The 121900-nt window shown below is 39.0% G+C and overlaps 1 protein-coding gene across 4 annotated transcripts; it reads right to left on the bottom strand.

Annotated features, from left to right (window-relative positions):
• Window positions 1-1797: 1797 nt before the first annotated feature.
• LOC122540666 (uncharacterized) lies at window positions 1798-114559 on the bottom strand. 4 transcript variants are annotated; one of them, XM_043676703.2, is made up of 39 exons: window positions 113700-113860; window positions 105664-105715; window positions 102140-102302; window positions 97959-98046; window positions 97816-97869; window positions 97120-97246; window positions 90944-91026; window positions 90188-90282; window positions 89467-89529; window positions 86954-87008; window positions 78182-78347; window positions 76439-76475; window positions 76113-76287; window positions 68540-68940; window positions 65892-66006; window positions 61193-61312; window positions 58798-58878; window positions 52570-52691; window positions 49757-49883; window positions 46333-46458; window positions 44459-44560; window positions 43788-43874; window positions 42616-42683; window positions 35205-35293; window positions 33661-33698; window positions 28239-28280; window positions 27011-27054; window positions 23265-23491; window positions 23086-23174; window positions 18510-18572; window positions 17074-17223; window positions 16002-16141; window positions 15574-15630; window positions 15323-15419; window positions 10862-10965; window positions 9004-9091; window positions 6111-6886; window positions 3425-3551; window positions 1798-2352 (listed from the first exon to the last, which is right to left on the bottom strand). In XM_043676703.2, exons 1-39 carry the CDS (start codon window positions 113778-113780, stop codon window positions 2140-2142), a joined length of 4932 nt encoding a protein of 1643 aa, XP_043532638.2. In that variant the 5' UTR covers window positions 113781-113860; the 3' UTR covers window positions 1798-2139. The 4 variants fall into 4 exon arrangements, with proteins under 4 accessions (XP_043532638.2, XP_087832521.1, XP_087832522.1 ...); XM_087976395.1 differs by having other exon boundaries at window positions 23086-23491; XM_087976396.1 differs by lacking the exons at window positions 3425-3551; window positions 6111-6886 and adding an exon at window positions 114543-114559 and having other exon boundaries at window positions 23086-23491.
• Window positions 114560-121900: the final 7341 nt, after the last annotated feature.

Genomic DNA, 121900 nt, shown 5'->3' with positions numbered 1-121900 from the left:
TTTAGCTTATAGGTATCAGTGTCATGTTGTAACGGTGATGCTATTGGTAAATAAAGGGGATCTCTAAAATTAAACTAGTCTGTCTGTAAGAGGGTTTTTTATTCCAGACTTCCAAAGAGTATGATCTCTGGGACAAACGAAGAGAGGGGCTTACAGGTCTGAGTCCATAAGGGATTCCCTGAGCCGTCTCAAATCTGTACTTTAAGAAGGTGTTATGCTATTGTTTTTCTCTTTTTTCCTACTTGAATTATTTCCAACAGAACTAACTTTGAAAATCGTCAGAATAATTATTGTAATATCAGTATTTTGCTCTGGAAATACGAACGACACAAATTCTTAATTGGATCAAATGGATTGAGACATGTGAGTCCTGTTGTATCCTTCATAAGAAACTCTAATTCCTACCAGTTCTCTTGCCAGCAAGCTTGCCTTGCCGGTACTGGTAGAATCTACCTAATGATTTGCATTAACAGCTGTCAATGTTGAATAAAATTAATCAGTGTGATTTTCAATCAGAAACTACATAGTTGAGGGAACACTTTCTGACAGAAACATAATGCAGTTAGAAAGGTGCTACACAGGCACTGATTAACTGAGTGGTATCAACAGTATTTGCCTTACTCTTGTCCCTTCTTATATTTATCTTTCTCTTGTCAAATTCACTTTGGGATTGCTCTTCTTACTCCTTAGCTAAGGTGAAAAAGTAATTACTTTATATCAATTAATTGTTTGGTAGTACAAAACTTGAGTACTGTCAAAACTTTTCACCTTGCACTTATTGGGACAATTCGTAAGAATACCAAGGTAAAGGGAAACATGTATGAGCAGAGTGTGCTTATTAGTTGACAAGTGGGTTACAGATTGATACAGGCATTGTCATAGAGCATACACTAGTCAGGTGATGACTAACCATGAACTGCCAAGCTTTCAATTTAAACCAGGAAGTTGCCTCTGGTTGCTCAACGTATTGCCTTGAGGCAAGAACCAGAGAACGGTCAGGGCCGATACTGTTCAGGTGAAACAGGCTTTATGTGCATATATTGCAACAGTGAAGAACAGGGGCCTCTTCATTAATATCTAGCTTTCAGTCCACAAAAATGTGCCACAGCCCATTCCTGGCTGAAAATATTAAATTTTGTGAGCATATTTCTAAATACTCAGGATTGTTTCACAAATGCTGCCCAAGCACAGAATAACATTAGACACGCTGTTTAGGGTTTTGCAAATATGGCTGGTTAGACATGGCCAGTATCTTGCCTGTTATGAAGTTGAAGGGCCATACAATTTAATACAATCTGCCAATCTTTGGGTTGAAAGTCTTGCATACCTGGTATCACACTGGCACTGAAATTCACATAACATATTACCCATTTATTAATAAGCAGTCACCCTATTAGCTTGACGATAACATTCTGTTGGTAGCAAACACCACATGATTTTATTCATTCAAATATTTATCAAAGATTGCGTCTCTATTTTTATGTGTGAACTCCCTAACGTTCAGGTCATTTTCATTGTTCTTTGGGTCAAACAGAAAAGCCTACTAACTGCAGTATATTCACCTGATCTGCCTCTTTATGATGTGGAAGAATAAAATATATTTCTGTAAAGCAAAAGGGCAGCTTCATCTTGTGTCGATTCATTGCTATAGTGTTGAGGTGCTTTGTATTGCCTGAATTTTCTATTTTTACAAACACAGTTTATCCAACACAAATGCTATAATACATAAACCAATGGGATGCACGATAGTCTGACCAGATTATTGCGCTGCAAACACAAACATAACATTTCACAGAATGACTTTCACTCTTTTACTAGTTCTGATCGATGAAACATCACAGCAATAGTTAAATAGAAAGTGATGTTCTTTTAAAAAAAAAGTTTTATCAGTTTATTAAAAGTTGCATTGCAATTTCAATTCACAAAGAAACAGTACCACCTTTACAGGGAATCAACTTGAATTTTAATCAGTCATTTTATCATTATTTGTACCTATAGGCAAAGAAACCAGATACGATAGAAACATTTCAGATTGTTTCAGCTGCATAGAAATTTCCAAAATACAGCAGGTTAGCCAGCAGCCAACATCTAAGTCCACGAAGAATCTTATGTTCCAATTTAACTGACATTTCTTCAACTCTACAGGCCATCAAAACTGCCTTCCAGCTCCAGCAAATCTCCAAGAGGTAATGATTCAAAACATGAAGGATTTGCACTCGCAGACTGGCAGCTACTGAATTTCTCTCGTGTTGCTGGTGACAGATCAGGTTGTAGAGTAGGATAGCTGGGGCGGAAAGGATTATCATAGTTTGTGGAAGCAAACGGAAACATTTCTGGAGCAGATGGGTACATCTGAAAGATAGAGAAAATGCATAACTTTATTAAATTTGCCAACAACTTTACAAATTAGAACTAGGAAAATATGTTTGCAGTGACTTAGGTGTAATATCCATATCAGATATCATTTTTGACCTGTTACAAGTCAGATCGAAAGTCAGCTTTTAATCAAATGCTGAAAAAACATTTTAGGTACTTAATATGCAAATTTAGAACAAAATAGAATCTCAAACTTGGCTTTTGCTGGTAATCAACCCCACAACATGAATACAACTATATATCAGTTATTTTTGTAAAACAATACAAATCTTAGGTAATTCTCTGTCTGTTACTGAATTCTGCTTCAGCATGATGTAGGATGTGTTTCTTTTAAGTCACCTGGCATGAAATGACCATTAAAATTTGAGTTGGCAAACCATATGGAAGACAGCCTATGGTACTGAAATTTAAGTTGGATGATGTGTGATATCTGGAGTGGTACAGGGATATTTATTAAATGGAATCATGCTATCATTTCTTTTTTTAATCTCACCATGTTTTCATATGAATCTGATGTGAATTGCTTTTCTCTGTAATTTTCATGCACTGTAACACATGCAAAATGTTTGGGTCAATAATATTTTAATTTCACATCCCTAAAAGTGAATAACTTACGACAGCGTCAATGCTATATGATATCTAAATAATGACTGGAGCAGACTTGAAAATATATTTTCACAAATGGTCAAGTCCCACTCAGATATCTAACTTACACAATATTGATTTTAATATTGTTTCTGCTCTATGTGAGAAAGGCCTAGCTGTTTTACAGGAGTGGAAAAAGGTCAAGAGTCACTAATTGTGGTGTATATTAATGGAAGTTCACACAAGAAAGTATAATGTAGCAATCAAATGACAAAAGAATGGAATTCAGTAACAACAATAAAAGATAGTTACTATACTTTGAAATTTTGGTGACATTTATTAGCAGTACCCAGTATGAAAAAGTTCTACTTTGCAGTGTGACATGTGATTACACGCTCATATATATGCAATATTGGGACGCAATCAGGATGCCAAAAGAATTACAGAAGCAAATTGTATGTACCATTTCTCGATGGGTACCCCGAACAACATGGTGAGAGACTTGCCTTACCAAGTCAATGACAGATAAACCTGACAGAGTACCATTATTTTCCTCTTTCACTTTATTAATAAGTGAATGAAATACTTCTCTGTGAAGATAAAGCAAAAGGATAAAATTAATCAAGACAATGACATTCACAATTGGGCTGAAAAGATTGCAGATCACTGAAATAATTAGCAAAAAATTTCTAATCCATACTACGTCACTAAGTCCATAGATTCCAATATAAGCTTTACTTTTTGATCAAGGCTAATGGAAGCACTCACAAACATGGAGATAAACTTGAATTTCGAAACCATTTCATGACTTGTTTTAAACATTGTTTTTGCTCATAAGATGCATGCAAACGAGAAGGCGGCTATTCAGCCCCTTAAGCATGTTCCACCATTCAATCTGATCTGGCTTAATATCAACCCACATTCACACCACCTTTGATAATCTTTTAGCTCCTGCTTGACAAGAATCTATTCACCTCTCTCAAAAATATTTAAGGATTTGCTTCCATCACCTTTTCAAGAAGAATGTTCCAAAGACTCATGATTCTCAGAAAAACAAAAATCACCTCATCTGCTTTAAAGGAGTAACTCCTGATTTTTAACAGCGATCTCTATTTCTGGGTTGTCCAATAAGGAGTAATATCTTCTCCACATACACCTTGTTAAGACCCCTCAACATCTTTTATTTTTTCAATCATGTCGCTCATGCTCTTCTAAATGTCAGTCCATGGAAGCTTAGCAACATTTTCTCATAAGGTAACCAAAACATCCCAGGTATTAGTCAGGTAAAATATCTCCGAATTGCTTCCAATGCATTTATATCCTTCCTTAAATATGATGGCCACTACTGCACTCAGTACTCCAGATGTATTCTTAACAATACCCTATAAAACTGAAGCATAATTGCAATACCTTTGTATTCAATTCCTATCACAATAAACAATAACATTCCATTAGTTTTCCAGATTACTTGCTATAACTACATTTTAACATGTTGTGATTTAAGCACTTGTGCACACAAATTCCCCTGCATCTCAGAATTCTGCAATCATTCGTCTTGCCCAGAAAAACAATTTCACATTTTCCCACATTATACTGTATGTACTCAAGTAATAGTTATGTACAGGTCAACGCCCTATTTTTGGCCAAAAAAATCTGGAATTTTCCGTATATCTCGTGTAAAAGTCGATCCGACTGCTTCACAAATCGCAGATCAACATTTATGAGTCAGTGTGCCAGCTGTCCCGCTCCACTCCGGTTTTTCAGAATTATCATAATTCATTGTGTTTTTTTCTTTATTCATTTCGAGATCAATTGAGCTTTTGCTAATGACATGGCATGAATTTTGACAGGGATGAATTTCAGCCCCTCAAAAGTGGTATCCAAGTAATAGTTGATCCTGTAAATTTAACCTTAAAAAGTAGTCAAAAAAATTGACTATTACTCGAGTATATATAGTACTCCATTTGCCAAATCTTTGCCCACTTAATTAGCTACATATTTTTATAACCTCCTTATGTGTTCTTCAAAACTTACTTTTGCGACCTATCTTTGCATCATCAGCAAATTTGGAAACCATACCTTTAGGACCTTAATCCAAATCATTTACATAAATGGTAAACAGTTGAAGTCTCAGCACTGATCCTTCTGGCACACCACTTAATACATCTTGCCAATCTTAAAAAGAGCTGCTCATGCCTTTTCTTGCTTTCTGTTAGCCAGAAAATCTATCCATGCCAATGTGCAACTAGTACGCCATGAGTTTTTATTTTCTGCAACCAGCTTTAATGTGGGACTTTCACAAATGCTTTCTGGAAATTTGCATGCATTACAATTCCCAGCTCCTTTTTATCCATTTCTTCAAAAGAACTTCAACAGATTGGTCAAACAGTAGTTACCTTTCATAAGACCATGGTGACTCTGCCTGAATACCCTGAACTTATCCAAGTGTCCTTCTCTAACTTTATTTTTAAGAAAAGCTTCTAACACCTTCTTACTGAATAAGTCAACTGGCATTTGTGTCCTATTTTCATTTTCCCACCCTTTGTGAATACAGGAGTTACAACCTAACCCATTTAACAGCAATCTCAAAACAGCCATTCCAATTTGTGAACTTGTTGCTAGTTAAACAAGAAAGATCTGCCATACTGGGATTCTGCAGTGCAATAGAAGTGTCCAGCCCTCTGGGCCAGCAGGTTCAGGTTTAAATCCATCTGTTCCAGAGGTGTGTCATAAATATATCTGAACACATTCATCACAAATATGTGGCACCTTAAAAGGTAATCTGACACCAAGAAATAAAAATAATTAGCATGCTATTATTTGGTTGTGCAGGGTCTGAGAAACTGACAGGCACCATAACTAAAAAAGTTTGCTTTCTTGTTTACTATTAGGAAACCTTCGAGCTTATTCCAGAATCATAAACTCATACATGCGTATGTCCAGGAGCCTGCATGCTACTAATCCATCACATTGCTCATCAACAATTCAACAGGCTATATCATTAAGACTTACTGCTAGTATTTTCTAATGACATCAGAATATACAGGATTTTACCACAGTAAAATTTAGAATCTGTGCCACATAGCAGCATCACCATTCAACAAGTAAACATGCTTTTACTGTAAACACTGGGGTAAATAAAAACTTACGGTCTTGTTGTAGGGAATTTGAAGAAAAGTTGTTCCATGACTGCATGATATGATGATCTTGGTTCAGCAATAGATAACCCACCACCAACAGGTGACATAATCGTAGTGGATGTTTCACCAAGTGGCCTTTGGGTGTGTAAAGCTTGCAAATCTTTCTTGGGCTTGACAACAGCATGTGCAGATTGTAAATGATTGAAGGACTTGTTAAAGGAATTAGCTGTTGAGTCAGAAGGTTCAAATAAATGATGTTGAAGATTCCCTGAGACATGTGATGTTTGTAATGTCGCAAGAGAAATGTCTGGGATTGTTAATGATTTTTGTTCAATTGATACATCATGCATTTCCAAACTATCACTGGTAAGGTGAAGTGGAAATGACCTTTTTTGACCAGCCATCCTATATTCTAGTTCAAGATCAGACTGGCTATGATCAAACAAATCAAGGCCCGAATTAGACTCCATAGTTGGTACTGTTGAGTAACTGGATGGCCAAGCAGCTGATCTGTACATGCTCTTCTCTGTTCTCAGTAATGTTTTCGCATCAAGTCGTTTATTCTTGGATCTGGGTGAAAGCCAGACACTTTCAACGAAATCAGAATTTCCAGCAAATGCAACATTCTGACCCATTTTAACTGTTACAGGAGATGTTGAATGTCTTGGTTGATTTGCAGGATACTTTTGATGTTCAAATTTGTATTGAGATGGCATCAAGTTAAAATAATTTGCAGAATATAGACCATCATTATATATTCCATCCTCCTGGGACCAAGATGCAGCCTAAAAAAGTACAATTATTAGTAAGCACTCAAAATCCAGGCTGTTAGACACTCTATGGTCTGCCTTTATGCTAGATACATGTGGAGGAGTAAGTTATAAACTGAGTAGTTTATACTACTACTGAGTAGTTTATACTGAGGAGTAGAGATTGTTCTGTTGTGAAATGTTCATGGTTTAGTAGTGCAAGCGTGGATAGGTGGACAGCAATAGCAGCCCCCAATTTAGCAGGGGTGCTAGGCATGAATCTTCGTAAAAGATGTGGATCAGATAGCTGATATTGATGCTTGTTGAGGAAGCAATGGGAGGAACCACAATGGAGAACTCCTAAGAAAGTGCAAAAAGATGTGTGCACTGTAGTTACGATCTCAGTTAAGGGGAAAATTCAAGCCTAGGATGGCAGCAGCAGAGTAATCATTGTTAGAATAGCAACTTGGGGTGTTTGACTGTGAGTGTACCAATGAGGGAAGAAATAAAAAAGTGAATTAAGGATTACAGGAAGAGGAGACGCAGGCCCAGAAAAGGGAGTACTGGTCTCACATCCAAAGTGACATGCATAAAGAGACACAGATGGAATTCAAGACAGGTTTATAGCAGAAATTAGGAAAAACCTGTCCTGACTGTAAGCAGGAGACTTTCCATCTTAGTCCATCGGTCTTTTATTCAGTGGATCAAACCTTGTTGCAGTCAACACACTCAATATCTTAAATATCACTGCAAAATGTTCCAACATTTAATAAACCAACAATTAGACAACTGCAAATGAACAACTTCACAAAATATAAAGAAAGGTAAAGTCATCATATTGGACTGTACGACCGCTGTCATATTAGACACACTGGTGGTGGTTTAATCTTTGGGTCACCATGCCTCACAGAAGTGAGGAGGTTCAGCAAGTGGAACCTTCACCGTAACCTCAGCCAGAACAGAAACTGAACCATGGCTGTTGGCATCACTCTGCTTTGCAAACCATCCAGCCTGATCCAAATTTAATTTACTTGGATTCTTGTATTATAACAGCACACTGCCCAGGAAAATTATAACAGCAATTCATCTTATGATTTGCTAATATTTCAAAGAATAGAAAATAAAATATCTGGTTTTTATATGGTTTTATACGGCTATACCACTGCATGTAAAGAATACTTAATAAAGCTTAATGTTTATTCAAGAACTATTTTCTTCAAATTTCAGAAGGTAACAATCCTTTCCAAAACAGTACTAGAAATGAAACTGCTTTGCACTGTAAAGGTAATATTCACTTAATCATTACAATTTTATATTTTCCCAGTTTTCAGAGCATGTGCTGGAAACACATCCAACAAAATCAATTAAACAAATTAATAAAATATAAAACCTTCATTGCCTGCTCTCAAGTTACAGAGGAAATAATCAAAGGTATATCATTTTTAAATTGCAGAACTGTAATATCACCATGCTCACGCGTGACACATTCAATTAATTTTCTTACCCGACCACTTGCATGAGATTTATTATACTTAAGCAAGCTACCTACTTAAAATATTTGTGTCTTGCAGTACTTGGATCACTACATTTGCAAATTTCATGTTCATTAAACATAAGTAGAAATTTATAAATATGAATTCAAATAATGAAACTTTTGATACAAACTTTTGCTGAAAGCAGTGCAAAAATAGCCACTAAAGTAAACTATACAATAAAATCAGTCCAAATTCTTAAAATCTTTTAGAAGCTAGCTCAATTTTTCATATGACAAATTTAGCCATGGATTTGAAGATGACACCAAAATTTCAGAGCAACTTAAAAAATAGATAAGTTTAAGGATTTCCACTACAACAAATGTACAGGCCTGCTGTATCACAGCAAAAGTTTTGTTATTTTTTGCTGGTTTTGAGTTGGAAAAGGAAATGGAATAACAGCACATGTTCTCAACAAAATGGCAAAAACACAGCCACAGACTGAAATGTCACTAAGGTCCTTGGGGGAAAAAAAACTAAACACAAGACAACTTGAACTGCAATCCTGCATTTCGATGATGTGTTATCATCGTATTATCTTTCAATACAAAATATACAATTTTCCCTGACTGTATCAAAGCTCAGGAAATTAAACTGACTTATCAATAAAAAAAAACTTACGTTGGACAGAGCAATTTGCTCTTGAATTCCTTTCATTCTTTTTTCCCACATGTCAAAAGCAGCAATGATGTCTGCAGAATTAACGTTCCTTCAAGATGTAACCAGAAACAGAAGAAACAAGTAAACCAATCTACCTTTGAAATTTAAGCTGATCATAATTTCTTATTTAAACAAAAGAAACAATATTACTTTCACATTACTCTCAACAAGCACTGTTTTATCTTATTGAGATAACTTGGATAACAAAAACTTATGCAACGTTCCCAATGGAGCGTGATAGCAATGGTGCATGTATACTGTAGCACCACAGAATGGTTACAATATGAAGAATAACCATTGAGCCTGAATATAAAATAGCTACTTGCTTTAAACAGAGAGTGCTCTGACAATGGTGAGGTTAAAGTCCACTTGGAAGCAACTTAAACAAAATAAGTTTCGTTTTAATAGTTTTACTCTGAGCAAGGTTGCGGAAAATGTAGTTATGTCTATGGGTCTCGTACATAGATTGGAACATAATGTGAAAACAGAGACATGCTGCCAAAGCTTTTTGTCCTGCATTCATCAAGACAAATGCAAGGAAGTCAAATTTCAAATTATCACAACAGTTTAAACCATAGGAGAAATGGAGTTCTGATTGGTTGGCCAGGCACTGTCATGGAGGAAGTAACTGAAATGTGACATTGTTACATTTACCCCGACGTATGCAAGGCTAAAATCTTTGACATGATTCACTTTCAGTAATTAACAAGTTCTATAACACCAGGCTATAACTGAAGATCACTTAAATGCTGCAGTAGCAGTGAATGTCTTTTAAAGTCTAATAACTGTCTAATTGGAGCAATAGGAAGTATCACTTTTAAACTTTATGATTTCTACTTGACAGAAAAGCAGGAGAGCTGAAAATGTGTTGCTGGAAAAGCGCAGCAGGTCAGGCAGCATCCAAGGAGCAGGAGAATCGACGTTTCGGGCATGAGCCCTTCTTCAGGAATGAGGAAAGACAAATCAGGGCAGCGCTTATACACTTAATGGTAAGGTCCTGAGCAGTGTTGCTGAACAAAGAGACCATGCAGTACAGGTTCAAAGTGCCACGAAAGTGGAGTCACAGGTATATAGGATAGGAAGGGCAGTGTTTGGTATGCCAGCATTGGTCAGAGCATTGAGTATAGGAGTTGGGAAGTCATGTGTCAGCTGTACAGGACATTGGTTAGGCCACTTTTGGAATACTGTATACGATTCTGGTCTCCGTGCTCTTGGAAGAATGCTGTGAAACTTGAAAGGGTTCAGAAAAAATTTGCAAGCATGTTGCCAGGGTTGGAGGGTTTTGAGCTATAGGGAGAGGCTGGGGGCTATCTTCCCTGGAGTGTCAGAGGCTGAGGGGTGACTGAATAGAAGTTTTTAAATTTTGTGAGAGGCATGGATATGGTAAATAGACATGGTCTTTTCCCCATGTGGGAGAGTCCAAAGCTAGAGGGCATAGGCTAAGGTGAGAGGTAAAAGGTTTAAAAGGGACCTAAGGGGCAACTTCTTCATGCAGAGGGTGGTGCATGTATGGAATAAGCTACCAGAGCAAGTGGTGGAGGCTGGTTCAATTACAACACTTAAAAGGCATCTGGATGTTTATATGAATAAGAAGGGTTTAGAGGGATATGGGCAAATGCTGGCAAATGTGACTAGATTAATTTAAGATATCTGGTCATCATGGACAAGTTGGACTAAAGGGTCTGTGTCCGTGCTGAACATCTCTATGACTCTATAACACAATCTTTTTGTTTGTAGCATCAATCCATTTTCCGAGCATGCATGTTTCTTTTAAACATCTGATTTATTGTGAACAATGCAACCTGCGATAAACACTTACCGACTCTTTTGTGCAGTATAAAACTTTACATTTTCAACAGCCTCCTGAAGTAGATGATTCAAAAAATATAATCTTGTGTATTTTTTCCATTCTTGAATCTGAGTCTGGAGCAGGAATTTAAGCAACACATAGAAATTGCAATCTTACTGCCTTTATTACAAGAAACGTACTATTACAGTTTCCAGGACTAACGTTGCAAATCTGAGTTATCCTTGCTCCTCGAAATCTTATCTCCTCAGCATTTCCAATTTTAATTGTGCCACCACTAATTGCAGTCAGCTGCTTGAGCCCTATGCTCTAAAATTCTTTCCTTAAATCTCTTTGCCTTGCGACTTATCTTTCTTCCTTAAGACACTGTTTCAAACAAATCACTTCAAACAAACTTCTGATTATTTGTCCTAATACCTCATGATGTGACTTGATGTTATATTTTGCTTCACAACATTTGTGTGATGTACCTCATGTGACTATAGCTTTAAGAGGTGCATTTTGTCCTGGGTTTTTTTATTGAAGAAAAGTTGACAGAGTTGACACACAATATACTCAAACAGCTAGCGAGGCCTTGGGGTCTTTTTTAAAGTTGGAAAATAGAAGCCTGGCGGGGTGGAGTCAAGCTCTCACAGAATCAGGATTTTCAGTTTCAGCCAGGTTAGGTGGATTGGCCATGCTACATTACTGCAGGTCAGGCAGCATCCAGGGAACAGGAGATTCGACGTTTCGGGCACAGGCCCTTCTTCAGGAATGAGAAGGGCCTGTGCCCGAAACGTCGAATCTCCTGTTCCCTGGATGCTGCCTGACCTGCTGTGCTGTTCCAGCAATAAAGTTTCAACTTTGATCTCCAGCATCTGCAGACCTCACTTTCTCCATGCTACATTACCCATTGTGCTCAGGGATATGTAGGTTAGATGCATGACTTAGGGGTAAATATAGGATAATAGGGTAGGGGAATGGATCTGGGTGAGTTACTCTTCAGAGTGTCAGTGTGGACTTGTTGGGCCACAGGGCCTGTTTCCACACTGTAGGGATCCTATGATCTGTTGAGGTGTTGAAGCTGGATATGGAAGCTCTTCTCTCTGTTAGAGCTAAAAGCTGGGATTCTTTTCCTGCTACTAGAATTGCATGTGAGACCATCTATTTTATGGAATTTGTCTTTGCCAAGTGTGTTTTTATGGGATGCCATGATATTGGAACAGTAGTAGTTAATATATATTTTAAGCATTTCAATGGAGTTAAAGTTAAGCCAATTCTTTTATTTTGTCTCTGTTTTAACTGCAGTGTAAAAATAAAGTGTGTTTTTGAGTAGGTCACCAATCGATCGCATCTGGAACAAAACGCCTTACACTTACCTTTAAAATAAGAAGCAATTAGGGTCAAGACTATCTTCTTAATATATTTTGAGGGGTTCTGGTCTGATCCATAACAAACTGGGGGCTTTTGCCAGGATTAAAATCTCTAATTCCAGATTGGGTTTAAGATTATTGGATTCAAAGGCAGTGAGCAATGCGTGTTAGTGTTTTTTTAAATTTGGGGTGTTACATTTGATTAGTTTAAAGTGTGTATGTCTTATGCACTAATGGCTTTCAGTCATTAAGAGTTTCTTCAGGGTGAAGTAGTCACTTCAGGAGTTTTACAGCTAGTGAGCAAGGCTGACTGTGGTTGAAAAGCTAGTGGAAAAATCAGGCAATTGAGGTGTTGCAGGAAGAATAACCTGGGAATTTTCCTGTGTGGTAACAAGGTCAGAAAGCCACAGGTTGAAGCAGGAGAGTTCAATTATCAGAAACTATGTTTGATCAAATGGTTGAGGAAAAAAAACACGTACTGGAGAAGGAAAAAGTGGATATTTTTACTTCAGAAAAATGAGCTGTATTCAACAAAAATTAAAGCAGTTGTATCAAAATGAATGTACAGAAGAATCTGAGTATATCCCAGAATGTTACCATCTTAAAAATGATGCCTTGATGAGGAAATGGAAGGCCATCACATATTTAGGTAGATGAGAAATGGGCAGAAGTTCATTGAGTTGTATTACTGGTAGGTTATAGAAAGGAAATGTTGCAGGGAGCACATGAATTACCAGTAGGTGGTAATTTTGAAGTAAGGAAAACTCAAGTCAAAGTACGAAAGCATTTTGTATTAGCATGAACTGCATACAGATGAGGTTTAATTTTGCCAGACAGGAAAATCTGAGGGAGCGATAAAACTAGTACCCTTAATACCCCTTCTTGCATTTGAGGAACTTTTTAGAAGAGTCTTAAATGATTTTGTAGGACCCCTACCTAAAACAAAAAGTGGGAGTCAGAGATCAGAGAAAGCGCATTTGGACAATGTGTCACATTTTAGGGAAAGATTAAATACAGCAGGTGAGTTGGCTGGACAGTATTTGAAAGTAGCACAGCATGTGATGAAACAGGAAGCAAAAAATTAAAAATTCATAAATTTGCTTGTAGAAATAAAGTGTTAGTGTTACACACAGTGGAACCTTTAAAGGCAAGGTTTAGTGGGCCTTGGACTGTACTAGTTTAAAGTCATAACATTTAGTACGAAAAATGTAAGCCACATTTCAAAGGCTAACCAGTAGTAATTTCTGGATTCCCCAATTGTGGTGTAATTCTACAACCTGGTGATTTTTAGTCACATATGGAAGGAACATTTGGGGCAACTATCAGAATTGTTCGACTGATTTCGGGAGGTGAGGCTGGGGATAAACCTGGCTAACAGCAAGTTTGCAAAAAGGCCAAATCAGGTTCTGGAGCACATCGGATGAGGACAAATGGCACCACGGGATGTAAAAACAAAAGGTTACTGGGGAGCTTCCCATATCATTGACAAAGAGGGAAGTACTACAATTCGTGAAACTGAGTGGTTTTTATCAGAAGTACATACCAAATATTAGCAGTGTGGTTGCTCCACTGACTGACTTGTTGAGAAAGTGCAGAAAATTTCAGTGGACAGAGGAAAGTCAGAAAGCATTTGACAGCCTTGAAGCTGTGTTAACTACTACCCCAATGCACACTTTAATACACAAAGCCATTCAAAGTGGCTATCGATGAGAGAGATGTGGATGTCAGTGCTGTATTCTTGCAAGAAGACAACAAGACGACAGACGGACCTGTTGGTTACTTTTTCAGAAAATTGAATAATAATCAACAGAAATATTCCACAATTGAAAAGGAGACCTTAAGTTTAGTCTTGGCGTTGCAACATTTCTACATTTATATTGCCAGTGATGTGTCGGAGACAATTGTATATACTAATCATAGCCCTTAAAGTTTTTGAGAAAACTTAAAGATAAAAATTCCAGACTGTTTAGATGGAGCTTATAATCGCAACCATTCAATTTGAAAAATATACACATGGCAGGACGAGAAAATGTAATTGCCCATCATGCTGTCGCAACTTTTCAATGAAGAAAGACCGAGACTGAGATGGTGGGGAAAAAAAAGAGACTGAAGTGGACTGTAGTAGCGAATATTTACATGCTTAGGGTCAATGTAATGTATATATATTATAGTATACCAATACAGTAAGACTAAAAGTTTTTTAAAAATGAAGCCATCTTTGTATATTGATGGGTTTTTTTATATAGGGGCAAAACTCCCATACCATTTTATTACATTGAATATATTGTACAAGCTGATTTATCAATTGCTACATTCAGTATCAAAGGGCAGAAAGTTGAAAAATTTCATTTGAAACTATGACTTAATGTTAGTTACTTAAATCTATATCTGCATTGAGGGCCTTCAGAATTTCCCACAGTGTTATAGCAAAGTGAAATGTAGTAGCTAAGCTGCTACTGAGCAAAGAAGTGAAGAGCTACAAGAGGTCCCAGGTTTTTGTGCAACTTTGAAATGTAATGATTTAGACAGTATGAATGCTCTGTCATCAAGCGAGCCATGGCTTGGGAAGATGCAGAATGCCCCACTGCATTCATGAATCTCAGTCACATTCTTAGGTAAAGTTTCAAAACAGAAGTCATTAATCATGTTTGCTACAAGCCACTCGAATGCACTTTGGTGATTTATTCTCTGCAATATGGGGTAGAGGCTAGGGAGCAACTGCAGGTGGTGCTTGGACCCAAGACACCAGAGCTAAGAAAAAGTAGACAGAATTAAGGAGGAAAATAATTTTGTTCAGAAAAAGGCTGTAATTCAAGGTTATTTTGGAAGGGAAGGATGTGTATTATCACAGAAATAAAACAAACCGTCATCCACATGAAACTGCTCAGTTTGAGGTCAGCAGTACAAACCACCATAATGATTCTTCAAATTTACTAATACTGGTATTGGTAAATACATTCCAAATTCTCAAAAACAAACCAAAACATACTTTGCAATCATAAATAAAACAGAGAAAAACATTTTATTAATTTTGTTCAACATCGAGTTTGCTTTTTTGTCAGTTTCATAGTCATGTTCACATGTTAGTGTCATTTATGCAATATTTCCCAGCAATACATACCTCAACTGAAAGTAGTCTGTTGGCTGATTGCCTATAATTTTCTTTTCTTGTGGAATAAATTGTCTGCAATTTTTTCTTGTCACTGATCCATTTCTCCCTGAAAGCAATGGTTGTTTGGATGAAGATACCTTTAAATGGTTTGCTATTATGCATAATACTAACACTGTCATATATTAGTATAGCTCAGAATAAATTATTTCCATAACTTTAAATCTTAGAACATTTTTAAAATAAATATAGTGCAGCAATACCTTTCATCTTTTATTTTCTGAATTTCAGTATCTTTTTCATGAATAGCTTTTTTGGACCTGAAAAGAAAAGTCACATTACAGACTTTCCTCACAATACATAAAGCCACTTTTTTTTTCAAACTTTCAGCCATCTGTCCTAAGATATATTGGCTTGTGTGTCTGGGTGTCCAATTTTCCTTCATATTGCCCATATAAAGCATCTTGGGAGGTTTTATAATATTAAAGTCACAATATTAACAGAAGGCTTTGTTGGTTTCAAGAATATATATATATATTTCCAATTCCCTTAATCAAATAAATTGAACAAACTCTATTTTCACTGACAACATTTTATAAAAATCCACAAACTGATAGAAAGTTTGACAAGGATGGCACGTATTGCTCAAATTCGCAACTTCAAGGCTTTAAGACCTTTAGGCCCAACATACCTTTCCAAATTATTCTTTGTAGATTTAAGTTCTTCTTGTAGAGTATTGAGTTCTTGTAATTGATACTTCCTTTGGTCACATTTTCTTTCTTTTTTAGCCTCCATCTGTAACTTTATTGTTCTGAGCTCATTCCTCAATTTCTATAGTACAGAGTTAAAAGTGAGTAATCTTACTTTGTTTAGTTATTTTCAATGCCTATTCCCAATTTACAGTATTTTCCATTGATATGTTAACTATACATCCTCTAAAACCCCGGAAAAAAACACGTCATGCTTACATAATTTTAAAACTGAAAACTGCACTGTACTAAACTTATCCAGTCTTAGAAAATGATTCCTGACAAAGAGGGGACAGCCTAGTGGTATTATCACTGAACTGTTAATCCAGAGACCAAGATAATGTTCTGGGGATCTGGATTCAAATCCCACCTCAGCAGATGATGGAACTGACTTAAATAAAAGCCTGGAATTAACAGTCTAATGATAACCATGAATCCATTATCGATTGTCAGAAACAACCCATCTGGTTCACCAGTGTCCTATAGGGAAGGAAACTGACATCCTTACCTGGTCTGACCCACATGTGATTCAGAACCACAGCAATGTAGCTGATTCTTAACTGCCGTCTGAGCAATTAGGATAGGGAATGAATGCTGGTCTAGTCAGCGATGTCCTCATCCCATGAATGTATAAAAAAAAATCAACAATATACCCAATTCTCTAAAGACAGCAGGAAGTAAAGAAAATCTAATTTAATCAATTTCCATTCTCACATGATTTTAAAATGTTGAGACTGAGGACTGATGAAAGATCTGTTCAGTTCTCAAAATGTCAAGCGATGTCAATTGATATATATATAGTACCAGGTGCAATGCTGGCATATACTTAAGGTAAAATAAGATTTAAGTGTGATTTCAAACTGCTGATGGGGTTTAAACATCTCCCTTTGCAACTTCTCCAATAAAATTTCTTACAATAAATGCCTTGGAACTACTGACATGCTTTTTAACCTATTGAAATGCTAAGAATTCTTGGCATCGCATTGTGACACTTTATAATGATGTTAACCATACCTTCTCTTTGAACACAAGTTGCTCATACTTTTCTCTGAATGTTTTAATTTCATTTTGAGTGTCAGCATAAAGTCGATTATACAATTTTTGTGACTTCTCATAGTTCTGCATAAGGCGAATGTTCTCATGGCAAAGATACAAGAAGGTTTTCTGCAAGTCAAAAATAAAGACTATTATACAAAAATAATTATTAGGCAAACCTTTAGCGAGGGAAGTGTTGCACCAAAACATCAACATATTTTAGCTCACCAGAATACTTATTTAAAATTACAATTTTAGAGTTTGGATTCTGAGTTAGTAGCATGTCCATTTTGATCTGTGTGAATGAGGTGGTTTAGGAGTTTGTCAGTCTTTCTGGAGCCATGATTTTTTAAACAAGAGTAAGACTTAGAGTGAGTGAGTGGACGAATGACTAAAAGAAAGAAAGAGGGAAGCATTAGTTTGTTTCCCATTTAGAAGAATGAGGGATTGATTCTTTTTGTGATGGGGACAAAATAGTTTGAAGGGCTTTTTGTTTCGGCTCAGAGTAGCCCTGGTTGAAGCTAAATATAAAACAGCTTATCCTGAATAAAAGGAATCAGTTCAGCAAAGTTAGGAAATAGGTTACTTCACAGTTTTCGATAGAAATTCCAGAACCTCCAGAAACAGTCAAAGCAAACCTACAGAATGTGATAGAGAAGGAAGAGTCTCTCTCTCTCTCCCTGACATGTCAGCACTGTAAAATGATAGTGTTGGCAATAAACAGAAGTGTACTTTTACTCTGTTTTGAAAACTTTCAAATTATGTGGGGGGTTTAAACAGCTTAGTTTTCCTCTATTTATATTCATTTATTTTATAAAATAATAACCTTTTGTTTTATTGTTAAAACCAAATCTTCAGTGTTGGAGGTTGCGTTTTAGTACAAGATCATCTTAATATAAAATATAATTTACCACATCAGATTTCAGTCAGAGGTCTATCTTGTCTGAGAGTAACACCAGCTGGAATCATAACTCTTTATAATCATGACCATTAGAAGTATGGCAATTTCATTCATTGGGAGATTGCTGCAACAGTAACAGGATTTTATTATACTGTAGACCATTTATCCCATTGGCATTTCATCCCATTCTATTTTTATAATATCCTTTTAATTAATTTATTTTCTGATGGGCATTAAAGAGGCCAAAACAATTTGAGAAAATGAGTAAGGCAGGAACTTCATCAGGCTTAGGTTTTAGACATTCAAGATCACAGCATATATTATTGCATTTTAAACTCTCCACAATGTTCCTACCTGAGAATTCTTTTACAAAATGATTTACGTATTTGCAATAGAATGGTTAGGAACAAGTAATTTAAGTTTCTTGACTATCAATATTTTGAATGCATTAAAATTAAAGATTGCATTAAAAATTACATTCTGCTCAGCAATTTTAAAGTTTCAGAGGTCTTACCTCTTTGCTTTCAAAAGGTTTTATAGGGTCAGTCAGCACTGCAACATCACTAGTTGTCATGTTCTTTGAAAGGTAAAGGGAAAGAAAAGAGTTACCACATCTTCTATAATGCTCCAACAACTACGAGAATTGATATTGTAAGAATAGTAGGTACTCTGAGAGCATGCACAACACATTTGAGACAGGCATATGAGTGATAGAAGACTCAGGGAATTTCCATCGAGTGTACCAAGATTTGTGAAACAATGCTTTCTGTGGAGCACATGTTGTTCAAAACAACTTCATTTGTTACAAATTTATCACTGAAAATGTTATCAAATGCTGGCTTCAACCCGTCACTAAATCAAAATTGATAATTTTTTTCCTGTGTTTAATTAATCAATTTTAGTTTAGCCCCAGAAGGCTGAGAGATAAATGGGAGGGGAAGATAGCTAAGAATGTGACAGGTAGGTGAAGGTGGGGGTGATGGTTGGAATGGAGGGTGGAGCGGATAGGTGGGAAGGAAGATGGACAGGTAGGACATTTCAAGAGGGCAGTGCTGAGTTGGCATCAAGAAGGGGGTGCCACATTGCCCTTCCACCAACACATTCGTTCAATTGGCTGGACTGGTCCTCACCCTCAACAGTTTCTCCTTTGAATCCTCTCACTTCCTTCTAAACCAAAGGGGTAGCCATGGGCACCCGCATGGGCCTCAGCTATGCTTGCCTCTTCGACGGGTATGTGGAACGATCCATCTCCCGCAGCTACATCGACACCATTCCCCACATTTTCCTCTGCTACATCGATGATTGTATCGGCGCCACCTCGTGCTCCCACAAGGAGGTTGAACAGTTCATTAATTTCACAAAAACCTTCCACCCTAACTTCAAGTTCACCTGGACCATCTCAGACACCTCCCTTCCCTTCCTGGACCTCTCCAACTCCATCATTGGTGACCGACTCAACATTGACATCTACTTCAAACCTACTAGTAGCTCCCACAGCTACCTGAAGTACACCTCCCCCCAAGCCCCTCCTCCAAAAACACTATTCCTTCCTCCCAATTCCTCCATCTGCACCTAGGAGGAGCAATTTCACTCCAGAACATTCCAGGCAGCCTCTTACTTCAAGGACTGCAATTACCCCTCCCATGTCGTCAACAATACCCTCCAATGCAGCTCCTCCACTTCCTGCACCTCCGCCCTTGAACCCCACCACTCCAACAAGGATAGAAGCCTCCCAGTCCTCACCTTCCACCCCACCAATCTCCAGATACAACCATCATCCTCCACCTACAGTCAGACCCAACAACAATGATGCATTTCCCTCCCGATCTCTTTCAGCATTGGGCAAAGACCATTCCCTCAGAGACTACCATGTTAGTTCTAAACCACATGAACCCCCCCCCAAAAAAAAAACCCACCAACCCTCCCTCCATCTTCCCTTGCCACCATAAGAGGTGTAAAACCTGCGCCCATACCTCCCCCCTCATCCAAGAGGCCAAAGTATCCTTCCACACCCGGCAGAGATTTTCTTGCATATACAAATGCCTCATTGACTGCGTCCCCAATGCTCTCGATGTTGTCTACTCGATATTGGGAAGACAGGACGCCAACTTGCAGAATGTTTCAGAGAACATCTCTGGAACACAAGCACTAAACAACCCCATTGCTCTGTTACCGACTACTTCAACTTCCCCTCCCACTTCGGCAAGAAGATGCAAGTCCGAGGTTTCCTCCACTGCCAAATCCTAGCCACCCGACTACTGGAGGAAGGACATCTCATCTTCCACCTTGGGACCTCCAACCACACAGAATCAATGTCGATTTCATCAGCTTCCTCATCCCCCTTATCCCATATCCAACCCTCTAACTAGGCACCACCTTCATGACCTGTCCGACTTCCTTTCCACCTTTCCGCTCCACCCTGACCTATCACCATCACCCACCACCTTCATCTACCTATCACATTCCTAGCTATCTTCCCCCCAAGTCCCACTCCCCGGCCCATTTATCTCTCAGCTCCCTTGGGTCCACCCCCACATTTCTGATGAACAGCTTATGCTCGAAATGTCGATTCTCCTGCTCCTCGGACACTGCCTGACCTGCTGTGCATTTCCAGCGCCACACTTTTTGATTCTAATCAAAATGGCCTGTCCATGTCTTACAGTTCGGTGCATATTTTGTTTATGGACCAGAATAGTCTCACTGATTAAAGTTTCAGAGAATTACCATTATCCAGACAATTAAATCTAATGCAATGTAAAAAGAAAGTCATATGACTGGTTGACTTTTACAACAGAATCTAATGATTGATTTACGGTCCTATACTAGCAATAGATCAGAATATAATGAATCACATAGAAATGTTCAATTCAGAGAGCTGCAGTGGGAAAGCAGAAGCTGTTTTCGAAGTCTGAAACAGTGTATGGCAATAACGATATTATTAAATTGGACGAAGATTGGGTGCAACAGCAGAGGTTCAGTTTTGTTGGCAGAATTAACATGTTAGTACAGGATCACCAACTAACCTTTCTTTTTTGAGAATGAAACTGTACCATCACCAACAAAATAGTCAACTAAATATTTTCAAAACTAATGCATGGTTAAGCATCTGGACAAAACCAAAAATAAAGTTAGAAGCACATCAAATTTAAGTAGAAAGGATGTGCCAAAGCTACACAAATAACAAAGTTCATTATTTTATATCTTTAAATAAATATACATAACTATAGTGTGTAAGTATCCAATGCAATATTACAAATTGTAACATGATTCTATTTGAAACAGAAGATAAAAAAATTAAAGTTACTTACAGAAGCAGGACATTAAAGAAAATCATAACTGTACAGGGAAAACTTGCATCTGATCTTTTAATTACATCACATCATTTACAACTCCTTTGCTCCCAGGAAAACAATCACAGTCTATCCAAACTCTCTTCATCACGAAATTCTCCAGCGCTGGCAATGTCCTGGTTATTTCCTCTGCATTGTTTCCAGTGCAATCACATCCCTCCTTTCAAGTGGATTCCAGAACTGCACACAATTGATCTAACCAATGTTTAATACGGTTCCACTATAACTTCTCTCCTCTTAAACTCTATGCCTCACCTAATAAAGACAAATATCCCATATGTCTCGTATAACACTATCTACCTGTCCGACTACCTTAAAGGATAGTTGTGATCTTCAGAGTTTCTTCGGGTCCTATTGTTCATCATGTATTCCTTGCCTTGTTTGTTCTGCCAAAATACACACCTCACATTTATCCAGACAATTCCATTTGCCACAGGTCAGCCTACCTGTGCAGCCCATCTATATCCCCCATTATTTACCAACCCCACCAATTTTTGTGTTATCTGTGCACTTACTGATCAAACCTCCAACATTCAAATCTAAATTGTTTATATTTAGCACAAACAGCAACAGGCCCAACAGTGATCGTTGAAGTAGCCCACTGGACTTCGGCTTCCAGTCATGAAAACATAATCCTCTGTTAACTGCCACTCAGCCAATCCCAGATCCAATGAGCCGAATTCCACTGGATCCCATGGGCTCTTACCTTTGCTGAAGTGTAAGTGGACTGTCAACTGCATTATCTTCATTGACACCAGATTTTGAACAGCCAATGAAAAATATTCTCCTTAACTCCATTTTTGCCAATAATATTAAATTCATAACCTCTAGTTACTGAGCTATTCACCTGCAAACTTGGTCATACAGTTAGCCACACCCACATCTAGGTCATTGATCAAAATCAAAAAAAAGAGTAATGGATCCAAAATTGACCTTGGAGAAACAAAGGCAAATCATCTAAGACACACCAATCAACTACGAATAACCTGAGCCAACTTTGCATCAGTGTGAATGTAATTGTGCCTTAATTCCGTGGGTTTTATCTTAACATGCCTTGTCTCACACTTTTTTGATGCCTTGTAAAGTCAAGTCAAAACATACATCTTCTTGTATATCTGCTGTTACTCATTCATCTGCTTTACCCAGAGGGTAGGTGGAAATATGGAACTCACTGTCAGTAAGGATGTTAGAGACAGAAACTCTCAAAGTTTAAAAGGTATTGAAATGTGCACTTCTATGACAAGTCTTGCAAGGCAATAGACCAAGTGCTGGACAATGACATTACATTTGTTAGGTGCTTGCTTTTGTGTGTAATGGACATGATGGGCCGAATGGCCTTTTTCTGTGCCACGGATCTCTGTGACTCGATGCTCAACTTGGTGGGCCTGACAATTATTGCATTTAACAAATTCATACAAGTTTACGCCTTCGCAAATGAACATTTATTTAGTCCCTGATTATTAACTGCATCCCCAACTAACAATGAGCTGTCTTTCTTTATGTCTTTCTTTACTTGAATAGTAGCATAACATTCACAATCGTCCAACCATCAAGCACTACTGCTAAGGAAGAATTTTTCTAATTTTAGTCACCGCACAGAGGGAAAGATGCCTTAAGAAAGGCGGTTACATTTTCTACAGAACCAATGTAGTCATCGTTAAAACTTGCTACGAATCATCTAACAGATGATGAAAATTTATTATGAGAATTTACTTAGCAGAATTAGAACAAGTTTCCTACCTTATTGACAACAGTATATTCAGCTTGTCCACTGCTGATTTTTAAGGTCTGCGATTTAGAAGAATCATCTGAGCTTGCTTGTTCCTTTGCTAACCAGGTAGAATGTGGAGAATTTATTGGACTGAGAGATTTATACAGAAATAGGTTACTGTTTGTAGATTGTGAAACATGTTCTTCACCTTTGCATTCCAATGTTCCAAATTCTTTAGTTTTGTATTTATTCTTTTTATTCAAATGTGACTCCAAATTTATGAAGTTATTTGTATTTTGAACTTCATTATCTAAATATGTATTGGTGCTTGAGTTTTGAACCTTTTCTTCTTTGGATGCCCATTGGTAACAATCTGTCATCTCAGAAAGTGCATAACTGTTGTCATTCAGTTCAGGTGCTGTCGTTTCCAAATTTCTGAAAAAATCATAAGTTATTAACATTTTTTGGTTTAGTTCAGTGTCCTTAGGCTTGGAATCTTATCAAAGAATAAGTGTTGATAACACAAGATGCTAATTTGCTTCACGCACAAATAATGTAAGATACAAACTACTACTGAAAAACAGTGATTGCTGCTTTGCCAGGGACAACCTATTAACCGTTACCCTCAAATATCTGTCCCTGACCACACAACATCGTTGTAGCATGCTAGGTTCACAATGAAAGGAATCTACGTAAAATTACAGAAGTCTCAAGCACAATATCCCCGTAATATATTTGAAATAACTTCTATTACTGCGAACAGGAATATCTACACAAATTCAACCTACTAGCAAAAGATGACAACTGAAGACAAATGGACTTTATTTTGGGAGAAAGAGAAATGGATTGGAAATAAAACAATTTCCTAACCTCTCCAAACCAGAATTCTTGGGATCAAGACATTACTGAATTACAGAATGATCTAGAATACCAAACCACAATTATGCGGAAACCATCAATTAACATTTGTCACATGTAAATATTTACCTGAAGCATAAAAGTGATAAAATATTGTAAAGCATAATTTAAAATGTTGTACTTATCCAAATACTGTATCTTCAATATGGGAATACTCCCAAAGTACAGTAGAAAATCATGCTACAAGTTGCTTAAGTCTGTTCAAAACAAATTCTGCCCAATCGGGGTTTCTGAATAACAGATTTCTGAACTAGAGAGGTTACAATATATTCTTATTCTGAGTTTATTTGGATTTACCAAAGAGATGCCAATACTGGTGGACTTCAAAAGCTTTTTCTCAATTTAGACATCCAGGTTTAGGCTGAACTGGTTATAGTACAACTAAACATGTAGTAAAGTATGCTGCCTTACAACATATTCTAAACCCAACAGAAATTATTTTATTTCCATATTTTAAAAAAATTAGAAAATGTATGAAAATATTTGAAAATGTATGAAAATATTTGCTCTGAACATGCAACCATTTGTTACTGGGTTACAACTCTCCTGGCTCATTTACTGTTTTTACACCTGCCAGAAAGTTGATACCTTGATCCTAAAAGGAGTGAAAAGATTAGCATCATCCAAAATTATCAAAGTTTAACAGGGAAAGTGAGCAATGCTGTCAAGAATGGTAAGAACCTCACTAGATAATGTAGAAACCATTGAAAACAAGATCAGATTGAAAGCTATAACAAATATTACCAACCAAAAACATTATGTAAACCTTTGTCACTCTTCTATCCATTATCCACTAATCTAAATCAATTCTTTCCTGCATTTCTCAGACAAATTAGTTTTCCTATTGCTGGTTTCAGAAAATTTCTGACAAGATTTAACATTGGCCATTAATGGTCAAGGTAAGGAGTTGTAGAGATTTTGGAAAAGGACAATTTTTCTGCTTGGCCTCCAGGAGAAAGAATTTGGAGGCAATATGAGAGTTGCCTAAAAATGGTACAAAACTGGAAAGACATATGAATAAATCCAAGACACTAAAGAGCTCATTGTTTTCTCAGAAGTGGTCAAACCAGGAACTGTTATTATTGGATGTTCTGAATGCTATAAACATGCTGCAATCAAGAGCCTCTCCAGAAATTCAGCATAAAATTCAAGGCTGACTCTGCATTGCAGTATTGAGGGTGTAGTTGACAGTTGGAGGTGTTGCCTTTCAGATAAAAAGTTAAACTATTGAAACAAAACCCCTATCCGCGCTCTCTTCCTCAGGTCATGACAGCCTTGATAGTGCAGCTTTGCAGTCTTCCTTTTCCAACAAAGAACCTGTTAACACCACAGATTGTATGGCCACTTCTGGGAAACATCCAGTTCTTTAGTGTCAGGAAATAGAAGCCCTTCCTGTCCTGCCAGCCATTCATGCAGTGAACTCTCAGGTTTTTACCATGCCCCCATCATTCCCCACAGACCAAAGACTCAAAGTGTTGGTAAATTGAGACACTTGAATGCAAGGTATCTGTTCAATATTGGGAGTGTGTTGAGCCTTTCCAGCCATTCATCCAGTCTCCAGCCTCATTAATCCAAATTAGTTTCTGGACTTCAATGACACCAATTTAAGATCGTCATTTTTAGTGTTAAATCAAATTATGGTTTTGACCTTTCCTATCTGTAATTTGTCTAGTTCTGGAATGAACACCTCCAGTCTCTTTGGAGAAAACGAGGGCTGCAGATGCTGGAGGTCAGAGTTGCGTATGTGGTGCTGGAAAAGCACAGCAGGTCAGGCAGCATCTGAGGAGCAGGAGAATCAACGTTTGAAGGGCTTATGCCTGAAACATCGATTCCCCTGCTCCTCAGATGCTGCCTGACCTGCTGTGCTTTTCCAGCACCACACTCTCAACTTCCAGTCTCTTGCCTCCAAAGAAAAGATGCTTACATCTTTTGAATTCTCTTACTTCTGGTCTCTGATGCAATCCCACCCCCTTCTCTTCACCGTTTAAAACTATGTCTTCAGCTATCGAGATCTCGGACTTGCTCCTAAACCTTTACACATTTCCAATGCTACCTCTTCTTTCAAGGTCCTTCTTAAATCCCACCAATTCAATTGAACATTCGGCCACGCCTTGATTTGAGATTTGTTTTGCTTTGATTACAACTCTGTTAAACACAATAACACTTACACATACATTAGAGGCACTAAAAAAAGGTGGAAGCCATTGCTTTCGAAGAAGGAAATTCTTGGTTCATGCTATCAATGTTTTCTTTTCAAACAGACTATCAGAACAATATGTTTTCATTACACTATCCTCTGTACTGTCACTATTCCTTCAAAAAGATGCTAGCTGTCACAAAGCTGGCCCCTTTTCTCTAAAAGCTGTTCCTTTTCTCAAGGATACGGAATGGTCGTAAATGGGCCGGGCTCCAATTAGACTAGTTTGGTAGAGCGATGTAAAGAATTTTGAGAGGCCTTTCGTTTACATGTAATCAGATTAGACTTCAGGCCAAAGTGATCATGTTTTAGAAGTGACCTGTTCAATGGAAGGGGAGTAATCAGCTGAGCAGTTCAGTCCAGAACTAGTTGGAAGTTCAGCAGTGAACTGTGTGAACAGACTCTCTCTCTCTTTTTACCCTTCTAACTTCAACCTGTAAGCAAAGATTGCATTTTTTTTAGACTGTGTTTTAAGGGGGTTTGCTTAGTGGGAGTGTTGTGTATATCTGGAACAGCATAATTAAGTTTAGTTTGGATAGACTGAGTTCTGTAGGGGTTCTTTATTCTATTGTTTTTCATTGTGTAATTTTGTGAATAAATTTTTGTCTCTTTTAAAACTTGGTAGTCAATCTTAGCTATCATACTCCAGGTAATTTTCACTGTACACTTACCGAAACAAATTGCAAAGTTATGGTCCGGGTTGCCTGCTTAAGGACGTTTAGAGTTTTCTGGCCTAGTTCATAACACTAGTTCACTGGCTTATTTTTTGAGTTCATTTCTGATTAACAGTTGGCTTACACGAGTGACTATCATATCTTTAATACAACTAAAATTATTACCTGATCGTATCATTCTTCATCAATTCACTTGAAAGTGCTATATCCTGAGTGGATGTGGAAAAAAAAAGGATGAACAAAAACAGAATGAATTTTGGGTCAATAACCTAAACTAAATTACACAATTCTAAATATTTATTTTCTTATTTATAAACACATCTGCACATATGTGTCAACATCTGAGAATCTCAACTAAGTTCACAAACTGTTAAAAATCTCTGGATTTTAAATTACAATGTATTGAAAACCCTTATTAACATGTTGTGGTGCTTTGTCATTATCATCATGCTTGGAGATTTCTTTTTCTTAAAAGCTGCAACACAAATAGTTAATTTGAAGAATGCAATGGAAACATGAATTTTAGTTGACATGTCTCACCATGTAGAAACTTAATGCAATTTATAATTAATTCAATGGCAAATGACTGTAGAACAGAAATACTACGACAGTGTTTGCATAAAATTGTTTTAAATATTAGCTTGAAAGTAATGCTGTTCAGAGTTTGTTGCAGAGTCACTGAAATTTTAAGGATGTTAAGTCAAAATTACATAGCAGCACAAAACGTAAAAACTAAATTTGTATACCATTCATATCCTTGCAGAAAAGGCAACATATAGAAAATTAGAGCTTGACACTTTCTACGCTGTCCACAGTGATACTTCAAGAAAATAAGTTTCAGTTTAAACTAATTGTTTTGTAAGAATGGTTTTAGTTTTCCACAGTATTTTAAAAGGCAACTTTGTACAAATTGAGGTTTCTTATCATACCCCTTTAAATAAGCCATAAACGAATTGACAGAAGGGCTCATTTAAATTGTCTCACATTCCCAATGAGAGATCCCTTACTGTGAAACATTGTTTCATTAAATATATTCACCATGCTCCTGTCTATGAGGTCTGTCCCTCTCCAAAGAGAGCTCCTCAGCTCTCAGCTGCAGTGGTGTCAGTGTAATCTCCTGGAAATCAATCAGGAGGCATTCAAATAAGCATAAATCAAGGCTTAGCCCGAGTGCTAAACTCACAGAGTTCTGACACCAACACTGGCTGTTGTCTGTACAACGTTACTAACAATGGATATAATGTTTGACTAGCTCCATGTTAACCCAGTGTTGTGAAACATACACAGTGATTAAGTAATTACCTGACTAACCTAGTGTCTAATTAAAGTGAATTTTACATTAAATGTATACAAATTCTATTTAATTTAACTTGCAAAGAAATATTTTAAATACCTTAGCTTTCCCTTCTTTCTTTCTGGCTCCAACTGTTTCATCCTGTTGGAGAATTAAAAATACAATTTAGTAAATTCAAAGAAAAAAGATAAAGATGATTAACAATCGAATAACAAGACACTTCAGACAGCACGTAAGTACAAGTGTACTTTGATGTAAGGCATGGGATTTATATATTTTTAAAATTTCATTAATTATTTACTTTTGGATTTTAAATCAGAAGGAATGAGCCTGTAGATACTTTTGTAGCCATGGTGATTGCTTTTAAAACACAGTATCGGAATGAGACTTCCTGATGAATAATGGGGATTTGTAACATTAAGAGAGTTTACTAGCGAACAAAGCAGACAGCATAGTGCATTAGATTTTCTGATAGAAGATTTTGGAATTTTGGGGGAAGCACACTTCGGTTGGAAAGTAAATATTTTAGTTTCAGTTTGGACAGCTTGCGTAAGTCTTGGCTAAACCTGGATGTGTTAAACACATTCTCCTGAGAAAGGAAGGTAATTTAAAACTGTTAAATCAGAGGATATCTCAGGATAAATAATTTAGTGCAGAAGTTTGAGACCGAAATGTTTGGTTAAAACTACAAAGAGCTTATTTGAAGCTCAGAAAATCTAAGTTCGCTTATAAGTCGTCTCCAGAAAGAGGATATCAGATTTTCAACCAAAAAAATTGAATCTATAGTTAAATTCAGCCCTAAGATGTGAAAGAGAAGGAAATTCTCCAATAAAGGTGTATTGTTGAGATTAATGGGACTGTATTTGACTTTGTGCTTTTACATTTCTGTTACATATAACTTTGTTTATTCTAGATTGTCCAATCATCTGATGAAGGAGCGTCACTCCGAAAGCTAGTGTGCTTCCAATTAAACCTGTTGGACTATAACCTGGTGTTGTGTGATTTTTAACTTTGTTTATTCTATTTTATCTTCATTTCTTTTGCATACTAAACTTCAGAGCTTTATTATTCAACCTGAATCTACAGTAGTGATCGTTTGCATTTCAGCAAAAGACCAACTTGTTAAATATCTAAACAAAAACCACAAAGTATTACCCATCAAGCCAAATTTCAGCCTGGGATCTGACTTATCCAGTAAGAACATAGCTGGGATCATAGGAGTACAATTAACTGGAACTGTATCAGCAAATACTCTAACACCATGTGCCAGAAGTGTGAGAACTATTGCTTTTTTGTGGGAGAGGGTATCAAAATTTTTTTTAGATTCAATTCAAAGTGAATGTTTGAATATTCCACAGGGAAGAAAAAAATGTCTTAATTGCATCATTACTTAACAAGGCCCATAATTTGCACTTAAATAAATCAATATAATTTTCTTTCAGCATATCCATAGGGAAACATTTCCATAGAATGCTGATCTGCAGAAATGATGTTTTCACAGATTATGTTTTGATTTAACCTTACTTCAATAGTAGACTAAGTCCTCTAGTTCAATAGTTCTGAATATGGTGCAAATGTTGATCATTATCTAAATTTCTTTTAGAATTCTAAAAGCAACAATCATATTACCTATAAAACATATATGTTCTAATAAGACCATGTCCAGTTTACATAATCACTCCAATTCACCTAATCTCTCCTCCTCGTCCAGTGATACATTCAACAATCAGATGGTCCTAATGTTTCCTTCTGTGACTCAACATCAAAGTTGGTATAACTTTATTCTGTGAAGACCCCGGGATGAAGTGTGGCTACGTTAAGAGTACTATATAAAAGTTTGCTGAAGTTCTCTTAATATATAGTAATAGTGAGATAATAAGTGTATGCAATCTAATAGGTAATAAACAGGGATTTCCTAAAATCTGCAGATATTGACAGTCAAACACCATTTACATTTCTGGGTTGACTTGGGCACGTTTCTGATTTAAGACCTGTTCATTGTGAGTTATCAAGAGAAGATAACGTTTGAGATGGAAATGTGTTGCTGGAGAAGCGCAGCAGGTCAGGCAGCATCTAGGGAACAGGAGAATCGACGTTTCGGGCATTAGCCCTTCTTCAGGAATGAGGAAAGTTTGTCCAGCAGGCTAAGATAAAAGATAGGGAGGAGGGACTTGGGGGAGGGGCGTCGGAAATGTGATAGGTGGAAAAAGGTCAAGGTGAGGGTGATAGGACAGATTGGGGTGGGGGCGGAGAGGTCGGGAAGAAGATTGCAGGTTAGGGAGGCGGTGCTGAATTTGATGGATTTGACTGAGACAGGATGGGGGGAGGGGAAATGAGGAAACAAGTGAAATCCGAGTTCATCCCTTGTGGTTGGAGGGTTCCTAGCCGGAAGATGAGGTGTTCTTCCTCCAACCGTCGTTTCGCTGTGGTCTGACGATGGAGGAGTCCAAAGACCTGCATATCCTTGGTGGAGTGGGAGGGGGAATTGAAATGTTGAGCTACAGGGTGGTTGGGTTGGTTGGTCCGGGTGTCCCAGAGGTGTTCTCTGAAACGCTCCGCAAGTAGGCGGCCTGTCTCCCCAATATAGAGGAGGCCACATCGGGTACAGAGGATGCAATAGATGGTGTGGAGGTACAGGTGAATCTGTGGCGGATATGGAAGTTTCCTTTGGGGCCTTGGAGGGAGGTGAGAGGGGAGGTGTGGGCGCAAGTCTTGCACCTCCTGCGGTTGCAGGGGAAGGTGCCGGGAGTGGAGGTTGGGTTGGTGGGGGGTGTGGATCTGACGAGGGAGTCACGGAGGGAGTGGTCTTTACGGAATGCTGATAGGGGAGGGGAGGGAAATATATCCTTGGTGGTGGGGTACGTTTGGAGGTGGCGGAAATGACGGCGGATGATGCGCTGTACATGGAGGTTAGTGGGGTGGTAGGTGAGGACCAGTGGGGTTCTGTCCTGGTGGCGGTTGGAGGAGCGGGGTTCAAGGGCGGAGGATCGGGAAGTGGAAGAGATGCGGTGGAGGGCATCGTCGATCACGTCGGGGGGGAAATTGCGGTCCTTGAAGAAGGAGGCCATCTGAGATGTGCGTTTTTGGAACTGGTCCTCCTGGGAGCAGATGCGGCGGAGTCGAAGGAATTGGGAGAATGGGATGGCGTTTTTGCAGGGGGCAGGATGGGAGGAGGTGTAGTCCAGGTAGCTGTGGGAGTCGGTCGGTTTGTAGTAGATGTCCGTGTTGATTCGGTCGCCTGAGATGGAAGTAGAAAGGTCGAGGAAGGGGAGGGAGGAATCTGAGACTGTCCAGGTGAATTTGAGGTCGGGGTGGAAGGTGTTGGTGAAGTGGATGAACTGTTCCACCTCCTCGTGGGAGCACGAGGCGGCGCCGATACAGTCATCGATGTAGCGGAGGAAAAGGTGGGGGGTGGGACCAGTGCAGTTGCGGAAGATGGATTGTTCCACATATCCTACGAAGAGGCAGGCATAGCTGGGGCCCATGCGGGTGCCCATGGCTACTCCTTTCGTTTGGAGGAAGTGGGAGGATTGGAAAGAGAAGTTGTTCAGGGTGAGGACCAGTTCAGTCAGCCTCATCTTCCGGCTAGGAACCCTCCAACCACAAGGGATGAACTCGGATTTCACCAGTTTCCTCATTTCCCCTCCCCCCAGCCTGTCTCAGTCAAATCCATCAAATTCAGCACCGCCTCCCTAACCTGCAATCTTCTTCCCGACCTCTCCGCCCCCACCCCAATCTGTCCTATCACCCTCACCTTGACCTTTTTCCACCTATCACATTTCCGACGCCCCTCCCCCAAGTCCCTCCTCCCTATCTTTTATCTTAGCCTGCTGGACAAACTTTCCTCATTCCTGAAGAAGGGCTAATGCCCGAAACGTCGATTCTCCTGTTCCCTAGATGCTGCCTGACCTGCTGCGCTTCTCCAGCAACACATTTCCATCTCTGATCTCCAGCATCTGCAGACCTCATTTTCTCTTCAAAGATAACGTTTGATACAAGTCCACAGACTCAATGCTGAGGAATAATATACATTTCACTCAAACAGAAGCCACCCAAAAGGTGCACTAATTTTTCCTGGTCTCCTCTGCTACAAAAGGAACGAGTGCAAAAAGAGATTTATTGAATTACAACAATCTCATGCTCCATCAACATCAATTAATTCATTTTCTACTGGAAGAAGTTGATTGTTAACAGGTAAAATAAAACTTAGATATGAATTTCAAATAAACAATAGTATGAATGAGTCAAGAAGTGCCCGCATGTGAAACAATGTTTGCAAAGCAGGAAATTCTTATTTCATAATTGAAGATTAGAACAGTCATTGTTGTGAGCAATATTTTCAGGGTTAAACAATTATCTTTAGCATCACATTAGACAAATTGGGTTCGTAAGCATCATCTCATGGATTGCTTGCATGCTTTGTAAATACTTTTTGAAGCAATTAAGGGTAACCTCTCCCTTCTAACAATGAAAGCCTCTTTCTCTGAACATGGGGTATCATCAGTGCTAGATCATATCCAATTCATTTGCAATTGTATACAACGTCAAATCTGAATTTGAACAAACACTACTTTTTATTGTTATACAGGTAAGTACACTAGCCTAACTGTATTTCACAAAATTCTACAAACACCAAATCACCAAAGAATTTGCTTTTGTGATGTTCATGGAGAGATGATTTCTGGCCATTAAAGAATGACTGCTTGTGATCAATATCAAATAGTATTCTGCACCAACCTGAAGATGACAATAATAGGCTTCAGTTTCATATCTCATTTGTATTTGTATAGCACAATTAATACAATGAAATTTCCCAAGCATCATAAAACAAAATCTAACACCGAGACATATTAATGCCAAGAGAAGGCGATAAAGAGCATTGTTTGGAGGAATAAAAAGTAGAGAGGTGGACATGTTTAGGGAGGGAATTCTAGAGCTTACTGATTTTGGCAGCTAAAGGCATGGTCACCAACAGTATACTGATTAAAATGATGATGCTAAAGAGGCTAGAATTAGAAGAGCACAAATATATTAAATGATTGTGTGGCTGAAAGGGATAGGGATGGACCCGTGGAGAGATTGAAAATAAGCATGAGAATCTCAAATTCAGGAGCCAGTCAGCAAGGTAGGGCCCTTCAAAATGAAAGGAACTTATTGACAATTTCAATATAGACAACAGAATTTTATTTGACCTCAAATATACTCTAACCAGAAGTTCACTGACACACAAAGTACTATATATTCTGTCATGTCAGCTTTTATTGTGCATTCATGGGCGTGGGCATGAAAGCACAACTGTCTATGAAGCTAAAGTGTTGTCAAGAAGCTAACTCAATGTGATGATGATGTATGGCACATGAGTTGACTTAAATTACTCGTTCACAAACTAATTTCATGCACTATCTGACCAAATAAATCACACACTATTTAAGCAGAATCTGTAATTTTACTGATTGCTCAAAATTTATTGCTGAGAAATTTGAAACATTCTTGAAATTAAATGATAATACATACACCGTACCTTCAGAACACACTGGTCAGGTTTTCTGTTCAAAGTATCTGTTTTAGAAAGAGACGATTTCAAAGGTTTGGCATGCAAACATTCTTCTTCTACCAGTTGATTTGTAAAAGAAAAAACTGGACAATATTTTCATTATACGGTTCATTCACTCAAATACAGCAGCGTTAGAACCAATATTTTGGAAGTTGCAAGTTTCCAGGGAAAAATAGAGTCAGGGAGTCAAACAACCACAGAGGTATATAGCAAAGAAACAGATCCTTCAGTCCAACCCGTCCATGCCGACCAGATATCCTAATTAAATCGTCCCATTTATAGAGTCATAGAGAAGTACAGCATGCAAACAGACCCTTCGGCCCAACCTGTCCATGCCGACCAGATATCCCAACCCAATCTAATCCCACCTACCAGCACCCGGCCCATATCCCTCCAAACCCTTCCTATTCATATACCCATCCAAATGCCTCTTAAATGTTGCAATTGTACCAGCCTCCACCACATCCTCTGGTAGCTCATTCCATACACGTATCACCCTCTGCGTGAAAAAGTTGCCCCTTAGGTCTCTTTTATATCTTTCCCCTCTCACCCTAAACCTATGCCCTCTAGTTCTGTACTCCCCAAACCCAGGGAAAAGACTTTGTCTATTTATCCTATCATGGCTCATTTCTCTCTGAACCCTTCCGATACATGTACCTTTTAAATGCTGTAATCATACTAGACTCCATCACTTCCTCTGATGTGAAAAAGTTGCCCCTTAGGTCCCTTTTATATCTTTTCTAACTCACCTTAAACCTAAGCCTTCTAGTTTTGGAGGGGCACTCCTCAGCCTCCAACACTCCAGGGAAAAACCCCCAGCCTATTCAGAATCGCCCTATAGCTCAAACCCTCCAACCCTGGCAACATTCTCGTAAACCTTTTCTGAACCATTTCAAGTTTCACAACATCCTTATAGGAGGGAGACCAAAATTGCACATAATATTCCAAAAGTGGCTGAACCAATGTCCTGTACAGGCACAGATGATCTCTCAACTCCTATGCTCAATGTACAGACCAATAAAGGCAAGCATATCAAATGCCTTTTTCATTATTCTATCAAGAAAATTGGAGTGCATTATTTCAAATTGGAAATAATTTTAATCCAGTGTATACCAATGGATAAGATTGTAATGCACTTTAGGTTAATAGTCAATGCTGATGTTAATTCCTTATTTCATACATTCAATTTAATAGCTCATATAAGCATTCTAACCCCTCAAAATCATTGCAACTCATTTAAAATGGCAAGAGATCAATCAAAAGGTCCTGCTTTCAAATAATATAGTTTTGGAAAAGTCAGATTTGATAACATTGTTCCTGTAATTTCAAAATGGGCTATTCTTATTCTAAATTAATGTTTTTTTCAAATTTGCATTTTTGTCACACAAACCCATTTTCTTTTAACATGATGCTGTATAATGTAGCAAGAAATGTGTGTTGAGGCAGCACCATTTTTCAGAATCTCAAGCAGTTAACGATAGAAAAAGCATAACAGCAGATAAAATGCTCACCAGTTTGTTCCTGGTGGATATTAGACGGCTGTTTTCCTGTATTTTGTTGCTTTCTTTCTTTTTTTCTGGTAATCTTCTTTAAGTTAAAACTAAAAAAAAATCCATATATTACCTTCACAATTCTTAAATTTCCTCAACAATGCACACACTGATTTGTTGTTTAGAACAATTCTCCAAACAATGTTGAGAAGCATAATTTAAAGATAAACAGCAGATTAAACCAGTTTACCTATGATAAAACAAGTTTAAAAAAACCTGCATTCATCAATGCTACAGATAAACCCCCATAAAATATGAATCAGCCAATCTGGTACTCGAAAAGGCAGTGTTTTTATCTATCACATCATATAGTTACAAGGCAAGGTCAATTTAGAAAACAGTATTTAATGCATAGGAAAATGTTTGCAATGTAAATAAGAAACTATTTTATTGATTCATTTTCAAAAAGTCTTAATTACACAAAATTAAATAATGAAGAATTTACTAAGTGCTTCTAGAAGTACTAATTCAGAGGAACGACCATTATCCAGACGGACAAGGGCGGGTAGTATTTTGTTTGGTTAATCGAATGTTGGATAATCGAATGCCAGATGACAATTCAGCCAAGCATTGGGACCTTGCAATCTTGCCAAATAATTCGAAGTTTGTTTCATCGAATGCCGGGTAATCAAGGTTCCTCTTCAACATCAAAATTTAGAAAAAAATTGTTGGCTCTTGAAAGCTTCACACAACTACTCTGTGAACGCTCTTATTTTCCATCTGGATTCAGTACTCAACATTGGTGTACATAAAAATTTTTCAACTGTGAAAAAAATGCAGCAATACGTTTTTGTGTGGATTATGCTTGGCACAATAATATGAGTTGTCTAAAAACAGTAAGTATCACTGGCTATAAATCCATAGAGCTAGAACAAGAAGCAATTTAAGAGTAATGAGTATACATTCCAGCATTCAAGTAAGTATCTTCTCTAAGCTTGAAACATATAAGCTTATTTTATACAGTGATCTTCTTAGGAAATTTTAGTAGAGCGTCGGGGGAGGGAGTAACGGTGCTGAAGGAAGTGGGGGACAGTGTTTGAGAGAAGGTGATGGTTTTGGAGGAGTGGGGGACTGTATTTGGGATGGGGTCGGCAATGCGAAACGAGCAAATGTAATGGGGAATGGGGCCCAATTGTAGTCATGTATGAAAAGTCAAATGGTGGATGAAAATATGGTTAGGGCAAATGCAAGGAAGAAAGAAATTCTACATTTATTTTTCAATCCGATTACTTACCACCATTAGAAATAGGAATGGGCCATTCAGCCCCTCAAACCTGTTCGGCTATTCAAAAGATCATAGCTGGTTTGCACCTCAACTCCATCCAGCTGCGTTGGTTCTATATCCTTTTATAATGTTGTCTAGAGTGTTGTTTACTTTAGCAGGTTTGGAATAATCCAAACCTCTATCATAGAGATGGTGAACAGGCTTTAGAAACTTATTTTCCACAGAAATTTCAGCATCTGATCTGCTCTTGCAACCTGAGTATTTAAGTGACTGGTCCAATTCAGTTTTCAGAAAACCTCAGGATGTTAATAAAGGGGAATTTAACCACAGTAGTGCCATTCTATGTGATGGGAAAAATGGTCAGATTTGCTTTTGTTTGATAAAATCATTGTCTGGGACCGATGCAGCATGAACGATGCTTGTCACGTATCAGTCCAAGCCTGAAAGTTGTCACAGACTTGTTACAAATGGATGCTGATTGCTTCAGTAGTGACAGAATCATAAATGATGCTAAACATCAGCAAATATTCTTCCTTATGGTGGGGGGAAGATCATGAATGGAGTCCTTGGGCCTAGAACACCACCCTGAGGAACGTGTGCAGTGATGTCTTGGGACTGAGACAACTGACTTCCAACACACACAACCATCTTCATTTCACCATATATGACTCCAAATGAGGAAGCATTAACCCACCAAATGCCCAATTACTCAAGTTTTACTGGGGCTCCTTGATGCCACATTTTAATTCAAACATCTTCTTTAGTCAAGAGCAATCACCTTCACACAAACTTGTCTTGTTCAGTTCATTCTTCCACATTTATTCCAAAGCTGTTATGAGATCAGGAGTTGAATGACTCTGACAGAACCCAAACAGCCTGTCAATAAACAAGTAAGTGGCAGCTAGCATTTTCAACAACACCGTCCATCACTGTGCTGATTGACAGTAGACTAAATTAATCGATTTGGATTGTCCTCCTTTTTGTGGACAGGATATAACTAGGCAATTTACCACATTGCCAGATAGGTGTACAGCATGGCTAGTTCTGGAGCACAAGTCCTCAGCACTAATGCTAAAACAGAGTGAGTAACTGTAGCCTTAGCAGGATCTCATGCCTTCAGCCATTCCTCAACAATGTGTGCAATAAACCGAATAGGCTGAAAGCTGCAATCTGCAATCCTTGTAAGCAGCAGAGGTGGACCATCCAGGGCATTTCTTGCTGCGATGGTCACACATACTTCAGTCTTCCCTTTTGCATTGATACACTGGAGTTTCCCCATGGTTGAGGATATGACTGCTGAGCTCAGGTCTAATTCTTTGGTTAAGGAATTGCTTAATTCTGATGACTGAATGCCGTTTCCATTGTTTGTCATTCATGTTGTCATCTCAACATAAGGCATACCTCGTGCTACTTTTGGCACATCCTCCTCACACTTCATTGAAACAGGATTGCTCCCCTGGTTTGACAGTAATGCTGCAGTGGGGGATATATTGGACCATATATTATAAAAGATAGTTAACTATAATCCTGCTGATGGCCCACAGCATTTCATGGAAGCCCAGTTTGGAATTGCCAGATCTGTTCGAAATCTATTCTGTTTCACACAATCGCAGTACCAGTTAAACAATGGAGAGCATCTTCAATGTGAGGACAGAACTTCATCTCTGCCATGCACATATAATGGTCATTCTAACCAACGGTGTCATGGACAGATGCATCTGCAAAAGGAAGGCTGGTGAGTTGGTGGTCAAGGAAGTTTCTCCTTCTTGCTGGTTTCCTCACTAACTGCACAGATCAGGCTCAGTATCTATGTTCTTTATGATTCAACCCCTAGTCGGTATTGGTGCTACAAAGTCAATCTTGGTGACAGGTTATAGAGGTCCCCACCTAGATGACATTCTGTATCTTGGCCACACTCAATGCTTCTTCTTCTAAAGGGTGCTCAAAGTAAAAGAGTACAGACTTGTTGGCTGAGAGGAGGAATGGTAGGTGGCAATCAACTGGAGAGCTCCTTAACTATGTTTGACCTGATGCTACAAGACTTCATGAGGTTTGGAGTCAAGGATGGGGATTCCTAAGGAAACTCTCTCCTGACTGTATGGAACTGTGCTGCCACAACTTTGGGAAATACAGAGGAACCTGTATCCTGCATTCGATTATCTAAATTTCTGATTATCCAGCAAGATCGCAAAGTCACGATGCTTGGCTTAACTATGTTATCTGGCATTCGATTATCCGCAATTCAATTAGCCGAATGAAATACTCTCGCTCCATGTCCTTCCGTGAGGTTCCTTTGCACAGGTGATCTATCCAGCCAGTATGTTAGAACATATGCAGGGGTGATAACCACAATGTTGGAGTCATAGTCTGTGAATCATGCCTTGTTTCTGTTGCTCGACTAGTCTGTCTGACATTTTTTCCAATTTTGACAAAAGCAGGAGGATTTTGTGAAGTCAATAACACTGGGCATGACAGGTACTTCGCTCAAATGTTGACATATTTCACATCTTTAGATGTTCACTTTTATCAAGGTTCATGTTTCAGCCTCTTCCAACATAGCATGCCAAATTACAAGCTTGATAATTATTTTCTCAAAACCTCTCTACTTTCACTCAGCCCAATGTGGAACAATTCGTCATGTTTGGAGAATAAATTATTGGTCATTCCTACTCTAGCTTTGATCTTTTTAGAGCAGAAAGAACGATCTTCTAGCAAAATGGTTCCGGGTACTTCGATTATTCCAATTGTTAAGCATTTTTCTTGTCCTCTGCTATTCCTCCATTATTTCTTCAAATCTTACCAACCTTTCTCTTTCTTGCATTAATTTTCATTGTGAACTTTCAGCACTTCATTCATCCTATCCATTAGTATTTGAAGATCATCCATTGTACTAGTCATGACAGCTTAGATGTCTACAGCAACTGACTTCCTACTTTAATGTCTTTCTGTACTTTCTTTTGTAATTCTTTTATCATGGCTAGACTATGAATTATGTAATGTGGTTCTGGATGGAGCGGGTCAACTGCAGACATTGTAACAGCAATGAAAAAGTTTTCAGAATGATAGAAGTGGAAAGATTGTTTTCTTAGTATTACCAATAAAAGGCAATGAACTTAGATTGATCATATTCCAAGGTATAAGAACCTGATTAAGGTAGTTACTGAGAGAATTCAGACTGACAGAGAGAGAGAAAAAGAAAATAAAAATATTAGACAATTTGAAAGTGAAAATGAACAAGCAAATGAGAAGGAAAATACTAGATCACAAGGAGTGGAGAAACTCAGCAGGTCTAGCAACATCTGTAGAGAAAACAAAGTTAATGTTTCAAATCCAAACAATTTCTGTTTTTGCATGTTTCAGATCTCCAATATTCATAGGTCTTTGTTTTATAAAGGACTGAGAGATGATCGGGGCCCTGTCCTTAGGCAAATGACGACAACTGACATATGTGTAATGAGTTTCCCATACAATAAGACTCTGACAAAGGTGTTTTCAGCATAATTTGAAAAAGAAAATGCTGCTATGCAGAACAACAATCTTGAATTCACAACCTAATGTGGTTTCTGATTTGATTTCTCGGATAGAAATGCATACACATCTCTGCAGAATACAACAGGGAAGAGATAATTTTATGATTCATTTTGACTGTGCCAAGAAAATATATTTTGCGAAGTGAAGACAACAGAGAAGTGACAAATGCAGACTCCACAGAATTTTTCAATTACCCTTTTAGATCGGAATGAAATTAGGGAATACTTTCTTCAGTGTGGAATCATCCAAAGACTAGTACAGCACAACAGTCTTCTCAGTCCACCTGCACTGGCACATGATGCCTTTTCTCAAGTAAAAACCTTTTGCCTCCATGTGGTCCGTATCCCTCTATTCCATGCCTGTTCATGTATCTGTCAAGATGCCCCTTAAATATTGCTATTGCATCCACTTCTACTATTTCCTCTGACAGCACCTTCTCGGATTTACAACCCCCTACATAAAAAAAAGTATTGCCTCACATCTCGTTTAAACCTTTCCCTTCTTACCTTAAACCTATTCCCCTGAGTAGTTGATATTTCTAACTTAGGGAAAAAAAAGACTTTGACTATCCATTTCATCCATGCCTGTCATAATTTTGTCAATCTCCATCAGGTTGTGTCTCAGCCTCCAACATTCAATTTGACCAATCTCGCTCCTTTAATCCAGGCCCCGCTCCTCAGGTAATTATCTGGAAGCTCATGCTGCAGCTGCGACAGTTCCAAGTGTCCAGTGATTACATATCATTGTAATTAATGTGAAAGCCAAGCTTGTGAGATCAAAGGTTTAAGCAAATGATTGAAGGTTGACTAAAACACAATACTGAACTACCTCAGTTATCAGAATGTCAATTATCCGAACAAGATCTCAAGGGCCCTTAAAAACGTTACATCAAACGGGTGTTACTGGTGTGACGACCGCAATGAGGAAACCTGAGTGCATCAGCAAAGGAGGGTGATAAGTTGACTGTAACAGCATATAGGATTTTAAATGTTCTAATGTTTATGGCAAGGGACAGGGGTGTGGTTTGAAGGATGGTCAGAAGAGCATTTCAGTAAGCAAATAAGATTGCAAATGAATGGATAGGATTTCACCTGGACTGAAATGATAAGAGCGTTGTCAAAACTGCGATGAGAATTTTGAATACTCTGTTTCAATTTGAAAGCTGGTGAATGAAACAAAATCAGGATGACTAAGGCGTTTGTGTTGGGTGATGAAATGTCTGGTTTTAGTATTTCCAGTGTTTTAATTGCAGGAAATTATGACCAAGCAAAATTGCCAAAAATATCCATACTTAGTAATTTGTAACTCGTTAAGATAGTAAATATTTAAAATTAAAAATTACTTCACTTTAGATAGGATTACTTTGACTCTTATACCTGCTGTGAGGCATAATGTTGCATCTAAAGATATATTCGTCCAAGACTGACAAAATTATGGGCGGCACGGTAGCTCAGAGGTTAGCACTGCTGCCTCACAGTGCAAAGGACGCGGGTTTGATTCCAACCTCAGGCAACTGACCATGTAGAGTGTGCACATTCTCCACGTGACTTCGTGGGTTTCTTGCGAGTATTCCGGTTTCCTCCCACAAGCAAAAGATGTGCAGGTTAGGTGAATTGGGCATGCTAAATTGCCCATAGTGCTCAGGGATGTATAAGTTAGGTGCATTAGTCAAGGGTAAATATAGGATTGTAGGGGAATGGGTCTGGGTGAGTTATTCTTTGGAGAGTCAGTGTGGACTTGTTGAGCTGAAGGGCCTGATCCCATACTGTAGGGGTTTTATGATTCCATGAAAATTGATGCCAACAATATACATTTAATAGTTGCCTCATCTGAAGAGTACATGAAGCTGGGATTGGAGCAGTGGAGCAAAGAAACATAAGCATCTCAAGCAACAGCGACTGGATATTTTCTTCAAAAAATAATAACCGACCTCCACCTCAATGAATTTTATTTACACAATAAGTGATTTTCTTTGTAAAATATCATGAAGTTTTAAGCAATATCCGATGTTTGTACCCATTTTATCGATTGAATGAAATAAAAACTCTGTTACCATGCATTTTTTACATAATTACGTTCAGTACAGCTTTCTGTATGATCAGATTAGTTATCCTAATAAAATATGCCCCACCTGTCTCATTCATATAATCGAATTTGTTCTAAACTTGTGAGGGATTCAAATGCATGGGAACTGCTAATAATGACACACCTCAGTGGTTGCTGGAAACAAGAAATGCTGGAGATCACAGCAAGTCAGGCAGGATCCATGGAGAGAGAGTAAGCTAACATTTCTCAGCCCAAAACTGCCACTCCAGGATGTTTCTGACAGTGAACGAGAAAAAAGCAATTGTAAAGATAATTTACTAAACTATTCTTGCCAACCACACTCCCAAAACTATCAGAAGGTACATAAAAAATTAAGAATTCTTGGGACAAAAGTCTGGAGTCAACTTATTAATATGGTCGATGGCAACAAGCAATAGGTTGATAAGCCAACTCCTTTTCTTACATTTATACTTCTTACTGCATAAAGAACATGAGCAGATGGGCACAAGAAAAGTTTCAAGCATGAAACTAATGAAAGTAAGTAAAGTGAAATATGTTAACTGAACTTGCCTGCTAGATGATGCCTTAGTTTCTTGATTATGGCTTGTTTTATTTCTCTTTGGCTTTGAACATTCAATCTGCAACAGATGTAGAAAGAACATGTGAAATTATGTAAATGGGTTGCTAATTTATTCTTACATAAAATCAGAAAATAGGAACAGGAGTAGATCATTGTTTTTATAATGTTTACAATTCCAAATATTTTTTCCAAACATATCTGGTTACTCTGGATGGACGTTTGCTCACTGAGCTAGAAGGTTAGTTTTCAGACGTTTCATCACCATATTAGGTAACATCATCAGTGAGCCTCCAGTGAAGCACTGGTGTTAGTGACCTGCTTTCTATTTATGTGTTTCCTTGGATTGGTGAAGTCATTTCCCGCGGCGAGGTCATTTCCCACAGTGATGTCATTTTCAGTCCTTTTGCTTTTCAGAGGGCGGTAAATGGGTCCAGATCAATGTGTTTAGCGATAAAGTTTGCGTTGGGATGCCATGCTTCTAGGAATTCTCATGCGTGTCTCTCCACACGAACTCTGTCAACAAACACATCGATCTGGTCCCCATCTACCATCCTCTGAGAAAAGGGATCAGGCATGACATCACTACAGAAAATGACATCACCAACTCAAGGAAACCTAAACACATAAATAGAAAGCAGGTCACTAACACCAGTGCTTTACCGGAGGCTCACTGATTATGTTACCTAGTATGGTGACGAAATGTCTGAAAACGAACCTACCAGCTCAGCAAGCAAACATACATCCATAACCTCAACCTGAGCTACAAATCTTCTCAAAGCGTGCTAATATCCGGTTCCTGTCACAGTTGAGACAGCTGATACATTTTTCACACAGTCAGGAGGCTGTGAAGCAACAAAAAAGCTCTTTACAAGATGAGAGAGTGAGAATAATTTTTTTCAGACATTAAACCACGTTACCACAATGAGTGAATCACAAACAAATGAATGATAACCTGTAGGGTCTGTATACTACATTCTCCACAGAAGAATGATCAACAGTGTCGAACCAAGACTATGATCTTTTCAGCCGTTTTGATTGAAGTCTTCTACTTTTAACTGAATGAGTTCAAATCATTTACCATAGTTGCAAATGCTTCACAGAAGTCAATGTTAAATGGCAGTTTGTAGGATTTAAGGAAAAGTCAACTTAAGATATAACTTACTGTTTTTTGCCGCGAGTCCTGAATAATGTCCACTTTCCATATGCACCCTATACAGTCTGGGGTAAGACAGCCTAAACCCAAAATGTCCTAAAAATTGAAAGAAAAATTACAAGTAGTAAACTGTGGAATCTGCATTTCATTTAATTATTAAATCACATCAGGAAGTAAGGATATACAATCAGACAGTCTCACAGGTTGGAAACAGACCCTTCGGTCCAAATCATCCATGCTGACCAGACATCCCAATCTGACATACTTTCATTTGCCAGCACTTGGCTCATATCAGTCTAAACCCTTCCAATTCATATACCTGTGCAGATATCTTTTAAATATTGTGATTGTATGCGCCTCCACCACTTCCGCCTCCACCACTTCCTCCGGCAGCTCAGTCCATACATTCACCACTCTCTGCATAAAAAAGTTACCCTGCAGGTTCTTTGCAAATCTTTTCCCTCTCACCTTAAACCTATGCCCTTTAGTTTTAGCTATTCACCCTAAACATGCCCCTCATGATTTTATAAACCTCTCTCAGTCAACCCTCAGCCTCTGATGTTCCAGGAACAAAAAAAGCTGCAGCCGATTCAGCTTCTCCCTGTAATTCAAACCCTCATCTTCAAAGTATTGAACACTCATGCTCACAAAAATAGTGCAATATATATTACAATACAAACTTTTTCTACTTTGTCTTGGAGTTCTTTAATTTTGCAGCGTTTCCAGCAGTATAAATGGTACTCAATATGGCAATTGTCACTGCAGTGCACTCGAACAAACCCCTGCAAATACAAAAAAGTGAATCTATAAGTTCCACAAACTATAGAAAAACACCATGTATAGGCCAAAATAACTAAACTTAAATCTACCAGCATGAAAAATTTAATCCAGAGTAAAGAACTAGATTATTTGCCAATTACAGAAATCCAAACACAACAATAATGTGGAATGTTAAAAATAAGAATATACAAACTATAGCAATATAATAGTTCATAGAATGAACGACATTTCATGAAGAACTATTCCTGGTTCAATAATTTGAAAAGACATCTTGTTCTGTAAGTCCAACTGTGCGGACCCCATCCCCTCTTGGTTTTATTAAAGTCATCTGCAATTGCAAGCATGAGCAATGGATAATTCAAATAAATATGGAAAATTCTGAGAGGCTGAAGTAAATGTTCATTAAAGGTTCTAGCTAACATCTAACTTAGTCTCATAGTACATGATAAGAATGCTCAGTACTAAAATGGAAATTTACTCTGTTCTCCAACATAAACATCTTTAAATGGCCCCAGAAGGGTAATCAATAACAAGTAACACAGCCCATGGGAAAAAAAAGGTAAAGAAAAGTCAACACACTGTGCAATATGTTAATGAACCACACTATCCCAAATGCATGCTCTGTCAGGTGGAAGCACATAGATGTAGCCCAAATGTCCCACAAATGAATAAGCCATTCCTGCTGTTTCTGATCAATTACCATTGATCGTTCCTGTCAAGCATGTTAGTGCAACCATCAGGTGAGATTTTAGTACTTAACTGTGACGTCCTCTATACTTGAGTTGTTTACGTTTGAAAAATGATCATAAGGGAAAAGTACCAAAAGACAGCCAGCAGCTTCTAAAGAGAAGTAAACGGATAGATTCCCTCCAACAACTTGCCCACCACCGACATCTGGCTCACTGGTCTATAGTTCCCTGGCTTGTCTTTAACACCCTTCTTAAACAGTGGCACCACGTTAGCCAACCTCCAGTCTTCCGGCACCTCACCTGTGAAACTTGAAAGGGTTCAGAAAGGATTTACAAGATTGTTGCCAGGGTTGGAGGGTTTGAGCTATAGGGAGAGGTTGAATAGCTTCTAAAGAGAATTAAACGGATAGAAGCTGCTTTGTTATCAGGGGGAAAAGAAATTATGTCAGAAAAACAAAAGGCAAGTTGACTTTTTGCCAAATGTGTTGTTTTCTATTTTGAACTGCAAGATGGGGGGAAAGCTACAAATTATTGGATGTGTTTCTGAAGTTGGCTCAGGATTTTCTTCACACCAAGAAACAAATGGCAGCCCGCTATTCACATTCCACATAGCTGAAGAATAGTGCAACTGTGTCAAAATTTTAGCTGGAATTGAAAACAATCTTCCTGAAGATTTAATTCAAATCAATGGTGAGCATTCACCTTCAGATAACAAAACTTCAAATTATTATATCGACAAAAACATGAACAAATCTAAATTAACAATTTAGTAATCTTGTGAGTATTGTTCTATTTAAATGTTACAAATCAATCACCCAAACAGTAAACCCAATACTACTCAATAGTGTACAACTGAAGTCCACCTACCATTAGATCGAACCACAATAATGTTAAATAGCTCAAACAATGTGAGTGGTCCTGACTTAAAACATTATCTGTTTCTCTCCTCACAGAAGCTGTCAGACCTGCTACTTTATTTCAGCATTTTCTGTTTTTAATGCTAATTGTACTGTTAAACTTTTTTTTAGAGTTCAACAGAAGCATGTTTATTGCATGCAAACTGCACATAAATCAAATAATTTTACCTTAAAGTCAGGATCGGATGCATAAATTTCCCGTTTTTTATTATGGGTATAACAGAATTCATAATGGCAGATAGCTTCAGGCCGTGGGTAACACAAGCATTCTTTAAGAAGGGACTTCAATAGCTCCTAGGTTAAAATAAATTGCAATAATTGAACAAAAAATTAAACCAACTAAAATCATTGTTAGTTTTAGACATACAAAAAAAGATTTAATAAATTCTGGAAGAAAGAACTTCTGAAAAGAGGTGGTTTGAGTATCTCATCAGCATTGCAAATACCCATAACTTGTGCTCAAATGCGCCAATTCAACAGCTTATTCGGAATCGTCATGAGTCAAATGTGTTAATACTGCCTTATATTGTGTATAAGCAAATGTATTTTAATTTATTCCAGTTGTGACAAATAATAAAATGTTATTTATTCTTCAATGGGATGTGGACATCACCAAGGCCAGTATTTGCTGATCATCTCTAACTTTTCTTGAAAGGTGTGTTGTGCTCATTCATGTCAGAAGGAATTAAGAGTCAATGACATTGTTATGGATTTGAAGTTACATGTAGACAAGATCAGGAAATTTACTCTTCTGTTCTCCAATATAAACATGTCAACTGGCCTAAAAGGGCAGTCAATACTTAGTTTCCTGAATGCTTCTCAAATCATGACTTTACTAATCAACATAATTTAAATTCGAACCGTTATCAATGATAGGACTGAACAGGAGTTTCCACAGCATGAGTCTGAATCTCTGGTTTACTAGTCCAGTGACATTACAATTTTATCACTGTATCCTCCACTGTGTCTCCATTTGAATTGTTTTTCATCTCTCTCCATACTTTTTCCCAGAAGATGTGAAATATCCTTATTTAAGATTAGCATCAGAAATTATTTAGGTCTTACAACAGATCTTGATCACTGTCCAATGCTCTCTGATCATCTTCCCAAATAATGCAATGGCCAGTTTGCCCTCTTCTCTATCATGCATCAGCTTTCAGTTTCTCAAAAGCTTAAATTTCTCTATTAGCTGGGGCACTGAAGCAGAGTAGATGATAGCCACAGCCCCATGACATGCTGCATGGCAAACTTGCCATCAGCAAAGAAATCACAAGGTCACCCATTTCTGTGACACAAGCAAGGAAAATCTACAGTTGACCAGAATTAGAGTCTGTGCATGGAAAGAATGCCAATCAAGAGGCTGGAGACTGAGCTTAAACAGTGAAAGCTCTATCAAGGTTAATTGCACGAGTTGGACATTACTTCATTTTCTATTCCGAGTTCAAAAGATTACTCCTGACAATTCAGGATTCAGAAGCAAAAATATTTCCACTGAAATCAAGCAACCCATGAGATACTGTCCAAAAAGTGGAAATTTGCAGACCTGCCCTTAAAAAGGTAAGACTGCGTCCTCATTAATATATGCAAGGCGCTCAATGCTCCATTTGGGTGGCTAGTTGCAATACATATTGATCCACAAATCTAATAGTGGCCAAACACAAATTCAGACTGAATGGATCTTTCTCAATTCGAAATTTGTCACTGTAACCTGCGTGAGTAATAGATACAATGCATATCGGTTTCGAGCTTGATCTGACAAGTCTCTTAAACAAACGTCAAAATGCACTCTCCCCATCAAAGAGAAATGGTAGTCATATTGTCTTTATATTAATACAAGTACTATGAATAAAAACAAACAATCTTCCAATGGACTTTTGTAGTTCTTGAGGTGCTTGATAAGGAACAAAATTTCAAATGCAGCTTGCAGAAATGTTAGTGAATAGATATATACCAAAAGTCAATTCAATAAATTTTTGAATGTGGAAGTTCTTCTGCAAGGAATACAATTAAGTAACTCCTCAAACTGCAAGAATGCAAGTACAGCTCAAATGTGTCATTTCAGTATCCAGCTGCTTACACAGAATACTCATGAGTCACACATTTTAACACTATTATATTATGTACAAGTAAAAATATTTTTAAAATGATTTAATGTTTCCTGTGTCTCCATCTGAACTGACTTTCATCTCTATCCATAACATTTTTCCCAAATTCTTTTGAAATACCATTATAAAAAATTAGAACCAGAATTTGAGAGAGGGGCGCTGGTAGGGATTTTATGATTCTCTGGGGTCCTTGTTGCAATCCAATGCATTCTGATTACCCAAACTAACAATGTAATTGGCAAGGCATTCCACCCCCTGTCTGTAAAATACAAGAACATTTCCCATTACATTCTTTGTGAAGACACGATACTGTCTACTTTGTTGCACAGTCCACTCCATTTACAGCTTTGTCACTTTTCACTTTCTTGGTGCCTGAATCACCATTATAAACACAGTTGATCCCGACTGTAGTCTCACATCCAGTTTTCTTCCTGCCCACCTCACCCCCCCACCTCCAAAAAAACTATTAATTCCTTTGCAGATTAAAAGTGTTTAACCGATCTTGAGTATATTTAATGACCACGGTCCACTATTCTCTGGAACCATTGCACCAGCTCTGGAAATCTGCATTTGTCTAATACGCCTTTTTGGTGTTTGGTGTTCCTCCTACATCGTCTGCCACCATTGACAGCCATGCATTAATCCACATTGGTCCTTGAACAGGACATTCTTTTCTGTATGCCTCTGCCTTTTGATATTTCAGAATTGCCTAAAAATCAATCTCTTCAGCAAAGCTGTTCGCTATTCTTTCCAAAATTTCCGTCTTGATGAATTGAGTTGAGATGATGTCTATTTTATGAAGTTTTTTTGGAAATTCTCCATGTCAAACTATAAACGTAGATTTTTGTTAATACTGTCTAATCTGAGTGAATCTACCTGTCAATGTCTCACATGTTACTTTCTCTTGCTTCTGAATTCCAAATCGGTAAGGGAAATATTTACCTCCCATCTCCTTTTTGAATTGGTAACTAAAAATAAGGTACAGTCCAATCTGAGTAAAGTTAAACATCAGCCTACACCAAGCCAAACACATTTATCAGTTAATCTTCCCAGATCATCTTTCACAAGCACAGCATCAATGCAATGCACCCTATTTTGTAAGGCTGCATTTAAGCTCAGTGCCTCTTGACATTGTCACAACCTTCAATTCAAATTGAAAGAAAAATCAATTTCTACCAATTTTTATTTTTTAAACAGCTTATGAACTTAAGAGTACAAAGTTATTTGATTGAAAAACTTCACTTCTACTTAACAGACAGATTCTCATCCAAATTCTCAGTTTTTAACTCCTCCTATATAAAAAGTAGACTTCATACTCAAAATGATAAAGTAAAATTGAATTTTAAAAAAATGTTACTCCCACATATTGGTGATCTAGGTTATACAATTCAGGATAGTTTTATAACAGAAGATCTCATGATTGGTTTTGTTCAAATGATCAGTAACAAATTACCCGGAAAGGAAAATGCATAACAGTATTTCCTTACTTTCAGTACACCATCCCTGGTTTCTTCAATTACAGTATCAGTGCCTGGCCATGTTCGAAGTCCTGGGACTAAATTACTTTCAACTAGTCGAAGAGACTTCTCTAAAGTTGATCTTGCTTCTTTATACCTAGAAGGAAGACGTCAAAGTTTAAATATTTGTTCTTTGCATTTTGAATAATTGTTAGTTTAGTGACAGGACAGATTTTGAGCAAGCAGCCATCTTTAAATTATAATTCTGACAACTTCCAGTTATACCCACCAGAGAAACTTGCCAAATACAAACAATTGAATCAGGTAGTAATTTAGTTCTTCTATTTCTCAATTTCAGAAAAGAACTGATTCAGTAGTTTGGCAAACATCAGCAACCAAAGAGAAATTCACCACAAACTTTGAAAACAAGTAAGTTCACCTTTGCCATTTTCTTGCACAACAGTACGAAAGATGAACCATAAAAGGGAGCATTTTATGCAGTAGAAGCTGAAACATGAACAGGCTTCAAGCAACAATAAGACAAACAGTGCATTCCAATATTCATTTGATTCAGTGCTAGAATTCTTTCGCCTGTGCATGATGTTATCACCTTCTGTTACATTTACGTCAGATCCATATCTCATGAAGTGCCAGAATCTAATCTTAAAAGGTGATTTCAAACTATCTTCCTACTTACCTACCTAACAATACAGGTTGTTTGCATCTTCCTCTGCACGTCCAAACATCTCCATTCTTGCCAAGTTTCCATTGCTAGAAAACTGATGTCAAGATCCTCTTTTGTATTCATTCATTCTACACTTTATTGACTGATTCTAACTATCTCCCCTCGACATCAGTGGCTCTCCTTTTAACCATTGCACGGCTCTCCAGTCATCTCCCTTCAATTAGCCCTAACCTTTGCACTTTCAGAAGCCTAATACAAACTCTCTGTAGCTACGCAATTGCGCTCTTGAAATCTTTATAGTATGTGCCTTTCCAAAGTGCTATTTTTATTAGTTTTCCGAACGTGTAAAGCACTGACTGACATCTTTCCCAAGACTTAAATAGTTTTATTCCTTTATTAAATAACATTTTTGTCACTAAGCCATAAATCACATTAGATCACATGACCATGTTTGTCATGTATATTAAAAATGTAGGTTCTAAAAAGTCAGAGTTTCACCACTCTACACACAATTCCATTCTTAACTGTCAAGTCACAGTCAGAATCAAATCCAATGGCTTTTCTTAATGTTGTTATGACATGAAAATAAACAGTGGAAACAAATCAACCTATCTCTGTATTTGTAACACAGTAAACCTAAACCAAAGACCCTGAAAATAGTCATTTCAATTATTCCTAACCAGTCTTTAGAATGATCAATCCCAGACTTTGGGTACAATTAATTTTCAGACACCAGGCTTATAACTTAAACAAAAGATTTAACTATTTATCAAATATACAATAACTTTTGCAGAGAGAAAATTAAGTAACATGTTAAGTTGATTAATATCTGTGCTTTAAACCTGAAACATTTACTTTCAGCCACCATTTGCACAAAACACAGAGACACAGACAGACACAGTTAAGGAATAAAGAAAAGAAAATGACTAAACTGGCCAAAATTCTTAACTGGTGTTCGCAATGCATTGATTCACGTGCATAAATATGGACTTCTTGGCTGCTTTTTTCTGAAATATTGATCAGGGTCAAATTCTCAGTTCACCTCGGCAAAGGAAGCAATACCTCTACTCAGCTTTCTACTCTTTTGACTTCAAGAAGCTGATGTAGCAGATTAGGCAGAGAACTTTCAAATCTTCAAGCTGTCTCGACAGCAGCCCAGAATCATCTCTCATAAAACACAGGCCAAAACAAATAACTGTAACCGTGGTTCCACCCTAACAGACTGATCAATTCCTCCTGAGTGGCCATTCAACAACTGCCATCTGCGTGAACACAAGGTCTCTTCCAGACTTGCCAGAACCAATTCCCAGGGATTGACCTCTTTAAAAGCCAATTTCTATTATCTTTTTAAACATAACGTTCTTCCTCAGAGTCAGTGTCTCTGTTAGAATGCTTTTAATCACGGCTCAGCCTGCAGCTAGCCTCCAGACCTGGCCTCACCAACAAACAAAGCTTGTTTAGGATGCTCTTTTCCTTGTACCAAACAAGCTTCCCAAAGTTCACAAGTTAGTTCCAGCTTGCAAAATTGATAAAAGACGAAAACTAAAAAAGATGAAAAGAAGCAAATATTGTAATAGATCCCAGATCCTGTCTGGAGGTGCTATTGTTGAATCTATTCTTGGTCTCCTCCCATTTCACATCAACACACCGTCCCTTACTGACATGACCAGAAACATAAGGCTAAACATGAGTACTGCTGACATCAAGCCCCTTATTCCTTTGTGCGCCTAATGGTGAAATGAGGTAGGCTAATTTATAGCATTCCATTAAAACTTACTGATGCTCAACAACATTGTAGATGTGATCTTTCAAATATTTGAAACCAAACATGTGGTTTCTTAAACGTGTATCAGATGAGAATAGATGCCTGAGACAATATTTATTTCTCTTGAAATTATTGAATCATACCTAAAATCAATTTTCAAATGCATTCATCACTGAAAATTAATCAGTTTGGATCTTAGACAGGATAAGCTCTGACTAACACAATGGAAAGTGATTGACAAAACAATCTGAAAAGTACTAATTTAGTATATCTGTCATTAAAGATTTGCAATGTATTACAAATTAACATGGTGTTTACTGACACTATGTTCACAATGGATAAACAAGTTAAAAAAGATTATTTTCACAATGAAAGCAGTGACAGTTATACTACCTGTTCCATTTGAGATAGACTCGACTGAGACCATAATAAGAGAGGCAGTTGAAGTGACTTGAATCTTCCTCCTTGAACTCTTCGAGAATTTTCATAAAGTGTTGCTCAGCCTCCAAAACATCCTACAAAGACAATAAATTTCAGGATAATTCACAGGTCACCCCTTCAACTTCATATAATATGCTCTAGTGCTGAACAGTTATAAGTTTATTCACAACTTTTTAAATTGCAACCTTTGAAAAATTGTCAAGTATATTTTTAACCAATATTTTAAATTCAATAATGGATTTCATTCAGCTTACAACGGAATGGTTCAGGCTATACACCATCTCACAATTGGCAAGGAGAACTCTTTTCTTCCAGTGATTACTAATGGAAATGAGAAATAAAACTATTGTAGGAGTCATCTATGGAGAAACTGAACTATGACTATGAAAAAAAACACAAAATGTTCGAACAAAAAGAGACAGTGTAATTACTCCTTTAGATATTAATCAAAGTATTGAAATTCACCTCTTTGGGTGGGGAAAGAAAAAAATCAGGAATATTCATTGCCATCAAAATGTCACTCATGATGTAAGGTGATTGCAAGTTGAGTTTTGTTATTCATTAAAAACAAATTAAACCCTAGAAGATAAAATGCAATTCCGAGTAAGGCAACACACACAATTCCTGGAATGAGAAATCTCATTTTTACTCCACACTCTACAATGTTTTAATGGGAGATGATGATGTAATAATAGTGCTCTAGTAATCCAGAGGCCCAAGCTAATGTTCTGGGACAAATGTTAAAATCCCATCCCTGCAGCAAGTGGAAATGAAATACACTTAATTTTGAAAGTCTGAAACTGAAGCCAGAATTCATAATACATTAAATTATTATTTAACGTTATAAACCCATCCATGAACGGCTTTTCAAAAAAAATCTACTGGCCTAACCCAGTCTGGCCTACAAGTAACTCCAGACCCGCAAATGATTGACTTACTGCCTTCTGAAACAGCCTCGCAAGAAGTTCAGTTCAAAGCAGGGGTGGCACAGTGGCTCAGTGGTTAGCACTGCTGCCTCACAGCGCCAGGGATTTGGGTTCAATTCCCGCCTCGGGCAACTGTCTGTGTGGAGTTTGCACATTCTCCGTGTCTGTATAGGTTTTCTCCGGGTGGTCTGGTTTCCTCCCACAGTCCAAAGATGTGCAGGTTAGGTGAATTGGTCATGCTAAATTGCCCATAGTGTTGTGGATTAGTCGGGGGGGGGGGGGTGGACTTTTTTTCGGGGGGGGGGGGGGGGGGGTGGACTTTTTTTCGGAGGGTCGGTGTGGACTTGTTGGGCCGAAGGGCATGTTTCCACACTGTAGGTAATCTAATCTAATCTAATCAATCAGGGATGGGCAACAAATGCGGGCCTTGTCAGTGACACTTACATCCCATGAAAGAATAATATTTTAAAAGTTACAGCAGTAAGGAGACCAAAGCATAGGCAAGAGGAAGCAGTAAGATACAATAAGAGTGAGATAAAATGCAGCATTTAGAAACTAACTGTGAAATAGTTCATATCTGCGCATTTATTTAAATTGTAAAATGCAAAAGGTAAAATCATATGAAGCGTATGTACACAAGTAGGTCAAAAACATTTCAGAAAAACAATATTACATTGAGTCAGTTTCACACCAGCTGCTATGGAACTGCTCTAATTGCAATCTTATAGCCCAGTCAAATTTTGTTTTGGTCTTTGTTATCAGTTTTCTTAACAGAAAGTTAACAAGTACCTTCCTCCAAAGAACCAGAAATGCAACTCTGCTTAGCAGTTTTCAGAACTTCCTTTTTCTGACCAATTTTCTCCTATTCTCTTGTGCAGACATTATGTGTTTCTGCAATTCAATTGGTGCCAGTCATCCAATGGACCACTGCGCACAACATTACAAGAAACAGAAGCATTAGCAGCTACTTGGGCACTCAAGCCTACTTCACCTTCAACTAGAAGGCAATTGATCGCCAACCTTAATATCAATACCCTTACTGTCCTTGTATCATTTGATATCTTTACTGCCTAGAAATGTATTGATCTTGAATATTCTCTGTGACTGAGCTTCTACAGAGTTGCTACCTTCTTAGTGAAAATATTCATCCTTATTTCAGTCAGAAATAGCATACCATTTCGTGAGACTGTGTCCTGATTCTAAATGGGGGAAACATCCTTCCTGCATCTACTCTGGCAAACCCTGTAAGAATTTTGTAAATGTCAATTAGCTCACTTCTTACTCTTCTAAACTCTAGTGAGTATAAGGCCAAACATGAGGTTTGACAGTGAGCACCAACAGATTTTTGTTTTTAATTCATTCAAGGGATGACAGCATCGCTTGCCAGTCCAGCATTTATTGTCCCATACCTGATAACCCAGACGGCAGTTAAGAGTCAACCACATTGCTGTGGGTCTGGAGTCACATATAGGCCAGATCAGGTTAAGAATGAAAGTTTCCTTTCCTAAAGGGCATTCATAAATGAAATCGTTTTTCCAATAATTGACAATGGATTCATGGTCATCATTTGACTCTTAATTCCAGATTTTATTTTTGACTTCAAATTTCACCATCTGCCATTGCAAGATGCGAACCCAGTCCCCAGAACATTATCTGAGTTAGGCTTAGGGTTAACAGTCAGCAATCACACCATTAGGTCATCACCCTTACCATTGGTAGAATTCTAGAAGAGTCAATGACTAGAAGCAAAAATTCAAACTAATACTTGTCCCACAACTAAATCAGAGAGCTCAAACTAATGTTCATGCCTTGTACCTGCATCGGCTGACAGTAGCATAAACCAGTAAGAACTATGAAGATGATACCTGGAAAAAAGACACACTGGGCCATCTATCAAGACTGGCATACCACACAAAGCTTTATAATCTCCTATAGTGGGCTAAAATATTTAAAATCGAGATCAATAACAGGGAAAAACATTCCTCTCTGACCCCGTTAGGTAACCGATAGCTTACAGATTATTCATCTCTAACAGATATCATAATACTGTTCTCACAAATTATTACAAAAAAAACCTTATAGTATTTCATAGAATCCCTAGTGTGGAAGCAGGCCATTTGGCCTGTCGAATCCACACTGACCCTCCAAACAGCATCCCACATAGATCCACTCCCCTCCCATCTATCCCTGCATTTCCAATAGCTAATCCACCTGCCTGCACACCCCTGGACACTCTGGGCAACTTAGCATCACCAATTCACCTCACCTGCACATCTGTTTCTCTCTTCATAGATGCTTCCAAACTTGCTGAATTTCTCCAACAAATTCTGATTTTATTTCACATCTCTCATACACACAATATTTTGCTTTTATATTTTTGAAATAAGTTTAATTTGTTCAAATAAATCAAAGCACAGATGGAACACAAAATGTGAGAGATTTTACTTCCTTCAAAGAAATTAATTGATATATATTGTTTGAAAATAAATGAGATATAAACTTTAAAGATACAGCCTTGGTGCATTTAAAGAGGAATTAGATAAACACACAAGGGAGAAAAGAATAGATGATGTTGATAAGGTTAAATTAACAGGAATATGAGGAAGCTTGTGTGCAGTATACACATCATAATGGATTTATGAGGCTGAATGGCCTGCATTGGACTTAATTTTCTTTTGTAAATATATTTATTAGCAAGAAAAAATTTTTTTGACTTTACAAAAATATAAAGTTTTGAAAATATAACAAATACCAGTATAATAAAAAAACACAAATTACAATACAATTACTGTCTACTAGCCTATACTAACCTACCCTATAACACAAAACAAAACCTAACACTGTGCAAAACAATATCAATAAATATGTAAGTGACTAATAAAACAGAAAAAAACAAGAGAACATAGAAAAACACAAAATAGCAATGCTTGGCGCAAAGCTCCCAAACAAAAGAACAGGAGCTTTGTATATATAGCCGTATTAACACTGGACCCCTCTTTCAGGGCAAAGGACTCAGCAAACCTAACCATCCTGGTTAAACAAACATCCTAGTTAAGATAGCAGACAAATTTGTATCCTGATACCTCAAAAAAGACTACCATGTCTTATAAAAAAGGTCTGTTGTGTGGTGCACTATGTTTGTGACAGGTGCACCATTAAACAAGACACTTAACCATATCCCTTTCAGAGACCCTTGAACCTCCGAGGAAGAAAACCAGGCTTACAATGCACCAAGCACAAGTAAATAAAGACTCAGAGTCGCAGAATTGTTTATACAAAAACTACTCTATCATAACTGCAAACAACTATTGCTACCAAAAAACTACAAAGCAAACCAACTATAAAACTTTGAAAGGGAGACTCTTCCCTCTACCCAGAGGGGACACTCGCCCTTCCCATCCCCTCCTTCAAGCCCGGACTGTGCCCCAGCCTTACGCAACAAAACAGCTAAACAAGGAGAAGATCCCTAAGTCAACAAAAAAAACAAAGTCAGGATAAGCACTCTGTCCATCCCCAGCTCCATGTCACCCTTACTTGTGACTAAAACAGGAAGAGGACAAAGGGAGACAACAAAGGACACCCACAAAATTTCCCATAATAAAATTCAGTTATAAAAATATAACAGGAACAACATATTCCAAGTTTTTTTTTAATAATTAGGGTAAGAGAAAGAAAAAAGGGGGGAAAGGGAAAAAGCAGGGAAAGAAGGAAAAGAGGACGAACATCAACTGTATTCTTCAGACCAGTCCTTCTATTTTAAAGCGTCTACAAAATTCTTAGCTTTATCCACTGAGTCAAACATATAAACTGAGTCCTCATGGCTGAAATGGAGCACTTGCAGGGTACCTCATGGAGTACTGGATGCCCAGGTTCCTCAGCCTCTTTTTAACTTCATCGAAGGACTTCCTCTTTCAGCTGCCGAGAAATCCTGGAAAAACATGATTTTTGACCCATTGTGCAGCAGTGCCGGTGACCTGGAGGGTTCTATCACTTTTTGCTTGTCCTTGTATGTGTGGAAGTGCACTAGGACCGGGCAGGGGTGCTGTACCGCCCCAGACCTGTGCACTGTGATCTGATAGGCCCTTTCAAGCTGCAGCCGGCAGGACTCGATTTGAAGGCCCAGGAACTGCGGCAGTTTTCAAAGAATCTAACTGGCTGCCCACCTTCTTCATCCTCCAAGAACCTGACAATCCAAAGATTTGTCCTCTGACCTCTATTTTCAAGGTTGTTGACCCGATATTGTAAGGCCCGCACCTCCCACTCCAGTACCTGGCTCCGTCCGGACAAGAATTCCATCGCCGTTTTTGAGGCCTTGGTTCGACCTTCCACCTCTTCCATCCACTCCCCGAGGTCCTGGAGCTCCCGTTCATGCTCCTGCAGCATGATGCAATGGGTTGGATCCAGGCACGGATCTCCTCAATCGCAGCCCCAACCTTAAGTTAAGTCTCACCATCACCTCCACCAATTCCTGAGAGTCTGTAAGGTCCCCTGGGGGTTCGGGAGAGGCTGCTGCTGCAGCCTCTGGTGTGCCTGGTGTTACAGGCGACTGTCCTCCCTGTTGCTGTTTGCTCGCTCTTTTTCCTTTTGGCATCCTTCCCCCTCCCAAATATTAACAAATATGTGTTCTGTAAGGTTTTAAACTAACAATTCCTCCATGTAAGTTGGCCAGAGATGGCAAAAATAGCCAATACACCTTGGCTATTAGGCAGAGCCATCCACAGCAATTCTACAGAATCACCACCATCTTGCCAAGTCCGGACTTTCGATATTTAAATAAGTCACATCATCTAACTTAGTATAGATTATCAAATTCTCCTGACGTGTGCTCACTAAAAATTGCTTAAAATCTGTGAACCATCAGAGCATCACTTTTGCTTAATTTCTCCTTTAAATGGTCATTATTGAACAAGCTAATGTTTGCCAGTGCATCAGGGACAACCTTAAGATCTTTTGGGACTGTGCTGACTATGTTACCTTATCCAAGTGGCCATTCTCGATGTGGAAACTGGGACATGACTGTCAATCGGCCTCTAAACTGTGGACAGCATTGCAACAACTCCAAGTTCCTTTCTCACGTAACCTCAACAAGTGATACAAAGATAAAGCAAACCAGAAGTCAAATCTGAAACCTACCAAGCTCTACATCTCAATGATGGACAAAACCCATATTATGCGTTAGACCATCAAGAAATTTGCTTTTTTTAAAAAAGGAGCTTAACAGACCCTCCTCACTTTCAACATTAAATAAACATACCTGAATTAAATTGTTTCCTAGATATGATAATCCACAGGCATACTCGATGAGAATGTACTCCATGGTAGTCAAGTTATACACCTGCAATAGAAAATCAGCTGCAATTAACCAAGATGCAGTATGGTATTTACCAACAGCTGCAGTTAAATATGGAATATGAGAAACACAACTTACTCAGTTAAATATGTGGTGCAACACATTAACTATTCAATGTGATATGGAGGGATGAAAAAGTAATATTTTCCAAAGATCTTCCTGATCACAACCAGGTGTCAAAGCGGCTATATGTGATTGACTTCTGTATACCTTTCCCAGATAGTTTTTCACTATAAGGGACCTCTCAGAATAAAGGTGCCGCTGCACATTTCTGAAGGAGTCTTGATTGGAATCTTTTATCATGGGAAAAAGGAATAGAGTGGCAATGTGTGAGGTTACCATCCTTGGAAAATACTTACTTATTCAGTTAGCATGTCAACGATGGTCAATGCTTGTAATTCCATTGGTCCCTGAGAAGCTCATGGGAGAGGGGTGGATTTTGACTCAGCTATCCAAATACTTAGGCTCTGCACTCTTTAGCCCATTTCTACAATGTCTACCATTGAAATTTCTCAACAAAAGCGCTGCTGCTCCCATCCAATAAATCTTGTCCATGTGCAGTAAAGTTAGAAATTCTTTGAATATAACTTTACAACTCATTTCATAATTTCAAAATTAAATCCCCCTCTATTTAAGATTCTTTGGGGAAAAACTGTTTACAAATGTTAAGATTTCAGACTAGAGACTGCTTCCGAGCAAGCATTCTCAGAAGGAAAATTCTTGGAAGGAAAATGAATAAAAAATTGAGTAAAGCCAACTTCCTGATTGAGGCGATAGTCTAGACTAAAAACGAGACTTTACACATGAAATGGAATATTTTTAAAAACCACGAAGTTAGGGCCAGTTTCAACAGTGCAAATGTTAGAAATATACACACTGATCTAAAGTATAAATCAAGAAACTGGATACATAGTAAGCTTTAACTTTAGCTGAATTTAAAGACAAGTCATCGAAGTGAAAAGATGTGACAATGTTCAAAATTGTGTACCATAATTTAAAGTACAAGTGAGAGATCAAATGAGTTTAATTTTTAATATTTTAATAATATAGGATACAGTTGCTCTAAACAACAAAAGTGTGATTAAACCCAAGAAAAGTTTATATTCAGTAGCGAAACGACCTTGATCAGAGAAATCATATGGTACTTCTCAATAAATTTTCTACACAAGAAGATATTTTGTACAGTACCTTTGTTGAAAGTTAAAATAAGATAGATGTGCTAATCATCTAAAGATTATGTAAAGGCCTGCTAATTACCTAGTAATTTTGGTTTTGTTTTCAAGAATCGTAAGAATTGTACAATTTTATAGGTTCTTGCCATTTTTTTCAATCGAAACATAGAAACTAAGAGCAGGATTAGGACATTCAGCCAAATCATCATGGCTGACCTTCTACCACAACATCATATTCCCACGTTCTCTCCATACCCCTTGATGCCTTTAGTGTCAAAAACATATATTCAAGACAGAGATTGATACTTGGTGATCCAGCCTCCAGAGACTTGTGATTGTGAATTGGTTGAACACCTTTATGTTAATTTAAGAAATGTTTCCTCATCTCAGTCCAAAATGACTTACCTCATTTCCTGAGACTGTGACAACTAGTTCTAGACTCCCCAATCAACTACCTGGACCTAGTCTGTCGACCGCCATTAGAATTTTGTATGTTTCAAACAGATCCCCTCATTTCTTCTGAAGGGTCATCAATGCAGAACAAGTTGGAACATCTTTCCTTATATAAACATCCTGCTATCCATAATGTCAGCGCGATGAACCTTCCCTGCAATCCCTCAATAGCAGGTACACCCTCGCTTTAGGTGGGGAGACCAAAACTGCACACAATGCTCCAAATGTAGTATCACCAAGACTCTGTACAATTGCAGTAAAGACATCTCTACATTTGAACTCATTATCTTGCAATGTGTTTCAATATACCATTTGACACCCTATTTGCTGGCTGCTCCAGTTTCCTTTCATTGACTGGTGCAAGAAGACCCCCAGATCTCTTTGCACATCCACATTTCCAAACATGTCACCATTTAAATAATACACTGCCATCTTATACTGCATTAGCCACATGTTTGCCAAACATCATTTGCATGGGACGGATGGAGGACAAACACTTTAAATAAAGTTAATATATTTCACCAGATTTTCTTCTCCTCATCAGTTAATGAACGGTAAAGTCAAATTGCAAACAAGAGTTACATAGCAAACATTCCAGGCTGCAGGACTGCACTGGCCTAACAAGAAATATACCATAACACTAAAATTTGTAGCATTTTAGTTCTCAAACTTACTTTCTTTTCTTTTATGAGCTTCAGAGCATTCAAATAGTTCTCCTTGGCATTTCTAAAATTAGATGCCATCAGTGCCTCAGAAGCTTCTTTAAGTTTGCATTTTAGCAATCTTTCTTTTACCTGTAATAGAAAACAACTGATCAATAACAAAGCAGATTTGTCCTCATAATGAATCTAATCATTTCTTAATGAAAGCTGAAAGAACTGCAGATGCTGTAAATCAGAAAAAAAATAAGTTGCTGGAAACGCTCAGCAGGTCTGGCAGCATCTGTGAAGAGAAATCAAAGTTAATGCTTCAGGTCCTGTTCTGAGGAAGGGTCACCAGACCTGAAACGTTAACTTTGATTTGTCCTCACAGATGTTGCCAGACCTGATGAGCTTTTCCAGCAACTTCTATTTTAGTTTCTAATTATTTCTTGTTTTGCTTACATGAAAAATGTTCTATTTTACAAATACTGTTGCTGTTAGATCATAAGTGAAGGCAAGAGCAAAACGTTTTTTATAACAAATAAATTGAGACAGATGAACGTGAGTGCATTTAACTCTATGCTGTTACGTACTATAAATAGAGTTACATCAGACCTTTATAAGAGCACATTCTTAGAAAAATCATTGTAATCGTAATTTTTCAAACAATTTTCACATTAAAAGTGAAATATATGATTTTACTGAAAAAAGCCATATTGATGTAAAATACCACATTTAAATCACTTCATACAATCAAAATTAGATCCACTTCATTAAAAAAAATCACTTAAATTAAAACTCTTTTACAAAAGTCATCTTTCAAAGATAATTTCTTAAGTGTTTAAAGTAAGTTAATAACCCCACTCTGAGGTACATCTACTGGATGAAGCAGACAAGTGGCATTTAGAAATTTCCCAGTCATCTCACTGCTGGAATGACCATAGTCACCACCAATCTCCAGAGAACTGCATTTGCACAGATAGGGTTACAGCATTAGACAATGATTCTTGCATGCCTGCCAACAAGGCTTCCATCAGCGATCATGGAATTCCTCAGGCAGTCTCAGGCAGTATTCAATCAGGTCAGCAGTGTCTATTCCTCGATAAAAATTGTGAAGAACTCCTAATTTTACCATTTTTAAGCAGATAATTACATTCAGATTAGTTATGAAAAGCATTGAAAGTTTTAAGTTTATTGTAAGCTCAATTTTTGGAAAGCTAACTGCACACAACTGTGATTGGAAATTTTCCAATAGCTATGTCAGAATATCAATTTCCCCTAAGGACATGAGAAAAATAACTAGCAACATTGCAAACTTCATCCAGAAATCTCTCCACTTAGCATTTTTGCAAACTTGCGTGTCTACTTCAAGGAACAATGTGAAGAGTTGTAGGTGGAGTTCTATTATAAATCTAATTTCCATCCCAATAAAGGCTGTCATTTAACAGAATACATGACATGGACAAATTGTGAAGTTGAGGCATCTGCTTAAAATTCTCCATGGTAAGTAAACTAAAGTTTTGTTATTGCATTTGGAGTCAATTAAATGCATTATATATTCGCTCATTAGATTATAAATATATTCTCTTATAAGATTAATTTGAAATACTTGCTATGGATGTTTACTTTCCAAACATGTTAATTATGCCATCAAAAGAGCCAACAGTTCTGTTCATTAAATGCATGTCTCAAAGATTAGAGTGGGAGGAATGGATTTCAGGTCATCAGGCACTGGCACTAGTAATGGGGTAAGAAGGGAGATGCTCCTGTGTAACAGGCTTCATTTGCACCACGCTGCAACTAGTGTTCTGGTAAATCAAATAACCAGGACTATAGAGGGAGACCAAGTTAAAAATCACAACACCAGGTTATATTCCAACAGTTTTATTTGGAAGCACTAGCTTTTGAAGCGCTGCTTGTTCCTCAGGTGGTTGTGCAGAATAAGATCATAAACACAGAATTTATAGCCAAATGAGTAGTGTCATGGAGATGTGATGATACATTAAACAATGTTAGATCAAGTCTTTCATCTTCTAGAACGAGATGTGTTGGTTTCTGTTTTTTGCACATCTCATTCTAGAAGATGAAAGACTTGATCTAAAATTGTTTAATGTATCATCACATCTCTATGACACTACTCATTTGGCTCTAAATTCTGTGTTTATGATCTTATTCTGCACAACCACCTGAGGAACAAGCAGCACTTCAAAAGCCAGTGCTTCCAAATAAACCTGTTGGACTATAACCTGGTGTTTTGTGATTTTTAACTTTGTACACCCAAGTCCAGCACCTGCATCTCCAAGTCATACATTAAACAATTTTAGATAAAGTCATTCATCTTTTAGAATGGAATGTGCAAAAAACAGAAACCAACACATTCCATTCTAAAAGATGAAAGACTTGATCTAAAATTGTTTAATATATGACTTGGAGATGCAGGTGCTGGACTGGGGTGTACAAAGTTAAAAATCACAAAACACCAGGTTATGATCCAATAAGTTTATTTGGAAGTACAAGCTTTCAGAGTACTGCACCTTCAACCAGTAGACGGCATTATCTTAAGAGTAGGAGATTAGCAATTTACATGAGGAGGAATTTCTTCTCTCGAAAGATAGTGAATCTGTGAAATTCCTTAGCTGCCCAGGTAAGGAACAGTCCAGACTGGATCATTAAGAATATTCAAGGATGAGGTGGATTGATTTTTAATCAGTAAGGGAACAAAGAGGTGTGGGGAAAAGGCAGGAAAGAGGAGATGAGGATTATCGGATCAGCCATGACCTCACTGAATGATGCAGAGAACTTGATGGGTCTACTGGCCTACTTCTGTTCCTAAGTCCTATGGTCTTTGAAACTCCAGAGCTGCCAATAATAAATGCTGAAAGTTTACAGTTGTTTTTAGACAAAGAACTTGTATTGGACAGTGCAGTCACCTTTTTCCTCGAAATTTCAATTTTAGATTTTTGCATTCTTCTTTCATTGCCGAAGACACACACTTACTCTGCACTACTAAATGGTCAGCAGTCTTTCAGCAGTGACTTTGTAGATTACTCCAGTGACAGATTGTCAAAGCTAAGTAGGATTCTATTCCTTTCCCTTCATTCAGACAGATGCAAGAGTTGCTGGACTACAATCAGGGGCAGAATTTTCTATTATTCAGTAATTCACAACTTTATTTTGCTTCTGATACTCACTCTCTTACTACAATTATAACTTCAACCCAACAAACGCTTCTGTTATGTACAATAATTAATTATGCAATGGAATGTATATAATAGTTTTCTTCAACATGAAATTTGAGTGAGAGGCATGGGCAGAAGACTGAGGCTTGTGTGTGGAGGATACTGATGTGCTGCAGCTACAAGCCTCGTTGAGTTTGCACGAGCAGGAAAGCTCGGTTACTGATTTTTGGATGAATGGATCTTGTGATCAAGGTTGGGTTTAAAACTCCATGGTAAAAAGCAAGAATGCCTGCCTTGAAGAAGTTTTCCTCCTCTCTCGCTGCAACTCCCAGGTCATTTCCTCTGTCCTGAAGTTCTTCAACCATTTCCTGAAACAGACTCGCTACTACAGCCCCATTTGCTTCCTCAGTGCCTGCCTCAGAGCACTTTCGGGAACATCTCTGGGACACCCGCACCAATCAACCACACCGCCCGGTGGCTCAACATTTCAACTCCCCCTCCCACTCAGCCGAGGACATGGAGGTCCTGGGCCTCCCTCACCACCGCTCCCTCACCACCCGACACCTGGAGGAAGAACGCCTCATCTTCCACCTCAGAACACTTCAACCCCAGGGCATCAATGTGGACTTCACCAGTTTCCTCATTTCCCCTTCGCCCATCTCACCCCAATTCCAAACTTCCAGCTCAGCACCGTCCCCATGACCTGTCCTACCTGCCTATCTTCTTTTCCACCCATCCACTCCACCCTCCTCTCTGACTTATCACCTTCATCCCACCCCCATCCACCCACTGTACTCTTTGCTACCTTCCCCCACCATCCTCCCTGACCTATCACCTTCATCCCCACCCCCACTCACCTATTGTACTCTATGCTACTTTCTCCCCACCCCACCCTCCTCTCACTTATCTCTCCACCCTTCAGGCATTCTGCCTGTATTCCTGATGAAGGGCTTTTGCCCGAAACGTAGATTTTACTGCTACCTGAACTGCTGTGCTTTTCCAGCACCACTCTACTCCAGAATTTAAAACTCCATGGGAGAGAAAAAGACAGGATCAATATGGATTGCACTGGCATACATTCTACACATTCCCTGGTTAGTTTTGGTGAATCTGGATCATCAATTAAGAATCTGTCACAAGTATCATATGCTGCTTACTCACCTGCCTGTTCCCACAGTCCCACAACAGCTATCAGTCCCCACAACTCCTCAAATTTTGTTATCATCCTCATCTTTAAATCCTTTGATGACTTCATTTTATCTCTATCACCATGATGTTCTCCAACTTACAACCCATCAAATACTATGTGCTCTTTTTCAGCAGTAGCCTCTTTTGTGCATTTTCGCTCAACTCATGCATTTGGACCTGGGAGTTGAAACAGATATGGGAATAGAACATAAAGGACATTAATCAAGAGGTTGAAGGTTTTATGCAAAGTTGTGGGGGATGAGAAGCCAATGCCATTGAGCACAGGCATGACGACTAAGCAGGATAGGACACAGGCAGAGAACTTTCTCTTGCATTCTTGCACAACATTTTCTTACTGTTCCTACCTCTAAGCTCATTTCCAACATGTTCTGCTGTTCCTGCTGCACTTCCTTGGGAAAGCACAACATATGTTGCTTGCCATCACTGCTAGTTTCTTCCATTTCCTCAGACACTAAATTACTGCAAAACAAAGAATGTAACGAGCATTTCTGCTTCAAGTCAAAATGAATTATATTATTACATCACAACTGAAAAACTTTCAACTTTTTGGAAGGAAATACTTTCAAAACATCACAGCTGTTTATAAAACAAAAATATTATGATTTGACAGCAAGGTGATCTTTTTTCCAGATGATAATTTTAAATTGATAGTGGAAATGAGATTAACATGGGATCTTCGTCTTTCAGAGAAAAATAACAAAATTACTGAACTTACATATATAAATTTCTCAGTCATTTAAAAATCGCAACCATTTCAAATGTCAGGTACATGGCCTGACATTTCTTTGCAAAGAAAGAACATAAGTATGAAAACCAAAGAAACTCAGCATCAGTGGAGAGAGAGCAAAGTTAATGTTTTAGGTCACTGGACTCGAAACATTAACTTTGCTTTCTTTCCACCAATGCTGCTAGGCCTGCTGAGTTTCTCCTGTAATTTCTGTTATCAATTCAGATTTCCAGCATCCGCAGTTGTTTGTTTTATATAACAATGTAAGAACTAGGAGCAGGAGTAGGCATTTCAGCCCCTTAAGACTTAATCCACTATTTGATACAATTACGGTTGATCTCATCCCTATCCCAACTCCATTTTCCTGTCCACTCTCTTTCAACCCATTACTAGTTAAAAATCTGTCTATTTCCCCCTCAAATTTACTCAATGACCCAGCATCTACCACACTTAGGAGTCATGAATTCTATAGATTCAAGACCCTTTATGAGAAGTAATTTATCCTAAAGTATATACACACACTATGCATTTTCTAGCTCAATGAAATATGTGACGGCCATTCTTTGGTTGATTTGTCAAGGCAACCTGCCAGAAATAAAATTTAAATAAAACTGAGCTGTTATTATCAAGCAATAACTAACTGCTCCATGTCTTCACCTCTACTAATCTAAATCCATTTACCAACTATTCAACACACCTTTCCCCCATAATATGAATGGTATCTTAACTTAAATATCCTTGTGAATTGCCCTGATTAGAATACAAAATACATTGGCAAAATGAGTTATTCTCCAGCAATAATCAATTTCAGCTCTGCCAAATGCCCACGTTAAATTTGTAAGCATGTAAATTTAAATACAATTTGTAAAACTCTGCTTAAGAGTAAAAAGTAAAGTAAAACTAATTTGTTTCAATTAAAAAGCAATGGAGATGAAGTCAAACTTCATTATTTGTCATGAAACAAAAAATTGCAGGAAAAACTTGCAATTACAAATAACAGTAATTAATTTAAATACAGCAAACTTTGTTTTAACCAGCACTTTATCAAATGGCACTCTTAATAAACTAGCAAAAATTACATCTCAACCATCGGAAGTTTACTGTATTACCATGATTTCCACAATGTTCAATTAGTCAATTGAGGGTGCAATTGAGAAAGCTGTTGATAAGTTTTACAGTATTATTTAAATAACTTATGTTGTAAATAAACTAAAACAGTGAAGTGTGTACTCCATGCATTACTAAGTATGTGTTTTTACACTGATTAGTGGACCTCTTGATCAAGCAGAATATTTGACCAACCAGTGCACTCTTGGTTCCATAGGTGCAGTTAATAAAAAGTTTGCGGTAATTATCCAAGAGCAATTAAAGCTATTAGAATGGCAAGCAATGTCAAAACATAGTTTTAGGGACTCATGGTTCATTCTACATAGTTTCAGATGACACCATTTACAGAAGTAAGTCTGAAGCCAATGAAAGTGATTGCAACAAGTGACAATGTGCAAAACGTTTTGAGAAGCTGTGAGATATTTGTTTCCATTATTGTTAGGCACACAGCAACATGAAACTAATAACTGCTGCTGTATTCAAGTCCACAGTGCAGTGGCATGATCTTCATGAGCCTCTGGCAAGTTGAGCTGGAGCATGTTTATATATCAATTTCAGACACAATCTACTAACTTAATTAAGTCTAATTTTCATGTGTGATATGAAACACTGACTCATACATGCTAGTCTTGAACTGCCTCACCCATGGTTCTGTTGGCCATTCAAAAAAGGCTCCAAAATGTCAGAAATGGTTTCCTTTCTTCTGAGTTGGAAGGAGATGGACAGCATCTTCTGGCTCCAAGGAATAACTACAACCACTACCTGACCAGCATTTTCTGAAGACTCCTCTCCATGTACTGTGAAATTGAAAAGACCCAGGAAAGCTGGATCTACATCAGCAAACCAAAATAGCTTCCACAAATAACCTAGATGATGACGACAAGGCCCAAATATGAACTAGATTTGTCCTTCCAATCTGTATTCTCTCACAGTTTGGCTATGTGCAACTGGATTCAAACCTTACGGCCCTAAGCTTGTTTGACCACCTCTGCAGCTGACAGAGGAACTCCATACAAAGACTGCTGAAAATTTAGCAAAGTACTCAAAATCTTTCCGCAGCAGTTTTGTGCTCAGCGGAAAGGAGCTTCATAAAAATTAAAAATTGAGCCCTGAGTAGATTACATGATTCTTACAAAACAGCTAGTTTGAATACCATACCTTTCATAAGATGGTTGGTGTGTTACTGAGAATAAAGAGGTTGAGAACATGTCCTTTTTAGGTTTCACTGGTGCTGATGTCACAGCAGTTTTATGATCCACAAGGGAAGAGGATGCACCTTTTACAGGAGGTTGGAATGTGACTTGTCCAAGATCCTCAGAAGGAAACGATGGGATTTCGGTTACAAATACATCTGCCGCTTTTTCTTGCTTTCCAGGTTCTAAAGAATTAGATTGATTTGCAAGATCTCTTTGATTATATTTCAAACTCGAGTTTGACTCGGAATCAGAATGATCACACTCAGATGACATCTTTGATTCATGCTTTTCATTTAACTTGTCTTCACTATCATTTTCAGAGTCAGAACAGCTAGCTTTCAAGTCCATTGACAAAAAAGGAATCTGTAAAATAATAGTCAAAAGTCATCTAGAATGCTGCTTTTTAATATGTAACCAAACATATGTGAATTCAAATCAAAGACAAGGTACAAGTTAATTACCTTTATCTAAACTACACCTTAAATAGAATCAAAAAGAAAGTTTACAAGGGGAGACCATTTGGCTTTTTGCTAGAGGAATAATTGTTAAAATACTTTGTCCGCCAAAGTAAAGTCTTCCTTTCACTTCTCTGCTCTCTAAAAGATAATTATTCAAGCTGTTATATAGCTTTAATGGCATAAACATGCCATTTTAAAACAATGAGCCTGCACTGTAAATGACATCACAATTTAATTTTGATATTATGGGGTTAAAGGCATTTCTGACAAGGCCAACATTTATTGTCTATTTGTACTTGCCTGTGGTGGTCCTCATGGACCTCCTTGTCCTATCCTGCTTCAAAAATATTGTGTGAGGCAGTTCCAGGAATTTGACCAGTGGAAACGTGAAACAATTTTTTTTAATGCACAAATGAGACAACTGAGGAGATGACAATGATGCTTTGTATCAGTTACTCCTGCCCTTTTGTGGAGTCAATTTCTATGACTTAACCCTACACCTAGGGATGTCATTGCACAGCAGAAATAATCAGGTGTATATCTACTTCTTGACCATGGATAACTAAAGACAACAGCCTTAGTTTCTAAATACACTGAAGTACAGTGTTTGAGATTGCTCAGGCTTTGCAGCACAATTGGATAGATTTTTCTTTTGGAAAAGTATATTTTCCACATTCGCAAAGACTGGTTTATGAAACAAACTAGAAAATAGATGATATTCAGTGTCAGCATTCTGTTGAAAAGTAAAGAGAATACAGAATGAGTTTTGTCTTTATTCTTTCATGGTGTCTGGATATCATTGACAAGGCCAACATTTATTGGCCATGTGTAAACTATGAGGCTTGTTAAGTCCTTTGAGAAGGCAGCAAAAGGTCACCTACATTGCTGTGGGCCCAGAGTCACATACTGGTCAGACGAAGCAAAGACAATTTATTTCCTTCCCAGAAGAACATTAATGACCGAGGTGAGATTTTACAGCACTTAATGCAAGCCCCATGGCATCATTACAGAGACTAGCTTTTAAATTCCACCAGCTGCCATGATGGAATTTGAACCCATGACCCTAGAGCAATAACCTGAGTCTTTACGTTAATAGTCTAGCGATATTACTGTCTTGCCAGTTAGAACACAGAGGAAGCCATTAGCCATTCATTGAATGTCACGACAGCCCTTTATCTTGAGACCCTGGAAATCTTTCCTTTTCAAATAATAATTTAATTTTCTTTTGAAGGCCACAACTGAATTTACCTGCACTACAATCTCAAGCAGCACCTTCCAGATCAACGACTGGCTGAATAAAGCTAATACTTGAAATACTGCCTATGAGAGTGAATGCTGCAGTGATAAAGAGTTTTATGCAATGAAATGACTCTTATCATAAGCAGCATGTGCACTCATTGGTGATTATTGTTACAGGCCCGGACGAAGATGTGAAAAACAGCAATGAAATCGGTGATGATCTGACAATAATTGGTTGAAAGTATAGTGGTGAATCTTTGGAAAATAAATAGTTGTTTATGTGTCCTTTTTGTACACATGGACATACATTTGGCAGCACTCTAGAGGATATTTTATGCAACACAGATTCAAGGTCAATTTGCTAAAAGTCGCTGAAATACAACAATAAGTATTTTCGACCAAAGATTAACATCACCTAATTCAGCATAGAGTTAAGAACAAAAATGTGACCTCCCCAATGAGTTTCACTCACAAACATATCATTTTACCTTAACTTAATGATCTAGTAACTAGAACGGACAGACAGAGAAACTCTACAAGTACGACCTCAGTTACATGCCTTTTAGCAAAATTTGCTGTAATGACAAACTAAATACAGAAGATGGAGCCACATATCAGACTTCAAAAATGTCTCATTAATAAAACATCATGGTACACCAAAGTACAAATTGTGAGATTAGTTTACTTCAACATGTATTTTCCTTTTGTTTATTTTATTTTACTTTTCTTATTCACAGTACATCTCACTACTGACAATCTCAACAATTGTTGTCCATCTCTAATTTTCCTTCTTGAACCATTGCAGTTCATGTAGTACATGCACAGTGGGGATGAGAGAAGAGTTCCAGGATTTATTCAGTGAAAATGAAAGAACTGCAATTTAATTCCAAAACAGGATGGAGTACGACTAGCTGGAAAACCTGTAGATTGGTAATGTTGTAGTCAGTGGAAAGGCTTTGGGGAGTCAGGTGGCAAGGTATATGCCAAAGAATTCCCAGCTTTGGACATAGTCTTGCAGCTACAGTATTTATATGCTTAGACCAATTAAGCTTCTGAGAAATGGTAACCTTACACTAAAACAGAAAAATTTTCTGACTGTGCACTCCAGCAGGCACCTTCACATCACCGGAGCAAGTTTCACAAGCTTATTTAATGTAATGGATGGTTATCGGATTATTTGACTTAAATGATGAATAAATGAAGCACACATATGCACAATAAGGTAGTTAGATTCTTGCTAAGTAAGGGATTCAAAGACTATCAGGGGTAGATGGGAACATGGAATTTGAAGCACAAACAGATGTGCCATAAATTTATTGAATAATGGAGCTAGACCAAGGGGCCAAATGGTCTGTTTCTGTTCCTACTTTTAATGTTCAACATACGATTATAATGCTGTCCTGACAAGACAGTCTCTCTGTCACTGTGTCTGTTTGTAGACTGGAGTGGTTCAAAAAGGCAGCTCACCACAATCTTCCCAAGGTCAACTAGGAACAGGCAATAACTAGACACGAGACAGCCAGCGACATCTATGCCCCATGAGTGAATAAATAATAAATAGCAATAAACATTAAATATTAACTTTTGTGTATTTTACATAAAATACACAAACGATACAAATATGATTATTGGCAGTTATTTTGTCAAGATTACTGCCCTCAAGAGGCTCAAAACTGACCTCAAAGGGTACTAGTTTCATTACTGGGAAATGACTGGTGTTACAGGAAAAGGCTATTATGGTATTGGTGAAAATGGCAAGTAATTGATCTTCTAAACCTATATTATTGGTTGCTATATAATTGATTTAAACCCAAACGGCCAACAGAACAAAGAGAAAATAGTAAAAGTCCCAAAGCCAGAAAAACTCAGCAGGTCAGGCAGCATCTGTGAAGAGAAATCATAGTTAACGTTACAAGTCCGATGAGCCTTCCACAGAATAGTAAAAACCAATATGCAATGGAAGTCAGGAGGTTCTTCACAAAACATGCCATCCTAAAGAGTTCTGGGCAAGGTAGTGAAGGTGAAAACCCAAAAATTATTTTTGATATACTTAAATGCTGAAAGGGTAGTGAGGAGGAGAAGCAGAATTCAATGCCTCCTTGAAAGAATTAAAATGGACTTGAGACTTTACTCAGAATTATCTTCCTAACCAGTAAACCATGACCAATCTAAAGCAAATCTACTTTTACCGCAAAGCTTCCATATTCCCTAATTATTGAAACTGAATTTGTTTCTAATGTCCAGCAACAGCACTTAATTTCAGCTATGCAGACCGACGTCCCCAACAGTACCCTTCCACCGAGACTCTCATTCGTTTGGCCGAACTGGTCCTTGCCCTTAACAATTTCTCCTTCGAATCCTCCCACTTCCTCCAGACCAAAGGGGTAGCCATGGGCACACGTATGGGCCCCAGCTATGCCTGTCTCTTTGTTGGCTATGGAAGATCGACTGTTCTACGTAATTACACTGGCACCACTCCCCACCTCTTCTTCCGTGACATTGATGACTGCATTGGCGCCACCGCGTACTCCCGCGAGGAGGTTGAGCAATTCATTAACTTCACCAACACATTCCACCCTGACCTTAAATTTACCTGGACCCTCCCCAGGAAGGGTCCCCATCTCCATTAATGACGACCAACTTGACACCGACATTTTTTACAAACCCACCGACTCCTACAGCTGCCTGGATTACACCTCTTCCCACCCTACCTCCTGCAAAAATGCCATCCCGTATTCCCAATTCCTCCGCCTCCGCCGGATCTGCTCCAAGGAGGACCAGTTCCACCACAGAACAAACCAGCTGGCCTCCTTCTTTAGAGACCGCAAGTTCCCTTCCCACGTGGTTAAAGATGCCCTCCAATGCATCTCGTCCACATCCCGCACCTCCGCCCTCAGACCCCACCCCTCCAATCGTAACAAGGACAGAGCGCCTCTGGTGCTCACCTTCCACCCTACCAACCTTTGCATAAACCAAATCATCCACCGACATTTCCACCATCTCCAAACAGACCCCACCACCAGGGATATATTTCCCTCCCCACACCTTTCCGCCTTCCGCAAAGACCGTTCCCTCCATGACTACCTAGTCAGGTCCACGCCCCCCTACAACCCACCCTCCCATCCTGGCACCTTCCCCTGCCACCGCAGGAATTGCAAAACCTGCACCCACACCTCCTCCCTCAACTCCATCCAAGGTCTTAAAGGAGCCTTCCACATCCAAAGTTTTACCTGCACATCCACCAATATTATTTATTGTATCCGTTGCTCCCGATGCGGTCTCCTCTACATTGGGGAGACTGGACACCTCCTAGCAGAGCGCTTTAGGGAACATCTCCGGGACACCCACACCAATCAACCACACCGCCCTGTGGCTCAACATTTCAACTCCCCCTCCCACTCTGCCGAGGACATGGAGGTCCTGGGCCTCCTTCACCACCGCTCCCTCACCATCAGATGCCTGGAGGAAGAACGCCTCATCTTCCACCTCAGAACACTTCAACCCCAGGACATCAATGCAGACTTCAACAGTTTCCTCATTTCCCCTTCCCCCACCTCACCCCAATTCCAAACTTCCAGCTCAGCATGTCCCCATGACTTGTCCTACTGGCCTATCTTCTTTTCCACCCATCCACTCCACCCTCCTCTCTGACCTATCACCTTCATCCCACCCCCATCCACCCACTGTACTCTTTGATACGTTCCCCCACCCTCCTCCCTGACCTGTCACGTTCATCCCCTCCCCCACTCGCCTATTGTACTCTATGCTACTTTCTCCCCACCCGCACCCTCCTCTCATTTATCTCTCCACCCTTCAGGCTCTCTGCCTGTATTCCTGATGAAGGGCTTTTGCCCGAAACATCGATTTTACTGCTCCTCGGATGCTGCCTGAACTGCTGTGCTTTTCCAGCCCCACTAATCCAGAATCTGGTTCCCAGCATCTGCAGTCATTGTTTTTACTGAAAATAAATACTATAGTCAGTCTAAATTTGAGGTCTCCCTCAATATCTCCAGGAACATTAATTTGAAAGCTAAGAGCAACATACAAGTTGAATCTTTAATTCAAATTCTGGATAGATGGAAAAGTCTCAATGCTGGCATTCTAGCTCATCAACTCAGGGAAATCTTTTCGAATTATGCTAAGACTCAAATTGGAACTTCACTGTCAAACAATTCAGATTTGATTTGCACGCTATCAATATTAGTAAGTGCTTGGTTATGCAGAACCTAAACATTGCTAAAAGGACACAAGAAGTTGAAGCTTTTCATCTTCCTCTCCTGAAAATTAGGTTGCAAGAAACAGACTTATCAAAATTGCACCATTTTCTCCAACATCAGACGGGTTACTGTTTTTGGACCATCACTGATAAGAATAGGTGGAAAAGATCGTTATGAAGCTATAGAGGTGTATTGTACCTTTAAGAGAATTGAAAAGCTAGTAGAACTACCTGACATGGCACAAAGTGTTCTGAACAAGATAATAATGTAACATTTGGACGTACAGCTTACAGTAGCTAGGTTGCTAGGAGACAAAAATAAATTTCAAATTTGGCCAATCAGTTTAAATTATGCCTCAAAAAATCAAATTCCAATCAAGATTGAATTTAGTATTTTGATAATATTAAAACCAATGAAACAATCCGATGTTTTGGGATATAAATATCAGACATTTTGAACAGTTAGCCAGACCGGCAAAGGAACTGCCAAAAGACCAACAGATTAAGGCTGCTAGCAAGAGCTCTCTGAGAGGTACTTGTATGGAAGATATGCACAGAGGGGTAAAAAACATCAACACCGACCTGGAGAGAGAATCTACAGAGAAAAATGTACAGAGGAAACTTGGCAAAGCTGACTGGTTTTGAAACATGATTATATTTTTCTGTGAATCGTAATTGGGATTTTTTTTAAATTGGACTAGTACTGTAGAGGGGAAGGTAAAAGATAGGTTTAAAAGAAAGGAGTTGTAAGTAGTTGTTAATTAATATTCTCTGTTAGACTTAAACAAAAAATAAACTTGTCAATTTTTACTTTTAATATTTATCACTGGGATAGTTCTTCGCCTCTCGATTTTAACAGATTACAGCACAGGGTGAATCTTTTCTGTTTAAATTCCGTTGCTGGTTTAAATTAGCAGAGGGGTTTACCCAGTATTGTTATAAGATGTAAAACCAAAGTAACTGTATCAAAAACCATAAGAAGAATCCAGGTGTATCCTAGAATGTTACTATCTTAAAAATAAAGTCATGATGAGGAAATGGAGATCATGACATATTCAGGCAGGTGAAAAATGGGCAGACATTCAACAAACTGGTGGTCTACAGAAAGGTGGTGTCGTGGGCAGCACATGAGTTACCAACAGGAATAAAGGAAACTCAAGCCAAAATACAAAAAAAATTATTGGCTTGGACTACACAAGGATTTGTTGACTTTTGCTGGATCGGTCATACATGTCAGATAATTTTAAAAACCTCAGACAATGATACAACCAATGCTCTTAATACCCATTCCCACATTCAAGGAAACTTTTACAAGAGTCTGAATTATGATGTAGGTCCCCTACCTAAAACGAAAAGTGAGCTTCAGTATTTGTTGACAATAATACATTGTCTAATAGATTGCTAGAGACCATTCCATAACACTGTATCACAGCTAAAAGGGTTATATAAGAGTTACGCATTTTTATTTTACTAGATACAGACAACCCACAGAAATGCAACTGGATCAATGGTCAAATTTTACATCAAAGTTAGTCAAGGGAGTTATGGAAAGCTTAGGAATAAAACTTTTCAAATCCACTGCAAGCCATTTAAAGTATGTTAGGAATACACTGTATACTTACATCCAAATGTACAGCTTTCTGATTCTGTTCATTATCCTTAGTATTTTTTACCCAAATATCCACAGATTCTACTGTAGGAATCACATCATCGTCATCATCTTCACTTGATTTGTCATCATCTTCATCATCCTCTTCAACTGTAGAACTCTGAGAATCACTGCTTTGGTCCTTCCAACTTTACAGAGACATGTTTTTCCCAAATTAGACTTATAATAGTTCAAATTAAAGGTCTAACATTTACACAGTATACAAAAAGAAATTCTGAAATATTATTCAATATTTTTGGTTTAACTTGAAGGAAAACCAACATTTTAAATTTGCTTTACCTCGGGTCATCTGTCTCCCACTTCCCAATTGCTTGCTCTGAAAACAAACAAAAACAAGTTTTAAAAAACACAGATCTAAGTATTAAATTTTGAAATTTCAATCCCTAGAAAGGGCGAACAACTGACATAAACAACTTATTGCTTAATATTCAATTTTAGGTCCAGCTATAGTGTTCCTGTATGTGAGCCAGGAGGCCTGGGTTCAAGTCTCACTTGCTCTGATGTGTGCAGTAACATCTCTGAACATGCTGACCAGACAATATCCATAACTGCAGTTTAAAATAACAGTCCCTCTATCAGTCAGAATTTTATGAAAGAGACTTTTTGGTGTCTATTCATTTCTTAAAATAACTATTCATTTCAGGCCAATAGCATCTGGAGCCAAGCATTTATGGAAGAACTACAACTGTACACCTGGGAGTTACATATTGCTGAGGTTAGATTAGAGTGGCGCTTAGATTAGATTAGAGGAGCATGAAAATTGACATTTCGGGCAAAAGACCTTCATCAGGAATGGAGGCAGAGAACATCCAGGGTGGAGAGATAAGGCAGGGGGAGGAGGAGGCTGGGGAGAAGGCAGCAAAGAGTACAATAGGTGAATGATGGGTGGGGAGGGAGATTGGCAGGTAGGACAGGTCATGAGGACAGTGCTGAGCTGAAAGGTTGGAACTGGGGTAAGGTGGGCGATGGGGAAATGAGGAAACCATTTCCACTCCCCCCCCCCCCCCTTACCCCAATTCCAACCTTCCAGCTCAGCACTGTCCCCATGACCTGTCCTACCTGCCAATCTCCCTTCCCACACCCATTCACCTAGTGTACGCTTTGCTACATTCCCCACAACCTCCTCTCTGACCTATCACCTCCATCCCCACCCCCATTCACCTATTGTACTCTTTGCTACCGTCTCCCCAGCCCCCACTCTCTCTCCCCGCCCCCCCCAACTTATCCCTCCACCTTGGAGGCTCCCTGCCTCCATTCCTGACAAAGGGCTTTTGCTCAAAACGTAGGTTTTCCTCCTCCTCCAATGCTGCCTGACCTGCTGTGCTTTTCCAGCACCACTCTAATCTAAACTCTGGTTTCCAGAATCTGCAGTCCTCACTTTTGCCCTTACATATTACAGAGTTCATTTGATAGCAATAATGAAGAATTTTTCTCGCTTCCTGATGACGCATGAAGGCGAATACAAGTAGTAACTGGCTACATTAGTTTTGTCCTGTTGATTGTATGTCATAATCTTTTATACCACAGCAAAACATGAAAACATTGCTGGTTTCTTATTGTTATTGGTGTCTATAGCAATTACAACAGCATTAAAATCAGCTTCAAAGCTCACACTTCTGCGTGAAAAATTTGAGATAATTTCATGCATTAATTTTTTCTACATTGCTCCTCTGCTTTTTGATCTTATCAAGGGAACAATGAACATGAAGTATTAAATTAGATTCCATTAATTCAATGTAATAGTACAAGTAATAAATGGTTTTAATACAAAGAAAATTGTAAATCCCTAAGATTTTTCACCAATTAAAAATATTTAATTACAAAATTACATGTCAGCTAAATGTCAAAATACTGACACTTTACATTCATAACTGCTCTAACAAGATATTAGCAGTGGTTAGGGACAACGTGTTAAGATAGCAAATGTCCAGATGTTCACATTACCTTTAGATGAACCATTACCAATTCAATGAAATTATTGAAACAAATAGATTCATCAAGAACAAAGAGGTTTGTGCCAACCTTCTGATGAAAGTAATTGTTCAATTTGGATCAATTCTCGTTGTTCCGTCAACCCCTTCACATTCAACCCTTTCCGTTGACATATTTGAATTGCTAAAGAATTAGCCTTTAATGCACGAGTGTACCAGCGTTTTCCACATAGTGCTCCTGAAAATAGATAATGACCCTATGGTGGAGAGAAAATATAATAAAGCAGAATTTAAGTATGTAAGAGCACTTTTAAAATCTATTACTAAACAAAATTATGAAAACCGGCTCTATGTAAACTACTAATATGTTCTGTGAGATTATTCCAGTCATATGTAGTTTACACAGGTACTAAACTTTATCCCAAACTATTACATAAACCAAGGAACAAAGGTAGACCACTCGACACTTTGAAACTGCTCTGCCATTCAATAAAATCATGGCTGATGGCCCAATGTGCACGTATTTCCAATCTATGGACTTTACAATGAGACAACATTGCCACATGAGGGGAGAAAAAAGTTTATGAACAACGTCAGGCCGATAAATAGGGGCCATCCCACAAAGGTACTAGTGATTCTTTTACTATTCACAAATAATGAACATATTGAATAAAATACTGTTCCAAAGTTCTCAAGTGTGTTTCGGATACTTTGGAAGTTTCGGAAAGGATTTTGAAGGGACAGTGGAGTTTGCAGAGGCACTGGCCATAATCTCTCAGTCTTCTCCAAACTTGGGGATGGTGCCAAAACACTGGAAAATTATAAACATTATAGTCTTGTTCAAGAAACATCATAAAAATATGCCAAGCAATTAAATATCATTCAGTTCAACCTTCGTCATGGAGATGCTTTTGATACAGTCAGTTATTTGGGATGAAATTAATAATCACACAGAAAACAAGGTGGGATGATTAGAAAGAGTAAGCATGCTGGAGTTTTTGAAGAAATAACAAAAGCTCAATGAAGGTAACATTGTTGATGTAATATACATGGGCTGCCAGAAGGCATTCAATACAGTGCCACACAAAAGTTTTGAGTACACTTTATGTCATGCTATAAGTGGGATAGTTGCAACAAGGCCACAAGTTGGCTGAGTGATGGGAAACAGAGAGAAGTGGTTAGTGGAGTTCAGCAGGTTTTGGTTTCAGGATCCATGCTTTTCCTGATATACATTAATGATCTGGACCTTGGTACGAAGGGAACATTAGGTTTCAGATGACAAAATCTGGAAGAATTGTAAATTGAGGGAGACAGTGCAACACTCCAAAAGGACATAGAAAAGGATATGGAGGAGTGCAAGGTGGTAGATGGGTTTAATGCAAACATGTGTGGTGACAGAATTTGGTCAGAACACTAAAAGGCAATATATAAAATAGGGGTTACAATTCTAATGGGGAATTTTAATTTTCCCAACACTGACTGAGGCTACATTAGTGTTAAAAATTTGCGTGGTGAAGAATTTATCAAATTTTCCTTATCAATATATGGATGGTCCTACTAGAAAAGGAGCAAAACTAGACCTTATTTTGGGCAATAAGGCAGGACAGATGACTGAAATAAAAGTAGGGGAACACTTTGGGTATAGTGATCATAATTCAATTAGTTTCAAAATGGTTATGGAAAAGGACGCACCTTCCATAAAAGTTAAAGTTTTTAATTGGAGTCAGGCAAATTTTATTGGTATGAGACATGAACTTTCAAAAATTGATTGGAGTAGACTGTTCACGGGTAAAAGGACGTCTGACAAGTGGGAGGCAATCAAGAGTGTGATGATGAGAACTTAAAGGCATTTTGTTCTTCTTCGAGTAAAGGGGAAGGTTGGTAAGATTAAGAAACAATGGATGAATAAAGATATTGAGGTTCTAGTCAAGAATAAAAGAGAATCTTACTTCAGATATAGACAACTTGGTTCAATTGAATAATCAATATAAAACTTGTAGGGGCATTAAGAGATATCAGGAAGGGAAAGAGGGGATATGAGATAGCAATGGCAGACAAGATTAAGGATAATCCAAACATTCTATAAATACATTAATAGCAAGAGGGTAACGACAGAAAGGAGGTCATCTTTGCGCTGAACCACAAGAAATGGGAGAGATACTAAATGAATATTTCATGTCAGTTTTTACTGTGGTGAAAGAAATGGAGTCTTGAGAATGCAGAGAAGTAAACTTCAATGTTTTAAAAACAATTCACAGTACAGAAGAGGAGGTTCGGGAGGTCTGAGAGAATATAAAGGTGGATAAATCTCCAGGACTTGACCTAATGTATCCCAGAACGTTATGGGAAATAAGAGAGAAAATTACAAAACCCCTTGAAGAAATATTTGCATCATCTATAAGTATGGGAGAGAATGCCTGATGACAGGGTGGCTAATGTTGTACCTTTGTTTAAGAAAGGTTGTACGGAGAAACCAGGGAACTATAGACCTGTGAGTCTGACTTCAATTGTGGGTAAATTGTTGGAGGTGATTATAAAAGATAAGATTTATGGATATTTAGAGAGGCATAAATTTATTAAGGATAGTCAGCCAGGTTAAGAGAGAAAAACCGTGTCTCAAATTTGACTGAGATGTTTGAGTGAGTTACCAAAAAGATTGATGGTGGCAGAGCAGTAGACATTGCTTATTTGGATTTCAGTAAAGCCTTTGACAGGATTCTGCATGGTAGACTAATTTTATAGTTAGGTCACATCGGATTCAGGGTGAGTTTGCCAATTGAATATATAATTGGCTTACTGGCAGGTGACAAGAGAGTAATGGTAATTCTGACTGGAGACCTGCAACTGGCAGTGTTCCACAGGGCTCAGTTCTGGGTCCCCTTTTGTTTGTCATTTATATAAATGATTTGTATGAGAACACAGAGGCACGGGTAGTAAGTTTACGGATGACAACCACAGGAGATGGGGGAGTTACGAAACAAGTATTTTGCATCAGTGTTGACTGTGGATAAGGACATGGATGACATGGGGAAATAGGTGGTGGCATCTTAAAAAAAGTCCATACTACACAGTTGGAAGTGCTGGATGCCTTGATACTCATAAAAGTGGATAAATCCCCAGGACCTGATCAGGTGTACCCTAGAACTCTGTGGGAAGCGAGGGAAGTGACTGCTGGGCCCCTTGCTGAGATATTTGTATCATCGATAGTCACAGATGAGATGACAGAAGACTGAAGGTTGGCTAACATGGTGCCACTACTTAAGAAAGGTGACAAGGAAAAGCCAAGGGACAAGAGACCAGTGAGCCTGACATCGATGATGGACAAGTTGTTGGATGGAATCCTGAGGGAAAGGATGTCCACGTATTTGGAAAGGCAGGGACTGATTAGGGATAATGAGCATAGCTTTGTGTGTGGGAAATCATGTCTTACAAACTTGATTGAGTTTTTTGAAGAAGTAATAAAGGGGATTAATGAGGGCAGAGCAGTGGACATTATTCATATGGACTTCAGTAAGGCGTTCGATAAGATTCCTTATGGTAGACTGGTTAGCCATGTTAGATCTCATGGAATACAGGGAGAACTAGCTATTTGGATACAGAACTGGAAGGTAGAAGACAGAGGGTGGTGGTGGCGGAGGGTTGCTTTTCAGACTGGACGCCTGCGACCAATGGTGTTCCACAAGTATCAGTGCTGGGACCACTGCTTTTTGTCATTTACATAAATGATTTGCATGTGAACAAAGGAGGTATATAGTTAGTAAGTTTGCAGATGACACCAAAATTGGAGGTGTAGTGGACAGCAAAGGAAGTTACCTCAGAGTACAATAGGATCGTGATCAGATGTGTCAATGGGCTGAGGAGTAGCAGATGGAGTTTGATCTTGACAAATGTGAGGTGCTGCATTTTGGAAAAGCAAATCAGAGCAGCATTTATACATTTAATGGTAAGGTCCCGGGGAGTGTCACTGAAGGTGACGTTGGAGTGCAGGTTCATAGTTCCTTGAAAGTGGAGTCGCAAGTAGATAGGATAGTGAAGGCAGCATTTGGTATGCTTTCCTTTATTGGTTAGAGTAGGAGTACAGGAGTGGGGAGGTCATGTTGGCAATGTACGGGACATTGGTTAGACCACGTTTAGAATGTTGCGTGCAATTCTGGTTTCCTCCCATCGGAAGGGTGTTATGAAAACTGAAAGGGTTCAGAAAAGATTTAAAGGATGTTGCCAGGGTTGGAGGATTTGAGATATAGGGAGAGGCTGAATAGGCTGGGGCTGTTTTATCTGGAGTTGAGGGGTAACTTTATTGAAGTTTATAAAATCATGAGGGGCACAGATAGGATAAATAGACAAGATATTTTTTCCTGGGGTGAGAGAGTCCAGAACTAGAGGGCATAGGTTTAGGGTGAAAGGAGAAAGATTTAACAGGGACCTAACGGGCACTTTTCACGCAGAGGGTGATGCATGTATGGAATGAGCTGCCAGAGGAAGTGGTGGAGGCTAGTACAAAAACAACATTTAAAAGACATCTAGATGGGTATATTAATAGGATGGGTTTAGAGAGATATGGGCCACGTGCTGAAAATGGGACTGCATTAAGTTAGGATATCTTGACGCATGTTTTCATGCTGCACATCTCTATAACTCTATAAAATTGGTGGCATTGTAGACAGTGATGAAAGTTCTGTAATATTCCAAAGGGATCTTGATCAAATGGATCAATGGGTGGAAAAATGACAGATGGAGTTCAATGTGGATAAATACGAGGTATTGCATTTTGGTACAACAAACAAGGGTAGGGCTTGTACAATTAATGGTAGGGCCTTGATTAGTGTTATAAAACAGAGAAACCTAGGGATGCAGGTACATAATTCTTTTAAGTTTGCTTCACACAGAGACAGGGTGGTTAAAAATACATTTGGCAAGCGTCTGTCCCTTGAGTACAGGAGTTGGGAAGTCATGTTGAGGTTGTATCGGACATTGGCGAGGCCTCTTCTGGAATATTGTATCGAGTTCCAGTTGCTCAGTTAGAGGAAGAATATTATCAAGCTGGACAGGGTTCATATCAGGATGTTGTCAGGTTTGAGGAAAAAAAAGACTGGATAGGCTGGGACGTTTTACAATGGAGCATAGCAGGTTGAGAGGTAATCTGGAAGGAGTTTATAAAATAATGAAAGATATTAATAGAATTAATGGTAATTGCCTTTTCCCTACGATGGGGGATTTCAAGACAAGGAAGTACATTTTTAAGTGCTTGGGAGCCTCCTGTGAAGCGCTTCTGTGATGTTTCCTCCGGCATTTATAGTGATTTGTATCTGCCACTTCCGGTTGTCAGTTCCAGCTGTCCGCTGCAGTGGCCGGTATATTGGGTCCAGGTCGATGTGCTTATTGATTGAATCTGTGGATGCGTGCCATGCCTCTAGGAATTCCCTGGCTGTTCTCTGTTTGGTTTGTCCTATAATAGTAGTGTTTATATGAACAAATCAACGGCACACCCATGGGCTCACCCATCTCTAGACTCATAGCAGAAGTGGTAATGCAAAGGTTAGAACAAACAGTCTTACCGCAAATTCAACCTAAACTCTGGGTCAGGTATGTAGATGATACCTTTGTAATCATTAAAAACACAGAAATAGAGAACACACACAAGATCATCATTGCAACACTCACAGGAATCCGATTCACTAGAGAGGAAGAAAAGGACAACCAACTCCCATTCCTAGGCGTGATGGTACAGAAAACACCGAATGGAGAATTCACCAAAGGTATACAGGAAAGCCACTCACACAGACCAAGTCCTAAGCTATGAAAGCAACCACCCCAACACACACAAAAGAAGTTGCATCAAGACACTATTCAAAAGGGCCACAACACACTGCAGTACACCAGAACTGCAAAAAGTGGAAGAAGAACACCTGTACAATGTATTCGCCAAAAACGGATACCCCCGCAATTTCATCAACAGATGCCTAAGGGAAAGACAACAGAATGAGGACATGCCACAACCCAAAGGACTAGCCACACTACCATACATCAAAAACATTCCTGAACTGACAGCCAGACTACTGCAACCACTAGGACTCATAACAGCACATAAAACAACAGCCACTCTCAGACAACAACTCACCAGGACGAAGGACCCGATACCCAGCATGAGCAAAACCAATGTAGTGTACAAACTCCCATGCAATGTAGTGTACAAACTCCCATACAAAACACTACATAGGACAAACAGGAAGACAGCTAATGATCCGCATCCATGAACACCAACTAGCCACGAAACGACATGACCAGCTATCCTTAGTAGCCACACATGCAGATGAGTTCGACTGGGACATACTACTATTATAGGACAAGCCAAACAGAGAACAGCCAGGGAATTCCTCGAGGCATGGCACTCATCCACAGATTCAATCAGTAAGCACATCGACCTGGACCCAATATACCGGCCACTGCAGCGGACAGCTGGAACTGACAACTGGAAGCGGTAGATACAAATCACTATAAATGCTGGAGAAAACATCACAGAAGCGCTTCACAGGAGACTCCCAAGCACTGAGGATGTCACCTAGACAGGGGACGAAACGTCTGCAACACAAATTCCCAGCTTGGTGAACAGAACCACAACAACGAGCACCCAAGCTACAATTCTTCTCCCAAACTTTGAGTACATTTTTAAGGTGAGAGGATAGACATTTGAAAAAGATATGAGGTTTTTTTTAAACACAAAGGGAGGTTCACATGTGGAATGGACCTCCTAAGGAAATGGTGGATGCACATACAATTACAACATTTAAAAGACATTTGGATAAATACATGAGTAGGAACAGTTTGGAGGGATATGGGCCAGGAGCAGGCAGGTGGGACTAGTTTGGTTTGGGATTATGTTTGGCATGGATTGGTTTGATCGTGGGGTCTGTTTCCATGCTGTGTGACTCTATGACTCTAAAGGGGGTACAGAAGCACTGAACATAGCAGTACAGTTCTGGTGGTGCAAAGGTAGTGTCTCTTCTTTTCGGCTAGATAGCTTGGATTTGCTTTCCATCTAATCATTGGTGTATATAACATGTTTGAATGGTCTGATTAAAAATATCTACAATATCCTCAGCTTTACTAATAATAGCACTGAAGGTAAGAACAAGGAAATGATGCTGAACTTGTTTCACACACTCGTTAAACTTCACTGTGTACAGTTCTGGGGGCACATTACAAGAGAGTGCAAATGCAATTGACAAGGCTGTTCCAGGGATGAGAAGTTTTAATTAATGGGGATGGACTGCAGAAATTAAGACTGTACTCTGTGAAGAAACTCAGATGAGATCTGACAGAGGTTTCCAGTGTCACAGGCAAGCCTGATAAAGTTGTTAGGGAGAAACTGTTCCTGCTTGCAAAAGGATCAAGAACCAGCAGGCACAGATTTAAAGTGAGTTGCAGAAGGTATAAATGTGAATGTAAGAAAAAACATTTTCACATGAGTAATTAGATTATGGAATGCACTATCTGGAAGTATGGTGGATATAGGCTCAATTGCATTCAAGAGGTTACTGGATGATAAGATGAACAAAAATAAACTGAAAGGGTATGGGAGAAGTGTAGAAAATTGGCAGAAGAAAACGATACTCATCTGACTGCGATGATACTTGTAACTGTGGACGCAATAAGCTGAATGATCTCTTTCTGTTTTTCTTCTTTGCATGCTTGAGGAGTGTGTGCACTAACACATATTAATGAGAAGTAGAACATTTGTACAATTTAAAGTTTTTTATACTTTCATATGAGTGAGTGAGTTCCTGAAGAAGGGCTTATGCCCGAAACGTCGATTCTCCTGTCCCTTTGATGCTGCCTGACCTGCTGCACTTTTCCAGCAACACATTTTTAAGCTATGAGTGAGTGAGTGTTAACATGTCGGACAATTTTTCAATTACAAATAGAGGCCACACACTGATCTTGTGAAATTGATGAACACTGATTTATTTCTCATAATATCGTGGGAAGAATTGACTGGACTGATGCAAAACAGACACTTTGCACAGTTAAGTCAAGGATTCTCCTCTCCGAGCAGTAGGTACAGTCAGTTTTATAGGGTTACAGCAGTGTAATGTTAATTACAAGACAATGCAGTTTCAATTACACTTAATATAAAACAATTGCTTGTCCAGCAGTATCCATCAGTTAACACCTATAACAGGAGGTTTAGCTAATCTGCAGAAACGCATACTAATGGATAGCATCCTGGCTTCAATAGGTCCCTAGGGTAGTATTAATCCTTGTCAGGTTTCTGGGTGCCATCTAGTCTGCGTGGGCTTTGTAGGGATTGAGTACCAGGGGAGACAGGGAATGCCCTCGGGGCTTCAGGAGCAGCGATACTATTGTAAGGTAGGAAAACCAGTTAGCAGATCATCGCGGCAGTGTATTCTTTCAGTTGGGAAACTGTTTAGGTAATGTCTCGTTTCACTGTTAGTTCCTGAGTGGAGTCTGGTCAAGTTGAGGTGCAAGTGGCATTACAGGTAGACTGTCTTTGACTAAAAATAGACATGCTTTCTGTGAGTAAGTAGTGGGCAGACAAAGTGGTTTGCTTTTCTCCCACGTAACAATAAACTAATTTGTACAGTGCTTAACTGAAACATCACTTTAAAAGCTTCAGTGAGGATGTCATCAAACAATAATGGAAAGAATCCTAACATTTTCCACTAAGAGTCACCAAAGGCAGCAAAAACGGTCTTCGCAACCCAATCACATAAAACGTAGGATGCAACTTCTCAGCAGTTATCATAAGGGGTTCAGATGCACTGAAGTTTTTCTTGCTTATGGTGTATCAATTGAAACTCCCAAGAAAATCTAATTATTAACTGAATGCCTATGTTAAACATACCTCTATGGAATGAGGGCTCAGAACAATGCACCTTTTGGCATCACTCCATGCTTTTCTGTCCAAAATATAAAGTGGCACAATATGAACAAAATGTTATGCATAAATACAACAGTTTAATAAAGATTGGACTTGTTATGATGAATGCATTCAAACAAACTCTGATTTTGTCATGGCCACTTATCAAAACTGACGCAAAAATTCTACTTTAAGGACAGAACATTTACATTATTTCCCCAGTGGGAAGTTGTACGAAGAAATGGCAAAGGCCCGGTCCAGTCATTTTCCAAAATCCATAGATGGCAACATTTTATCTTTTAAATCTTAAGAAGTAAACAGGAAAAAGACATGGGCTTTCACCAATGAGTCACAGTATTTGACATAATTCTGTATTTTCAAAAGCATACTTGTGGTCATGGCAAGTTTGGATTTAATTGAGCAATGAGCAATAAGATGGAACATTACACATGGCAACCTATATATTAATTGTGCAAACATATGATCAAGCAGCAGGAATAGGTCATTCAGCTTTCAGTCTGTTATGCCATTCAATATCATGGACGATCTGATTATAAGCTCACAACCAATTTTAGCCTAAGCCTGATGACCTTTCACCTGCTTGCTTAACAAGAATATACCTACCTCTGTCTTAAAAATATTCAAGAACACTGCTTCTACTATCTTCTCAGGAAGAGTCCCAAATGTTCACAATCTTTAAAAAAGATTTTTTCTCACCTCAGTTTTAAATGGGCATTTGTAATTTTTAAGCAAAGGCATCTATATCCAGATTTGCCCAAAAGAGGAAGCACAATCTCCATATCTATCTTGTCAAAACCCATCAGGGTCTTGCATATTTCAATAAAGCCTCCTTTTATTGTTCGAGACACCAGCTGGTGCCAGCCTAATCTATCCAACCTTTCCTCATAAGAAATCCTACTCATTCCAGATATTAATCAAATAAACCTTTCCAGGTCTGCTTCCATGCACTTACATTCTTCCTTAAATAAAATGTCCACTACTGTATACAATCATCCATTTGTAGTCTCAGCAGTGCTGTGTATAACTGAAACATTACTTGGTTCCTTTTGCATTCAACTCACCTCTCGATGAACAATATCAATATCATTTCTTGCTGTACCTGCATATTAATCTTTTGCAATTCACATACTAAGACCCTTCTGCAAATTAAGACCTCTTCAATCTCAATTTAGAATTACTGAATCCCTACAGTGTGGAAAAAGGCCATTTGGCGCTACAAGTCCACACAAACCCTTCGAAGAGTAACCCATTCAGACCCATTCTCCTACCCTATTACTCTACATTTACCCCTGACTAATGCATCTAACACTATGGGCAATTTAGCATGACCAATTCATCTAACCTGTAATTCTTTGGATTTTGGGAGGCAACCAGAGCACCCGGAGGAAACCCACGCAGACATGGGGAGAATGTGCAAACTCCACACGATAGTCGCCTGAGGCTGGAATTGAACCCCGGTCCCTGACACAGTGGTTAGCATTGCTGCCTCACAGAGTCACTGTGCCCTATTTTCATTCTTCTGGCCAAAATGGATCATTTCAGATTTTTCCACAAGGCATCCAGTTGCTAGGGCTTTGCCCACTCACAACCTGTCGATATCCCTCTGCAAAATCCTTACGTCCGTTTCACAATGTACTTTTCTACTTGCGTGTCATTAGCAAATTTGACAACTATACCTTCTTTCTCTTTTTCAACTGTAATACCTGTGGTCCTAAATTCAATAATTTCCTTATAATATACCCATTGTAGTAAGATGCCACAGCTATAATTCAGTATTTAATTACAGGCAGAAAAGAAGCCTTCATGCATAAGTGCTTAGATTGACATGGTTAGCACAGTGATAATGTAATATATTCACAACTTTTTCCACAAAACAAAATTAGGGACTGCACTTGAGTCATTCCATAAAATGAATCAGAATAGGTCTACTTGCTAGAGGAAGAAGATGGAGAAGAGTGGAAACATCAGCAGTTCCTCTGATGGGTATGCCAAGCATTCAAAACAGATGTTACAATATTGATTATTTATTGGCTCAATAAAAGAGGGCTTTTAATTTACATGTTAGCAAATTCAATGAAAGTATGGTGAAAATTGTTTGAATCTTAACTTCTTGTTCAAATTCATGTCTACAGGATGACAGAGTCACCGCAAGCTGATTTACAACATTTGTGTAACACCAATCAAACACCAAAATAAGAACAATCATAAGTTTTTGTTCAAGAAGACTGGTTCTAAACTGGCTTTAAACCTAATTAGAAAGAACAAGAACACTAGATAGCAAATTTACTGTAGAGACATCTTGGCTGGTGCTGCTTGATAATTACATCTTATGGAGATCAGGGAAAAGTTCCTCAAATACTTCAGACCATACTTTTTAAAACATAATATCTCATCAGGTGATATCAAAATCTAAGCTTTTCCAAGTGTAATGGATTATCTTGAATTAAATAATATTTAGTGAACAAGTGCAAACTTACTTGTATTGACACAACTGGAAATAGCAATAAGATCTCTTCTCATACAGCAAATGATAAAATGCACTACAACAAAATTAACACAAATCAGTTCTCCATACAATCACATGCTACAGAATGCAATAAAAATCACATTGTTCACAAATGCATAATTTGCGATAACATAAACAAATAAAACATTTGAGTGGACTGCAGGTTCTAAGTAAAAACCATAATTTTGAGCATCTACTTTGTGTTTTATTGGACAATCGAGGCATCTTATGAAGTTCCCTTTGAAAGTTGAGTCACAAAATACAAAAATAAGGAGGAAAAAGCATATGAGAGGGGAAGAGTTCCAGGGGTATCTAGATTTTCATCAGCTTCATTAGTCCAAGGAAAACAGATATTGCTAATGCTCTATGAATGAACATTATATAGCTGAAAAAGCAACCTGGGGTAACCTGCCACAGCCTCAAGTCCTCCACTGAAATCACAAACTCATCACTTGAAAGGAAAAAGCAAAACATCAGATACTTTTATGACCTTAGGTCTTCTCATCTTCAGAGTAGCAATCGTTGCTGTACAGAAGGCAACAACTGTAGGATTCCCAGATAGATAACATGAAATTAATTTGTGTACCTAGCCAGGGTACTAAAAGGCTTACAGTACTAGAATAAGCCATTAGTTTCATTTACAAGAATGTACAAACTCACTTTGTATGTGAATCCTTAATATTGAAACTTACCATACTCGTATTGCCTCATTCAAAGACTTCACTGCTGCTTCATAATGTTGCTTCTTCATATCTGATTCCCAATGCTCCTGAAATATTTTTGCTCGCTGATCATAAAGAGAGTGAAATACATTAAAAATACTAATCCTTGTTTTCTAACACACTGGCAAGGCACAGAAAATGAATTCTAAATGTCTTTGCTTGCTTGGCAGCATTTTCTTATACATTACAGAATGCTGGATTTGAAAGAAAAAAATTAAAAAATTGAAGTACAACAGACGAAACAAACAACTGAGGAGGCTTAACTATACATCAAATTTGTACTATCAAGATTGAAACAGTACAGGACATTAAACAAGGAATCCAAGGCTGAATAATGATTTTATTATACAGCAAAACCTTTCATTTCGATACTTCAGTATACATTTTTAAAATACATTTTTTAACCAAAGAACGAGTTGCTGCGAAGAAACTGTGATGATGAAATATGATTATTGGTACATGGTTCAGTGATACGTGCTATTGTACTGACTGCACAGGACAGACATTGGCACATGGTCATTTAATTGCAATGCACCTCAACACAATATCTGTACACTGATCAATATACGTTGTGTTTCAAGGAAGACTTTAAAAAAAAGTATTCATCATCCCAAAATTCAAAAATATCAAAAATAATTAGCTAAACATTTTGAAATGATTGCATTTTTCTATAATTATTTTTACAAAGATTGACTTTCAAAATAAAGGGTCAGTTGAATCTCTTACCTCCTCTTCCTGAAAGCACTGATCTTCAAATTGCTCAAAAAGATCATTATGATCAATAGAATATTGCTTTATAAGACTGAAATCTACAACAAAGAAATAAAAGATGGTGTTGTAGCTGAACTCAGGTACAGAACAAGTACGAAGTTAAATCCTGAATTGATAAACTGTAACTCAAAAGGTAAGAGAGGTAGGCATCTAGTGCAGGAGTCTTTTGTGGATATACCCATTTCAAACAGGTATGATGTTTTGGAAAATGCAGGGGGTGATGGATTCTCAGAGGAACGTAGCCAAGTGTCTGCTATGGAGACTGGTTCTAATGCAAAGAGGGGTACATCGGCTTCCAAGAGATCAATTGTGTAAGGAGATTCTCTAGTCCGAGGTATAGACAGACGTTTCTGTGGCCAGCAGCGAAAAAGCAGAATGGTGTGTTGCTTCCCCGGTGCCAGGATCAAGGATGTCTCAGAGAGGGTGCAAAGTGTTCTCACGAGGGAGAGGGGCCAGCAAGAGGTCATTATCCACATTGGAACCAATGACATAGCAAGGGAAAAGGTTGAGATTCAGAAGGGAGATTACAGAGAGTTGGGCAGAAATTTAAAAAGGAGGTCCTCAAGAGTAGTAATATCTGGATAACTGCCACTGCTATGAGCTAGTGAGGGCAGGAATAGGAGGATAGAGCAGATGAATACATGGCTGAAGAGCTGGTATATGGGAGAAGAATTCACGTTTTTGGACCATTGGAATCTCTTTTGGGGTAGAAGTGACCTGTACAAGAAGGACGGATTGCACCTAAATTAGAAGTGGACTAATATCCTGGCACGGAAATTTGCTCGAACTGCTCGGGAGGATTTAAACTATAAGGTGGGAGGGGTGGGACCCAGGGAGATAGTGAAGAAAGAGATCGATCTGTGACGGGTACAGCTGAGAACAGAAGCAAGTCAAACAGTCAGGGCAGGCAGGGACAAGGTAGGACTAATAAATTAAACTGCATTTATTTCAACGCAAGGGGCTTAACAGGGAAGCAGATGAACTCAGGGCATGGTTAGGAACATGGAACTGGGATATCATAGCAATTACAGAAACATGGCTCAGGGATGGACAGGACTGGCAGCTTAATGTTCCAGGATACAAATGCTACAGGAAGGATAGAAGGGAGGCAAGAGAGGAGGGGGAGTGGCATTTTTGATTGGGATAGCATTACAGCTGTGCTGAGGGAGGATATTCCCAGAAATACATCCAGGAAGTTATTTGGGAGGAACTGAGAAATAAGAAAGAGATGATCACCTTATTGGGATTGTATTATAGACCCCCTAATAGTCAGAGGGAAATTGAGAAACAAACTTGTAAGGAGATCTCAGCTATCTGTAAGAATAATAGGGTGGTAAAAGTAGGGGATTTTAACTTTCCAAACATAGACTGGGACTGTCATAGTGTTAAAGGTTTAGATGGAGAGGAATTTATTAAGTGCGTACAAGACAATTTTCTGATTCAGTATGTGGATGTACCTGCTAAAGAAGGTGCAAAACATTTCCTACTCTTGGGAAATAAGGCAGGGCAGGTGACTGAGGTGTCAGTGGGGGAGCACTTTGGGGCCAGCGACCGTAATCCTATTAGATTTAAAATTGTGATGGAAAAGGATAGACCAGATCGACAAGTTGAAGTTCTAAATTGGAGAAAGGCCAATTTTGATGGTATTAGGCAAGAACTTTCAAAAGCTGACTGGGGGCAGATGTTCGCAGGTAAAGGGACAGCTGAAAAATGGGAAGCCTTCAGAAATTAGATAACGAGAATTCAGAAAAAGTATATTCCTGTCAGGGTGAAAGGAAAGGCTGGTAGGCATAGGGAATGCAGGATGACTAAAGAAATTGAGGGTTTGGTTAAGAAAAAGGAAGAATATGTCAGGTATAGACAGGAGAGATCGAGTGAATCCTTAGAAGACTATAAAGGAAGTAGGAGCATATTTAAGAGGGAAATCAGGAGGGCAAAAATTGGACATTAGATAGCATTGGCAAATAGAATTAAGGAGAATCCAAAGGGTTTTTACAAATATGTTAAGTACAAAAGGCTAACTCGGGAGAGAATAGGGCCCCTCAAAGATCAGCAAGGCAGTCTTTGTGTGGAGCCGCAGAAAATAGGGGAGATACTAAATGAGTATTTTGCGTCAGTATTTACTGTGGAAAAGGATATGGAAGATATAGAATATAGGGAAATAGATGGTGACATCTTGCAAAATGTCCAGATTACAGAGGACGACGTGCTGGATGTCTTGAAACGGGTAAAGGTGGATAAATCCCCAGGACCTGATCAGGTGTACCCGAGATCTCTGCGGGAAGCTAGAGAAGTGATTGCTGGCCCTCTTGCTGAAATATTTGTATCATCGATAGTCACAGGTGAGGTGCCGGAATACTGGAGGTTGGCAAACGTGGTGCCGCTGTTTAAGAAGTGCGGTAAGGACAAGCCAGGGAACTATAGACCGGTGAGCCTGACCTCGGTGGTGGGCAAGTTGTTGGAGGGAATCCTGAGGGACACGATGTACATGTATTTGTAAAGACAAGGACTGACTGGTCAACATGGCTTTGTGCGTGGGAAATCACGTCTCACAAACTTGATTGAATTTTTTGGAGTAGTAACAAAGAGAATTGATGAGAGCAGAGCAGAAGATGTGATCTATGTGGACTTCAGTAAGGCGTTCGACAAGGTTCCGCATTGGAGACTGATTAGCAAGGTTTGATCTCATGGAATACAGGGAGAACTAGACATTTGGATACAGAACTGTCTCAAAGGTAGAAGACAGAGGGTGGTGGTGGAGGGTTGTTTTTCAGACTGGAGGCCTGTGACCAATGGAGTGCCATAAGGATCAGTACTGGGTCCTCTACTTTTTGTCATTTACATAAATGATTTGAATGTAAGCATAAGAGGTACAGTTAATAAGTTTGCAGATGACACCAAAATTGGAGGTGTAGTGGACAACGAAGAGGGTTACCTCCGATAACAACAGAATCTTGACCAGATGGGCCAATGGCAGATGGAGTTTAATTCAGATAAATGCGAGATGCTGCATTTTGGGAAAGCAAATCTTAGCAGGATTTATACACTTAATGGTAAGGTCCTAGGGAATGTTGCTGAAGAAAGAGACCTTGGAGTGCGGGTTCATAACTCCTTGAAAGTGGAGTCGCAGGTAGATAGGATAGTGAAGACAGCGTTTAGTATGCTTTCCTTTATTGGTCAGAGTATTGAGTACAGGAGTTGGGAGGTCATGTTGCGGCTGTACAGGACATTGGTTAGGCCACTGTTGGAATATTGCGTGCAATTCTGGTCTCCTTCCTATCGCAAAGATGTTGTGAAACCTGAAAGGGTTCAGAAAAGATTTATAAGGATGTTGCCAGGGTTGGAGGATTTGAGCTATGGGGAGAGGCTGAACAAGCTGGGGATGTTTTCCCTGTAGCGTCAGAGGCTGAGGTGTGATTTTATAGAGGTTTACAAAATTATGAGGGGCATGGATAGGGTAAATAGGCAAAGTCTTTTACCTGGGGTCGGGGAGTCCAGAACTAGAGGGCATAGGTTTAGGGTGAGGGGAGAATGGTATCAATTAGATTAGATTCCCTACAATGTGGAAACAGGCACTTCGGCCCAACCAGTCCACACCGACCCTCTGAAGAGTAACCCACCCTGACCCATTTCCCTCTGAGTAATGCTCCTAACACTACAGGCAATTTAGCATGACCAATCCACCCTAACCTGCACATCTTTGGACTGTGGGAGGAAACCGGAGTACCCGGAGGAAACCCACGCAGACACGAGGAGAATGTGGAAACTCCAGACAGTCACCCGAGGCTGGAATCGAACCTGGGACCCTGTTGCTGTGAGGCAGCAGTGCTGACCCCTGAGCCACCCTTAGGTATAAAAGGGACCTAAAGGGCAACTTTTTCACACAGAAGGTGGTACAGGTATGGAATGACCTGCCAGAGAAAGTGGTGGAGGCTGGTATAATTGCAACATTTAAGAGGCATTTGGATGGGTATATGAATAGGAAGGGTTTGGAGGGATATGGGCCAGGTGCTGGCAGGTGGGACTAGCTTGGGTTGAGATATCTGGTCGGCGTGGACAGGTTGGACCGAAGGGTCTGTTTCCATGCTGTACATCTCTATGAGTCTATGACTCTATAATAGGAAGCCCTGATGACATCAAAAGACAAAAGTATACAAATATCTGTTCTTTCATGGACAAAATCCTATGTTTTGAGAAAAGGAATCAAGTTTCTCATTACACACCCTTGCAGATGTAATGAGGGAAGTCTCAGAATATTCTACTTTACAATGTATACTGTTTAATCTTAGCCTTTTGCAGAAAATTGTAATGTTCTGCTGCTGCTGAATGCATGTTTCATTAAAGAGAGGGTGCAACGTAAGAGTGTGGCAAAGCAAACATGGAAGTACTGCTGCTAAGTCAGTCTCCATAGAGTCGTACACAATCGGCATTCTTTTAGATCCTGAAACAAGATGGCATTCAACACAGATCACAACAAACTATGTGTTGTGAGAACTATTTTGATACCGAAAAAGAACCCATTCTACCAACGGAACTGACTTTGTACAGTTCAACCTTCCAGTCAAAGTTCAGTCATTGAAAAACTGACATTCATATCTGACTCTGAAGATGGTGCAATTGCCAGAATACAGTTATGTAAAATCACATCTTTAGACCATGGTTGTCGGATAAAGTCATGGAATCAATTTTTATCTGAATAATTTTTGGAGAGTTAATATGCATGTCTGAATTTGGCCAAAAATGGACCATCATAGTGGAAGAAAGCAAAAGTAATCTGAATTCATTTGAATTATAAATTCCTCATCAGATCACAAACATAATTTGAATAAATAAGAAATCAAAGATAGAAAAGCCTTAAGCATTTACTCATTATCATTCATTTTCATTACTATCTGGATTAGAGGGCCTGAGCAATACCGAGAGGCTGAACTGGCTCTCTGGAGTGACGGAGGGGTGGCCTTGTAAAGGTTTATAAAATAATAAGGGGTATATATAAGGTGAAGAGCCAAGATCTTTTTCCCAAGGTAAGTGCGTTCAAAATTAGACAGCACAGGTTTCAGTGAGAGGGGAAAGATTTAAAATGGACTTGAATGGCAACTATTTAAGTCAGAGTATGGCCCATGTCTGGAATAAGCTGCCAGACGAAGTGGTGGAGGCGATTATAATTACAACATTTAAAAAGCACCTGGATGGGTACGTGAATAAGAAGGGTTTAGAGTGATCTGGGGCAAATGATGGCAAATAGAACTGGATCAGTTCAGGATATATGGTCGGCATAGACGAGTTGGACCAAAGGGTCTGTTTTCTGTGGTATATGACTCTATCTGTACACTCATAATGTAATAGATCATTAATCTCTCTAGTTTGGTTTTGAAATTTTTGGGTTTTGATCTTTGAAAATCCAAGGTCAGCTTTTGCAAGACATCAATGAAAAGTTAGGCCAATAACGAGGGTTCTGAACTTTTTACACAAATGTACATGCTAACTTTGTAATGGTATGGCTGAAAATCATTTTTCCTTCTGTCTTATAAACTAGCCACAACGAAACCAAATTATAATGTCCAACGCATAGTCTGTTTTTGTAAACTAAACACGATGTCCCATTTAAGCATTACAATACTGGAAGGTCTTGGCTCAAGTGATACGAACTGTAAATTATTTTCTATCCCTTCACCATGCTCCACTCTGCTGTCCTCCCTTTCCATCTTGATTTCCATGTGCAGCTATAAACCATTGGACAATGTCTAACAGGATAAAGGAACTGTAAAGCTGGCCCTAAACTCTCAATCTCTTTTATACACACTAAACCAAACATTATCCATCAACAGGAAAATTATTTTAACAGTAGGTCAAAGGCCTACTGCCATCAAATGATGCTTACCCAAAGCACAAGTTTAACATCAGCATCCAGTCAAAAGAACGTCCTTTGCATGAATGTTTCCTGTGTTTTTTTTTTTGCGAACAAACATTTAATTACAAGTCCTATGAATTTGAAATATTTATCATTTAACAAAAATTAAATCTTACCAAATTGAAAATGAGAACTTCAGATTAGGCAATGCATAATTTATCAAGAACAACAGAAGCCAAGTTTTGACAGAGAGTAATGTAACAGATCACATGGTACTCACAATGAAGACCAGTAAGAGCAAGGACTGTAGCTGCTTGCATTTTATTCCCAAAGGCCAACACCTTCAAGGCATCCCGAAAAATTGTTTGCTGCTTTACCACTTTTACTGCTTCTTCCAAAGTGCAACACTGAAAATAAACTTAACTTTAACGCCTGATTTCAAATAGACATATCATCTCCAAGACACAATCAAGCACAAAATGAAAATAACTATTATTTTAAACATAATAAATCTCCACAATTTCAATATATTGTAACAGATAATGTTCTGGCAGCACGTAAAAAGCACTTCAGCAAGAAAGCACTTTCAGCTACACTAACCTCTGAATAAAAGTACCTTTCACTTACCAAGATAAACCCAAAACATCCCTTTTTCTCTGTTTCAGAGGGTGATGCATCATTTTAACTTTTGTAACAAGCAGTATATTTAAATAATAAAATGTTCTGAGCATAGCACACACACAATAATTCTCTTATCAATTTAGCCTTTTAAAGGACCTAATCTTTTTATGACAGAATATTGTATTGTATTTTCTTGACTTTGAGACTGGTCTGATAGTCAGTACAGCTATTGCAGTCCTTGGCATTTCTATTTAATTTTATTTCATGAATTTATTTTAAATATTCACATCTAATATTGTTGTTGAGTGCTTTTTAAAAGTCAGCTTTGCAATAATGGAAAAAATTAGATTCTCACCTGGATGAGGTTTTCACCAACACGAACAAACTGTATCAGCAGTGGTCGCTTCAACTAAAAAACAATTTGAAATTAGATAAAAAGTGAGCATTCAGGAGCATGGAGAGAGAATTAGGACACTTAGATACACTTAAAGTACTTACAGCATACACAAGTAGAGCCCTATGTGCAGATTCCAGAAGATTGATTATCTTCAGTGTTTTGAGATCAAGGTCCCGCAGTTCGTCATAACTACAAGGAAAAAATGCTTTGTGAATGGTTTTCCACTGTTTCCAAAAGTCAAGATTTAACCCTTCACTCATCAAACCCAAATGTCAGCCAAACCAGTAAGATACCAGTTTAATACTGATCCTTAGCCTTTTGCATGGTTAATTCATGTTCACTAAAGATAGATAACGTTAATGATCTAGACTACAGCTCATTTATCTTCCAGAGGTAAAAACAGGTGTCTCACTAAGAAAATTAATGATGATAGGTGGTTTTTGCCATATCTTTCTAACTACATAATTGGACTTGAATGGTTAATGAGCGATGATCACTATTAGAAAGAAGAAACAACATAGAAGACATTACACTTTACAGCTGTTAGGAATAGAAACCTCCAACATAGGTGAATGAGGACAAAATGAAGAGAAAATGCCAGAGAAAATTATATTTTTTTACCTAATTTTCTTTCTGGTAAACAAGACCCCCTTTATTAAATATGGATCCACAGGCACTCAAGTCCCTGAGTTTCTTCATTATCAATTTTAACAGTGAGTATTAAATGTGAAATTAAATATGCATTCAATTAATATTGTAATCTCCATATTTTTAGTATAAATTTCCATTGATCTGAAAACTAAATTAACTTTTCTTGAAAGGTCCATTTCCTTGACACCATAAACATGATGGTTTCTTCTCTTTCCTAGTTAGTCTGAAAGTCATGCAGTTACACTGTAAGATATAAAGATTTGGGTGAAAACACAGTAAAGGCACCTGATTTAATGAATAATGAAAATCTCTGGAAAATCTATTAGCTGTATACCAAGAAGAAATCAATAGCTTGATTGATGGAATCACATTAACAATCTATGCAACATTGACATTTTTGCTTTTATTGGATTCCAAAAATACAGGGAGGCATTCCATGACTCAGGTGTGATGATTTGGAGATGCTGATGTTGGATTGGGGTGTACAAAGTTAAAAATCACACAACACACAGATATTCCTACATACGCACACTCTCACATACACACGGACACAGGTACACACAGACACGCACATAGACACCCATACACACCCTTATAGACACACACACTCCCACACTCACACATGCACCCCCTCACAAACTTAAGACACTCTGCACTCACTACACTCACACACACACACTTTCTCACACTCACAACCCCCACCCCAGACAGACACAGACCCACATGCACACATATATTTTGTGGGGTGAATTTGTACTTGCAGAGTTACATTGTACTTTGCTCAAAAACTGCATGCATTCATGTAGAACTCTGTTATCTTACTTTTTAGATTAGAATCAATCTAAACATCATGGCATAGACAGAGAACACAGGGGGCTAACACCTTCAACATATTGCCTAGCTATCACCATTGTTAACTGCTAACCCGAGAATGCAACTTTAAAAAAAAGGTTTTGCGATTTACACATGAAAGAAGTGAAACTATCACTGTATTCTAATAGATGAAAGGCTTAACAGACAATCAATTTTTCAATGTATAATTTCAGTTACATCACACTGTAAATTTTTTGCTACAAATTCTGTGTTACGATCGAGCCCTCCATTACCACCTGATGAAGGAGCGTCGCTCCGAAAGCTAGTGTGCTTCCAATTAAACCTGTTGGACTATAACCTGGTGTTGTGTGATTTTTAACTTTATGACTCAGGTGGTGCTTCATGATTAACTAACATGTTATTTTACAAAGCATAGTGTAAAATTGTGCAACATATTGTGTGTTACATATAACACCATTCATAGAAAACATTGGCCCTGAAATAAAGGACTGTAGAAAAATTGAAAGGAACCATTCCAGCCCAAATTTTTTTGGCCATTACCAACACAGCTCGTAAATATGACAAATTTCCTGTGTGCCATATGAAAGGCTTAAAAGGCTATGATTGCACCTAAAATTGGCTGATTTGCAGCCAGGTTTCTAAGTCACTGTTCTCTTCACTGAATACCTAATCCAAAGTGACATTCTGTAAGAGGCCATCAGTTTCCTCCTTTTCAAAATAGAAGCTGGAGTCATATAACTGAAAAAAAACATGAGTTTCGCAACTTGAAATTCAAGTGCTGCATACTGAGTTGTATGATACAAAGATTTCTTTCGGAAGAATACAGAGAATTCAAGACTTAAATGCACCAAGAATCTCTTGAATTAAGGAAATTCTGCCTGGCAACAGCTCTCTGATGGGTTCAGCTGCAGTGTTAAAAAAACTGAGTGTCAAGCGAGGCAGAGAGGGGAAAACATGCAGAACCTGCAGACACCCAGCACCTTCTCTCTCCAACTGTGAAGAGAAAGTCAGAAAACTCACAAAGGTAGAAAAAAAATTCATATATGAAGGGATCCACTTTCACCTGATCAACCACTGAGTCAAAGGTCGACTGCTACTGCATAAAGAACAGCATCTCACCATTGCAAAAACCAAAAAATCAAAAGTGAGGCATGATTATCAGCATGGTTTCCCAAGTAGTGACACATTCTAATGTAACAAACAGTTCAAGTGTTGTATGCAGTTGACGATAACATTCTTTTGAATGCATCCTATTTCGAACAATTAAATTTAACCATATATCAGTTTTACTGCACTATTAAAAGACAACCAGGATTTTTTCCCAGCAACACTTTGATATGCTGCTGTCACAAAATGGCTATCAAATCTTCTAACAGAACAGCTACTGGACCTATTTATGGAGCAAGGAGTTGACGGCCTCACAAAACCCAAGGAATTAAAATGATGAATGGCATTTGTGTAGCGAGTTCTGGTCAGCTTTTGTTTTGAATTTCAGCCTGTCTTTGGAAATTGAGATTCTGGAAGTATATGATGCTATAGAAAATTTCACTTCTTATTGAGCCAGTTGAAATTCAGGTGCAGATTATAAAAAAATGCACTTCCTAATTGGCTTAGCTGCAGACAATTTGCTTATGTGTGCGTTCTTAAAATTAAAATTGCTAGGACCACAATAATCATTTATTGTAAAGGGGCCTTAAATTGGAAACCATTCCACAATCTGCATTCAGATTGTTGATCTGTGCCATTCTGTCTGACTTAGAGTCAGACAGATGTACAATTTGGAAACAGACCCTTCAGTCCAAATCGTCCATGTCAACCAGACATCCTAAATTAATCTAGTCCCAATTGCCAGCACTTTGGCCCATGTCCCTCTAAACCCTTCCTATTCATATACCCATCCAGATGCCTTTTAAATACTGTGATTGCACCAACCTCCACCAACCTTCCTCTGGCAGCTCATTCCATACATACCCCACTCTTGAGTGAACACGTAACCCCTTAGGTCCCTTTTACATTTTTTTCCCTCTCACCCTAAACCTATGCCCTCTCGTTCTGGACTCACCACCCCAGGGAAAAGACCTTGTCTATTTACCCTATCCATGCCCCTCATGATTTTATTAACCTCGAAAAAGTCACCCATCAGTCTCCCCCATCAGGCTCCAAGGAAAACAGCTCCAGTCTATTCAGCCTCTCCCTAAAGCACAAACCTTCCAACCCTGGCAACAGTCTTGTCAATCTTTTCTGAATCCTTTCACGTTTCACAATATCCTTCCAATCGGAGGGAGACTAGAATTGCACAATATTCCAAAAGCAGCCAAACCAAGGTCCTGTACAGTTGCAAACTGACCTCCGAAATCCTGTACACAATGTTCTGTCCAATAAAGGAAAGCATTCCAAATGCCTTCTTCACTATCCTATCTACCTGCAACTCTACTTTCAAAGAACTATGAATCTGCACGGCAAGATTCCTTTGTTCAGCAACACTCCCCAGGACCTTACCATTAAGTTTATAAGTCCTGCCCTGATTTGCCTTTCCAAAATGCAATACCTCACATTTATCGAGATTAAACTCCATCTGTCAATCCTCGGCCCATTGGCCCATCTGATCAAGATCCCACTGTACTCTGAGGTAACCTTCTTCACTGTCCACTACACCTCCAATTTCATCTGCAAACTTACTAACTATATACCTCCTATGTTCACATCCAAATCATTTATATAAATGAGGAAAAGCAGTGGACCCAGCACCGATCCTTATGCCACACCACACCTCTGAAGCTATCACTACAAAACTTACTGTTCGTATTGGATAAGCTCTGCTTCAGCTGCCCAGTTCCTATAGCGTTCATCTGAGTGAGGTCTGCCAAAAAGAATTGGACCCAGGAGCTGAACTTTCACAATGTGACAGTACCGCTTCAAAACGGACATCCTCAGGTAACACCATCTCTTAGGAATCAACACTGAAAATGAAAACATGCATTACTTTGGTAAAACAAATTGATTTGATTCCGTAAACAAATCAAAACCTTTCAGCATGGAAAATAGGCTCAGGCTAAGCAATAACAAAAATAATGGAGTTTGAATCTGAACAGCCAATAGCCTCCATTTCTATTCAAGTAATATTTTTTAGATCTTAGTGCCAATTGTAGCTTTCAAATAACAATGAAAAACAATGTTAAAGCACAGTGGGAGAAATACAGAGAATTGTTAGGACTAAATATAAAATCATGCATTTAGCCTGCATCCAACACATTTTTTCTGAATGCTGTCCCTCCTATTTTGCTTCAGAATGCTCACTTGGTACAATTTCTGGTACAGCAGCATTTTGTGCTACAAAATTATAACATCATTACTTGGTCTAAGTAAATTTTGAACTTAAGACTGTCAGAAAAATGACAAGCACAGGCCAGTTATTTTCCATCTGGTAAATGGAAGTAAGGGGAAAGTATCTGCACATTAGGTAGCAGCAACTTAAAGAAGGGTGGGCACCAAGCTGTCAGGTTTCACCATAAATTATAAACAGAAGTGTTAGCAAAAACATTACTGCTTTGATCTCCATCATCAATACTGCACAATTTTACTGTTACAGGGAGTCTCCAGTTCCGGACACCCCACCCCAGGGAAAGGATGTTGCCTACTTAACATATCCATGCCCCTCATGATTCATAAGCCTCTATAAGGTCACCCCTCAGCCTCCGATACTCCAGGGAAAACAGTCCAGCTTATTCAGCTTCTCTTAAGAAACAAATTAAAACCAAAATTGCCTTAAGTTATCTAACTCAAAATGTTAGCTCTTTACAGATGTTGCTGAACTTGCTGAGTGTAACCGGCATTTTGTTTTTATTTCAGATTTCCAACAACCGCAGTATTTTTGAAATTTCACTTCAGATATCTGCAATAACATCTCTTATTTCTTAACGGCACTGAAAGTGCACTTACACCACTTTGAATGCAATGGCTCAAAAGGCATATTCTCATGGACAATCAGGGACGTGCACGGGCAATTAGGGTGGCACGGTGACCCAGTGGTGAGCACTGCTGCCTCACAGTACCAGGGACCTGGGTCCGATTCCAGCCTCAGGCGACTGTCTGAGCGGAGTTTGCACATTCTCCCCGTGTCTGTGTGGATTTCCTCTCGGTGCTCTGGTTTCCTCCCACAGTTCAAAAATGTGCAGGTTAGGTAAATGGCCATGCGAAATTGCCCATTGTATTCAGGGATGTGTAGGTTAGGCGCATTAGTCAGGGGTAAAATGTAGGGTGGGGAATAGATCTGGGTGGGTTACTCTACAGAGGGTCAGTGTAGACTTGTTGGGCCGAAGGGCCTGTTTCCACACTGTAGGGATTCTATGAAGAATTCCTTTATGATCCTTTAGTGGCCAGACCTCGAGGGCTCAGGAGGCATGCTAAACTACGTCTTAGAAAATTCCTTTCATTTGGAGAAGTAACTAATTTTAAATTAGATTTTCAACAACAAAACAACTATCTGTCACTTCATCACTGAGAAAGTGCGTAGCCTTAGATGTGACACATTTGCTGCACAGAATGCAGGAAAGTGCTTGTTCAGAAGAATTGGGCGCATCGGTTCTTAGTGTAAATGGATTGGTGCAAATAAGGTGATAACATTTGTTCACTTGTGGAACGTGTGACAGTACTTTCTTCACACGCCAGAGGCTGGAAGCATGCATATTTCACAGTGGTGTGTCAGATAACTAAATTTCTGTTTATATCGAAGACTCTTAGCAAAACTCATACTCAACAGGAAAAGAAATTGTAGTTTAATAAGCTGAATAGAATATACACGTAATAGAACAATCCTAATACATATTTTCACGTATACCACACTGACCAAATTTGAATTTATGAAGCTCAGCTCCCTAATCTTGACTGCTCTGGGAAGTGAATGTCTCACTACCCTTCCAGGTTAGGAAAACATGAGGGTTGAAAGTTGCAAGGTGTTAATGTATGAGTGAGAGAGAGAAAACATTCTTCTGAAAATTACATTCACTGACTGAAGGATTCGGGGGTGGGGGGAGACAGAATGGAAACTGGTGGAAAGATTAACCCTTTATGGTCTGATTTGAGTGAACACTGGCTTGTCATGGATTGAATGTTTGCGTGTCATTCCCTGGAGCTCAAGATCCGGGAAGGTTATGAATTTAATTTGCATTCTGGGAATCTAAGGTGATTTTAAAAGAAAAAGCCATTTTGTCAGACAATGATACTGGACATGTTAGGTGAGCACTGTTACCTCATGACCTTTCCACATAATTTAGACTAGTCCCTCGTTATGATGTCCTGTTAAAAGGGAAGGTTATCTAGCCAAAGCAATCAGCAATTTGGGGCCTGGCTGGATCAAGGTTTCCCAATTTGATGTGCATATAGCTTAATTAGTCAAGCGTACACAGATCTGTCAATGAGTTTCTCTTCCTCTGCAAACTTTTGCCGTTTTATTGCTGCTTATCTGATTAAGGACGGGGAATTTTTTTGTAATTTTAATACCAAATTCTGCATAAAATTAGAGGCAACATGGTGGCGCAGTGGTCAGCACTGCTGCCTCACAGCACCAGGGTCCCAGGTTCGATTCCAGCCTCGAGCGACTGTCTGTGGAATTTGCACATTCTCCCCGTGTCCGCGTGGGTTTCATCCGGTTTCCGCCCACAGTCCAAAAATGTGCAGGTTAGGTGAATTGACCATGCTAAATTGCCCATAGTGTTAGGTGAATTAGTCAGAGGGAAATGGGTCTGGGTGGGTTACTCTTCGGAGGGTCGATGTGGACTTGTTGGGCCGAATGGCCTGTTTTTACACTGTAGGGAATCTAACCTAACAAAGACAGCTTGTTTGCAGCAAAAAGGGGAGTTGCCTGAGAGGGGTCTTCGGGGTAATAGCTGGTGCCGCTACTCTGCTAAAGGTTTTAGAACCTTAGCTGAAGCCTGGTTTGTAGGCATCTATGTTAGAGTGCAACATTTATTTCCCAATGGCATCAAGGTAACAATTTAAACTTAACTGTCTTTAAGAGTTTTATATTCCAGTCTCCCACAGAGTACGATCTCCCGGACGAAACAAGAGAGGCTACAGGTTTAGTCCATCAGGGATTCCCTGAGCCATCTCGAATAGGTACTTTAACACCATCTGGCATATTAAAGGCACCAATTCACAATCTAAAATGTCACTGCTACTTCAATGCACTGCCTACTTCTTCTGCAATCTTTAATTGAATCACTTACCAAACACATCTTAAAAATTAGAGCTTCCATTCATTTTTGAACTTTGTTAACTGCATAACAGCCAATCTCTTCTCTCAAAATTAAGCAGGTTTCTTACCTTCATAGCTTAGCTGTGGTGGATCGATTGGAGGAAACCATGGTTTCAAATCCTGCAATTATGATTAAGCAAAAGTTGATATTCACACAATCAAAACAAATTAAGTTGATAAGAAATATAAAATAACCATCACATTGTCTTTGTAATAAATAGACACTGTTTCCCTGGCTGGAGAATCTGCAACAAGGGATCACAGTGTTGGGAAAAAGGCTCACTATTAGAAACTGAAATGAGGAAAAGAGTCTTCATTCAGGGTGTTGAGGATCTTTGGAAATCATAGAACAGATGAATGCATGGCTGAGAAGCTGGTGTATGGGAGAAGGATTCACATTTTTGGATCATTGGAATCTCTTTTTGGGTAGAAGTGACCTGTACAAGAAGGACAGATTGCACCTAAATTGGAAGGGGACTAATATACTGGCAGGGAAATTTGCAAGAACTGCTTGGAGGATTTAAACTAGTAAGGTGGAGGGTGGGACCCAGGGAGATAGTGAGGAAAGAGATCGATCTGTGACGAGTACAGCTGAGAACAGAAGTGAGTCAAACAGTCAGGGCAGGCAGGGACAAGGTAGGACTAATAAATTAAATTGCATTTATTTCAATGCAAGGGGCCTGACAGGAAAGGCAGATTAACTCAGGGCATGGTTAGGAACATGGGACTGGGATATCATAGCAATTACGGAATCATGGCTCAGGAATGGACAGGACTGGCAGCTTAATGTTCCAGGATACAAATGCTACAGGAAAGATAGAAAGGGAGGCAAGAGAGGAGGGGAAGTGGCGTTTTTGATAAGGGATAGCATTACAGCTGTGCTGAGGAAGGATATTCCCGGAAATACATACAGGGAAGTTATTAGGGTGGAACTGAGAAATAAGAAAGGGATGATCATCTTATTGGGATTGTATTATAGACCCCTCAATAATCAGAGGGCAATTGAGAAACAAACTTGTAAGGAGATCTCAGCTATCTCCTTATCAGGTATCAGGTAGTTATGGTAGGGGATTTTAACTTTCCAAATATTGACTGGGACTGCCATAGTGTTAAAGATTTAGACGGAGAGGAATTTCTTAAGTGTGTAAAGGACAATTTTCTGATTCAGTATGTGGATGCACCTACTAGAGAAGGTGCAAAACTTGACCTACTCTTGGGAAATCAGGCAGGGCAGGTGACGGAGGTGCCGGGGGGGAGCACTTTGGGGCCAGTGGCCATAATTCTATTCGTTTTAAAATAGTGATGGATAAGGATAGACCAGGTCTAAAAGTTGAAGTTCTAAATTGGAGAAAGGCCAATTTTGACGGTATTAGGCAAGAACTTTCAAAAGCTGATTGGAGACAGATGTTCACAGGTAAACAGATGGCTGGAAAATGGGAAGCCTTCAGAAATGAGATAACAAGATTAGATTAGATTACATTACAGTGTGGAAACAGGCCCTTCGGCCCAACAAGTCCACACCGCCCCGCCGAAGCGCAACCCACCCATACCCTTACCGAACACTACGGGCAATTTAGCATGGCCAATTCACCTGACCTGCACATCTTTGGACTGTGGGAGGAAACCGGAGCACCTGGAGGAAACCCACGCAGACACGGGGAGAACGTGCAAACTCCACACAGTCAGTCGCCTGAGGCGGGAATTGAACCCGGGTCTCTGTGGCTGTGAGGCAGCAGTACTAACCACTGTGCCACCGTGCCGCCCACGAGAATCCAGAGAAAGTATATTTCTATCAAGGTGAAAGGGAAGGCTGGTGGGTATAGGAATGCTGGACGACTAAAGAAATTGAGTGTTTGGTTAAGAAAAAGAAGGAAGCATACGTCAGGTATAGACAGGATAGATAGAGTGAATCCTTAGCAGAGTATAAAGAAAGTAGGAGTATACTTAAGAGGGAAATCACGAGGGCAAAACGGGGACACGAGATAGCTTTGGCAAATAGAATTAAGGAGAATCCAAAGGGTTTTTACAAATATATTAAAGGACAAAAGGGTAACTAGGGAGAAAATAGGACCCCTCAAAGATCAGCAAGGTGGCTTGGAGCCACAGAAAATGGGGGAGATACTAAATTAATATTTGCATCAGCATTTACTGTGGAAAAGGATATGGAAGATATAGTAGGGAAATAGATAGTGACATCTTGCAAAATGTCCAGATTGCAGAGGAAGAAGTGCTGGATGTTTTGAAACGGTTATAAGTGGATAAATCCCCAGGACTTGATCAAGTGTACCCGAGAAGCTAGAGAAGTGATTGCTGGGCCTCTTGCTGAGATATTTGTATCATCGATAGTCACAGGTGAGGTGTCGGAAGAGTGGAGGTTGGCAAACGTGGTGCCACTGTTTAAAAGGCGGTAAAGGCAAACCAGGGAACTATAGACCGGTGAGCCTGACCTCGGTGGTGGGCAAGTTGTTGGAGGGAATCCTGAGGGACACGATGTATATGTATTTGGAAAGGCAAGGATTGATTTGGGATATTCAACATGGCTTTGTGCGTGGGAGATCATGTCTCACAAACTTGATTGAGTTTTTTGAAGAAGTAACAAACAAGATTGATGAGGGCAGAGCAGTAGATGTGATCTATATGGACTTCAGTAAGGCCTTCGACAAGGTTCCCCATGGAAGGCTGATGAGCAAGGTTAGATCTCATGGAATACAGGGAGAACTAGCCATTTGCATACAGAACTGGCTCAAAGGTAGAAGACAGAGGGTGGTGGTGGAGGGTTGTTTTTCAGACTGCAGGGCTGTGACCAGTGGAGTGCCACAAGGATCGGTACTGGGCCCTTTACTTTGTGTCATTTACATAAATGATTTGGATGTGAGCATAAGAGGTACAGTTAGTAAGTTTGCAGATGACACCAAAATTGGAGGTGTAGTGGACAACGAAGAGGGTTACCTCAGATTACAACAGGATCTGGACCAGATGGGCCAATGGGCTGAGAAGTGGCAGATGGAGTTTAATTCAGATAAATGCGAGGTGTTGCATTTTGGGAAAGCAAATCTTAGCAGGACTTATTCACTTAATGGTAAGGTCCTAGGGAGTGTTGCTGAACAAAGAGACCTTGAAGTGCAGGTTTATAGCTCCTTGAAAGTGGAGTCGCAGGTAGATAGGATAGTGAAGGCGGCGTTTGGTATGCTTTCATTTATTGGTCAGAGTATTGAGTACAGGAGTTGGGAAGTCATGTTGGGGCTGTACAGAACATTGGTTACGCCACTGTTGGAGTATTGCGTGCAATTCTAGTCTCCTTCCTATCGTAAAGATGTTGTGAAACTTGAAAGGGTTCAGAAAAGAGGCAACCTTATAGAGGTTTACAAAATTATGAGGGGCCTGGATAGGGTAAATAGGCAAAGTCCTTTCCCTGGGGTCGGGGAGTCCAGAACTAGAGGGCATAGGTTTAGGGTGAGAGGGGAAAGATATAAAAGAGACCTAAGGTGCAACTTTTTCACACAGAGGGTGGTATGTGTATGGAATGAGCTGCCAGAGGATGTGGTGGAGGCTGGTACAATTGCAACATTTAAGAGGCATTTGGATGGGTATATGAATAGGAAGGGTTTGGAGGGATAGGCGTCGGGTGCTGGCAGGTCGGACTAGATTGGGTTGGGATCACTGTGGGCATGGACAAGTTGGGCTGAAGGGTCTGTTTCCGTGCTGTACTTCTCTAGGACTCTATTGCCCTAGAACCGTGGATGCACAGTCATTCAACATTTCTAAATGTATTAGATATTTGGACACAAAAGAAATCAAAGAATGTGGCAACAGATGAGGAAAAATAGAGATGAGATAAATTATCTCTGAATGGTTAAGTTGAGTCAAGAGATTGGATTACCTGTCCCTGCGATTTCATACATCTTTACAGGTTTCAATATTACCTGCTGATACAAGGTGCTGCATTTTGGGAAAGCAAATTTTAACAGGACTTATACACTTAATGGTAAGGTCCACAGAGGGTTGCTGAATAAAGAGACCTTGGAGTGCAGGTTCATTGCTCCTTGAAAGTTGAGTTGCAAGTAGATAGGATAGTGAAGAAGGCGCTTGGTATGCTTTCCTTTATTGGTCAGAGTATTGAGTACAGGAGTTGGGAGGTCACATTGTAGCTGTACAGGACATTGGTTAGGCCACTTTGGAATATTGCATGCAATTCTGGTCTCCTTCCTATCGGAAGGATGTAGTGAAACGTGAAAGGGTTCAGAAAAGATTTACAAGGATGTTGCCAAAGTTGGAGGGTTTGAGCTATGAGGGAGAGGTTGAATAGGCTGAGGCTGTTTTCTCTGGAGCGTCAGAGGCTGTGGAATGACCTTAAAGAGATTTATAAAATCATGAGGGGCATGGATAAGATAAATAGACAAAGTTTCTTCCCTGGACTGGGGGAGTCCAGAACTAGAGAGCATAGCTTTATGGTGAGAGGAGAAAGATATAAGAGACCTAAGGGGCAATTTTTTCACACAAAGGGTGGTATGTGTATGGAATGAGCTGCCAGAGAAAATGGTGGAGGCTAGTACAATTGTAACATTTAAAAGGCATCTGAATGGGTATATGAATAGGAAGGGTTTGGAGGGATATGGGTCGGATGCTGGCAAGTCGGACTAGATTGGGTTGGGATATCTGGTCAGCATGGACAAGTTGGACCAAAGGGTCTGTTTCCGTGCTGTTCTTCTCGATGACTCTCTAATACCTTAGCATCAAATGGAAGAATATTTTCTCTGCTCACTCGTTTATTTCTACTAATTTAAGAAAAAGTATAACAAGACAGACTTGAATGCCAAAGGTGCAGAGAAGATTATAGATGGTAGAAACAGAAGAATCCCAAAACTCTACAAGCTTCAAAAAGAATGGGATTTTTATTTAACATTTGAAATGTAATGCTTTTGTACTAATTATGAACCATACACAGGTTTTAAAGATGGACTGCAATCTATATCGGAAAACTCTACTGATGCATACATCTGTTTTACACTGAAATAAAGATCCAAACATCAGAATCCAGTTTTTGGTGACTTTCTGTTCAGAATTATGAAAAATGGACAGTGGTCACAGTTTTACAATTTTTTTTCTGAAACAGAGCTGCATGCAAGAAACAGAGGGTTGTAATAAATTTTCAATGAAACCAGACAGACCACCTGGCATTGACCTAGGCACTGGAAACAATGAGAAAACTCCACCCTTTTGATCCTGCAAAGTTGTCCTTACTAACATCTGTGGATGAGTGCTGTCTCAGAGACTAGTCAAGCAACAGCATGCCAATTAAACATAAAGAATTGTGTAGTATTTGTCAATATCCCAGACGCCACTATCACTGGCTATGTCCTATTCCACCAGGAGGACAAACCCACCGAAGTTTGCAGCACAGTGGTCGAAAGAGAATTGCTCTGGGAGTCCTCACGATTGACTCCAGTACCTGAAGTCTCATATCATCAGATTAACCATGTCCAAGGTAACCCCCTCCTATGTTTTATTAATTCATTCACAGGACTTGGAGATTGCTGTTTGGGCTATAATTTATTGGCCGTCCCTAGCTGTACTGGAGAAGGTGACAGTAAGCTGCCTTCTTGAACCACTGCAATCCACGTGCAGCAGGCAGAATTAGGATATGATTACCACACACTGGTCCTCTCTCAGTTGATGTGAATATTACTTACAGGAAACACTGAAGGAGGCAAGGGCATAGAATGTGATATAAGGGACTTCAATGTTCATCACCAAGTGTGGCTCAGCAGTACCACTACTGGTCAAGGCCTAAAGGACATGGCTGCTTGACTGGGACTGCAACAATTGGTAAGAAAACAAACAAGAGGAATAAACATTCTCACCAACCTGCCTGTTGCAAGTGTATGTGTCCAGGACAAGTATCAGTGGGAATGAACCAGCAATGTAACCCTTTTCCAAGTTTATAAAGTCATTCACGGAGCAGTACCCAAAATTCAACTAGTAATCAAACACTGCTTTAGCCTCTTTGTATTGCAGCTCTGTTAAAGGCAACATGCCATTAATCTTTTTGAATACTTACTCTACATGTGCAATGGCTTTTACAGATGTGTACAAACAGACAGCAAATACTTGTTCCTCTGTAGTTCCTAGTCTCTTGCCATTAAAGTAGTCTGGCATCTTTCTAGGATACAAACCAAACCACCCTTTCCAATTGAATTCCATCTGCAAAACTTTGTCTGTTTCATTCAACTATTCACACTTTTTTGTAACTTGCAACTCCCGCCCGACATAATTTTGCATCATCAAGTGTGGAGGCATATAAAGTAAATCCCATTCTGTTTGTTAATGGGTGCACGTTTTACATATAACTTATGACATTCTAAACATATACATGTTTTTAATGAAAATAAAAAGAAAATAACCCACCACTTGCTCACTGATTTTAAAGCATGAGAACATACATGCAAGAATTAACACAAAATAACTTCAGCAGCATGATCTTATGCTACCCATTATTTTATTTTAATTTCAGTTTAAATAATTTGCATACCTTAATTTGCAAATACAAACATGCACTGAGATCCACTGCACCATGTCCAGGTCATACAATTTCCCTCAAAGTCCAGTCAGTTAGAAATTACGTACTGTCATTCTGCACTGTATGACTCTATGCACAACTACATGTAAAAGGGTTTCACCCATCCATTTGAGGCCATTGCTTTTTAATGCCATGAAATCTCGCAACAGCTTTTGAACGGACTGTTCCTGCCCTGCCCAATGGAAAAATAATTTTGGCTTCTCACGTGCATTAGCATAATAAATATTGCTTTTGAATGCATCTAAAATGTCTTTAGCAAGTAAAATAACTTTCGGCAACAAGTTTCAACATGTTCTTTACAAATAGTAATAGTTTACTTCAATACTTAAATTATTCAGTTTTCCATAAAAATCATGTTCGGAAGAAACGACAAATCTGCACTGAACTGGAAGGTAGTTTGAAACCAGTAGCAAGGAAACAGGATGAGTGTGTGTGGACAACATATTTATCCAAATAATAGTAATGAGACTTCATTCACCCACTGAATGAGTCACTGTCAAGACAAAACTTTTACAGTAAGGTGTCAGCGGACAGGACACTATAGCCAGAGCTCATCCGCTCCACCCGTACTTTATATTTTTTCTATCCCTCTTTTCTTCCCTTCTATCAGCCTTGGACACCTGGCCCTGGTCTCCAACTCCGCGCCTCTAAAACAAGGTTGGCAGTCCGAAGTGAGGTCAGCGGTCGGAAGTGGGGACACCAAAGATCAGCGGCCCAGTGCGAAACGGAGGCAGTGGCCCGGCACAGAGCATGGTGTTATGGGCCAGTGCGGAGCCAGCAGCCAGTGGTTAGACCATGTGGAGGCCAGCTGCACTGGCCTGCTGCAGGGTGCTCTTGAGAGAGACTGTCATGTTTATCTTTTGAACTTGCTTCATTTTTTCTGATCTATGATTATACAGTGCACAGCTACAATGTAACTTTTTTTCTTCATTTCTCTATTCTGTAACTAATGAATGTACTCAGGCACTCTGTACGCAACACTGCACAGTGTGTTGGTCAGATTGTTATGCTGTAACTAATCTGTAACTGAAGCTGTACCTAGATACCTTTGTACCTAAGATGGCCCTGTAAGTGGTGACTGATAAACTTTTCAGTTTATCCATTTGACAATAAAGTTAATTCATTCATATATTCTTGGTTGGCCTTTATTAACATTTTCAAAAAAAGTGATTGAATCAAGATTCTTTTATAACGTTACCAAAGTTGATTTTATAAGAGTATAACTTACATTTGTACTCCGATCTATATGAAAAAATATTTTTTAAAAAGTAAAGTATTTTTGATGACTGGAGGAGAGAAAGATGGAAAATGCATTTTACAAGCTATTGTCTTGTTCACTTGAACCACAGTCCATATCTATTAAGAACAAACAACGTTTTTCTGATATTGTTGGATAACAGGAAACTTATTATTGTGCATTGTTACTATTGTGCTCTTTTAAAAAACTATGTTAAAATAACTGTGACTGAACATAAATTTTATCCACATGTCAAAAATATTGAATTATTTTCTTGCAGAGAGACATACCTCATCAGAGGAAACTATATCTGGCAAGTCACTTGAATCAGATGTAGTACAGCCATCACTATCCCAAATCTCATGTTCCATAACTGTGTTCTAAGAATGGCAATAATCAAAAGTAGACATCTATGATTTACAGCACCTTCAGTCATCCAATTCCCTCCTATCTGAATAGAATAAAGAATTGATCAGAACTTGAACTATATTATTAAATCTCATGCAAGCAATTCACTTATGGCAATAAAAATAAAACATTGTATGGCAGATATTGGAAGTTGGAAACAAAAACAAAGTGTCAGAGAAATTCAGGTCTGGCAGTGTCTGTGGAGAAACAGCTATAACATTGGGGCCAATATGGAGTTCTGAAGAAGAGTATTTGAAATGTTAACTCTTTCTCTCTCCAAAGATGCTACCAAACCTGTTGCGTTTCTCCAGCACTTTGTTTTTAATTCCTTTATGACACTGGCCTTGCATTATACAACACAATAATGTGAATGCTCAACAGGGAAACAGCATTCAGATAAAAGGATGCAACGATAAAATACCAACCCATCCCCAAAATGAACATAATTAGGTGTGTGTGAGGGTGTGTAAATGGCATGGAGGCCGAAATTTGTGCACGGTGGTATTAGCAACACAGGGAGAATGTTTTACTCTTCCAAAGCCAGTGCCTTGTCAGAGGAACCCAAAGGTGGAATGTTGGGAGTTGCTCTCGTTTTGAGACACATCTTTATGGTTTTGACATCAAATTTTCAGCAGGAGTGAGTTGTGCATTTGTATTACATCCTTTGGGTGGGGTTAAAGGCGAAGCTGAAGGTTTCTGGAAGTGTGTGTATCTTAGCCCCACACCTGCTCCTTCCTCCATAGGGCCGAGCCGGTCCAAACTTTGTCCAGATTGATCTCGGGACAACATCCAGTAAAAAACAGACAACTACACCCCCCCGCCCCCCATATCGAAAACAAAACCCTCCTTCTTCTTCTCACTTTAAGCTGGCAAGATTGCAAAGCCGTAACTATTTCCATCCACCCCGAACTTTCCTTTCTTTGCTTGTTTATTTCTTTTTCAACCTCAGAGACAATAAACAATTACCGAACCCCTGGACACAAACACTTCTCAAACTCACCAGCTAGTAGACAGACAACAAAATGGTGGCCAGCTCCCTCCTTCAGATCTCGCGACAAACAGCCAGAATCTCATCGCAAAGCACATCGGGAGTTGTAGTTCTACCAGTGTATCCCCATGGCAAGAATCCCATGAAATATGATGCAGTCTGCTGTATGCAACACTGAGTTCAAAATTTCAGCTTCCCCCATCACCACCACTGGTTTCATTTTCTTTGCACATGGCAGTCTTCATTTTTATTCTTACATTTGCTTGACGTTTTTTTTGCTTGAGCATTCTGTAGTTCCTCCTCTTGACTAGTTTAAGGGGCTCCCGAGAAGGGTAACTGGACCAAAACCATGAAGCCTACTTTCTCTCTGCAGAGGCTGCAAGACCTGCTGAGTTTTTCCAACAATTCCTTTTTTTGTTGTTGTAGGTTAGTGGGTTGGTTGGCTGGTTTGCGATGTCGAGTGATGCCAAGGTTGTGGGTTCAATTTCCATACTGGCTGAGGTCATCATGAAGGTCTCTGCTTCTCAGCCTTTCCCTTTGCATGAAGCATGATGACCCTCAGGTTAAACCACTGCCAGTCATCTCTGTCTAAAAGAGCAGCCCTCTTTTGGGAGGACGATGGTGATTTTACCTTTACCAGCCTACCTCTCCTCGTTCTGTAGTCAAGTGACCTATGATTTAGCATGGCCAATTCATCTGGCCTGCACATCTTTGGATTATGGGAGGAAACTAGAGCACCCACAGGAAACCCACACAGGCAGTCATCTGAGGCAGGGATCAAACCCAGGTCCAAAACAGTGTGGGGCAGTAGTGCTAACCACTGAGCCAATGTGCTGCCCCAGCTTCTGCAGTCCTCACTTTCTCCATAATAGAGTCCACCTGGTCAGGTCCCAGGGATTTAGTCAACTTGATGCATTTTATGATGTCCAGCACCTCCTCCTCATAGAGTCATAGAGATGTACAGCATGGAAACAGACCCTTCGGTCCAACCCATCTAAGCCGACCATATATCCCAACCCAATCCAGTCCCACCTGCCAGCACCCGGCCCATATCCCTCCAAACCCTTCCTATTCGTATACCCATCCAAATGCCTCTTAAATGTTGCAATTGTACCACCCTCTGTGTGAAAAAGTTGCACCTTAGGTCTCTTTTATAGCTTTCCCCTCTCACCCTAAACCTACGCTCTCTAGTCTGGACTCCCCGATACCATGCCCCTCATAATTTTGTAAACCTCTATAAGGTCACCCCTCAGCCTCCGATGCTCCAGGGAAAACAGCCACAGCATGTTCAGCCTCTCCCTGTAGCTCAGATCCTCCAACCCTGGCAACATCCTTGTAAATCTTTTCTGAACCCTTTCAAGTTTCACAACATCTTTCCAATAGGAAGACTAGAATTGCACGCAATATTCCAACAGTGGCCTAACCAATGTCCTGTACAGCCACAACATGACCTCCCAACTCTTGTACTCAATACTCTGACCAATAAAATAAAGCATATCAAACACCTTCTTCACTATCCTATCTACCTGCGACTCCACTTTCAAGGAGCTATGAACCTGCACTCCGAGGTCTCTTTGTTCAGCAACACTCCCTAGGACCTTACCATTAAGTGTATAAGTCCTGCTAAGATTTGCTTTCCCAAAATGCAACACCTCGCATCTATCTGAATTAAACTCCATCTGCCACTTATCAGTCCATTGGCCCATCTGGTCCAGATCCTGTTGTAATCTGAGGTAACCCTCTTCGTTGTCCACTACACCTCCAATTTGGTGTCATTTGGTACTAACTGTACCTCTTATGCTCGCATCCAAATCATTTATGTAAATGACAAAAAGTAGAGGACCCAGCACCGATCCTTGTGGCACTCCACTGGTCACAGGCCTCCAGTCTTCTACCTTTGAGCCAGTTCTGTATCCAAATGACTAGTTCTCCCTGTATTCCATGAGATCTAACCTTGCTAATCAGTCTCCCATGTGGAACTTTATCGAACGCCTTACTGAAGTCCATATAGATCACATCTACTGCTCTGGCCTCATCAATCTTCTTTATTACTTCTTCAAAAAACTCAATCAAGTTTGTGAGACATGATCTCCCACGCACAAAGCCATGTTGACTATCCCGAATCAGTCCTTGCCTTTCCAAATACATGTACATCCTGTCCCTCAGGATTCCCTCCAACAACTTGCCCACCACTGAGGTCAGGCTAACCGGTCTATAGTTCCCTGGCTTGTCTTTACCGCCCTTCTTAAACAGCGGCACCACGCTTGCCAACCTCCAGTCTTCCGGCACCTCACCTGTGACTATCGATGATACAAATATCTCAGCAAGAGGCCCAGCAATCACTTCTCTATGCTTCCCACAGAAGGTCCTGGGGATTGATCCATCTTTAACCATTTCAAGACATCCAGCATTTCCTCCTCTGTAATCTGGACATTTTGCAAGATGTCACCATCTATTTCCCTACAGTCATTATCTTCCATATCCTTTTCCACAGTAAATACTGATGCAAAATACTCATTTAATATCTCCCCCATTTTCAGTAGCTCCACACAAAGGCCTTGCTGATCTTTGAGGGGCTCTGTTCTTTCCTTAGTTACCCTTTTGTCCTTAATATATTTTTAAAAACTCTTTGGATTCTCTTTAATTCTATTTGCCAATGCTATCTCATGTCCAATTTTTGCCCTCCTGATTTCCCTCTTAAGTATACTCCTACTTCCTTTATATTCTAAGGATTCACACAATCTATCCTGTCTATACCTTACATACGCTTCCTTCTTTTTCTTAACCAAACCCTCAATTTCTTTCGTCATCCAGCATTCCCTATACCTACCAGCCTTCCCTTTCTCCCTGACAGGAATATACTTTCTCGAGATTCTTGTTATCTCATTTCTGAAGGCTTTCCATTTTCCAGCCGCCCCTTTACCTGCGAACATCTGCCTCCAATCAGCTTTTGAAAGTTCTTGCCGAATACCGTCAAAATTGGCCTTCCTCCAATTTAGAACGTCAACTTTCAGATCTGGTCTATCCTTTTCCAGCACAATTTTAAAACAAGTAGATTTATGGTCGCTGGCCCCAAAATGCTTCCCCACTGACACCTCAGTCACCTGCCCTGCCTTATTTCCCAAGAGTAGGTCAAATTTTGCAACTTATCTAGTAGTTACAAGCACATACTGAATCAGAACATTGTCTTGTACGCACTTAACAAATTCCTCTCCATCTAAACCTTTAACACTATGGCAGTCCGAGTCGATGTTTGGAAAGTTAAAATCCCCTACCATAACTATCCTATTATTCTTACAGATAGCTGAGATCTCCTTACAAATTTGTTTCTCAATTTCCCTCTGACTATTAGGGGGTCTATAATATAATCCCAATAAGGTGATCATACCTTTCTTATTTCTCAGTTCCACCCAAATAACTTCCCTGGATGTATTTCCGGGAATATCCTCCCTCAGCACAGCTGTAATGCTATCCCTTATCAAATATGCCACTTCCCCCTCCTCTCTTGCCTCCCTTTCTATCCTTCCTGTAGCATTTGTATCCTGGAACATTAAGCTGCCAGTCCTGTCCATCCCTGAGCCATGTTTCAATAATTGCTATGATATCCCAGTCCCATGTTCCTAACCATGCCCTGAGTTCATCTGCCTTCCCTATTAGGCCCCTTGCATTGAAATAAATGCGCTTTAATTTATTAGTCCTACCTTGTCCCTGCCCGCCCTGACTGTTTGATTCACTTCTGTTCTCAACTGAACCAGTCTCAGATTGATCTCTTTCTTCACTATCTCCCTGGGTCCCCCCCAGCCTTATAGTTTAAATCCTCCCAAGTAGTTCTTGCAAATTTCCCTGCCAGTATATTAGTCCCCTTCCAATTTCTTTTTGGGTAGAAGTGACCTGTACAAGAAGGACGGATTGCACCTAAATTGGAAGGGGACTAATATACTGGCAGGGAAATTTGGAGGTCCACTACACCTTCAATTTGGTGTCATTTGGTACTAACTGTACCTCTTATGCTCGCATCCAAATCATTTATGTAAATGACAAAAAGTAGAGGACCCAGCACCGATCCTTGTGGTACTCCACTGGTCACAGGCCTCCAGTCTTCTACCTTTGTGCCAGTTCTGTATCCAAATGACTAGTTCTCCCTGTATTCCATGAGATATTAACCTTGCTAATCAGTCTCCCATTTGGAACCTTATCGAACGCCTTACTGAAGTCCATATAGATCACATCTACTGCTCTGCACTCAAGTGTCCAGCGACACATGAATTCAAAAACAGCAATGGCAGTAACTGTGCAGGTTCTCTCTCTCTGTCTCTCTCTCTCTCCTGCACTGTCCTTACCATGTGCTTCCTTTGTCTGCTCTTCTCCCTTTTAAAACTGTTGTTGCTTTGAATTTTTTTTTCCAAAGTTCTAAAACAATGCAACAGCATATAAAACAGCAATTGCTGCTCCTGGAATTCAACGAAATCACCTCCAGCACCTATAATGCTTCAAAAAAAGGAGCAGCTCTTACAGCCAGAATTTTTTCCTGTCCTCCATCTTGGATTACCCAGAATCTTCCTCTGTGATTTGAAATTTTTCCTGTCCTCCATCTTGGATTACCCAGAATCTTCCTCTGTGATTTGACATTTTTCATGATGTCAATACTTATTACGCCAAGTTCACTCGCTTCCATATCATTCTCCACAGTAAACACTGATGCAAAATTCTCACTTAGTATCTCCCCCATCTCCTGCGATTCCATGCATAGATGGTCTTGCTGATCTTTCAGCAGCCCTATTGTCTCCCTAGTTACTCTTCTTTCCCTAATGTAGAACTCCTCTGGATTCTCCATAACCCTATTTGCCAAAGCTATCTCATGTCTCCTTTGTTTTAATTTGTTCTTGGAATGTGACTATCTCTGCCATGGCCTGCATTTACTGCACATTCCCAATACCCTGAAAAGACAGTGCTGAGCTGTCAATTTGAAAAGCTATGCAAGTTCTCTCACAACGCTGTTAAAGAACTGGAAATAAAATGTCAGTGATTGTGCAGATATGTGAATAGAGGTTACTGACAGGTTCATCCAAAGACAACTGACAGGCAGACGGATAGATTCAGTGGGAGAGAAAGGGATTTGTAGGGAAGAATAATGGCAATGGTTTCAATCTTTGCAAAATTTTTCTCCAAGGAACTTGCTGCTCCTCCAGTACTGGAGGTTTGACAAGCAGTCTGACAATTTAGAGACAGAGAGATAACCTTCAGGTAAACCCAGATGTCATATGCAGACATGTTGAAATTGAAGCTGTGATTCTGAGGGATAATGCTGAGGGTAGTATGTGGAAGATGACAAATAGCAGGAGGCTAAGGATAGATTTAAAGGTGCAATTGACATAATGTTACAAAAGAAGAAAAGTAATTATAAACTACTTTCTCTTTGAGCTGATAGATCAAAATAGAAGTCCGACCACCCTGAACAATGGTGAAGATGCTTTGGAAAATGGGATGGTCAAGAAGGATGAGGAGTGATAATTTAGTACGGTCACAGTCACAAAGAATGAGACACTGAAATTAGCTGTTTTGGTACTGACACATAGGCAGAAATCTGAACAGAGAAATGCAAAAATGGTGTTCAGGAAAGATGAGTATGCATTTGGGAGCCAACTGCAGGTTCAAGGACTTGAGATGAGAAGGAATAGTTGGAGATGGAGTAATAATTTACAAATATGGAAGGATGAAGGGCTGATCTTTGTGGGGGGTCTTTTTGTGACTTCAAATTTGAACAAAATGTGGCTCAAAATAATTCTCCTGAATGAATAAAATATTAGCGCAACACCAAGATACACACCATAAATTGAGATTATGCTGATCAAATTCTATTCCACCCAGTTTGTGTGTTCAGTCAAATCATTGTGAGAAGATGCAAATTAGTGGCTGGGTATTCCTCTCAGACAGGGCAAGAAAATAAGTAGAAAACCTGTCCTCGTGCACCTCAGATGTCTGATTAATAACAGTATCTTGAAAGTAGATGGCTTGACCATTTGTTTTCTCAATCACAGATTCAACCCAGGAGGAAATAAATAGTGAAAAATAATTTAACATAAAACTTGAAACCTTTATTCTTTGCATTGTTTTACAGAAATGAAAGTGTTCGAGATAAAAACTTCACTGCTGCATTCTCCATGGCAATGTATCAACCATCAAAGACAACTTACCAACCAGTCAGCATCCATTTCTCATACAGTATACTGTTATGAATGGGTGAGTAGAGATGACGTTTTTTCTCTTTTTTTAAAACACATCTTGGTCAGTAACAACAATTTTTATTTTTTAGCACATAGCTGTCACAATGGCAGGTTAAATAAGTGGCAACAAATGAAGGTTGAATTTTGAAGAAAGGTCATGAAATATTAACTCTGCTTTATCTCCACAGATGCTGCCAGATCTGCTGAGTTTTTCCAGAAATTTTTGCTTTTGTTTCTGACTTCAGCATCCTCAGTTCTTGGAGCTTGGAGCAGATGGAGCTTGTTCATTTTATTAACAAGAATAGAAAAGCAGAATACTTTTTTAAAAGGCACAAGACTTATAAAAGCTGATATTCAGAAAGATTAGGTGTACTTACACAAGGAAAAAAGGAAATTAGCATGCAGGTACAACAAACAATTAGGCAGACAAATTACAGGCTACCCTTTATTGTAAGAGGATTGCAATATTAGGACACTCTCCTCTGATTGTACAGGAACTTGATGAAACCACACCTGGAGTACCATGCACAGTCTTCGTCTCCACATTTTAAAACAAGATGTACTTGTAATTGAGGTGATATAACAAAGATTGATCCCTGGGGAGAGATCTCTGTTTTATGATAAGACATTGAGTAGATTGTGTCTTCTGGACAATGAGAGATGATTGCATTGAAACAGAAAAGATTTGAAGGTGCTTGATAGAGTATCCATGGAGAGGTTGTTTTCTCCAATTGGGGAATTTGGGATTAAAGTGAAATACTGCAGGCAAATTTTTAATCTCAAATGGAATCAAAAGACATTCAGAATGAGAGGGGATGTGGGGGTAAAGCTGAACAAAAAATTGTATCAAATGGCAGATCAGAGTTAAGCA

This window comes from Chiloscyllium plagiosum, unplaced genomic scaffold (genome assembly GCF_037043375.1).
Source record: "Chiloscyllium plagiosum isolate Xiang-an unplaced genomic scaffold, Cpla_swu_hap1 HiC_scaffold_29, whole genome shotgun sequence".
In the NCBI taxonomy this organism is placed as follows: domain Eukaryota; kingdom Metazoa; phylum Chordata; class Chondrichthyes; order Orectolobiformes; family Hemiscylliidae; genus Chiloscyllium; species Chiloscyllium plagiosum.
Note: the sequence above shows the minus strand (reverse complement) of the source record. Positions and strands in the feature narration are given on the sequence as shown.

Coding starts and splice junctions, on each gene's coding strand:
- LOC122540666 (XM_087976395.1), bottom strand. CDS start 113,780: ATGGAACATGAGATTTGGGATAGTGATGGCTGTACTACATCTGATTCA. Junction 44,561..46,332: donor CATCCGATCCTGACTTTAAG/GTAAAATTATTT, acceptor TTGTATTTGCAG/GGGTTTGTTCGAGTGCACTG. Junction 3,552..6,110: donor AAATTCCCTACAACAAGACC/GTAAGTTTTTAT, acceptor TTATCTTCACAG/AGAAGTATTTCATTCACTTA.